General features: G+C 29.6%; 11 protein-coding genes and 1 pseudogene across 23 annotated transcripts; 5 read left to right on the top strand and 7 right to left on the bottom strand.

Moving 5' to 3' along the window:
* Positions 1–21,556: 21,556 nt before the first annotated feature.
* Positions 21,557–28,408, top strand: LOC113852488 (protein DOWNY MILDEW RESISTANCE 6). 2 transcript variants are annotated; one of them, XM_027482778.1, is made up of 5 exons: positions 21,557–21,856; positions 22,045–22,292; positions 26,805–27,129; positions 27,827–28,127; positions 28,269–28,408. In XM_027482778.1, exons 1-4 carry the CDS (start codon positions 21,659–21,661, stop codon positions 28,070–28,072), a joined length of 1,017 nt encoding a protein of 338 aa, XP_027338579.1. In that variant the 5' UTR covers positions 21,557–21,658; the 3' UTR covers positions 28,073–28,127; positions 28,269–28,408. The 2 variants fall into 2 exon arrangements, with proteins under 2 accessions (XP_027338579.1, XP_027338580.1); XM_027482779.1 differs by lacking the exons at positions 27,827–28,127; positions 28,269–28,408 and adding an exon at positions 27,400–27,636.
* A 540-nt stretch (positions 28,409–28,948) lies between these two features.
* On the bottom strand, positions 28,949–32,309 carry LOC113865423 (caffeic acid 3-O-methyltransferase). Its single transcript, XM_027499953.1, has 4 exons — positions 31,824–32,309; positions 29,954–30,264; positions 29,740–29,804; positions 28,949–29,526 (listed from the first exon to the last, which is right to left on the bottom strand). The coding sequence occupies exons 1-4, from the start codon at positions 32,240–32,242 to the stop codon at positions 29,224–29,226; spliced, it is 1,098 nt and encodes a 365-aa protein (XP_027355754.1). The 5' UTR covers positions 32,243–32,309; the 3' UTR covers positions 28,949–29,223.
* A 2,997-nt stretch (positions 32,310–35,306) lies between these two features.
* LOC113850714 lies at positions 35,307–40,504 on the top strand (annotated as a pseudogene).
* A 2,077-nt stretch (positions 40,505–42,581) lies between these two features.
* LOC113850705 lies at positions 42,582–43,614 on the top strand. The gene is made up of 3 exons (XM_027481267.1): positions 42,582–42,842; positions 43,325–43,411; positions 43,528–43,614. The coding sequence occupies exons 1-3, from the start codon at positions 42,582–42,584 to the stop codon at positions 43,612–43,614; spliced, it is 435 nt and encodes a 144-aa protein (XP_027337068.1).
* A 1,186-nt stretch (positions 43,615–44,800) lies between these two features.
* On the top strand, positions 44,801–47,417 carry LOC113869524 (nascent polypeptide-associated complex subunit alpha-like protein 2). Of its 2 annotated transcripts, none has more exons than XM_027505894.1 (4): positions 44,801–44,989; positions 45,120–45,231; positions 46,746–46,864; positions 46,951–47,417. In XM_027505894.1, the coding sequence occupies exons 1-4, from the start codon at positions 44,888–44,890 to the stop codon at positions 47,296–47,298; spliced, it is 681 nt and encodes a 226-aa protein (XP_027361695.1). In that variant the 5' UTR covers positions 44,801–44,887; the 3' UTR covers positions 47,299–47,417. The 2 variants fall into 2 exon arrangements, with proteins under 2 accessions (XP_027361695.1, XP_027361688.1); XM_027505887.1 differs by having other exon boundaries at positions 44,820–44,989; positions 46,740–46,864.
* Positions 47,418–49,686: 2,269 nt separating this feature from the next.
* Positions 49,687–51,602, top strand: LOC113847117 (nascent polypeptide-associated complex subunit alpha-like protein 2). 2 transcript variants are annotated; one of them, XM_027476002.1, is made up of 4 exons: positions 49,687–49,900; positions 49,975–50,077; positions 50,554–50,672; positions 50,761–51,602. In XM_027476002.1, the coding sequence occupies exons 1-4, from the start codon at positions 49,811–49,813 to the stop codon at positions 51,103–51,105; spliced, it is 657 nt and encodes a 218-aa protein (XP_027331803.1). In that variant the 5' UTR covers positions 49,687–49,810; the 3' UTR covers positions 51,106–51,602. The 2 variants fall into 2 exon arrangements, with proteins under 2 accessions (XP_027331803.1, XP_027331811.1); XM_027476010.1 differs by having other exon boundaries at positions 49,728–49,900; positions 50,548–50,672; positions 50,761–51,113.
* A 340-nt stretch (positions 51,603–51,942) lies between these two features.
* LOC113853018 (peroxidase 5-like) lies at positions 51,943–53,285 on the bottom strand. Its single transcript, XM_027483445.1, has 4 exons — positions 53,073–53,285; positions 52,686–52,877; positions 52,434–52,599; positions 51,943–52,355 (listed from the first exon to the last, which is right to left on the bottom strand). Exons 1-4 carry the CDS (start codon positions 53,283–53,285, stop codon positions 51,943–51,945), a joined length of 984 nt encoding a protein of 327 aa, XP_027339246.1.
* A 2,218-nt stretch (positions 53,286–55,503) lies between these two features.
* LOC113873417 lies at positions 55,504–60,968 on the bottom strand. Of its 3 annotated transcripts, XM_027511539.1 has the most exons (6): positions 60,486–60,869; positions 60,022–60,338; positions 57,841–59,366; positions 57,113–57,268; positions 56,817–56,991; positions 55,516–56,686 (listed from the first exon to the last, which is right to left on the bottom strand). In XM_027511539.1, exons 1-6 carry the CDS (start codon positions 60,662–60,664, stop codon positions 55,869–55,871), a joined length of 3,171 nt encoding a protein of 1,056 aa, XP_027367340.1. In that variant the 5' UTR covers positions 60,665–60,869; the 3' UTR covers positions 55,516–55,868. The 3 variants fall into 3 exon arrangements, with proteins under 3 accessions (XP_027367327.1, XP_027367340.1, XP_027367333.1); XM_027511526.1 differs by having other exon boundaries at positions 55,504–56,686; positions 60,022–60,968; XM_027511532.1 differs by having other exon boundaries at positions 57,841–59,357; positions 60,022–60,968.
* A 13,589-nt stretch (positions 60,969–74,557) lies between these two features.
* Positions 74,558–76,825, bottom strand: LOC113853095 (heavy metal-associated isoprenylated plant protein 9-like). Of its 2 annotated transcripts, none has more exons than XM_027483546.1 (5): positions 76,805–76,825; positions 76,521–76,698; positions 76,253–76,425; positions 76,063–76,153; positions 74,558–75,057 (listed from the first exon to the last, which is right to left on the bottom strand). In XM_027483546.1, exons 1-5 carry the CDS (start codon positions 76,823–76,825, stop codon positions 74,558–74,560), a joined length of 963 nt encoding a protein of 320 aa, XP_027339347.1. The 2 variants fall into 2 exon arrangements, with proteins under 2 accessions (XP_027339347.1, XP_027339348.1); XM_027483547.1 differs by having other exon boundaries at positions 76,521–76,686.
* Positions 76,826–83,347: 6,522 nt separating this feature from the next.
* Positions 83,348–88,588, bottom strand: LOC113870995 (IAA-amino acid hydrolase ILR1-like 5). Its single transcript, XM_027507637.1, is given in 6 exon segments — positions 83,348–83,827; positions 84,492–84,620; positions 84,987–85,301; positions 87,461–87,563; positions 87,565–87,584; positions 88,190–88,588. Coding segments are annotated over 6 exon segments (1,287 nt in total). The 5' UTR covers positions 88,535–88,588; the 3' UTR covers positions 83,348–83,452.
* A 3,083-nt stretch (positions 88,589–91,671) lies between these two features.
* On the bottom strand, positions 91,672–95,211 carry LOC113871925 (NAC domain-containing protein 91-like). 2 transcript variants are annotated; one of them, XM_027509020.1, is made up of 6 exons: positions 94,749–95,211; positions 94,278–94,555; positions 93,566–93,871; positions 92,952–93,263; positions 92,369–92,791; positions 91,672–92,291 (listed from the first exon to the last, which is right to left on the bottom strand). In XM_027509020.1, the coding sequence occupies exons 1-6, from the start codon at positions 94,951–94,953 to the stop codon at positions 92,001–92,003; spliced, it is 1,815 nt and encodes a 604-aa protein (XP_027364821.1). In that variant the 5' UTR covers positions 94,954–95,211; the 3' UTR covers positions 91,672–92,000. The 2 variants fall into 2 exon arrangements, with proteins under 2 accessions (XP_027364821.1, XP_027364827.1); XM_027509026.1 differs by lacking the exon at positions 91,672–92,291 and having other exon boundaries at positions 92,374–92,531; positions 92,624–92,791; positions 94,749–95,167.
* An 8,997-nt stretch (positions 95,212–104,208) lies between these two features.
* On the bottom strand, positions 104,209–108,585 carry LOC113849638 (uncharacterized calcium-binding protein At1g02270-like). Of its 6 annotated transcripts, none has more exons than XM_027479683.1 (10): positions 108,196–108,585; positions 107,995–108,102; positions 107,815–107,920; positions 106,783–107,003; positions 106,602–106,678; positions 106,418–106,526; positions 106,198–106,323; positions 105,636–105,743; positions 105,424–105,531; positions 104,209–104,873 (listed from the first exon to the last, which is right to left on the bottom strand). In XM_027479683.1, exons 1-10 carry the CDS (start codon positions 108,349–108,351, stop codon positions 104,634–104,636), a joined length of 1,359 nt encoding a protein of 452 aa, XP_027335484.1. In that variant the 5' UTR covers positions 108,352–108,585; the 3' UTR covers positions 104,209–104,633. The 6 variants fall into 6 exon arrangements, with proteins under 6 accessions (XP_027335484.1, XP_027335498.1, XP_027335492.1 ...); XM_027479697.1 differs by having other exon boundaries at positions 104,209–104,870; XM_027479691.1 differs by having other exon boundaries at positions 107,995–108,099.
* Positions 108,586–108,861: the final 276 nt, after the last annotated feature.

Genomic DNA, 108,861 nt, shown 5'->3' with positions numbered 1-108,861 from the left:
TCTAGAGCTTATGTTAATATTCTTATAATTAATTTATTAAAATTAATAAAAAATAACCAAGTGTCGCAAATTCATAGTATATTTTTAAAAAAATAAATAGCCAATTTATTGACTTATATATATTAAACAAAATAATATATTTTTATATAAAATATTGCTTATATGTATTGTTAACACAAATGTTATAATATACAAGAGTATGCAAAAAATTATTAATTAAATTTATTAAAAATAAAATTTTATTTTTTATAATTTAAAAAAATAGTGATTACTTTTTTATAAAATTGAAGGAAATATTTGGTTAAAATATAAAAGAGAAGGAAGAAAATTTTATATCTTTTCATATGATTCAAATATTTAAAAGATAATAGAGGGACTAAGATATATGTTAACTCAATTTTTATCTTTTTAAAATTTTAAAAAGTATACTTGATATATTTATATTAAATAATTAAAATATCTCAACATAAAATTAAATTTCTAAAATTATTCTGTATATTATTTGTTCGACAAATCATGTTATATGAGTACAACTTATCTAATAATATTAGTAACTTTTTTTTCTTCAGATCTTAATATTTTCGAAATATAAATTAATCTGCATTGACAAAACAAGTGACACTTAATAAGTGGGGTGCAAAATATGTAGGAGAAGAAGAAAGAGGGGGAAAGAAGAAGAAATTTTAAAAAAATGCATAGACTATTGTGATAAATAAAAAAAATAAAAAAACAATAATAATGAACTAATATATGATAAAAGTGAATGAAAAGGTAATGAGAGAATTTGTAATTTTTTATTTCAAAAGAAAAGTGATTGAACTGAGTAATTAATTTACGCTGTTTGAATTTAAACGAAAGTTGACCAAAATAAATTAAAGAAAATGTTACATTTACGGAACGTAATTAAAAATGTATTTTTAATAAATTTAAGTACAAAGTTTACATTAAAAGGTAGATTACAATAATCCAATAAACGAACAAACTAACACTCATCTCCATATAAAGTGATCCTCGAGCTCCAACCCTACAGCTAGAAGCACGCTTTACACATCTATTAATAAATTAATATATAATTCAGATTTGTACCGTGACTCTTAGTTATAACTCAAACTAATTCGGCTCGCAAATTAATTGAATTACATACATATAAATAACTTAATTTATCGACATAATGGGTTGAATCGAATTGGACTATTATTTTAATCAAATTATTAAATCACATAGTAATTTCAATAAAATAAATATATTTCCAATAAAATAAATATTCTTTTTATAAACGCTTTCTAAATTTCTTGATTTCTTTATTAAAATAGAACATTGTCCCTTCTTAAAAAAAAAAAAAACAAGTTTATTTATTATAAAAATAAAATCTCAATTAACAACATATGTGCTTATGCGTGAAATGAATGTTAAAACAACACTAAGCTAAAGTAATTAATATTAATATCTTACCCATACACAATAATTAATAATAAGGTGATGATTTTACATTAAATATTATTATAAATTTTTATTAAATCAGTCAATTATTAATGGATATAAAATATTATTATAAATTTTTTTCTTAATAATAAATAATAATAAGTTTAGAAGAATATCTTAATAGAGAGAAAGAAAGCAAAAAAATGTGTATGATGTGTATTTTATTTAGTAAAATAAAAGCTGAATTATTTTTTATTAAAACAAAAATATCTCATTTTAAAATTAAATTGACACTTAATAGTCGTGCATGTATTTTCTGACGATAAGTGTTGAAGGACCTACCATAGAAATGTTTTGACAAAGTTGAGAAGATAATGCAAACAATTTTGAATAATGTATTTTAAGTCCACACACATGCCACCACAACCTTGCCTGTAGTGGGGAGTTGCAAATTGCAATTCAACAGGAAAATGCGTGTTTTTAACATAAACGTTGTCAATCTAAAGGTCACACTATGCTTCCCTGAGATAGATGCTCTAAATTGTCACTAAAATATTTATTTATTAATGATAAAAATACATATTACACCTTATGATAACTACGAATTCCCCCTGTCAACTCAAAGTAAGTATTTAAGGGGTTTTTATTTTTTAAAATACTTTATTTTTAATTATAAAACTACAATTTGTATTCTATTTTTTAATTTTAAAAATGTGTATAACAAAAAATAATTTTTTTATTTTTTTAAAAATACTAAAAATAAAATCAAGTAACATTTTTATAATTAAAAAATAAACAAAAATAAAACATTACCTACCAAACTCGATGGTAGAAGCTGCAACTTTCATTTAAAAGAATGTATTGTGGAGTGGATAATTATTTTCAAGGAACATTTATTATAATAATTTTTATAATTTAGAAAACAAATAGGAAGAAAAAAGTAAGAGGAAAAGAAAATTTTATATATATATATATAACACATGTTCTACAAATTTTCAGTTATTTTTTATAAGATATTTTATAATTTTTAATAAATATTTATTATTTTATATTTGTTTTTAATAAATGAAGATAGTAAATATCATATTAAAATCAATAAAGATAAATGTTGATAAAAGGGTTAAGTTTAATAATATTATATTTGAGGGTTAAATTGTATGTTGTAATATTTAAGAAAAAACTATTTAATTACTTTTATCAATTTGTGTATTTTAGTTGAAGGAGACTTAAAAAAAGAAGTTAAAATAATATTATACATATATATATATATATATATATATTATCCTATTTATCTATTCAGAAAAAAAGATTTTATTCAAGCCAGTAAATTTACATATTTTATTGAAAATAATCTTTAGTTTATCCTTTATTAGTATATTCCTTTTAACTATTAGACCACTAGATATTAGAAATACTTTATGTGAATAAAATAGTATTAGTGAAAAAAGAATAATTGTTATTATTATTATGAACAAATAAAAAAAGTATTTTGTTCTCGAAATATATATATATATATAGATATATATATATATATATATATACATGATTATTTTAAATATATATTAACAAATATGTATATTATGTATTTAAAATTATTATGTAAAACTTTGGACCAATAAACTTAACCAATACAATTAAAAAATAAAAGATAAAAATTAAAAATAGATGAAAATATAGAAATTAAAAGTATAATTAAACTTATTGTCAAGTAAGAACTATATAAAAATAATATTGCTTTTACAAAAAAATAAAATGAAGAACGATATATAATTTCAAAATTAAAAAACGGATTTTTGTTAACTTTTTTCTTTTCCTTTGCACAATGTGCAGTTTTTAACTCGTGAATTTTGATATTTTGATCCACTGCATTATTGAATGTGATAATTAGGGTTGGCATAAATAGTAATGTAAAACAAATAATCTAATTTTAAAATTGAACTCTTTCTTCCACTTTTTGTTTGAGTTTAACTTACTGTGAACTTAACTATGAATTATTGAATTAATGAGCTATGTTCAGTGTTTCTGGTAGTTTGGCGTTGGCGGTGCTTTTCTGCCGACCTTCAACTGTGACTGTGCGTTTAGGTGAACAGATTATCGATGGAAGATAATAAAAGTACAAAGCCGACACCATAACACGAAATATGGATAGAATACCAAATCATACCCACAACTTTGGATGATGGAAGAACCCAAAATTTTCAATTTGGATTTTTTTATCCTACAAACCATGTGGATATCCATTCAATCGTTAGATTTTTATTTTATTTTTCTCATAAAATTATAAATAAAAAAACAAAATTTTCAGACATTGCATTAATTACTTGTTTATTCCGATGAATAAAGTGATAAGAGTGGAAATCAAGTGATAAGAGTGAAATAAAAGTTAGACTTGTGGACTAAAATTTTGAAAAAGAAAAGAAATGAAGATGGTTACTGGATGAATGTTGGGCGCTTGAGACACACGTCATGTCCAAATCTCCTGAATGATAGGTTCGTGGAGACAAAGTCTTCTGGGGTAGAACAAGAAGACCAAGAAGAAATCAAACTCAGAAGAAGGACCCGCAAATTGGAATTGGAATTGGATTCATAATTACTCAAATTCAGTGTACCTTACTCCTTGCCCTTGCCGACCAATAAATGAGAGCCAACCATTCACAAACATAAAAAAAAAATCACACTTGCAGTGCCCCTATTCTCCTCATTATTACACTCCATTGACTCTACTGCCCAACTCCTACGCCATGCTGTGCAGGCCACACTCTCTTGTAGTATTGATTTAATAAGTTTATATTTTGTTAACTCGCTTACAAAGTTTTTTTAAATCGTGGTTAAAAATATTATGTCAATTGTACACTATTTTTATAAGTTTTAAAAACAAAACTATAGAGCCCTTTTTAATGTTTCTTAAATTATAATGTCGGAGATTTTGGGATAACATGTAGAAAATCGAAAATTGAATAGGGAGCAAAATTATCTCGTGACAGGGAATAAAGACGAGGACGGAGAAAATGAGAAAGCGAAGACAAAAAACAGCAAGGCGCCTTTTGTCCCCACTTTTATGTGAGTGCCATCCTTACTACCCCACTATCTGATGTTAAAATTTGATCAAAACAAATATTTGAAATACTTTCATCGTTAATATCAAGAAAATTTGATCATTTGTATTAGTAATTGTTTAATTTTATCAATAACAAACTAATGAAACTTGAGAAATGGTTTCATCAATAACAAAAATAATATTTAAATAATTTTTATAATTTTTTTGTTAAAAGAATAATTTGTTTGATTATTATTTATAACTTTTTTATTTACATCATTATAGTAGTAACCCTGGTTACAGATGACATTTAGATGTTAATTGAATAGTACTCATATATAAGTTTTTCCCAAAAAGATTTTTGCGTGTCAAGTGAGTTTTGATATAGGTATGAGAAATTATTTATGAAATTTTGTTGATATGGATATTATTATGCTCAATACTACTGTATTTATTTTATAATTAAAAATTAGAATATTTAAATAACTTTTTAATCAAGTTATATAATTTTGTTTATAATATTTATAATTAATAACTGAATTAATATTTTGTTTAATAAATGAGGCTAAAAGCCTAAAAAACAAAAATATTTAATACATATTGGGAAAGTTATCCCATAAGCATCCTCACAAGGAATGAGGATAATCTTAGGAGGAGGGAAAAAAATATCTATAACTATCATCTTCCGAGTATGCTAAATTAGTAAGGAAATCAGCAAAGAAATTAGAATGGATAGCCAACTTAGAATCTATTTCTATTAAAACATTGGTGAAGTACAAATCTACTCCTATTCGAAGCCTAATTAAAAGATCCCAAAATTCAGCTTGGATGAATGAGTAGTGACTAAGCTGATGTGAGAAGTCCATAATAAAATAACCCTTGAGAGCATTTGATAATGCCACCATAAGCAGCTATTTTGATTTTTGGAGCTTAAACAAATCGAGTCATCTATATTGAACTTGACATAATTAATTGGAGGAGGGGACTAATAAAAGTTTCTTGTATAGGGTTTCTTGTTTAGGAATCTGGTGAATAATAAAATTCTCAACATCTATAATAGGCAATATATATTTAGTAAAACTTTAAATATGAGAGAATATCATAGAATCTGGTACAACTTTATTGTTAAAACTATATATCTTTTTATAATTTCATAACATTCAAGAAATAGTATCTAACAAAACATGACAATCATTTATCTCATTAAATTTCTGATTTCCAAGATTAAAATTTAACTAAGAACTCAACCCTTAAGCTAAAGAAAGAGTTCCAATTAACATTATTAACAACTAAATTCCTGCAAATAAAAGCAGACAAGCAATCTCTTAAAATGTGCATAATAGATTCATTAGAAGAATTACAAATAGGACATCAACTAGAATTAAAAAGATTTCTCTTCTTTCTTTCATCATTAGTCATTAATCTGCCATTTGTTATTTTTCATAATAAGGTTTTTATTTTTTTAAGGAGTGGATTAGGACCATTTTTTTTATGAATGATATTTTTAGCAATAATATCTCCCTTGTTTTTTGCGAAAATGCCATAAGTAGATTTAAAGAAAAATTAACCGTTAGATGTATGGACCCAGTTAATCGAATCCTCACCAACAATAATGTTAGGAGGGCTAATGTTAGCAATAATAACACATATATATGCCAAGGAACATACATAATTATCATCTCCCGATTCTAATGGTTTTTAGAAATAAAAAGAAAAAGAAAAAAGCAACAAGTAAATTAATTATATCTTTGAAATACTTTTGATACTATGTTATTTAAGGTTAGGAAAACTAATAATTCAATAATCTTTCCAAGATCTAGTGCTAATACCATCTCTTAAAAGCCATAAAACTCCTTTACTTAAGTCAGTCCAGAAGTTGAATATGTCCTTCCAAGTTACATAACAAGATTTAGTTTTGTTTAAATCTTTGTGAAAGCTATTAGTGAATAGTGAAATATTTATATTTGGCCTTTAGAATTTGTACCTACAGTAAATTAGGAGAGTTCAGAAATCTCTAACCTATTGTAATCATACAAGCTCTATTAACCGAATAATGTCCCTAAAGTCTAACTTTTTTTTAATTTTAGGTGTGCAAATTTTATCTAAGCCATTAAATGACATTTCTTTTTACTAGTCGCTGCCTCCAAATAAAATATCTACATAATCTATTTATTTTCTCACAAGTACTTATAAGAATCAAGTAGGTTTACATAATGTAGTTAGGAATGCTTATAATACAAGGTTAAGCAATATCTATTCTACTAGTAAAAGAGAGGAAGTTTATTTTCAAAGTGAACAATATTTTCTTAATCTTGTCCAAAAGACTAAAATAAGAATTTTTCTTCTTATTATTAAAAAAGATAAGAACTCCTAAGTATATGTCCAATTTGTTAGTGCATGTAATACAAATTGTCTTTCATAGAAAAATTCTATCAAAATGTTTGTTATTATTTGAAAAATAAACTGTAGACTTGGATTTATTTAGTTTTGCCAAATGTTTGGTAAAAAAATCTAAGACTAATTGAATGACATGAATTTGTGAGAGAGGCTTCAACTATAAGAATTAGATCATCAGCATAAATTTAGCGAAAGATTTTAAGACCAATTTTACCAAAATAAAAAGATTTTCAATCCTTGTTATTTACTCTTTCTTTTTTAATTTAGTGAGTGAGGTTATTTATACAGAGAACAAACAACAAATAGAAAGAAAATGGATCTCCTGTATAATATAGATAAAGGAGTTGTTAGAAAAAAAAAATTTCTCCACTCATTATTACCTACTATTCTATCTACCATTTCTTTTAAGAAAGCTCTTTGCCAAGGGTAGGGACAACTTTAAAGGCTAAATCTAAGAGTCTGCAATCCTAAAGACATTTGAGGATAAGAAATGATCAAATGGTCTAAACATAGGTTTCTATCATTGAACTAATAGATAATGGTTTAAAACTAGCCATAGTCCCTCAAATAAAGCAAGACGATAATCGTCCGTATGAGAAAAATAAATAAGGAAAAAATTGTTTAAATCTTACACTTTAACTAGTTTATTCATTTCCCATAAACTATTTACTTTTTGCTTTATGTACTTGAGACCTACTGTTTTTTCTAGAAGCTTAACAATTAAAGTAGATTTTAAGGGAAAATACCAAGTTTCATAATCCTCTAAACTCATTTTTAAATTAAAATTAAGGTTGACTTTGTTTTCTAATTCTTAGCTATTTTCCTCTTAGTCAAAAGAGATATTAAAATCCTCCATTACATAATTTATTATTTCATCATTTTAAAATGTAAAATGCATGTCTTTAGATGTCTTATAAGAAATATGCTTAATATTAGAATAGAACGAGTTCACCTAATTGGAAGTTATTTCCTTTGACAAATCTATCTCCATCTATTTGATATACAAATTCTCTAACATAAAATCATTAATCTTTGACTTTTTGCTTTTTCTTTACTATAAATGAGTGATGATTAACACTTTTATAGGAATTTCCATGAAAACCTTGGTTATTCTTTGAAGGAATGACTTCCATTGTTGTCTCTTACTTCAAACAGTTGTTTGTTATATGTTTATCCCTCTCATACATCTTGACCAATCTGAAATTTTTTTCCTTAACATCTTCTTCCATTGAAATCTCTAATGACCATGGATATATCCCACACAAGAATCAAAGAATGACATTTATTTCTAACAACGAAACATAAAAAGAAAAGTTTTAATGGTTGATTAAACGGTAAAAAATATCTCAATATATATACTTACGACATCACTAGTAGCGCATCCCTTGTCAAACTCTAACAAAGCTAGATTTTCACTCTCGAAAGTCACAATATTTCTTAAAGTCCCTTTATCACAATCCATTTCAATATATATTTTATAATATTTTTAATCAATGTTTAGTTTTTTTAATTGATTTTTCATTAATAATGTTAGTATTATAATAACATCCATTTTTTACTAGTTGGAAAACTAAATTAAGTAAAATCATATCCAAGTTAACTAAAACATAGGTAATTGATACTAGTAAAAGTAATTATATACTTAACACATATAAGATAAAATAAAAAAATATTATTATTATTTTAATAAGAATGTTAGTAACATATTCTTCCTAACACATTTTTTATTATTAATTAAAAATTATTAAAAATTAAAAAAACCTGAAAAAACATTAATTTAAGAGTAAAAATAAAATAAAATTCACATAATTTTTATAACTTTTAATAAAGTTTAGCCAATAATAAAAAATATATTACAAAGAATATATTAAAAATATATATTATTAATATTATTTTTTTAAACGCAAATATTAGATACTGTATTTAAAATGCATTTTATAGTGAACTAAAGAATCATTGGACCACCAATGCACTATTAGTTATCTATCGAATATATAATATTTAACAAAATTTTAATGTATTATTAATATGGCTTTTTTACACAAATAAAATAAAAAAAATTATTATTCCCTAAATATCCTAAAAAGAAAAAAATTACATAAATATCCTAAAAGTACATATAACAAAAGTCGATTTAAATCGACTTTCATTTTAAAAATTTTTGTACATAAGTCAATTTAAATCGACTTCTATTATACGTATAATTTTTTTTACATAGAAGTCAATTTAAATCGACTTTCATTTTACTTTTAAAATTTTTTACTCAGAAGTCCATTTAAATCGACTTTCATTTTTGTTTTAAAATTTTTTACACAAAAGTTGATTTAAATCGACTTCTATTATAGGTTTAATTATTTTTATATAGAAGTCGATTTAAATCGACTTTCATTCTGCTTGTAAATTTTTTTTACACAAAAGTTGATTTAAATTGACTTCTATTTTATTTTTAAATTTTTTATATAAAAATTAATTTAATTCAACTTTCATTCTGGTTTCAAATTTTATTTACACATGATTCAATTTAAATTAACTTTCACTCACACATGAATATGTTTTAAAAAGGAGTCAATTATAATTAACTTTGTAATGCATAATTAAAGTTGATTAGAAAGAAGTTTATTATAAATAAATATAAATTTGTCATTTAATGATAAGAAAATTTTGAAATTAAGTGTAAAAATTAGAATGAAATGATAACGTTCATTAGCAATTGCTTTGCACCTTTGTTCTTAAACCTTACAACAAAGTTTGGTACAATGACATAATGTGTTGTACACAATATGCATGATATGTTGAAAGGATGTTACTCATTCCTTGTAACTTTTAGAGCTAATTTGATTGCATGATAGGGATTAGGCTGGAGCTCGACAAGAGCAAGACAGGAAACCATACAGTCGACGGCTAACAAGAATAAGGAAAAAAAATAGTAAAAGCTCAAGGGATTCATAGTGAAGGCAAGTACTCCAGCGAAAGCTATCAATTAAAAAGAAGACCAGGTGGTGGAGTTAACCGGGGGAGGGAGCACCTCATTCATCAGAATTAGCTCTAAAAGTTATCATGCATATAATTATCATGTAGTCAAATTAGCTCGAGAAGTTACAAGGAATGAGTGACATCCCTTCAGCATATCATGTATATTGTGTGGAGCACATTGTCATTGTATTAAAATTAGTTATAAAGTTTAAGAACAAAGGTGCAAAGCGGTTACTAATGAGTGACATCCCTTCAACATATCATGCATATTTGTGTGCAGCACATTGTGCCATTGTATTAAAATTTGTTGTAAAGTTTAAGAACAAAGGTACAAAGCAATTGCTAATGAATGTTATCATCTCACTCTAATTTACACACTTAATTTTAAAATTTTCTCATCTTTAAATGATAATTTTTTATTTATTTATAATATTTCTTTTTAATCAACTTTAATTATGTATTACAAAGTTAATTACAATCGACTTCTTTTTAAAACATATTCACGTGTGAGTGACAGTTAATTTAAATTGACTCGTGTGTAAACAAAATTTGAAACCAAAATGAAAGTTGAATTCAATTAATTTTTATATAAAAATTTAAAAATAAAATAGAAATCAATTTAAATCGACTTATGTATAAAAAAATTTCAAAAACAAAATAGAAGTCGATTTATACCTATAATAGAAGTCGATTTAAATCAACTTCTGTTGTATGTAATTCTAGGACATATACGTTTTTTTTTTTTCAGGATATTTAGGGAATAATAATTTTTTTATTTTATTTATGTAAAAAAGCCTATTAATATAATTTTAAAACTAATTCTATAAAAGTTGATAATATTATTGATATAAAAATTTATAATTACATAACAGTCTTATTTTTTTTATATTATCAACATATTATAATTAAGGTTAAACAATGTCATTTTCCCTCACTCGTTGTCATTTGTTACGTCTCTTCTTCCACCACCCAAATCGATGGGCTATTGTCAACAGAATAGGGGTTAACCTCTTCGTAATAATCTCAATCCCAGGCATCTCCTTCCGTAAGAACCGCCCGCACTCACACCGAAGTCACACCTTCGATGTTACGATAGGTGTCTTCATTCTTTAGCTAAAAGTTCAATGGAAATTATTAATTTATAGAAAAAATTCATATAAAAAATAAAATAAAATTCTTGCGAGTTAGAAATATATATATTTTTTTAATTTTTTATAAGCTTATTTATTTATTTTTATATTAATTTTTTCTTCTGTAAATTTTTTTTAAAAGTTTATCTAGACATAAATCTTTTATAAAATAACAAATATGATCTAAATTTAAAAAACTTTAACCTCAATCTTTAAAGTTGAGTTTACAAAAAATAAATAATAATAAATTTTTATTTTTTAAATATTTGATATGATTTTATAATTTAATATAATAATTATATTATTTTTTAATAAAATTTTATCATTTCTAAATTTTTGAATTCAATTATAAAAATTAAGGTTAAACAATTTTTTTAAAAGAAAAATACATATATTTAATGTCTCATTATGGATCAAATAATTGCTCGTAGAAACCTCAAAATTGATAGAAAGCCGTGTTTGAATATATTATAGTAAAACATCAAATTGTCTACGTTAGGAATTACAATTTGTTATGAAATTAAAGTAGTTAAATCTATTTTTAAGCTCTATCAATAGATATAAATTACATTTACTTTGTCTGATAGTTAATACAATTTTATTTAATATTTTTTAATATTATTTGAATTTTTATTAAGTTTAATTTAAGAATTCTGACGGTATAAATATACTTTATATTATCATAACAGCAGTATATAAGAATTATTAATTTATATAATAATTAATATAAAAATTATATCAATAATAATTTTTAAATTATTTGATAGCGTAAAAAATTTCACATTAACAATATATAAAAATAAAATCCTTTTATCTGTATAATTACATAAAAATAAGATTAATATGTGTATATAACATTATCTTGTTATATATTGAATTAAAAGTATAACAACTATTAAATATAATTTTATTAAACTTTAAAAGTACGGGTATGATTTAAATATATAATTAAGGAATAAAAGGTTGAAACTCTTGTTTTCTTTTATCTAATTTTAAAGAATTTTATTAATATCAGTTTTTAAGACTGACTTTAAGTATTCATAATTAATATATGTATTTATTAAAATATAATAAATATTATTTTGATAAATTTTTACTAGCAGAATTGCTTACTAGCACAGGTCACTTTCATGTTTTGCTGCTCACACTCAAGGAATGTCTTGCCCATGTTTGGGTATTATGGGTCACACATTGATGATGATAAGCATGTGCATGTGCATGCTCTGCACAAGATGCCTTAGTAGGTTTTTCATGCCTTGTATTGTTGTAATCGTGCCATAGTCATATATAAAGATTCTCATCCACATCGTTTTTGTTCATTCTTTTGTTCTACCTCTTCTCATACAAGTTTCATTATTTAAACATACAAATTTCATTTTATTATTGCTTAAGGCTGATTAAGGGTGCTAAAACGGAATTAGTCCCAAATTATATTTTGTAAACAATATTTTAAGGAATTTAAATAAAAGAAACTAAGTTCAAATTATATTTCATTTAATATATCTAAATATAAAATTTATCACATATATTTCTAACATCGATGGGAAAACTATGTGAACAAAAGAAAGAAAATTCTACAAAACAGGGTAGTGATCAGAAACAAAAATAATGTTTTAAACGTATACACCATATAACAAGTTTATAATTCTGTGAACATTTAAAAATTATCATTTGAAGCCATCATAGGCATTATAAACGCAAACAAAAATAAAAACGTGATGCTTAATACAAAGATAAACTTAAATAAATAAAGACGTGGTGCTCGCTTTAATTAAAGTAATGTTTCTTTTTTATTTAAAAATTATTTTTTCATGTTCATATCCGTCACATTGTTTTAGTTACTTGATTCGGTTCCCAATAAAACTTTATTATTTTAAGAATAAATAATTTTTTAGTGCGTATACTTTTAATTTTTTACTTTACTTTTTATAAAAAAAAATTTATATATAATCTCTATATAAAATTTTATCTTCAATTAATTCTTTGTTAAAATATTATATTATAACAACGTTAATTCTTTTTTTATTATATATAACAAATAACTGTCCAACATAAATTATCTTTTAGTTTTTATACAATATTATTTTTATAATTTAATCATTACTGATAAAAATATTTATGTATTATCTTTATATAAAAATTTATTTTTAATTTTATCTTTACTATTACAATGATATTTTTATATTGTATTAAATGACATTTTTCATATTTTTATAGGAGTATTCTAAATATTTTTTAAAAAATTATCATATTTTATTTCGTACATTTTCAATTCATAATGTTATTATATAACTTAATACCTACCTATGTAAGAAATATATTGAAAAAAGTATATTTCTTGATTAATTTTTAAGATATCAAGCTTCATTTTACTCTAAGACATGAAGTTAGACGTAAAATATTATAAAGCAGAATATAATACTTATTTAAAATATTTAAAATATTTTTCAAAGATGATAAAAAAATATCACTTAATAATGATATAAAATTATTATTATAATAAGAGAGACAAAATTAAAAATACATTTTCGTATAAAATTTAATAATTTTACCTATAGAATTTAAATTACAAAAAAAATTGTATAAAAAATAATTTAAATATATTATCTAAGAGATAGAACTAACATCATTACAATGTACTGTAACAATAAAGATAAAGTTAAAAATAAATTTTTATATAAAAATTGATATATAATTTTTTTATTTATAAAAACTAAAAATAATTAAAAAAAATCTTATATAGAGACAAGAAAATCATTTATCTATTTATTTTAAAGAAGTATAAGTGTAATGTTTTTTAAATATGGTCATGCACGTTTAATTAATATATTTTTTAAGAAAGGTAAATATGATTAGTTTATTTTATAATAGAAAAAATACGTTATTTGTTTAGAGCATGATATCCTATATTTGTGGGATTTGAAATATCCGCGGAAAGCAAAATAAGAAGGCTAACAAAATTTACAGTCAATTAATTTATTTGTTTATTTTACAACATGATAAATCTCATAAATAAATCAAAGGATCTTAAAATCTTTTTGTTGAACTGTGAAAATTTGTATTATATTAATGTACGATGGTGAACAGTATGGAATCTTTCTGCTTGTACGGATATTTCAAAGGAAAACTCGTGTCCTCTGACATGTTTTAGGAAAAAAAAAATGGAGCATAGACACTATTATACCAATATATAAGTTACAGATATAAAAAATATGTGATTATGATTCATTGCGTACACAACTTGATTTTTAGAAAAAACAATTATTTTTTAAAATTAACCTCAATCACATGCTATGGACAGTATGGATCATCGGTAGATGGAAAGAGAAAAAATAAATAAATATCCACCGTTTTATTTTTTAATTTAAAAATAAAAAATTATGAATACTGAATGATGAATATAGAAATTTTGAATGCAGAGGACAGTGAGACCCCTAATAAAATCAAACGTTTGTTGAGAAATGAACTGGGAATAGAAGTGAGAGAAAATTTATAGCTCATTGTTCTGTTCTTAAACTATTGTTGTCCTCTAAACATTGTATATACAACAAAACTTTCAGAGTAAATATTTACTTTAGTTATTCAACAAGTACAGTGATTTTAAATTTAAAATTTTAAATATTAATTTATAAAATTAAGAACTGTCAATCAATTTATCATATTAAATAACATGTCAATCTCTACCATAAACAAAAATCATAAAAGGAAAGTTATTTTGTATTCAACGTAAATATCAACATGCTGTTTGTAACAAATCATTGTTATATCACGAAATTCAAACATTTTATAAAGATAAAACTAACATCCAAAATTTTAATTTTAGGGACTAATTATATTATACATATGAAAGACTAAAACGATAGTTTAATCAAGAACCTCTCAACACTGAAACAAACACGTGTTGGAATACTGTTCTTTCTCTCTGAATCGTAGACTGTCGGCGTCAACATTGTTGTCATTAGCTGGGCCAACTTTCTGTGCGGCATGACCTATTCGTTTCATGGCCTTGCCTGTGATGTCGTTGAGGAAGAAGAAAGGAGTTGGTCGGTGGAGTTCGTGGAAGCTATTATGACCCAAAGGGTGTCTAAATCAGTGCCTAAAACAGGGACTTGTGTTTTCCTGCATTGATGGGTAAAACAGGATAGTGTTGTTTCTGTTGTGTTGCGAAGATAGAGCTTGTGGTGTGGGTTTGTTCCCGGACATTCAGCCATAAGAGTATTGCTATTAACGTTAATAATGTTTCCCACAATATTTATTATTGATTTTAAAATTTGTTGGAAATTACAAATTATGAAGTAGGCTCGTTATATTAAAATTAAAAGTTTATAAACTTTAATAAATAATAAAAACATATAAAATATCTGCAAAAGAAAGTAGGTCACCTGCTCTCATGATCATAGAGCAAATAAACAGAGAAATTGGAAGCAAGAAGCATGAACTATGTCACCTGCAATGTGTTTGATGAAGTGCCTAGGTGAAGAAAACGATGAAAGTGATAATTAGCGAGTGAAGGGGGTTCAACTCACTGATTCGAAAACAAATGTACTCACGAAGCATATACGAAACAATTAACAGTGCAAAAGTTAGGAAAACAAACGGATGGTATGTATAAATATCTAAATCCTGTTTCACACGACTTGTATTTTCAGGGGCTAGTCCTTGATTGACCATTTATCAACTTACGCTTGTTAAACACCATCATTATTTAATTATTTAATAAATATTAAAATTAAAAATATTGAATTTAGTATAATTATGAAACAAAGTCTAAGATTAAAATAAAAAATGCAAATGTAATAGTATTTAAATATTATGTGCTAACTTGTGGTACATGATAATGACAAGTTTAAATTCTCTTGTTAACTCAACAACTAACATAAATTAACGATAGATATTAACTTTTTATTTTATTAATTCATTAGAAACTAAATTCTAATAATTTTAAATATAATTAAGTTTTATAAGACTAAAAATAAAGATTTATATAATCTGAAACTTTTGCCTATTCGGTGAATAGTCCCTTGTAAACAATCTTCGTTGCAATTATTTTTTTAAAAGAAAATAGTTTTTCAAAAAAGACATTAATTAATCGGGTCCCTTTTAATTATGTATTGCGCCCACTTTTAATAATTTTTAACACATTATTTATTATTAATTATAATTAATTAAAATTTAAAAAATATTAAAATATTAATTTACGAGTAAAAAAATAATAATTTATATTATGTAATTTCTGTAATTTTTAATAAATTTTAATCAATAATAAATAATATATTTTAAAAATAACACTAAGCTTACTCAATGTTAGTTGTTAATTTATTCTTATTAAAAATATCAAAGAGTGTGTAGGATGGATTCACCAGGTGGGTCAAAAATTTTTAAAAATAATAATCAAAATTATTTTTCTATATTTCATTTTTTATATATTTAAATTTAATAAACATTAGAAATCACATTTTAATGTGAATATAAATAATCATTTAATTGAATTTAAACTTAACTATATGTATATAATTTGTTATATTTTTAAACTTTTTAAATAAGACAATTTCGTCGATTCACCTCAAAAATTAAACATTATTTTTTATTTGAAAAACTGGAATAGGTTGAACTCAACTCTTTTTTTAACGAGTTGAGGATAAACCCATTTGTCATTTTTTGAAGAATTAATGATATTTTTTAATTATATTTTAATGTTAAATAATATTTATTAAATTAAATTCATTATATATATAATTATTTATTCATTTAATTTACTTATATTTTTTTAGTTTATCTGAATAGGTATGGAATTTTTTTTATTTACTGAAATAATATATTTTTATTCTATTTTTCATATCTTTATTTTTATATTTCCTCGTCAAGATCGTGCAAAGATAGAGAAAGGGCTTTGAGATCGAGATGATGCTGTCGAGTAATCAATATATATTACAAAATTATCATTTTTTTTTATTTTATTTTTATTTAAAAATATTTATACAAGAAATACTAAAGAAACCTGTTTTCTTGTTTTTATTGGTTAATCTCCATCAATAAAATGATAGCTTTGTAATTATAAGTGAACAAAATTCTACTACTAAACAACCTCTTAATGATCTCTTTATTAACAAATTCGGATACATTTACATATAATTACATGTACAATAATTAAGAGATCATTTTATTGAGAAATTAACTTGGTTTAGAAATTAATTTTTGTTTTTAATTTTATTTTAATTATAAAATTATAAGTTTGTACATTTATTTTTTAAATACATGTACAATCAATAGTAAACGCAAATACATTTTTTCACTCTTTTATATAAATTTATAAAAAAAAAAAGCAAAATAAAAAAAGTAATATTTTTTTCAATTTAAACTAAAAATAAAAATATTCTAAATTCAAACAACTTTTTGAAGTTTTTTTTCTTTTTGTATAAATTATAAATATCATTCACTCAAAAGATTATTATCAACTCAAAACTCCTCTTTTAAGTTTTTTTATTAAAGTTTTATTTTCATCAATTCTTATTATATTCATGTTTAATGCATTGAGTTAAGATATTATTTTAATACGTTAAATTGTGTAAATAATCTATTATATGTTTGATTAATTACTGCGATAATAATCGTATGAAATAAAATATGTGTTAGGATAAGTTAGATAAAAATCAATTTTAAAATAATTTACTGTGTCTAAATTATGCAAAATAAATATTTTAAAGATAAATTTCAAAAAAATTAACTTATGTGTAATTATTAATTTTGTATTTAAAATAATTAATTATAAAATAAAAATAAGAAAAAAGTTACCTTAAAAAATAAGTTGATAACTTGTAATTGTAATTTTTTTCAAAATTTATCAAACAAAATTGAACAACATTTTTTGTGAATTTTTGTTTTCACATAATCTACAAGAATAATCTCTTTTTGTTTTCAGCAAAAACTTGGTTCATAATATATGATATTTTTTCAAAGTATGAGTATTATTGTAAATGGTTGTAAAATTGGTTCTAAAATATATAATAGGGATTTTTTTAAAATCATTTATAAGTTCCTTGCAACCATTGAAATGTATTAGGAAAATTGTCGAGAATGGCTTCTGCTTAATCATTGGTTGTTTTGAGTTAACTTTGGTATAATTAGTTTCTGAAAATAATAATCGCGAGTACAATGATTAAAAATAAAAAATTATTAAAAACAGCTAATACACGTTTTTCGTATTTTTAATGGGTTTTAATATTAGTTTTTAGTTTTCATTCAAAATCTCTAAAATACTAGATAATAAGATGCTTAGTTTTAAATTTATAATATTTTTTATTGTTGTTTCATTTTTAACTATAGAAAATTTTATTTATTTATATTTTACACATCTTTTTATTTTAGAAGATTTTAATTTAATAAAGTGCATATTCCAGCAAATATTATGCACTTCATGGAGGCAGAAGCTTGCATTAACAGTACACGGATTCGGATTATCCGCACTCTTGAGACGAACATCGACACTATGAGCACATTGAACCATCCAGGAAATGCAATTATCAGGGGCACTTTATAATTTATGAAATAAATTTGTATAAAAAATTAATATTTTATTTTATTTTTATTTAAATTACGATTTTTTTATCATACTAAAGTGTAATTTATGAATGCTACGTTCAGTTTACTACTCATAGTTTTATTTTAAATTTTTTTAATTTAAATTTTAAATATTCCAATGCAATTTAAAAACTCATATATTCATTCATGATACTAAAATTTAACCTTTGAAACAAAATCATTAGATTTTTAAGATTAGAATTAATAAAAAATAAAAAATAAAAATTCAAAATATTATTTTTGAAGTGTAAAAATATATGGTGGATTTAAATAAATAAACGCATTGTTCAGAACAATGCGTTTATGTTTTGATTGTATAAAAGTTATTAAATAGTAGAAATAACAAATTTCGCATCTGCTGTGAAGTAAACTTCGACCCCATTTATATATGGGCACGGACATGTAAACGTGGACAATAAATTACGATAAACCGGAGGACCTGAAGTCTTTAAATATTTTGCTTATGAGTTTATTTATTGAAATTGAAGAATTTCTTCCCTGCAGTAACATTTATTTAAAAAGAATACATTTTGTAACTGTTCATTGAATCATATTTTTTTAATCCGATAAACCTATCTGGTCACATAAATTAAAATAGTTTGAAATTTTAATTTATTTTATGTCAAACTTTGACTAAACTAGTATTTTAGCTCTTGAGAGAGTTTGAGTTTAATATTTTAGTCTATGAAACATTTAAAATATCATGTTAGTTCGCAATTTCTTTTTTCGATCATGCATTTTAGTCTTGACGTTAGACCCGATAAGAAACCGTTACAGAAGACTGAGCTGTCACGTTAAGTGCTACGTCAAAATCTTAATTGGCAGCAACAATGTTGTTTTGGAAGCTGGTGTGACACAAATAATTGCGAAACAGTGTTGTTGTCATTGAAACCCTTTTAACCTATGTTTGAGTATGTGGAGAAGTGGCTAAGGAGCGAAAGGAAATATTGTGGCACTCGTGAACTTGAGCCATGGTTACTTCGTTATCAGATTTTATCAGGAGGAAGATATGAGGGATGAAGGCCTGGATCAGAGTACCATGGAAAATAAACAACCTCAATATCTAGTTCTTATCTTAAAAGGTGGACATTGTCGGTCGGAAAGAGTAGTTAGGGATACTCTTGAATGTACTATACAGTAGGTTCTCAGTGCCCTAAGATCCTAATCCCAGATCGAGTTCTAATCGCAGAATTATTCTCAAGCGAATGGCTTTTATGTACTCAACCTTAATTCATTTAGTTACAATCTTGTAAGTTGGCTTATCTTAGGCAACCGACTGAGACGATGGCTTGAAACTTGGGTAGAAATAAGACCAAGTCTTGGAAGCAACAAATCGCGAGGCGTAAGCTGTGAGTCTTGAGGCAAATGTGGCATCTTTTGAACCACCGTAGTTAGGAAAAAAAGTTCATCTTTTTTCAATGCAACTAGAAGGCTCTTAGTACGCTAACGTTACTACCTACCTAGAGGATGTTTTTTGGTTTATGTTGGCCAAAGAAAGGGCTTCCCTATCAACACAAAGAAGAAATTCAATAAGAGAAGATTGGATTTCATCAAGAAAAGACAAAAACCGTATTGAGTGGGGTCTGCCCTAAAATGGGCCCTTACAAAGCTTCTCTATCAAGAGCTGCTAGTTGGTGGTTGAGGAGTAATAAATTCCGCATAAGCTACATTTCGTGGGGGAGGCACTTATCCAGTACTTCTAAACTCGTCTTTCATCTACAGACATTGGGTCGCTAGAGCCAATAGTTCAGTGTCCGGGCAATAGCCACTCATCTTTGGTTGTAGCTTCGGCACGAATAAAATACTACTTAGTCAAGTAGAAGGGCCAACCTGAGAGAGTGAAACTTACGATTCTAAGACCAAGTCAGAGACGCGTCTTGCAGAGCGACTCTCAACGAGAACATTGAGAATTTAAAAACAAAAGATTTTTTTTGTGCCACGCCAATCTTCTAAAATGACGTTGTTGCTGCTAAATAAGATTCTGAAGTAGCACTTAACGTGACAGCTTAACCTTCTTTGACGGTTTTTTAACGAAGTCTAATGTTAGGAATTAAAATGTATGACGGAGAAAGAAGTTGTGGACTATTGTGATATTTTAAATGTCTCAAGGACTAATATGCTAAACTCAAAATCTCTAAGGAACTAAAATGCTAGTTTAGTCGCCAAATTTTTATCTAAATAGTCACCATTAATTCTCAAAATTGCATGCTTTAATTGAAAATTCAATCACTACTTTTTTTTTAAGTTTTAAAAATTAAAAAGAATTGTTTATTTATTTCAAAATTCAATCAAAAAGTTACAATAAGTAAATGTATATTTTCTTGAAATAAACTACACCAAATTTACACTTAATTTTTTGAGGATTAAATTTGTCCTATTTTATTTTGATACCCCAGTATTTTCTAAACCAACTAGAGTAATCACTTTCTGAACTGTATTATTTTTCTAAACACTGATTGAACTGAATTGATTATTTAAAAAAATTTAACTAAATTAATTCTTTTCTTTTTCTTTTTCAACTATAACTTATGTCATAAATATATTATTTTTATACTATAGTTTTACAATATTATCTTTTATCATTTTTTATTTTGTTACTTAAGTCATTATATATTTTTTATTTCTTCATATTTGTCTTTCCTTTTACACATTGTAAAGAAACGAATCAAGAGCTACATTTTCTTCCCCGGTTATATTAAATGTTAAATCAAGTCAACATATATAATTCATAAATTTCAGGCAAATGCAAGTAAATTTTTCAAGACAAGAATAAAAAATATTAAAAATTTACTATAATTTTTAACAGACCTGAATTATGGTTTTAATAAGAAATTCTATTCAGTGATTAATAAATTAATATTTCCATAACACTGATTAGTGAATTCTAAATCCAAAGTACTAAAAGACCAATAAGATTAGGACAACTTAACCGACCCCTTTTTATATATATATAAGCACATCCAATGTCTCTCTTCAGATCACCTTCCCTGAAGCTCCTCGCTCCTCGCTCCTCGCTCCTCACTCCTCGCTTCCCTACTTCCAAAGTATTGTATTTTCACCCATTTTTTTCTATTTTCTCTTTTCTATTTTCACCCCTTAGCTTTAAGGACTTGATACACTAATGGACACAAAGGTTCTCTCTTCCGGAACCCAGTACTCAAATTTGCCAGAGAGTTATATCCGACCCGAATCCGAACGACCTCGTCTTTCTGAAGTGTTGGAGTGTGTAGATGTTCCTATCATCGATTTGGGTTCTCAAAACAGAACCCAGATTGTACACCAAATCGGTGAAGCCTGTAGGCTCTATGGCTTTTTCCAGGTTCTGCCCCTATCATTTTCTCAGTTTTCAATTACTATCTGAATCTATAGACATATAAAACAACTTTGACATATAAATATCCGAAGAATATCAACATTCGTTTGATGTTTTTTTTATTTTTAATATTGTTATATATATATAGTAGCGTTAACTTTGGGAAATGATATGATTTATAATAAATTAAACAGGTGATTAATCACGGGGTGTCACTAGAAGCAGTGAAGGAAATGGCAGAGGTGGCATATGAGTTCTTCAGGTTGCCGGTGGAGGAGAAGTTGAAGTTGTACTCAGAAGACCCGTCAAAGACAATGAGACTATCAACTAGTTTTAATGTGAACAAAGAAACGGTGCATAACTGGAGAGATTATCTTAGGCTTCATTGCTATCCTTTGGAGAAGTATGTGTCTGAATGGCCATGTAATCCACCATCCTTCAAGTAAGTCTTCGTTCTCTCTCTCCATTTCTCTCGAGTCTCGACCATCCATCAGTCAGTGGACAATTGCCAGCCGCTGACTTGGTCTTACAATGTGTCATGTTTTATCCTCATGTGACACTTTTGTTTTTATTCATCTAATATATATAATATATCATCATGCAGTATACATCATGCCTCTCTTTATTTAATCATTTCTTTTTATAATTCTTGTTTCTATGAAAACACAAACCTGATTTTTTTTTATTAGGATTCAAATTGTTTTTCATTTATACTTTTAATTATTAAATTATTATTTTACTTCCTATTTCCAACAGTTTATATGAAAAGCGGTAACAAATAATTTTACTGTTTCTCATTTAAATATTTAAAAATAAATTAAGTAATGTTTTATAAATAAAATGAAAAAAATAAACCAAATGATTCCCTGTTTTCTCCGTTAAATTCCTTTTTGTTTTTCATAAGCTAGTTAAAAATATAAAAGTAGTATTGTTGCAAAGAAAATTACCTAGAAAATAATGACAAACATAAACTTTTTAGTTATGCACGTGTATATTTTGTCTTTCACATTATTTATCATATTTTCTTTTGAGAAATTAATTGGCACCACTTTCTTAATAGGGTAATGTGGTCCTGTCAGAGATCATATGCGTATAATAAATAAATAAAAAGACTCCATTGACTGTTTTTTACTTTTTTATTGTTTTGTCTAACACTGTAACACATTCTAGCCCTTTTTAATTTAATCATAAAAACACTAACACGTGAAAGACTTTTTGACGCGTGAGTTAGAGTAATGAATCCTGATAATTTAATTTAATTATAAATAATTTAAAGTAATTATATAATTTTTAAACAAATTTTAATTTTAACTACAAATTATGTATGATTATATGATTAAGATTTATTTCTCTCAATTTTTAGAGGTGTTTGGGGGTATGATATTTTTAGTTTTTAAAAATTATATCTTCTGAGCATTTTAAAAATACGTGTCACGTCTTCAACATTGTTAAGGATGATATACAATGATTCTTTGAAATGTTTTAACAATTTATCATTTTTTATTATTTTTACAAAGATAATAACATATCAAAATAAACAAAATTTTAAAACTCGTCATTGCACATCGTCGGATTTTTTAGTTAATTATTGTTTTTCATTTTATATTTAATACTTAATCATTTTTAATGTAAATTTAATTATTATATATAATTTCATATCTCTTTTAAAATTTTAACCTAAAAAAATTATTTTATACAATTTTAAATAATAGGTTTTTTTAAAGTTATTATTCATCTAACAGATTCAAACATAAAATGTGAGCCCGCGATAAATTTTTCTTTCCAAACAAAGAAATTTAGAGAAAAATCGACACTGTATTTCTCAACTCGTCCTCGTGAGAGAATATAATATTTAGTTTTAATTACACATTATTTTTATTTTAATTAGTCACTTTTAATTTTCTAATTTTTTAAATATTTAAATTAATCTTTTCACTCTAAAATTTTATCTAATAATTAATAAAAATATCATAAAAATTTAACGTTTATTGATTTTTACAAATGAATAAAAAATACAAAATATTTAAATAAAAATACAAAATTAAAATATATAGAATATAATAAAAAAATTAATTTTAAATAAAAACTTGATTTAAATATTTTAAGAATTAAATATAAATAATTAAAATTAAAAAGTCAAATAAAATTAAAATTTAATTAAATTACTATTTAATATCATCGATGAATATTGTAACTTTTTAAAATTAGCTACACGATGAGCCGATACAGGCACACTGCGACATCAATGTTAAGAATATATTGGACCTGCGGCTGATGTGTAATAATTTCTTAAACGATTTTTTGACGTGTGTCGTTGCATATACAAAATAATAATAAAATGATTTTTTTATTGAAAGGTATAATAATATCATCAATGCAATAAATTTTATAATATTATGTATTTTTTCATAAAAATTTATAATACATATTTTGTTTTATTTTAATCGAACCAAATTAAACAACATACTATTTTTATATTTAATTCAAATGATTTGTTTAAACACAAATTTCATCACGAGAAGTTATGATCCGGTTAAGGATGATCATGTCGATAATTTGTATCAATTATCATATAATAAGTGCTCAAAATATAAAATTTATGAAAAATATTTAAGAAGTAATTTAGTGTTCGTTGATGATTGGTGAAGAAAAATAAAAGAAATACAAAAATTGTATATAGAAAGTTATACGACAAGAGAAAAGAGAAAAAAAAAACAGATAATAATTAATTGATAACAAATTTAATATTATAGAAGTTGTTGAATAAATTTATAAAAAAAATATTAACCTCAGTTTTTAGGATTAATTTTAAAAAATTCAAAATAATAAATTTTATAAAAAAATTCATTATTAAAAATATAACATTATAATAAATATTACATGTTCAGTAAAATTTTATTATTATATGCATAAAATAAGTTATAAAACAAAATTGAACAAAATTATAAATTCATTATACATATAAAAAATTATTTGACTAAAGCATAACTAAATGATATTATATATGTGTGTGTGTGTGTGTGTGTGAGAGAGAGAGAGAGAGAGAGAGAGAGATAAGCATGACTAAATGATATTATAATTTAAATTTCATAAAGTAATATTTTTATTAATAATAAGATAATATATTAAAATTGAAATATGATATTAAATAGACTTATATGTACATAGATCACAGGTGGGGGTTGATAATATGGTTGGGCATTGGTTTGGCGGTGACGTCAGTTGAAATTTGCGTGTTGACGTAACCTTAATTGATTGATCTTCCCACCTTTGAAATATTCTCATAAAACGCGCTCGTGTTCTACTAAATAATTATAAACAGAACCAAAACTTAACTCTTCAAACAAACACTAGATCTCTACCATGCCACGATGTTCCATTATTTAACTCACAAGTTCATATCAATACTGTCTTACTCGCACCTCCTACATATTTCAATCCTATTTTTACTTCAAAAATCTAAACAAAATATGTTATTTTGTAAACTATGAAAAAGTTATCGAAATAAATTTAAAAGTTCGTGATACTCCTAAATTATTTTTATAATTTTTTAAAAATTATTCTAGAGACATTTTATAGTTTTCCATTGCAATATTATTTTAAATAATTTACTTGGTTTTATTCAATAGTCAAATATCTGCTATGCATTTGAAAGTTACAATTTTAATCAGTTTGCTTACACTTTTTTTTTTTATAAGTCAGCATTTGATGCAATTGAAAATAAGTGGTTATTCCATATTATCCTATTAATTTAGAGGAAATATCTATTTTACTAACTTTTAAACTAACATGTTTTTATTTATAAAATCTTATAATATTTTTTTAAAAAATACTAAAAAATAAAGTATTGATTGCGTCTCTAGATTATTTATTAGTATTTGATATTAATAAATTCGTTTACTGTATATTAATTTAAATTAAATTTAAATCAGAACTAGAAATTAGAGCATCTTCAAGTTTTTAACTTGTTTTCTGGAACAAAACTACATTTAGTACATAGAATAGAAGTTCGTAGAAAGGTTACTAAGTAGTGCATATTTAGTTTAATTTTTTAAAAAATTAATTACTTATCTTTAATAATTTTTTGAGAATTTTATTTTTAAAAATTTCACGATTATTTTCTTGAAAAAAAAAAAAGCTAATCCACACATGCACCGTGAAGGATGAACTCTACAGATGACTTAGAATAAAAAGTTAATTTAACTAAAATTCCAACTCATCATTTTCGTGTTATTGAGTAAAGAGTTTTTTTTTTTCTTCTAAAGTTTGTTAGCTGGGATGGCCCAAATTAATGATCACTGGACTCTATTGTTTTCTTACTTTTCTTTCTTTTTGTTTCTTATGTGTCGAAGAGTTTGGGAATATTAATTTAAATATAAGATATAAAAATGTCATATATTAAAATATGTAATTTTAATGAGAATAATAAAAATATGAGACTTAAAAATAGTTATTCATGATTTTTAAATAACATAAATTGGTTTAAAAGATTGTGTATTTTTTAATTACATACATATATATATATATATATATATATATATATATATATATTGCTAATGATTAATTTTAAATTTTTGATATATATTATTTTTAAATATCAGAAGGACCTAAAATGAAACCAGAATGAATAACGAACTTCATTTTTCAAGTGAGAAAGAGAAGTATCAGCATCATTCCAATTATAGAAAAACACATATAATGAGTGCTCTCTACTCTTTTGGTCTTATAATTGCTCTACCATCACATCAATTTGTACAACGATACGATGCCATTTTACGTTTTTCACAAGTCTACTTTATTAAACCTTAGTTTTGTTTAGGAATGGGCTTCCCATAATGCAGGAGACTCTTCTATTAAACAAGTTTGTACTATCAATGTTTTCGGTTGTTTGAGAGATGATTCATTGGCAAACAAGCTAGCTTCCCACATAATTAACAACTTTGAGCATTGGCAGGGAAACTGTGACACAATACTGCAAAGAAGTTCGGGAATTGGGATTGAGAATACAAGAATATATATCAGAGAGTTTGGGTCTAGAAAAAGATTACATAAAGGATGTTTTGGGGGAACAAGGGCAGCACATGGCAGTGAACTATTATCCACCATGCCCAGAACCAGAACTTACCTATGGATTGCCAGGGCACACAGACCCAAATGCACTTACAATTTTGCTCCAAGATTTGCATGTTTCTGGCCTTCAAGTTCTCAAAGATGGCAAATGGCTTGCCGTTCGTCCACAACCTGATGCCTTTGTTATTAACATAGGCGATCAAGTGCAGGTAACTAACTCCCCCATTTATGATTGTCATGCCTAATTTGGTAACAAAATTTGGGTTTATTGAGCTCATTTCCAAAGGTCCCAATTCATTTCTCCTTTGAAGCAATCAAGTGTTAGCAAAAATTTCAAACATTGATCTTTTTAACATTGTACTTTTAATGGAATATAAAGGAGTGTAAGACATAAATAATGTCACCTAAACATTAGTTAAAAGTTTATTTTGCTTTAGATTTAGCTTTTCATTGCATGTGTTCTTTACTTCTTATTTTAGCTGTTCATGAGCGGAGCTTAGTTCACACTGCTTATGCTCATGTGGGTTTTTGTTGTTAGGCTGTAGGCCCAAACTTAAATTGTAGCTAAGGTCCATTTTTATAGTTAAGATTGGATAAAAGCATAAGGCAAAACCTAGAATATGATAAAACTTGAGCACTGATGCTATTGGTATAAATTTTTACTAATAAGAGCATTAGTATTTGCAAAGGGAGGATAACATTAATATATATTTAGGACAAATCTTGCTTCGTTTTTATAAAAAATGGAAAGGGAAATTTAGGGCACAAAATGAAAAATGTTAGAATGCTCCTTAGAGTTGGGTTTCTTTTGTGGGCTATTTTGTCTTCAGAATTCAGCCAACGCTAAACTACCCATAATTGCAACAACACTTTTTGATAATTGATATAACCCTTGAGTGTTTGCAGGCTTTGAGTAATGGCCTTTATAGAAGTGTCTGGCACCGGGCTGTTGTAAATGCTGAGAAGCCCAGACTTTCTGTGGCTTCATTTCTTTGCCCAAATGATGAGGCATTGATAAGCCCTGCGAAACCACTCACAGAAGATGAATCTGGAGCCATTTATCGAGGATTTACATATGCAGAATACTACAAGAAGTTCTGGAGTAGGAACCTAGACCAAGAACACTGTTTGGAACTTTTCAAGAACAAGTAGCCTTTAAGTTGTGATTGGCAAGAACCAAAATAATGGTAATAATTAAAGAAGGGAGGTATTAGACAAAAAGAATGTCTTATCAATACATGAGGTATTAGTGCAACAAGAAAATGCACTAATAAAACAGAAAAAGAAAAAGAGAATTAACAACAACACTGAGCTTCAAGGAGTGAGGATATAGGATACAGGAAGGGAGGGATTAGACAATAAGAATGTCTTATATATTGTCTTTAATCCCTCCCTTCCTGTATCCTATATACTCACTCCTTGAAGCTCAGTGTTGTTGTCAATTCTCTTTTTCTTTTTCTGTTTTATTGTTAGTGCATTTTCTTGTTTGCAAATTGGAGTTGGTTACGCAACTTTATGTGTCTAATCCCTCCCTTCTTGTATCCTATATCCTCACTCCTAGAAGCTCAGTGTTGTCAATTCTCTTTTTCTTTTTCTGTTTTATTGTTAGTGCATTTTCTTGTTTGCAAATTGTAGTTGGTTACGTAACTTTATGTCAGACCCTCATCAATTTCTCATGTATTGATCTAGCTCAAGACTGAAATGCTTATTAATTCTTTTGCTTCTTGTGGAGCAATCAACCTTTAGTAGCTTTATGGTAGGAAGAGAAAAACTGTCATGTAATATTTGTATGTTGAACCTTCAAAATTTCCTAGTGCTGCTCAAGCATTCTTGGTCTTAGAGAAGCACTAAGGAAAAGTGTCTTTTAAGTTTAGAACTCTATTGTAACAATTCTGAGAATGATTTTCCTCAACTTTGTTTTAAGGGTTGCTTGCTATCTTTTTATACACTGAAGAACCATTGCTCATGGTGCCCTCATTCAAAAAGATGATCATGGATTTGCTTTCAAAGAAAATTATAACCATGTTCAGTGGAATCTTATTACTATATAAGTTTGTATTGATAATAACCTGTTGATTAACAGAAAAAGCGATGGCATTAAAAAGAAAGCACAAAACTATAATCGACAGTATGAAACTTGTCATTATTTTATATATAGGAGTATACAATGAGCTTTGTTTATTATTCTTTTCCTACAGTATTTAAGAGAAAATTACACTTTTCCGGGAAAGCTTTCGTAGGTAGCACCACAACCACAATCTCAAAAATCAAATGCAACTGACATGAATCCACGCCAAAAGTACTTAAGCCTTCTTAAGAAATTCCATGACGTAGGTATTGAAAGCACAACAAAGGACTCGGAAACCTTTGAATCCAGCCCCTTTGGCCAGAGCCTCAAACTCTTTCTCCGTTCTCTCTTTCCCACCTGGATTGTGAGCCAACATGATCACATCAATGTGAACCACACCCTTTGTGGCCAAGCTTGAGTCTGGAGCCACAGGAAGAATGCATTCTGCCACAATCACTTTCCCATTATCTGGAAGTGCCTCGTAGCAGTTCTTCAAAAACTTCAAGCAGTGCTCATCACTCCAGTCATGACAAATCCACTGAATTTATCAATGATATTAATGTCATTAGCATGAATAAGTGGAGCATTATTTGAGGTATCAAAAGTTTTGGACTAAGCTTGATTCTGACAAAAGAAAACCTTGAAAGGGAATTTCATGTTAAACATTACTAGACTTTTTAATCAAATTGCCTTCAACGGGTGAGCAAAAAGAAAACAAAGGCAATGAAGGGGTTCAGATTATAAAATTCACCTTCATAAAAATAGCATCAGCTTTTGGAACACTGACAAACATGTCTCCACCCACATGCTCCACACCTACACGAAACACTAATGTCAATTATAGTGCTAGGTTACCTTTGACCGACCAATATTATTCAAATATATAATGTCTAACACTAACAGCACATGACAGTGCTAGGTTAACTATAAGCAGAACATCTAAACATGAATTCAACTTAAAATACCTGGATATGATGGAGCATCTTCAATGACATGTGGCAAATCAAAATTAATGCCCTTAATAGTGGGATACTTTGAGACAATCATGTTCACTACTGCTCCAGTCCCACCACCGACATCAACAAGAGATTTAAGACCCTCAAAGCCCGGGTAGGTCTCCAGAATTTTCTTCATTGTGATGGTAGAGTGATCAGACATACCCTTGTTGAAAACCTTGTTAAACCTTGGATCTGTTCCATGGTATTCAAAGGCTGTCATTCCATACGCCTTGTTAAATGGAATCCCCCCTTCAAGCACTGCATCTTTCAAGTAGTACCTTCATCAACAGAGTCATGTCAATCACTGATTAACTGTTTACCAAATGATTCAATTCAATTATTTAAACATAAACGTGTCGGTGTTGCAAATTTACATAATATCCATACAAATACAGCTAATATCACTCGTTAGTCATATATAATTTTTTATTTCTATATAATTTAATGTTTAAAAACATCAATTCAATTCAAATTCTATTCTTAACTAGTTTGAAATAATTTTAATCATAAAATATTAAACATTCATAATAAATATTTCTTCCCAATTTTAAATATAATCTTTATTAAAAAAAACCTTGCATATACAAAACCTTTTAAATCATCATTTAATTATTTATATTTTTAATTCACATTCTACATGATTACGTAGATCTTACTATATTAATTCACTTCACTTTAGAGGGAAAGTAATTTTAACAAAATGATACATGTTACTTCCAATAAAAAATAATTTTAATATCTTCAAACTAATCGCTTCCTTTTCATGGGTGAATATTTTTAAATATTTAAGAAAGATTTTCAAAAATTTCATTCAGTTAATTGTATAATTGATAAGATAAAAGTATATGATTACGGCACATGGCTTGCTTTAAAAATAAATTAACAAAGTTCTCGTACTTAAAGTATTTAAGTTAGTTCAACCCCTCTCAACATCATACAGACAAGTACAGAAAACACAATTGAAACTTGACACGCAAGTTGGAGCATTATGTTATTTTCCCACCGTTCATATTAGAGGCTTACAAGAAGATTGGTTCACACAATATTGGGGTAGGTGAAATGGTGACCTCTCGTAGTGGGTCCCGTTGCCATTTTATAATTTGAGGCTTTGACTATAAGCAGAATGTTTGTGGACAATATTCTTCGATATTCATCAAAGTTGTTTTAACCTACTCCCAGTCCATTTCTTCAATTTTTACATCAAGTCTTACGCTACCTTATCAATAGTAAGTTATTAATAATCAACACATGTTTAAGGATTATAATATACATTAATTTAATTATTAAATGATAAAGACTGTTCATCACTAACTAATTTATTAATAACTAACTGCTGACCAGGTGTTAAATTTCATGTTTAAAAGAAACATTTTCCTTCAAGCATTCTTTTTCTAGATGGTAATCATCGATAGGGTATTCATGGGCATATAAACAAATGTTTCTGTGATTGGCACTCTTCCTTCGAGAAATTTTTCTTGTCATATATGATCATATCTATATGACTTTCACATTTCTGATTCGTCTCTATCTTCAACAAATCACTAACTCATTTCATTTCAGTTTTCGATTTATTCTTACATTTAGTTATTTATTGATACAGACAGAGAACTTGCAACTCTCAATAAACAGAGTACTCTCCTCTTTCATTTTTCTTCCCTTCTATTTTTTCCAAATAAAAAACTTGCTAAAACACCATGCCCAATATGAATTAATAACATAGAATAACACAAAAGCATAGAATATGATAAATGGCAAGACTATAGTTTATAAGGTTAAAGCAAATATTATAAATTGGAGTTGTTAGACAAGTAAAGCAGAGAGGGAAAGGTGAAAATACCAGCTTTCCATGAGGACTTTGTCTTGGTTCATGAGGTTAAGAGCAGAAAGAGAAACACCATCTTCATTTTTGACCAAGTACTTAGCAACAGGGGCGAGACCATAGAGCCTCTCAACCTTTCCATCAGGGAGAGTGCGAAGAGAGTGAGTGAGGATATTGTAGCAAGCCAAGAGGCGTAATATGCGATCCAACATGATGGGTGCATCAGGGTTGGTGGTTGGTAGCTGAGAAGCAATGTGAGTGGGTGAAAGGTAAACGCCAGGGCCAGCTTTGGCAATGATTTCTAAGAGATCAAGCTCAATGGCTGATTTCAGAACTATTGGAAGTACTGAGGCACTGGCTAGTTGCATGGCAAATAGGTTTGCCTCTTCATCGGAAATGTGGGTTGGAGTTATCTGGGTCTCTCCTGTTGAACCCATCTTTCAGGATTTGGTTCAGATTGTGGGGCAAAATTAGATTACAAGCGTTTTGCTGTGAGTTGTGGTGACTTCATGGGTGCTGAGTGAAGTGCCTATATATGCATAGAAATGTTCAGAAGTGATGTTTATGGCCCACCCACCTGCTTGTGCCCCACCCCAACAACCACACCAAGGCCCCACTGAGAGCATGCGTGTGTATGCTAAATTGCTAATATCTTCATATAACATACTGCCACTGAATATTCAATTAAGAGGAGAGGACAGATAAAAATAAAATAAAATGCTTTCACAGAGAAATTGACAATTTTTAGCCAAGTGATTTTTGTTTTATTTTCATTAGGTTTTACATTTTGGGGAGATTCTGCCCTGTTCAACAGTGATTTGGACAAGATCATGAAACTATTTGTTTTTGTTGAATAGAAATGAGAAATAATGATCTTTGATAATTTTGTCACTGTATAATTACTTTTAAATAGGACCATTGATAAAAAAAAAAAAATGTTACAATGAAATAAAAGATGGAATTACTAAAATTCAATTAAGAATATGTCAGGTCATTTAGGAATAACCTTATCAAGTTTCAAATTATCATTCATTAACATTGATAATTAGTTACTAAACAGTAAATGCCAAAATGAAAAATACTTTTTTACCACGAGATGAACGTCACCTTAAGAAATACCATATGTATACAAGTCTTGTGTATATAAATTAAGTGTGATAGAACATTATATAATATATTCAAAAGAGTGATTCGAACAATAAAACTCTTGGACGGGTTGCATAGAGCCAAACCATAGTGATTCTTTTTTATTTTGAAGTGACAGTTGGTGAAATTTCAAAAAATGTGGCTGTGTGCTTGGAAGTGTTAGAAACCTCTGACCCAAAAAAAATAAAAAATAAAAAACTCTCACAGCTTTTTAAATATATTATATAATGACATGCAAATAAAATTCCAATGAGGAGGATTTTCCTTCTGTGTCCTCGTTGAAAACGGGGCATCTACGTTTTGCTTAATACGATAGTATGTCAAGTACATTATTTAAGAGTCAGCATTTGTACATCTCTCAAGTCTAAAGTTTTTTGAGTACGTAGACAATTGCTATTCAAATTCAAATATTCATAAAAAGTATTTATATTTTATTAATGAGTGGGACTACATGGTTTGAGATCACGGAATACACTTTAATTAAATATATATTTCATATTTTATAAATTTGACGATAAGATCTTTCTGAATAAAATAAAAGAGCTTAATATTTTTGTTTAAATATTGTTATTAATTTAATTATTTAATAAAAATATTTTGCATAAAAATTCATTTATAAAAGAGCGATAATAAAATTTTTTGAAGTACTCATGGTTTGATTTGTTAAATATATAAAATATTACGACGAGCCTCGATGTTTGCACGCGTTACTTTAATCTTAAACATGAACTATGGTTGTGATTTATTTACTGATTTCTTGTGATTCACTTAACTTACCTAATATGGTGAGCAAATTGATTGCTGCAAGTTGGGGCCACGCAATGGTTTCATAAAGACATGCATATGATTGCCAAAAAGGTTTTATTTGCTATACTTCAATTTCAAAATTCACAAATGAATCACAATTTTGTGGAAGAACGATATGTGAGTAAGTTGACACATTAGAAATATTAAAATTATATATATATCATTTGCAAGGATCAAATTGTATATTTATTTTTAAATGTTTAACATATTTTTTTATTTCAAGAAAACATCATTGATTTTTAAATTACCATATTCAAAATATATCTATAAATAATATTGTTAGTTTATTATTAGTAGTATGACAAAAAAAAATATTTTTTATTGAGAAAACTTCAGGTGATGTTTGGTTTATTTTATGTTTTTATTCTCTCATTTCTTTCATTAAACTTGTAAACAAACGAAGCAATGTAATAATTTTGTAATTTTAATAGGAGAATCACTATCTTAAAATAAGAACTATGGTTAAATGATTAAATTCCCAGCATTAAATGAAATCCAAAATTCTAAGAATAAAAACTATTCAATTATCATAAATGAAACGTGAATTAAGTAAGATAACAAAATTCATTGTAGTTATTCTACCCCAGTTTATTGAGAAAGATGACATCCTACTGGGTTATGGTAGCATTTTCACGTCAGGGCAGTTAACATCTTACCTACCTTTAATAAGCTAACATTTAATTTGGTTCGTCAACTTCTTTGAAAAATAAATGATTATATTATATGGTGAGGTCATTATGAGATTTCCTATAAATAATTATCGTATGAATTTTAAGAAAATGAAAAATTTCCCCTCCTTAATGACCGTGTTTCAGAGTGAACAGCAAGGGGAGTTGCTTTACTGTGTTACAATTCTATTTTATAATTCTAGTGTTTTATACTTTTTATTTATCAAAATAGTATGAATCTCTTTTTTTTGGATCTATAAAACAATGCGAATCATATAAATACCTAATGTATCTATCTACCTCACCTAACTAGATTCACTCATGGCCCAATTTTATTATTGATACAGTCCTGGGCCCAAGAAACCACATTCTAGATGCAATTTCCGCAAATGCAAAATTCAAAAAATGTAAAATTTTGAACATGTAAAAGAAAACTTTCGAATAATAGAGTATGAAAGTTACTGTTTTGAAGTTTTGGAGATTAGTTTTTGAAATCTTTTTATTACATACATACCATAATCAAAATTCTAAATTATGCTAGTTGTATTCTTAGTTTAAATTATATTTCATTTTTGATATTTAGTTTTCATAAATTTAGTCTAAGTGGAGGAATATTTTTAAAACATAAATTTACAAAAAAATATATAAGTAGTGCAATTAATAATAATAATAATAATAGGTGCATAAACTAATGTAACCTTGAAAGCCTTAGCTTCAGGTGAACTTGAAAAACACAAGCGAAACTACATTTGCAACGACGTCGTATTTGTGAGGGAGCGCGAAACTCATAAGATTTGGAATATAGTATTTAGATATTGTTTGAGCTTTGAATTTTGTAGAGTCCAATTTGGGAAGGGAAGGAAGAAAAAGAAGAAAAAAAATGAAAGAAGAAGACGAAGATGAGAAAAGTCCAGCCCTTTCATCCCCAAAAGAGGAGACTCCAATTAGAGGCATAGTTTGTTTGAAAATAAAAGAAGACATTATAAACATTTTGAGGAAATCGAGGAGTGCTTCATCATAGAGTTCGATCCATCTCACTCACTTCACCTATCCAAGCTTTCGTTGGACCACCAAAATGAACATCGCGATGATGTCTCCATTGTTGCTGAAAAGGGTCTGGTAAACATACTATATGATTTTACAGAAGAAGCAGGATTTGAAAGTGAGAATACAAAGGAATGAAACTGAATGATTTCATTATTATCATCTTATTTACAATTGTTGAGATACATCAATATATAGATGCAAACATTTCAAACTTGAGTTAATCAAAGACTAACAAACTCACTAACCGCACATCTAACAGACTCATTGACTCTTATCTCTAACACCCCCTCTCAAACTTATGGTATCTAAATTTGTAACCATAAGTTTGTTTCTGAAGTCATGAAACTTGATTGCTGAGATGGGTTGAGTGAGGATATCAACAACTTGAAATTCTGCTGGAAGATGAACAACAATTATTTCACCATTTCGAACCTTATCTCGAACAAAGTATAAATGCAACTCAAAATGTTTGGTCCTGCTATGCATTACTGGATTAGCTGTTAACTGTACAGCACCTAAGTTATCACAATAAATCAATGGAGTAGGAACTTTAATGCGAAGCTCTTTAAGAAGAGACTGTATCTAAATCAATTCAGTTGTTGTAGTTGTTATGCTTTTATATTCACCTTTTGTGCTGCTTCTGGAAACTGCATGTTGTTTGCGAGAAGACCAAGATCAAGTTCTGTCCAAGATAAACACAAAACCCTGTGGTAGATTTTCTGTCATCAAGGTCTAAGCCCCAATCAGAGTCACAAAAGGCCATTAGCTTTAAATCTTTAACACACTGCAAATGCAATCCATGATGAATAGTTCCAATAATGTATCTCAATACGTTTGACAGCTTGCCAATGATGTTCTTGTGGAGAATGCATGAACTAACAAACTTTATTTACAACAAATGATATTTTAGGTCTTGTTATGGTAAGGTACTCACAATGGACCTATAAAAGGAAGGATCTGTAACAGCTGTGGTGGAATTAACTTGAAGTTTTAGATTAGCAACCATAGGAGTGGGTTGAGGATTTAATTCACTCATTTTTGCTTTGTGAAGAAGCTCTCTAGCACATTTGGTTTGAGACAAAAACATACTGCCATCTTTATTATGAACTAATTCAACTCCTAGAAAGTAATTCAACAAGCCAAGATCTTTTAAGGAAAATTGGCTGTTTAGTTTAGATATTATTGAGGTAATTTCACTAGTATCAGAACCAGTGATAATAATATCATCAACATATATGAGAATGAATAAAGCAGAAGTAGGAGTAAATCTTATGAACAGAGAAGTATCACTTCTAACTTGATGAAAACCCATATAAGTTAAAGCAAGACATAGTTTATGAAACCAGGACCTTGGAGCTTGTTTCAAGCCATAAAGTGCTTTATTTAATTTGTACACTTTGTCCTTCTTCTGAGTATTGAAACCTAGAGGTTGAGACATATAAACAGTTTCACGAAGATCTCCATGCAAGAAGGCATTGTTGATGTCTGCTTGATGAATTGACCACTGTTTGGAGAGAGCTAGAGTAAGAATAACTCTAATTGTGGTTGGTTTTATTACTGGACTGAAGGTCTCATTAAAATCAAACCCTACTTTCTGATGAAAACCTTTGACAACTAATCTTGCCTTGTGTCTCTGAAATGTACCATCAGCATTATATTTTGATTTGAAAATTCACTTGCAACCTATAGGTTTGCATCCTGATGGAGGATCAACCAGAGTCCATGTATTGTTCCTCAAAATTGCATCATACTCCTGTTGCATAGCTTGTAACCATTCAGGTTTTGACAAGGCTTCTCTAACTGTATGTGGTTCAATGGTAGGATCATAAGTGCTCGGAGTTGTAGCTACATAAGTCTTGGGTTTAAAAACTCCAGCTCTAGCTCTTGTAATCATTGAGTGAGTGAGTGTTTGAGCACTGATGTGTCTGCTGCACTAGCTTCACCTGCACTAGATATAGAAGGAGGAACAGACAAAACTGGACTATGCAAGGTAACATTAGAGTTAGAGTTAGTATTAATACAGAGATTCTGATTAGCATGTTGTAGATTTTGAGATGAAGGTTTTAGAATTGTTATTGACGAGTGACTAGGACATGGAGGTGAAACAGTGGATGAATTAGAAAGAAAATGATTATTAGGAAGTTTATAAGGAAAAATGGACTCATAGAAGTTTACATTTCTGGATATAAAACACTTACCAGAGGGAGAGAGACACTTGTAGCCTTTATGTTGACTATTGTACCCTAAGAAAAGACACATATGAGATTTAAAATCAAACTTGTGTTTGTTATAAGGTCTCATCAAAGGATAACATGCACATCCAAATATTCTTAGGGATTGATAGTCTGGTGGCTTGTGAAATAAGGTTTCATAAGGACTATGATCATGTAAAACTGGTGTAGGCATATAGTTAATGAGAGTGGTGGCAGTAATGAATGCTTCACCCCAAAATTTTAAGGGTAAGGAGGCTTCAGCTAAGAGTGTAAGACCTGTTTCAGTAATATGCTTGTGTTTTCTTTTAGGACTTCCATTCTGCTGATGTGTGTGAGGGCATGTCAACCTATGTTGAATGTCATGTTCAATAAGATAAGGAATGAATTTTAAGTATTCCTTTGCATTATCAGTTTGAATGGCTTTAAGTTTAGTGCCAAGTTGAGTTTCAGCAAGAGATTTAAACTGAAGAAAAGTTGTAAAAGCTTGAGATTTATATTGCAACAAGTATATGCATGAATACTTTGAGAAAGCATCAAGGAATACAATGTAGTATTTTGCACCATTAGTAGAAGGGATAGGGGCAGGTCCCCATATATCAGAAAAAACTAACTCAAGAGGACGAGAATATATTGTTTTAGACCTAATGAAAGGAAGCCGATGTGCTTTTCCCATACAACAAGACTGACAACTCAGAGAAATAGGAAACTGACTAGTTGACATATTACAAGATTGAAAAACAGATTTAACAACTTTGACAGAAGGATGGCCAAGTCTTGTATGCCATAGCTCAAGATTGCTTTTTAAAGAATCTGTAACAGTTGAATATGCAGAATAGGAACTAGCATGTTTGAATGGTGAAAAAATATAGAGTCCATCTTTAGTTGCTTTGCCTTGGAGGATGTCCTGAGTTTTATTGCATACATTAGGATGAAACTCAAAGAAAACATGATTATCTTTGGCAAACTTGTTAACACTAAGCAGATTCTTAGTAATGGTAGGAACATGAAGTAATTGATTCAAAATTAGTAGATGATTAGACAAAGATCTATAAAATTTATAGTATCCAACATGTTTAATGTTTAAGCCTGTACCATTACCTATCCTTACTCTTTCAGTACCTTGATATTCTGATTTGGTGGTCAAATTGAAATCATCATGAGTGATGTGGTGAGATGCTCCACTATCCGGATACCAAAGAGGATCAACAAGAGTGGAAGGTGTCGCAATGTAACCTTGATCACCAAGTTGAGGACCTTGTTGGGAGAATTGAGTGTTGTGAGCTTGTGGAGGACCTTGATACTCCTGATTGAATCTATGCCAACACTCAACAGCTAAGTGGCCAATTTTTCCACAAATCTGACATTGTGATTTTTGTTGTCCCTATGGATTTACATTGTTTTGACTCCAATTCTGTCTTCCATAGCCTCTGCCACCATAAGATCTACCACCTCGATGGTAACTTCTACTACTTCTATTATTGTAACCACCTCTTTGATGTTGATCTTTACTGCGATTGAATCCGGAATTATAAAATTGTGGTCCAGAAGCAGCATTCGCATGAACTAGGGTAGTTTCTGTTTTCTTATGCTTTTCAAACCGTTCTTCTTGAGCCATCAAAAGAGCTTCAATATCATCAACAGTGTAAGGATCCAATCATGATGTGATAGAGGTAACAAACGAATCAAATTCTTCATGTAACCCATCAAGTATAGCTTCAATATGATCTTCTTCAGAAATTGTAGAACCTATTGCTGCTAAAGAATCTACAATTTTCTTTATTTCAAGAAGATATTCAACAATCGATTTTTGTTTCTCGATCATACTAAGTTGTAATTTTAGTTTCTTGACTTTAGCACATGTTTGTGATGCAAAATAGCTTTCTAGCCTTTTCCAGATTTCAAAGGAGTGATCCAAACCCACCATCTTTGTGAGGACCGGAGTTGTCATCGATGCCAAAAGCCATGCTACCAGCAATTGATCCTGTTGATTGTAGTTCAGAAAGTCTTCATTGATTGATCCACTGATTCTTTTGATTTAAACTTTGCAAGAATGTCATCTCCCTGTGTATACTTATTGAGTTTTAGCCCCTTAATCGTCGCAAGAACCTGTTGCTTCTAGATCAAGTAATTTTCGTCATCCAATTTTATTGAAATTGGAGTTGTAAAGGTTTGAGGATTTAATTGTGAAGTCGTGGAAGCCATGGCTATTCAACAAAAGCTGCTGATACCATATATAGTTTTACAGAAGAAGCATGATTTGAAAGTGAGAATGCAAAAGAATGAAATTGAATGATTTCATTATTATCATCTTATTTACAATTGTTGAGATACATCAATATATAGATGCAAACATTTCAAACTTGAGTTAACCAAAGACTAACAAACTCACTAATCACACATCTAACAGACTCATTGACTCTTATCTCTAACACATACTATTCCTACAACTTTGTTCTAACTTGTAACGGTGAATATAGTTTTCAAAAATTTATTTAAAGGTAGCTTGCAGAGATTATCCACATTCAAGATATCGCTGTCTTAAATTTTCGTTCACTACAACATCTCATCAAAACTACTGTGAAATGGTAATGATGGGAGGTGCTGTCTTTATTATGCCTTGCCACTTGCGAAGTTGTTTTGAAATATCTTTGGTTGGTTGCAGTGTTATTGTTATGTATGTGATTCAGCTGCCCTTTGTGAGTATTGGACCCAACCTACACTCCCTCACTATGATGCAGATAGCACTGAATACTGGAAGAAGCAGAGGAGTATGAAGAAATTACCTGCAAATAGTTTCCTTAAATTGTTGGGTTCTTGAATGTGCATGGAAGGGAATTGGAGTTATGGGACACGACAATTTGTGATTTTGTTTTTTGAGTGTAGTGTAGAATCATATATGTAAGTATGCATTTTGGAAACAGATATGTGATGTTATGAATTTTTCTTTTCTTTTTATCGGGTCACAGATGATCATTGGAAGCGCCGACTCCATTGTAGTTCATGTTATACCATTCACGGGCTCAACCCTAAATTACTTACCTTAATACACAACTTCATATATTTTTCAAAATTTATTAACAAATTTGTAAAATGAATTTAACATATAAATTATAGCTAATAATATTAAAAAAAATATGAATTTGTATTTATTTAAATAAATTAAAATTGCTAAATATATATTTAATTTGATAAAAATAATAGTTATGTTATTTAAAAATAAAATTTTTATGCAAAATATATATATATATATATATATATATTTAATTTGATAATTCGTGATGAATTTGAAATATATAATAATTTTAAAAATTTATATATAAAATGAGAAAAACACATAATTATGTTAATGTGTGAGCAAATAAAAATAAATTTGAGTTAAGTTAAATTTTGTAAAAATTAAATTTAGCTTGAGTATTAATTTAATGTGCAAATTTAACTTATGACGAAGAATAATAACAATGTATTTTTTTTAACAAGATTAAAATTTATTAAAAATTACAAAAATTATGTGTATTATATTATTTTTTCTTAATTTAATACTTTTTTATATTTTTAAAATTTTTAATAAATTTTAACTAATAATTAAAAAGATATTTAAAAAATTGTGTTTGATAGTGTGTTCTTAATATTTCTCTTTATTTATTTATTCTACTGAGTTTTTTTTAAGGTTTGTTGTTTTCTTTGAATATCTTTTTCTTTAATAATTTACTTTATACCAAAACTTTTCAAATGACTAAAAAAAAAGTTGTTCCAAATAAGGTAGTAGCCTAAACATTAGTGAAATAAAGTCTTTTTAAAAAATAAATATTTATTATATTTTTATTGTTGTTGTTATTATTATAGATAATTATAATAATTTTTTTAGACAACATGAAATTTAACCTTTTAAACTAAATAGAATTTTTAAAAAACTTTGGTCTGGCTTTATTAAGTAAGGATATTTTGGTGTTACATTTAATTCTGACGTAATTACATTTATTGTATAATAACATAAATTTTTAAAAAAGTTGATATTTAATTACCATGGTCCATGGAATATAGTTGATTTTATTTTTAACTTTGTGTATGAATTAATAATAAAATTGTAATTTTGTATTGAGTTTAAAAAATCTATTATGAGTTCTACTGAAAACTTACTTTTAAGATATTTATGAATAAAAATTATATTACTTTAAATTTACTTTTAAGTAAAATTAATTTTACAAAAATAAAGTTCATGGAAATGCAAATTTATAAATACTTATCCAATCTCATATTAAACGAGTCCAAGTTGACGTAAATCCATTGTGACACTTAGGTCTTTGACAAACGATTTCACATATTTTTTATTGAGAAAAATAGTATAAAAATTTTATTTAATTATTAATTTTACTAAAATCAATCTTTAAAATTAGTTTTAAATATTAAAAATGAAATTTTTATTGATATAAAATATATATTATACTAAAAATAGTTTATTTTAATGCAGTGTTGATATAAATATTTTGCAAATCAATTAGAATACACAAATTTTATGAAAATCAATAATTATATTGACATCACAGTTAATTAGATAATAGCATAAAAAGTTTTTACATTCTCATTGTATTTCTATTATATTCTTAAAAATATAATAAACAATTTTGAATAAAAAACTAACGGTTTTAAATGTTTGATATCAGTGTTGATAACCAAAGTTAGAACTTTCTATTTATTGTGAAAAGGTGTCTTATATATAATAAAAATAATACTGCAGTAATTATCTTAAATGGATTTGACTAGGAAACGAACAATTATCTGACAAAAAAAAACGGTCATATTGAGAAATTTGAAATTTTAATATCTAAATTCGATGTGCTATTAAATCGGGGTGTGTTGCACCGTTTTGGTTGGGTCGTCCAACAGAAGAAAGTAACATGAAAACAAACAGCAAAGTGAGGAAGACAAAGACCCTTCTAAGAACTCCCCTCTCTCTTTCTTCCCCACAACCGCAAGACGACAGCCCCATCAGGGCCATAGCTTGTCTCAATAAAATAACCGACATGAGGCGTTTCGAGGAAAATGAGGATTGCTTCATCCTAGGATTTGATCCTTCCGACCCTGTTCCCCTTTTGTCAGATGCTCCTGCTAACCTCCACGATGCCGATGATCTCTTCGTCATTGCTGAAAAGGGCCAGGTACAACCCCTTCTCACCGTTTTCGCTATTGGTTATTGTACCCACTAGCACACCAACACTTGCATTCATTTCATCAACCTTTTCTTTCAAAGGTCTTGACTTTGATAAAATCCATTTGATTTGTTGGTTATTTTGGTGTGCTGCACTCTTTACAGCGTAAGTGGGGCAAAAAAAGAAGATCCATCTCTTTACAGTTTGTTGGAATCACTTTGTTGTTCTTCTTTTTATAGTTTCATTAAAATAGTGTAATTTAGTGTCATCTTTGTTATGGAAAATGTTTGTGCAGTGTCTATACAATGGGAGAAATGAGAATAGAAGAGAGAAAAATGATAAATATGATGAATGATTTCATACAAAAAGAGATAAAGAACGTTTTATAAATTAAAGTTGATTTGTCGTTGGACAATGGCACAATCCCTTGCCATGCGTTCCAAATCCCAATATTTTGGAATTATTGTGATTAAAGATGTGGTATTATATAGGTTGCTTGCAGGGATTACCCGCACTCAAGACATCTGTGTGTCAAATTTCCATTCAAGACAACGCCTCATGAGAACTATTGTGCAAAGGTAGCGGAACTTCTTACTACCTTATATATACTATGATCAGTTTTTCGGTATTGGATTCCACCACCACCACATTACCTCGTAATTGTAACAATAATTAATCTTTTTACTATGCACAGTGCTACTGTTATGTTTGTGATTCGGCTGCCCCATGTAAGTACTGGACCATTGCCCGGCATTGCGATGCAGAGAGTGCTGGTTACTGAAGTATCAGAAGAAAATAGTCCTTAACCGTTCACGATGATTGCTACAATGCTACTGACAGTGTTAAATGGTATTTTGGACCCTACGCTTAGAATATGTGTAATATAGTAAGCCGTCAAATTCACACTTAGAATTTTGACATTTTTTGTGGGTACTATAGTATATAGATAAGTAACAAATCATGCCAAGCATTTTGTTTAGAAAGGCATGGGGCACCGGGACACAGTATCTTCTTTCTGGCTTTGGATTGGGGAATTTGAAATTTCGGGCATGAACGAACTGTGGTACTCCTGGATCTATTAGGGTATATTATTTCAGATTCTTCAAGTTACTTGCTTTTACTCACAAGTAAACTTCAATTCATTAAACATAGGCACCCCCAAGATGGATGCTGATGTTTAGTGCCGTTACTAACTATGCTGTGTCATACATCACCTGCCAAAGTCTTTATATGATTTAACTCCGAAGTGGATATGATGAATCGTTCTTTGCAGGAGCCAGCAGCAGGGGGGTATTGAATAGGAAAGAAGAGGAAAGATTAATATATGCTTTTTTATAATTGATTTATAAAGTTAAAAATAATTTTAAAAATTAATTAATTTATAAATTAAGTGTTACATTTCTCTAAAATACAAATGAGGTTTAACTCCGAGGATGAAGCAAATATTAAGCTTTCTCTAAAACAATCATGGGGAAAAAAGCTAAAACAAAATAGGTACGATAATGATGAAGTAAAATTTGGGTGATATAAAAAACGGAATACATACTTGTTTGTGCCAATGCAAGTCAGGTACTAAGAATGCCATATTTCCGTGTACAATTGAATCAAAATATAACGGAAGGAAACGACTCCTCTAATCATTCCATAAGGGATAATTGATGAAAACCGAAACAAAATATAATTAAATATTAGATATAAAATTACAAATGTTCCATAACTGTAAGATATAATTTTAAATTTAACTGAAATTTTTAAAAAAGAAATATTTGAAATTATAAGATTTTATTTTTTAAGGTTTCACTGAACAAAGCTAAAATAGATTTTATTGTCAATTTTTTGCCGAGTGCAGACCCACCCATTCATCTCTGCAAACCTTAATGAATACTTCCACGTAGTTACGAAAAAGAAATTAAATGGGCCCAAAGGTGAGATGGCCCAATAAATGATGAAAACCCTTGAGGCAGAATAAGTAGGGAAAGAGTGTTATCCTTATTATCTAAACTGAGTGAGCGAGGGAGTGAGTGAAGAAGCCCCAATTCCAATCCTCACAAGCCATGTCTCCAGGTCCCGTTGTTGATGCTTCCCCTGAGGTCGATGCCGAGCAACAAGTTCCCTCTGTTGATGACACTACCCACAAGAAGAAATCTCAACCCCAGGTTCTTTCCTCTTATTGCTACTATTAGTATTGAAACACTAGATTCTGTTTTCTCTATCAATTGCTTTGATTCATTTCTATTTTCGGTTTTGTTTCTCATTTGCGTGCATGATGCTGCCTGCTTTTTTCAGGAAGACGATGCTCCCGTTGTTGAGGACGTCAAGGATGATGACAAGGACGAAGCGGATGAGGATGACGACGACGACGACGACGATGAAGATGACAAGGATGATGGCGCTCAAGGTTCCATTTATTCACTTTATCCTTTGTTTATTTTTAACCTAATAAAATCCCTATTTCATATTTATTTATTATCAACCTTGATTACTCCATTTCCATTTGCTAGTGCTTTTTTCTAGGGTTTGCCTAGAGTTCTGTATGTACCCATGAGATCTAACTCATGTTAGATGAATTATGATGCCTCCTAATTTTAAACGAACGGGCATGTAGCTTTGCTTAATATTATAATATTGGAGCGGCCTTAATAAGACATAGTAGTTGTTGACTGACAGTTAATTTTCAAGGTCAATGTCTGATTCATCTTTTGGCTATTGTTTCTAGATCATTTTTCTAACCTGTTTAACATGGCACATGATAAGAAATTATATATAGGAAGTTTTTATTGAAAATTGTAACATAGTATTAATGCTTTGAATCGTATTGAATTCTACAATTTTCATACTATATCAATCTTATCATGTGAAATATGTAGAGGTTAGAAAAATTGTTTCTTTATATTTATCTGTGGATTGGCTGTTAGTCTTTGATGATTGTTTTTTGTTGTCTAGTAAAAGCATTGTTTTATGCTTTAATTAACAATGGCTGTCTCATACATTTATTGTCTGCGCATTGCATAGCAGGAAACAAAAGGAATTAAAAGGAGACTAGGAAAAATTCCGAGCTTGATTGATTGGCATTTTATGTGCTTAGACTTGAAATATGAGCTAGATTCAATTGTTGCTAATGTCCAAATTACAGAATGTGTATGATTGGCAACATAATCATTTAATGTATTTCACAGAATTTTAACAATAATGACTTAAGCAAAATGTGCTCTGATTTATGCTTTTGAATTTAATTCTCTGATATGACAAAATAACATTAATATTAAAAAGAAATCATTAACATATTTGACTATCTTGCATTAATTTTCCCCATAAATTAATTACTCAAGCATAACTTTCATGGTCAAAATAAAATAGAGGTTCAATCTACTATATCCTAAGTTGGTCACTTCCCAACGATTGATGACTATATTTTAAACATGGAGTATTTTATTAGAGATTGTGGGTCGATAGTTGGATTTAGTTTTTGTTTTTTATTTTCCTATATTCATCACAAATCAACTAGGTACTAAATGCCATGCCTAAACTGGAAACATTTACCCATTATGAGGGCCTCATTGAAGCAGCAGCACCTGAATTGGGAATAGGGATGACGCCTATTCGAGATTCAGAACAATGATTCTGATCACCGAGCTCTTTCTTCTACCACCAATATAATGTTTGGGGTTCTGTGCTTATGATTCTTATATAGTGAATTTTCTTACTTGAAAAATGGCGTACTCTATAGTAGTTGCAATATTGGCATGTAAATAACTGTCACAAAGCTCTGGAATGAAGGGCTTCACCTAGAGAAAATAACAATGTATCTGTGCACTTTGTTGCAGCAGCCATACCTATGCTGTATTACATTTGTTTAGCTTGTTATCTGTTGATCTTGTTCATAACTCTGTTTTATCGAACTTTGAGATGCAGGTGCTACTGAGGGTTCAAAGCAAAGCAGAAGTGAGAAGAAGAGTCGAAAAGCTATGTTGAAGCTGGGGCTAAAACCTGTTACTGGCGTCAGTAGGGTCACGATAAAAAGAACAAAAAATGTGAGTCATTATTTGTTGCTAATGGTTCTCTTCTGTGATCCATTTGGAAGATGAATGACTTTTAACCACCTTTTTTTATGCATTAGATTCTCTTTTTCATCTCAAAACCTGATGTCTTCAAGAGTCCAAATTCTGAGACCTATGTCATATTTGGGGAGGCAAAAATAGAGGACTTGAGCTCGCAGTTGCAGACGCAGGCTGCTCAACAGTTCAGGATGCCAGATATGGGATCTGTGATGGCAAAACAAGATCAAGATGCTGCAGCTGCAGGAGCACAGCCTGAAGAAGAGGAGGAGGTTGATGAAACTGGCGTTGAGCTCCATGACATTGATTTGGTGATGACACAGGCAGGAGTGTCAAGAAGCAAGGCCGTCAAGGCTCTCAAGACTCACAACGGGGATATTGTTGGTGCCATCATGGAGCTCACTACTTAATTATTAGGCTTTTATGTTCTATTTGTATGCTTTTTCCGGAATGATGTTAGAACTAGTGCGTCTTTAAGTAAACTGAATCAACATATCGACCGTTAAATGCTTGGGTTATCTTCTACTTCATAATTTTGTTGCTTTCTCCAATTTTTGGCCGATATTTATGGTCACTTTGTTGTTTATTTATTTATTTATTTTAAATTTAGTTTAGTACTATTGTTTAGCATGTCACTATACAAAAGATACGGTTCTCGAAGATAAATAAGTGTCTTAAGGATTTATATTTATTTTTTGGTCAAATTCATTACATTATTAATGCTTTTAATTATGGGAAGAGTTAATTTAATTAGTGTATTATTATCATTTTTTAATACATAATTTTTATTTTGATACTCTTTAGATAAAATATAATTGAAAGATCAAATTATTCTTAAAAGAGTATTTTCCAAATTAAGATAAAAAGATTAATATAAAGTAATTAGTTTGAGAATAATAAAACAAATTAAAAAAATTATTTGAAAATAATTTTGAAAAGTAATTCATTAAAAGGTATAAAAGAACTGAGATTTGGATAAAAGAAAAGACTTCAACCTAAAAAGAAATATGTAATCGATAATGAACAGTAATCTTTCAACAGTAAAACATCAAGTCTTGTGAAAAAAAAAATTATTGGGCAAGTTATATTGGTATTCTCCTGAATTTATGTTGAATTATGAATGATACACACCTTAATTTCAATTTTTTATATAATTTTTTTTGAATTAAAAATAAAATTATTTATTATATAGTTAGAATATGTTGGCACTATTATAAATTTAAATATTACTTAATAACTTTTTCACAGAATGAAAGATTGACTTATTTATTTATTGAACTATTTTATATTATTTTTATGATTGTAGATATCAAATTTTACATAATTTATTTGATATTTACTTATATTTTAAAATAATATTACATTATGGGTCATATTATCGATCCTCCGTTTCTAATTGTCTTCACCATTTCTGCTCACACCCATGTTTTCATTCATGTTTAGGATATCAAAATTACTAACATATGCTACCAGAAAATCAAACTAAAAAGTTTTATCCAAACTAAAAAATAATCAAACCCAAAAGCAATGAAGTAAATGATAAATATGAGAGTGATCTTTCCTTCAATCTAGAATGGTTGAGAATTTACAACCAAAGAAGTCTAATAAGACATTACATTAACCCCATTCCTTGTATTGTTTTTGTCAAACATCATATCCATAGGGCCATGCAAAATTAGAACGCCATTTGGAATCACAAACAAACTACTACTAGTGAAAGAGAAGAGGCAGGGAGCCACATGGGTGAACAAACCAAAAACAGCGAAAGAAGGATAAACAAAAGAGGCCTAGAAACCCACAATAAGCAACAAGGCTTCAAGATGACAATCCTCCCCACAAACTATACTCACCACGGAAGAGAAACACAAGTAACTTAGGAAACTGGCTATAGAGGAGAATGAAGAGATTCATTTTCTAATGAAACGTGACATCCCATTTGTGATGTCAACTCAAATATTAATCATTTTGTATCATTTCATGTTTTAGTTTGTACAGACCAACATTTCTTCTATTTATTTTAAGCGTTAAATTCAACATTGAGTAATTTCTAATTGATATAAGGAATGTGTATGGTTTTTTTTAAAAAAAAGAGAGAAATCAACAAAGTTAGGCATCATTATTAAATAATTAATCCATTAAACATGTTGAATTTGGTGACTATTGAAAGAAGTAAAACCTGATTAGTGAGCTCTACACTTCCAAGGGAATGAAAATTTTACATTGATTATGGGATATTCTTTCTTAGGATATATTTGAGAGTTGAAATTTTTAAAAAATAAAGAGAATGACAAATATATTTTTTTTAAAAATTATATAATATTAAAATTAGAAATAAAATTAAACTTGTTAAGTCTGTTAGATTAAATTATATTTTCAGGAAAGCCAACTAATATACGGATAAGTTTGTTAAATGTGGCCTGAATTCTTATAATCCTTTAGTTAGTTTGAACCAGGTCCTTTACAACTTACTTCCCTCTTTGGTTTTGGACCAATGTGATTCCTGAACTCATAGGCTCTCCTTAGAAATAAAATAAAATAAAATAAAATAATATTTATCAAAATAAAAATTCACATTAAATTTATTATTATTATTTTTTAAAAGTTATAAATTTATAAAAAAATATTAAAATAAATATTGAATATAATATCCCATTTTCGAGTGAAAATACTTGATACAAAACATTTTTATCTTTCAAGGATAAATATTTTGCTTTAGAAGGAGTTTTTGGCAAATAATAGTTTTATAAAAAGTAGAATGGAGAGGAGATGACATAAAAGGCCCAAGGAAGTGATGGGCCAGGGAATATCTTAACATGGGAGAGAGGAGATTGAATGAATGAATAGCAAAATAGTGTGATTCTCGTATTCCCCTCTGTATCTTCTATCTACGTATCAACCTCCAGTGGTGAGTGAACAAAAGCCATGTCTCCAGGTCCCGTTGTTGACGCCGCCGCCGACCAACAGGCTCCCGCCGCCGACGACTCAACCCTCAAGAAGAAACCTCACTCGCAGGTTCTCCCTTTTCCGTTTCTACTTTCTACTCTTTTCTCTCTCATTCGCTTCCGTCATCGATTTTTCTTTTTCAGGAAGACGACGCTCCTGTTGTTGAGGACGTTAACGATGACGACAAAGATGAAGCCGATGACGATGAAGACAACGACGACGACGAAGAAGAAGACGGCGCTCAAGGTCCTCCTCCTATCGTTAATTTCAGTTTCACAACGTTTTGTTTTGTTTTTTTTTTATTGCTCCACTATTAACATTTATTAATGGATTTATTTTCTGTCACATGCGCTTTTTTCTTCCTAGGTGTATGAGCTGAAGAGCCTTTCGATTACATTTTGCTAGATTTTTAGACCACCATTGTAGTAATAGGGATTATTTTTATTGGCAATGAACGTGATGTGTTAACCCCATTTGCCTAATATTTCCGTGCACTTGATTATATTGGCGAATAAATAACTGTGTTACAGATTTTAGGACTGGAGGAGTGTTAGGAACGCACTCTGAAAACACATTTTTTTATTATACTCTCTTTATAGCTATAGGGCTTAATCTGAGGGAAAAAAATGAAAAATACAATGTAAATTTTTTATTAGGTGTCTTCAATTGCATCATCATAACTGTTGATTTTTTTTACTTAATCAATGGATTTTAAGATGCAGGTGCTACCGAGGGTTCAAAGCAGAGCAGAAGTGAGAAGAAGAGTCGAAAAGCTATGTTGAAGCTGGGGCTAAAACCTGTTACTGGCGTCAGTAGGGTCACGATCAAGAGAACAAAAAATGTGAGTCATTATTTGTTGCTAATGGTTCTCTTCTGTGATCCATTTGGAAGATGAATGGCTTTTAACCAAGTTGTTTTTTATGCATTAGATTCTCTTTTTCATCTCAAAACCTGATGTCTTCAAGAGTCCAAATTCTGAGACCTATGTCATATTTGGGGAGGCAAAAATAGAGGACTTGAGCTCGCAGTTGCAGACGCAGGCTGCTCAACAGTTCAGGATGCCAGATATGGGATCTGTGATGGCAAAACAAGATCAAGATGCTGCAGCTGCAGGAGCACAGCCTGAGGAAGAAGAGGTTGATGAAACTGGTGTTGAACCTCATGACATTGATTTGGTGATGACACAGGCAGGAGTGTCAAGAAGCAAGGCCGTCAAGGCTCTCAAGACTCACAACGGGGACATCGTTGCTGCTATCATGGAGCTCACTACTTAATCACGGTTTATGTTTTATTTGTAGTTGTTTTTTTGGGGGATGATTTTGGAACTAGAGCCATCCTTATAATTTTGTGGTAGTCAAACCATATCTATGGTCCATGTGGTAGTGTTTACTTTATAAATTTTGTTGCTGTCAGAAATTTGTGTTACGATTTGATGATCAATGATCATATTATTTTGTTATTTTTAATCACAATAGAGCTATATATCTTTGTGACATTAAGGTTTAGTTCCTGGGAGTCATTTGTTTAGTCTTTAGGTATGTTTAGTTAATTTGTTGTTTTCGTAACTGCAACGTTAATGACTCGTGTCCCTGAACCCTTGCAAATGGTAGGCCATCGAGCTAGGAATTTTTGTAGTCTTTGGTGAGATTGATGGATTAAATTGTATTAGTTTTAAAAAGACAAGACAATCCTTGTTGCATTTACAAGTTCAAAACGAGAAAAAGGCATTCAAATATTTTGAAATGTATAGGTGAACGTAACGTGTAGTTTGCTAAAAGCATCAGTCTTCAATGTCTGGTTTGGAAAAAAGTTTGTTGGTTGTTGATAGCGGTTCATTGTGATTGGATGATCCTTGCAATTATAACAAAGGAAATTGATTCGGATAACGTGAGTAAATTCTTGTTACATGTGACAAGCTATATATTTCAAGGTAAACAAAAGGACTAAAACTCACCGACACATGAATGCCGTTTATGCCAACCAAAATAGAAAGAAAAAAAAAAAGGCAAAGTAGCTTGCTTTTTAATCAAGCAGGAAAACCCAGATGGAACATGGCCACAGAAATTGTACATCTTTATTGTTGCAGGTACTTGAATCCTTGACCATTACTGCTAGCTATTGACCACCCTACAATTTGTTCTAATCTCTCCTACGTTACCTGTTAATACACTGATTTGACCCATCTTTATCATAGCATCAGCGAAGTTGCTTGCCCATTGATAAGTATTCCTGGCATTTTGATTCACTAGGCTGGCTGTTACAGTATTCGTTAAGAGAGTCTGGTCAGATGTAAATAGGCCCCGGTTCGCCAATATATCAATATAATATCCAACATCTGCGGTTCCAGGACTGGAAGGGTCCATTGGAACAACCAAGTTTTGGTTTGTGCTTCCTTGTGGGCATTGCCTTTTCAACAGTGCTGCGTATGAGGGATCTAAACTTGGATCCTGGCTTGAAGTGCTACTGAAATTGTATAATCTGCTGGTGAAAGCGGAGCAATGAGAGCGGCCAATGGTGTGTGCTCCTGCATACACAAAGTACATGCCATGCACAAATTTAAGCTATAAGCAAACCATAAAAAGAATTATCTTGAAGCTTTTACCTGAGAGGGTGACCATTTCTTCTTGTGTTAACCCTTTCTTTGCAAATAGTTGAGTGAGTTGGTTGACATCGAAAGTTGGAGGAGGTAGCTCTGTTCTTGTATCTGAAGCTAGTGATATTCTGCCATCTCTTCTTCCTGCAGGAACATCATAACCAAGCCCTCTAGCCTGCATGAAGCAAGGAATGATATAGGGTGACCATTTTCTTGAAATCAACATATTTTCAAATGTTCTAGAACAAAGTAGAGACTTACTAACTCCACACTATCCCTTGCTGCAAATGCAACTATGTCAGCACATGAAACAATCCCTTCGCACATTGCTTCAAGTCTAGCCTTTGCATTATCAATGACTTCATACCCTCGGAGACTTGGTTTATTTGCTGGAGAGTCTTTCTCTGCTGTGTTTGTGGGAGTAGAATCAAGAAGCACAGATGCATCACACCCCTGAAATTAACAATGCGGTTAAGGTTAATGATCTCTATTTAAGTAGTCGTAGCAAAAATAAACTACCAGCTTGCATTGTGTGTAACATGAAGTGGTTCGTAACTTTGATCCAGTTGGGTGGACTAGCAAGGAAAGAGAACCAAAATTTTACTATTAACTAACTGTAATGGATGGATAATTCATATAATGACATACTCTAATAAAACAATCATGAAAATGCATTCTCAGAAGCCCAGCAACAATTCCAGGATCCTTAGTAAAAGCTCTTCCGACTTCATCTTTTACAATGAACTCAGCCATGCTACATGAATAGCTGTAAAACCCAACCTGCAGCTGAGAATGAACATTTTGATTCAACAAATATATGACAAAAACTATAAATATATAATTAAGTGTCTGAACATTCATTTTTTCTGAAAGATTGTCTCGCTTCTAAGTAAGCTTATGACATAATCATAGCCTATTTATACATGAAATGCAATGATTGAGAGGATTATTCTGCCCTTAGTGGCAGGTGATCAGGCAATAAGCTGGAATATAATAATTATTTGGTGGTCAAGAACGAAAGTGAGTGAGGAGCTATAAGAAAGAGCAAGTAGAATAAGTTAGATCACTCTATTATTGTAGTGCTTTGATTATGCCACTTCTTAAGATTTCGCCGTGTGATAGGATGAAAAATACGTGCGTAAATCGATTCTAGTTGACTTGAGTGCACGAAAATCCAAATTAGTAGTTAAAGTTGAATAATAGGGAATATAATAAACCAAACAAATTGTGTTAGATAATGTACATGCTGGGTCTACATGTTAGTTGTTACAGCAACTTCGTTAGATTCCTGAAAAGCGTGCATGCATTAGGAAAAAATGAGTTTAAGATTGATTAAGGATTTAATATCTCAGACAAATTGATAGTCACATTTTAAGACTAGTTTTATGTTCAAATCCATGATTTCTCGTGAATTAGTTTGTCCTAATTGGATTAGGTGTGGTCTTGATCGTGACTGAATGGTGATCTAATTGGAAACCTAAACCTTGAAGGTCTGTCGTTTGGAATGGCAAGTCCTCTACTCGAGTCGGCTCATTGGACCATAGGGGATAACTCTATGTACTCAATATGTTTTCTGAGATGGCTAGTCTCTATTTTCATTTTCGGAATACAATGGTGTCAATAAAATAAAAGGAAATCATGTTTCACAAAATTTAACCAATATATATATGAATAATGATATTCACATATCTTTTTGTTTTTGAATCTCAACTGCCCACAAGGTTTTCTCTTACCTGTTTTCCCTCAGTAGATAGCTTAGTGGTAAAGTTAGAGGGACATGGAATGTAAGGAGAAGTTTAAACCTGTCACATGCAAAAATCACAACCCTCTCCCCTTACTCCAGACAAAAAAACGCCTGCTTAAAAACTTTTTCCATTTTATTCATAGAGCTATGTTCAATTAATTTACAGTTGTGATAATAGTTTTGTAATTTAGATTCATTTATATTAAGAATGACTACCAGCAGTTTAGTTAGAAGTATTCAATTTGCCACCAATATTTAAGATGTTTGCTAAATTCTTCTAAATAATTCATTGATGATTCCGTTTTGATAATTTAACAGCAGTACTTTTTTTTTTCAACTCACTCTTGTTCAATTGTAAGACCAAAAGGAAAAAAAATTCTACGTGTTGATGAAGACAATAGGGGTGAAGCAGTAGAACAATGATGATGGTAACAGACAAAATAGTAAAATGAAAAGGATTTTATTGATACTCATAAAAGTGTCTACACTTTGAGAAAAAAAAAAGAATAAAAGAAAATGCTTAATTAAGACTCATAGAAGTGTCTAAACTTAGGCATAGATCCTTTGCAATGGCATTTTCACTACAGAGCATTCTATCTCTTAAACTTTTATTAATATAATATTAAATTTTATTAAATAATATATTTTAATATATTTGAAAGGTTAGATTAAAAACTACACCCGCATTTAATTTAGAATTGAGAGGATTTAGATTTGCCCACACCTATAGACAGAGAAAGAAAGAAAAGAGAGAGGAATGATAAATGTGTTAGGTGGTATGCTATGATAAAAAGATAAATAAATAAAAGTTGAAAGAGATGTTAAAAAGAGTGTTAACACTATTTGAGTGTTTATGAATTCATAATTATAATAAAAGAATTAAAATAATAAGCAAAATCTACATGAGCGGCGAAGAATTAAAATAACACTATTTGAATGTTAATACCATTCTTTTTGTTAAATTAGTTATAATTGTTATGATACCGTAAAAGCCCAATGCATATAATTTGGGTCAAACTATGGACTAACCAATTGTTTAAGCAACCAATTATATCCATAGAGAAATATTTTAATCATTTTTATGGAAACTTAGGTTATTAAAATGCCTTCGAATAGCTAAACCATTCCAAATGTTGCAACTGAAACACATTACCTAAAACACACACATTTGTTGCACCGAAAACTCATCACCTAATGCACAAACATGAAGCTCGCGACAAACGCCAATAAAGGAGTACTTGAAAGTAGAAAGTACTTCAACTTTATAAATTCATGCAAAGGTAAGCAAAATTCAATGGTGGGTTGTGATTAGCCATGCATGCTGTTTACGAAGGAACGAGTGAATGGAAAATCAACTTAGCCAATTGCACAGTGAACAATGTCAATATATTCTTTGAAAAAGAAAAAACAATTGCATCTTGACCGGAATACTTGAAACGATTTGGTCTTGACAATTTGACAACTTAAACCTTACTCTCACCTGCACTTATTTATCAACAAATGCAAATGAGCAAGCACACAAGATAGATATAAAAGACAAATCCTGATATTATTTATATACAGACACGGTAAAGACTTAACAAGACCAAATTCTGCTGCAATAAGCATATCTGATGATGATAAATAGGAAGGTCTAATGATATAACCCATGAACATTTATTGTCACATCATCAAACTCTTTTAAGGTTTCAAAATCGGGCCTACAAGCTTTTCTTCTCCACATGTTCCCAATCCGATGCCAAGCCATCAGAGTAATAATAAGTAGGAAGCTGAAACTCATAGGTTCCACGAGGCTGAATTTCTTGATTGTCCTCCAAATCCAGATGAAACTCCTTTGGGATTGACATGTCCACTGCAGTGTAGGAATTGAGATGCACTCCAGGATTTACATGGATGTCCAAACTTTTACCCTCAGTAGCATTTTTTGCAATTGTTGTGTCATTTGTTCCTTTGCCAACAGATCCAACTTCATTTAACAGTTTCCCATCTGAAGAAATTGAACCTGAATCGTCAACACGGGATTTAAGAATATGAAATCTAGCCACAACAGATGCCTCGGAATCAGCCTTGTTTTTCTCCGGAATAGGAGAGTCTTTGCAGAAATCGACTAGGTTTTGATTATCTCTCCCTCCAGGTGCTGATTTGTCTGCTATGTCTGATGGTTCCTCCAGATTGCAAGTATCAATGTGTGTCTTGTCAACCCTGGCTTTCAGAACATGGTATCTGGCCATAACAGAAGCCTCATCATTTCTTCTAGCCTCCTTGTCTGTGCTGGAAACAGTATAATTCTGGATGATGCCATCCAGGTTTTGACTACCTTTGCCTCCAGGTGTCAAACCATTAGGCTTGTTAATATCAGCAGAAAATTTCAAATCAGCTGGTTCCTTTGGATTGGTGGTAGCTTCCAAGACAGGGAAATCCTGGCCAGAAGGATCAGGGTTTGGATAATTGTGCACTTTAGTCGCAGAACTCTGAATTTGACGTAAAGTTGGAACAACTTCAGATTTTGATTCCTCCTCTGTGTATGCAACATTATATAAGATACAATAACAGAACATTAGCTTAAACAAAAATTACAAACCAAAAATTCCAGGTTATTTATCTAGGATATTTATAATGTCATATTGAGATAAAGAAAAAATGTCAACCTATCTCCTTGTGAGAGTATTTATCCATTTCAAGCTTCATTTGATTATAGCGAGCCCTGTAATAGACAGAACACAGTGCAGCTTCAGCCTCAAGCCATAGGTTCTTATATAATACAGTCTGAGGCTCTACTTCTTCATCATCATGGAAATTCTCACTAAGAATCTGCTTTAGAGCCTATAAATCAAAAGTAATCCAACACATTAATTAAATATTTCCCTTCCATTGTAATTTACCCCCTTTTTAATTGAAAACCTGTATTAGTAAATCGAGAGAAATGACACAGCATGAGATATACCTTAGTCATGTTATCGGCCTTTGTCATTTCTGCATCATCCTTTGGTTTCCCAGACCTGAAATGCAGGTTGGCATCTGCAACAAGTGTTTTCTCAAACTCAACCTTAGATCTCTCTGGTCCTGTCTTGGTTAATTGAGGTCTGTTGAAACTTGCACTCTGATAATACATTACGAGAATTTAAAATATTAATGCAAGGCTAATAATTTAACCAGCATATAAAATATGCAATACCACCTTCAATATCATGGAACCAAAAATACTAATAAGCCTATTTTTCTTCTAAAAATAATGGGTAAATAATGTGATCTAAACATACTAAGAATTAGAAATTTAGAAGACCTGTTATATGCAGCATATATAGCAATGCATATCTTTTTCTGTCATTACATTTTATGCAATATAAATGTCTATTCTTTGTTAAGTTGTACAGAATAATAGCTCAAGGAAAATTAATTTTTACTGACTTAATTTTAATTTACATTTACAATGAGGTGGGTTCTTGACAAATTGGTTCTAAGTAAGATCCACGAAACAAATAAAAATAAATTTGAAAATTAAACTGAACTATATGCCCACAAAATTGACTCAGAATCTGTCTTCAGAGGACAGCGTCTTTGACACAGTGAAACCAATTCTATTCTCTTCCCAAAATTGTATCCAGATTCCAGATTATAGAAATTTTCAGTAACTTAGGCCATTGTTATTGAGTAGAAGAAATAATCACATACCTGTTGAAGTGCACATGATTCTTCAGCACACCTAGAAGTTTCTGGCTGATCAAAAAGACTTTCCTGTGCAGTGACAATTTGTTCAGCATTCTTTAAAGCACATTTGTTAAGATTAGTGATGACATTTTTAAGGACATTGCAGTCTCGCTCTTTCAATTCACAGCCACCATTTAAACAATGACAGAGAAGCAATTCTGACAAATTTTGCATTGTATCAACCAACATTTGGACATTTAAATTTTGAGTTGATACTTTCCCAGTTGATTTTTCAGGTGCAGTAGTTGTATCTATTACTGAAGAAGACAAGGCATGATTTGCAGTGTGCAATGTACTAGATTCATAGCTCTTATTCACATTGCATCCAGCATCTGCATCACCTATGCATGAAGCATCTTGTTTTTGAGACATCAATTCATTTTCATCTACAACTTGATGCTCTGTGTGAGAAGATTCAGATTCACAATCAGCTGGCTTGGCTGGTGGCACACTATTTTCCTTCATTTCAGTAATATCATCCAGATATTGAAGGCCATAATAAGAGAGTGGCTCAGTTTGAAAAGGTCCAACATTCACAGAACCATCTGACTTGCAATCTTGAGATGCAAACTTCGATACTGAAAATTTCCTGGGAGAACCTGCAGAACCGTTTTCCTGACAGACAAGTTCAGAATGCATTTGATATCTGTTTGAATTTTCATATGATTTCTTTGCATTATTTTCTGTATCAAGCAGACAATTCTGGGGCTCCTGAATAACAGAACCAAAGCAATGTTTATTTTTGTGCACATGCTCTGGAGTCAGAGCCTCATAAGATTCATAATGAGAAAAGTGAGCAGCAGAAGCTCCCTTCCAGCAAGGTGAATCTACAGCAGGATTGCATCGATCACCACCCTCAAAAGATTTCTCAACAGAATTAACATCTTCAATAGCACTAAGTCTCAAGCTTAAATTATCCATGTTTGCACGAGAATTTTGAAATCCATGTATTCCTTTAAACATATAATCGACAACATCCCTTGAAACATTCTTGTCAGAAATCATTGCATTGTTTGATGAGGAAGGCTCATTTCTCTCTAGATGCATGCGGAGATTACCTAAATCGAAGCAACCACCAGTTCCAGGACTAGGCATGTGATAAGCCTCCTTTGAATTATAGAAATTATTGTGCCCAATGTCTCCATCTACAATAATATTGCCAACATTCAAATCTGTAGTTAACCCTGTTTTAGGTATTGAAGGAACTGTTGATGGTTTATCACCTTGCCTTGAGTGTTTATCATATGAACCAGTGTATGACAAGGGATTATAACCTGAATCTACAACTGTTTTCAAAGGGGCCTCTTGATGAGTTTCTATAGACATTGAAGGGGACTGCATCACAGACCTACCTAAAAATTCAACTGGCACGGTTTTGGAAGTTCCCCACAAGCAAGATTTATCATCCAACTGATTTGCAATTGCAGACACACTGTGTTTTTCCCAATCAATATTATTGGAGTCCTTCACATCTTGATATCCTGCATTTACTAAAAAAAACATACACTTATTTTTTACTTAAAAGATGAAAAAGTTAATATCCTACTTAGCAACATCCAACTACTATATTTTTTTTTTCTTATTTTACTTTAGTGTTCTCTTAATAGTTTTGAAACTTATTTTGATCTTCTGTAGATCTTCAGTCTCAACAGCCTAGATTGTCTAGACTTCCTTACATTATTTAGGATGACATTTGGATACACATCTTATTTAAGCTTCTATTCAGTAAGCTTATTTTAAAACAATAACTTATGTCATAAATTTAATAATGAAACATATTAGGATAAGCAGAAAACAACTTATTTTAATAAGCTATACCAAGAAGCTTATTGAAACAAGCCGAAAACAACTTATGAGTCATAAGCTGTTTCCCATAAGTTAACATGTTATTTCAAACAGGCCCCTAGAATTATAAAATTAATCTGATTCAATATATAATGCATTCCACTAAGATTGCTCAAAAGTTTCTCAATGGGCTGTTCAAATATTCAAAAACTCTTTTGCTTTTGATTAACTATTATTTTTTCAATAACAGAACATAAGATAGTTTCGATAATTAACTATCAAAATCCACTTACAAACACACCCACAATGAATACAATTAATTGAAAAGCACCAAAACAAGACAAGGGAAAAAAATCACACCTTGGTTCACACTTTCTTCAACAACCGAACCAGTAACATCCGTTTGCTTTGAGGAGAAACTACTCCCAACTCCCACATGTTTACCTTTACCATGGCTGTTGAACTCTGGAAACTGGTTCCACAAGAGAGAACTTTGAGTAGCAAACCTTAACTCAGGTGGCTTGTTAACATAATCCCCAAGAGAGGTCCCATCCAAGGAGGGAAACCCAGAAGAGGAAGACCAATGATTAGGTGCCACTGAAGAAGAAGGATCATGAATTGCAGAAGAAACATAGGAAGGGTAGTAAGGTTGGGCTTCAACAAGACTTGATTTTGTGCTATGATCATAAGAGAAGGCATCCTTAGAAGGCAAACCAAGATGAGGGAACTGTGCACTGGAAGAGTCTAAACCACTTTGCAACCCTGAATACCCATATGACTTTGAAGAATCTAATTCTCTAACGGGTTTTGAAAAGAAATCGTACCCGTAAGATCGAAAGTGAATTGGGGGCACAGCATCAACGGAATCAGCTGATTCCATGAACGGAGCCGAAACTTCACTTGAAGTGGAACGATTCACGCTAAACGGCGCCGCAAAAGCTGATAAATTTGAAGGGGGTGAAGAGTAATATGGCCAATCGTTATACGACCCAACACTCTTCATGGCTTATAGATTAAGCTGTTATAGACGATCGGTCAACCGATCAATTCCACGAAAATTAACGGCAACCGGGTATGGAAAACCAGAGTAGATTCGAAATTTAGAGTGAGGAAATGGAAATGGAGGAATTATAGCAGAAATTATATAATAAGAAGGATGCGAATTTGAGATGGTAACAAAAGGGAGAGAGCGTCCGAGAAAAGGGGTTGCAACTGCAACGCAAGTGCCGAAGACTCTTATCAAATCTTAACTTTCGGGTTTTCCGTCCAAACACTATCATTCAGAATTTTTGGTTTAACAATAATATGACTCGTTTCGTTATTTTTATTCTATATATGTATACACATAACAGAAGTCATTCTTAGAAATTATATTTTAAATTTTTAAATTTTATTTTAAATATTTTCTCTAAAAAATTTAAAATTATATTATATTTAGTTTTTGATTTTTCATAATCTTAAACAAATAGTATAAAAATCTAAAAAGTAATTATTTAAAAAAATTATTTCATGAAAATAATCTTAAAGAAATGGATTTTTAGTGCATATTTTAGTTTAATTTATTTTAAAAAATATTATTTTTAATAATGTAACGAATTTTATTTTATAAAATATGTGAATATTTTATTTAAAAAATCAGCCAAATATTGTTTAATACTAGTTGTTTTAGAAGACATAGATAGTTTGTTTCATTTAATTATAATTTTTTTTGAATTTTTAAAAGTCTTGACTTTCATACTATATCTCATTCTATAGAATTAAAAAAAGAAAAAAGGATGGCTCACAAACAAAAAGGTAAAGTTTCATGACCTTTTTTGAGATGTATCTACGTATAGACATTGATCAAAAACTTTTTATTTTGCAATATTTGTCACTGTCGAGAAATTTTCTAGAAACAACTCTAATCATTTCTCTTCATTTAGATTAAGTGCTTAGATTGATAAAAAGGTTTTTTTCCTGCACGTGGAAGTTCAAAGATGTGGTAGATGTACTTCAAATTTTATATTTTGAGCTTGAAAACTACGAATAACTAATTTTACTGACTTCACTCTGAAATAATAAAATAAAAAATTGAAAATAATGATATTCTGTAAAAGATTAAGATAATAAATAAAAATTAATTTAGAAAAATTCAAATTTTAAAATTTAAAAATAGAAATGAGTAGATTTTTTGAAATTTTAGATTCGTAGTTAATAGATAAAAATTGGTTTGAAAAATTTTAAAAAAATCAATGATATTGAGCAGATTTTTTTTGTAAGAGTAGATAAGATAATAAAAAAAATGATTAATAATTATAAAAATAAAAACTGAAGAGATGAAGCATTTTTTAAAAATAATAAAAATGACACAGGGTTATAAATAGTAGAAAAATGTGAGAGAGAAAAAAAAAAAGAGAGGAGAAAGTCATGGAAAAAAAATACATCATAAGACTTTCTTTATTCTTTTTTAACATACATCCTAAGAGACTTTTGGTTGTATCATTTGTATTGATGTTTATTTTATTTTGCATTTTCACTCTTGTTTGATTTTTTTTTAATGTAATAATAAACCCTAACAAAAAAACACATTAAATAATAGTCTTTTTATCTCCTTATTCTTTTGTTTGTATATTTTTTCCTGTGTTTTAATATGTTTTTCACACTTTTGTTTTTATTCATTATTTGATCTTTTCCTCAACACAATACAATACAAAATGAGTTTTCTTAATAAATTTAAAATGAGAAAGTAAAGCTTTAAAAAAGATAATACCCATTTCTCATTATACTTAAACTAAAAATCTAATTTTGTGTAAAGCAAAAAATAAAATCTAATCTAATCTTGTGTTAAATTTTTAAAAATTCAAAATAATTATTTTCCAAGCATAAAGGAAATAATAAAAATTGTAATAGTCATAATATATTTTTATAGTTAAACTTAACTAAAATGTCTAAACTAATCTATATTTTTTTTTTATCTTAATTAAGTTAATTATATTCATATTTACATTTAATTTATATTCATATAGTTTTCATACTTTTTCAAGAAAAATATTATCTTTATATATAAATTAATGAACTTTTTTTAATTATTTGAACTGTACAATAGATAATTAAAAAATAAAAGTGTGAAATCATGATTGTAGGATATCTATATATATAAGAATTACTAATTGATAAAAAATATTAATCTTTATATTTTTTAATTAAATTTTTATTGTTTTAATATATTCTAATTATACGGTCTTTTATATGTTATATACTAGTTAAGTTATAATTTTTTTTAAAAAAATTTTAGTTTATTTATTTTTTTAAAAAAACCTTTATTTTTATTGTCTGATATTTGTAGGTTGATATATAAGAAAATTTAGATAATATAAATATTAAATAAAAAATAATAAAATTTCAACTTCAAGTGAATATCTAATTATAAGAACACTAACTTTATCAAAATAAAAAAAAAGTAATATATAAATTATAAATTTATAATATATTATAAAAAAATTTAGATCAAATAATAATTTATACCTTATATTTTTTTTAGGTTACAACTTTACAAAGAAAAAATATTTTTAAAAATTGAATAATTTTTATTACAATAATCTATGTTTAATAGAAGGTAATATATTGAAAGACTTAGAAAATTTTCCAATTATAAAAGCAAAAAATAGTACTTTTTAATGAAAAAATTAAGTATTTTATAAATTTAAAATTCATTCTCAAGATATAAATCAAGATACATGTAATTATACATAAAAAACAAAATAAATTAAGATAAATGTATTTTTATTAATATTTTTATTTATAATATTATATTCTAAAAATTAATACTTATCTATAAGTTAAGAAGTTTATTTTAAATCAGAATGATTAATTATGTATATTTTTATTTTTTATATTAATTCTCAAGATATAAATTAAAATTTATTATATAGAAAATATATTTAAAAGATAAAACTTCTTATCATGTATTTTTAAGAATAAATAATTAAAACAAAAATAATCTTCAATAAAAATATATTATACAATAACAAAAAATAAAAGTTAATAATAATCGTTGAATTATATTTGTCATAATCTTTATTTAGTGACTCAGTTGTATATTGCATTATTTACAATAACGTCAATAAATAAAATAAAATTTTTTATAATTAAAGACACTAAAAAATATCTAAAATATACAAAATAATATTGTATACAATAAAATATTTCATAATTTTATTTTATGAAATTATATTTGATATTATTTAATATTATTATATAATTTTTATATTTAAATTATAATTATTTATTTATTTTTTAAAAAGTAGCTTAATAAAAATATAAATAAACTCATGTAATGGATGAGTATATTTATTAGTATTCTACTGTATTTTTAAATACATCGCTCCCCAAAAAATAAGATTCCAAACAATGAAGGAACATAATTACATTAAAAGAATTATTTACTAATAATTTAATACTAAATTAATCTATTAGCTAGTATAAATATTTTTAAACAAAAATTAATGTTAGTATAAATGTTATGAATTTTTATACTAATAAATAAAAAAATTACCAGATATTAAAATAATTTTGTTAATATAATCTTTGTCATACAAATTAAATTATTAATAATAATTTTATCATCTATATTAATAAATAATGAAATATATTAATATTTGTGTATCGAAAATAAACATATTTTGTACTAACGAAATTATTGTTTTTGGCTGAACATCATGAGTCATACATATTCAAGCTTGGCATGGGCTTTCCAAGTTTTGAATCTTTAATTTTTGGGCCCATCGAAAGGCCTCAGTGTGTATAATGATCAAGTGATAATTTGTTTTATCATTAAATTAACCGAAAATGAAAGTTGAAAGATAAACTATATGATCGACAAGGAGATAATAAACCTGCCATTAGATTTATTAAGCCACCGATGATAATAATGGAGATCCTTCCCCTGCCAATTACTGTGGTGCATGGAGCCAAGAAGTACGAAATTTTTATCAAATTGATCCCCAGATCATATGATAAAGAAACAGTGAAGCACAGATGAAAGTCCTCGGCAAATTTTTTATGAACTCTTGACTTGCAAAGTCAAACACACTATCAAGGTGTTGAGGTTTTTAAGTACTAGTATGAACTCCTTGAGGTGTTTTTTTCCCCTCAAATATAAAATCCAGGATATATATAGTTAACTAAGAAATGGTGCTCGATTCCCTTGCTATTGGGTCCTTATCACTTTCTCTGACAATACTAATGTCTATAAATAATAACTTTTCGTAGAAAACTCTCGACATATCTCTTGTAGCCTCTTAAAATTTTTTCTCATAAAATTATAATATAAGCTCTATGTTTGTAACTGATATTATATCTATATTACAGTCAACAAAAGGTATTGTATCTGTATACAAGGGGAATTTGCAATAAATATGATGTGGTAGAAATAGAAAATATGTTTGTTTTTGGAACCTAAAAACGCAATGATATGTTTGAGAATTCACCACCCGAGCTTTCATAACAAGGATTTTGAGTGCTTTTTGTTAGGAACAGAATACCAATATAATAACATACAACTAAAATAAAGATGAGAAAAATAAGAGCTAAAAAAGAGATAATAAAGACAATATATAATTATCACAGAAGAAAAATTACACTACCCCTCTCTATCTATTAAAATTCACTCCTCAAAATAAGAAACTATTACTACTAAATACAAGAACTTAGTGTAGTACAAGAGTGAGAGGGAGAAAAGATTTGGGATATATGAATTGGTGGACCCCTAGCCTTTTATAGACAAAGAAGGGGTCCTACCTTTGAAGTTCCCACCGATGTGGAACTTCTCACGTAACAATTCTCTCACTTAATGATTATGATTAAGTTAATCATATTTTCACACATTCCTAATACATTACAATTATATGTTGTTTATGTTTCTAATAGGCCATATAAAGATCGACACCATGTAAACTTATCAATATTGACTGACTTTGTCATTATGTCTGCTATGTTGTCTTTGGTATGAATCTTTTGCATATCCACTCTACCTTCCTCTACTACTTCATGAACAAAATGATATTGTATGCCTATGTGCTTTGTTCTGGAATGAAAAGACAGATTCTTTGCAATATGCAAAGCATATTGACTGTCACAATACACAGTAGTAGTCTGCTGTTTGTGCTCAAGTTCCTCCAATAGCCTTTGAATCCAGATTGCTTCCTTGCATGCCTCAGTAGCTGCCATGTATTCAGCTTCTGTAGTAGACAAAGCCACAACAGTCTGCAACTTAGATAACCAACTTACTGCCCCTCCAGCAAGTGTAAATACATAACCAGTAGTAGATTTTCTTTTATTCAGATCTCCTGCAAAATCTGAATCAACATAGCCTTTCACAATAAATTCTGATCCTTCAAAACATAATGCAACATTAGAGGTTCTTTTTATGTATCTAAAGATCCTCTTTGCAATATTCCAATGCTCTCTACCAGGATCTGCCATAAACCTACTGACTACTCCCACTGCTTGTGCAATGTCTGGTCTAGTACAAATCATGACATACATAAGGCTTCCCACTGTTGATACATACAACACTCGAGATATTTTCATCCTCTCTGCTTCATTACTAGGCTTCATACTTGAGGATAATTTGCAATTAACAAGAAGTGGGGTATAAATTGACTTATAATCTTGCATGTTGAAGCGCCGCAAGACTCTCAGTAAATAATTCTTTTAAGAAAGTCAAATCTTCCTATCTTTTCTGTCTCGGTGAATTTACATCCCTAAGATCTTGTTTGCTGATCCTAAATCCTTCATATCAAACTCCCTAGCCAATTGTGTCTTTAATTCTTGGATCTAATCTTTATTGGGGCCTATCATCAACATGTTATCCAAGTAAAACAACAAAATGATGAAATCATTTTCATCAAACCTATTGTAGTATGTACAATGGTCTGACTTTAGTCTGTTGTAACAAAGACTAATAATGAAGAAATCAAATCTCTTGTACCAACATCTCGGCGCCTGTTTTAGACTGTACAGAGGTTTGATCAACCTGCAAACTAAGTTTTCTTTTCCTTGTTCTTTAAAACCTTCTGGTTGGAGTATATATATTTCCTCTTCAAGTTCTCCATGTAGAAAAACAATCTTTACATCAAGTTACTCAAGATGTAAATCAAATGCAGCACACATTGCCAAAACAATTCTGATTGTGGTTAATCGGACTACTAGAGAGAATATCTCATTGAAATCAATTCCTTCTTTCTGAGCATATCCTTTAACCACTAATCTTGCACGATACTGCTCCACTTGATCATTACCATCTCGTTTGATTTTGTAGACCCATTTACAACCAATGGCTTTTCGATCTTTTGGAAACTCAACAAGTTTCCATGTCTTATTTTTATATAAGGCCTCAATTTCTTCCTGCATTGCTGCCATCCATAAAGAAGCATCTGAACTCATCAAAGCCTCATGAAAGGTTGACGGTTCACCCTCTTCATTTAGAAGACAATATGCATCATGGCTTGCCATAACATAGTTTGAGTGTCAAGATGGTCTCCTTATCTCACGTCTTGTTTGTTGAGCTTCTCCATCCTTGGTATCATTTGGTTCTTGTTCTCCATGCTCTTGTTCTACTTCAGAGGTGTCGTCTTCTTTAGACTTCCTTTCTATCACTATTGAAGTAGTGTCTTTGGTAGTGCTGTCATTTTTCTGCTCCTTTTGCAGTTCATTTTCGGTAAAGATTACATCTCTGCTAACAACAACCTTGCGGGCAGTGAGATCCCACAAGCGATACCTATTAATATTGTCAGCATAACCTAAGAATATACATTTCCTGAATTTTAGATCCAGTTTTGTTCTTTTTTAAGAATTGTACATCACGAACACAAGACATCCAAACACATGTAATGAAGAATAATTAGGTGGCTTTCCATTCCATACCTCCATTGGTATCTTTAAGCCAATTGTTGTTGATGGTGATCGATTTATCACATAACAGGCAGTTTTAACTGCTTCTGCCCAGAAAGATTTGGCCACTCCTGCTGTTCTTAGCATAGCCCTTATTCTTTTTAGAAGAGTTCTGTTTATCCGCTCTACTACACTATTCTGCTGAGGTGTATAAGGCATTGTGAATTGCCTTGAAATACCCTCTTGCTTGCAGAATGCCAAAAAATACCATCTATATATTCTCCTCCATTGTCTGTCCTTAAGGACTTAATTCTTTTTATAGTTTCAAGTTCTACTAGTGCTTTGAATTCCTTGAACACTGGAAACACATCTGACTTCTTCTTGGTTGGGTACACCCACAATCTCCTTGAGTGATCATCAATGAATGATACAAAATATTTTGCTCCTCCAATAGATACTTTCGGTGATTCCCATACATCAGAATGAATCAAGTCCAGTATGTGTCTACTTCTTGTAGTCACTTTGCCAAACTTCAATCTAAGCTGCTTACTTGTCACACAGTGCTCACAAAATGGTAAGGTTACCATTTTGAGCCCTAGCAAGAGATTACGTTCTGCTAGAATTTTCAAGATTTGTTCTAACATATGACCAAGTCTACGGTGTCACATCATTGTTTCTTCTTCTTGACTAATTGTAACTGATGCATCTGCTTCTTGCAACGTATCTCCCAAAAGCATATGTAAATTGGTTGTGATCTTTTTTACTTTCATCACCACCAAGTTGCCTTTAATTACCTTCAAGATTCCACCTTCAATGTGGATCTTACAATTTAGGTCATCCAATTGCCTAACGGACAATAGATTCTTTTTCAAGCCCTTCACATGTCATACTCTTTGAATTGTACGAATAGTACCAACATGCATTTTCAATTTGACAATACCAATTCTAGCAATTTCTAAGGCATGATCATTTCTCATGAACACGGATCCTCCCAAGATAGGTTCATAATTGTAAAACCAGTCTCGACATGGAGTTATGTGCCAGGTTGCACCTAAATCCAATATCCAACATTCATAGAGTTGTCTTCCACCTTTAGAATTTATTACTGCTTCACTATATAAGATTTCACCTTCATCTGAGGTACTTGCAACACAACCTTGAGAGGTTGATGCTTCAATATTCTTCCCTCCTCCACTCTTCTTGTTCCAACAATCTTTCTTCACGTGTCCTCTCTTGCCACAATTATAGCATTTGAGGTTCTTCCTTCTCTGAAATTTTGATCTACCATGATTCTGACTCCCACTGGAACTACGTTCCATTGATCTTCCTCTTATCATTATCAATGCTTCTGCTTGTTTAGAATTTTCCAGTCTATCTTCCTTATTCTTTCGCCTGGATTCTTCTTCAAGAACTGCTCCAACAACATCATTAAAGGATAGACTACCGATAATGTTGTTGTTTGTTATATTGATGATGAGTTGATCATATAATCTGGTAGACTCTGGAGTAGAAGCTCCGCACATTTATTTTCTACTATGTTGAAATCTGCGGCTGTAAGTTAAGCAAACAACGTATTCAGATTGTTGATGTGGTTCATTACTGATGTGAACTCACTCATTCAAAGAGTGTAAAGTTTCATCTTCAAGAATATTCTGGTGTGAAGTGACTTGACCTCGTACAACTTGATCAGTGTGTCCCAAATCTCCTTTGCAGTCTTCTTCTCTGCAACACTGGATAACACTGAATCTGTCAATGCCAAGTGCAAATTGGCAACAACATTGTTATCCATTTTTCTTCTACCTTCAATTGCATCAAGACAATTGTCTTTCCTAAAAATTGCTCTTATTTTCAATTTCCACAAGGAAAAATTACTTCTATGAAATTTCTCTATCTCATATTTTGCTGCCATAATTTCTTTTTTAATTATACCGACGATTTATGTAACTTTCACTGTGAATACCTACTAGAACAATAATAATGGTAGATCAGACAATACTGCAATCACAGAGCATACTAAGAATTTTCTCTGACACTATATTAATATACACTATAACAGAATAATATAAACAACCTAAAAACTCTGATACCACTGTTAGGACCAAAGTACCAATATAATAACACAACTAAAATAAAGATAAAAAAAATAAGAGCTAAAAAAGAAATAATAAAGACAATATATAATTATTAGAAGAAAAATTACACTTCCCCTTTCTATTTATTAAAACTCACTCCTCACAATAAAAAACCACCCCTACTAAATACAACTACTAAATACAAGAACTTTATATAGTACAAGAGTGAGAGGAAAAGAAGATTTGAGATATATGAATTAGTGGACCCCTAGCCCTTATATAGACAAAGAAAGGGTCCTACCTTTGAAGTTCCCACCTATGTGGGACTTCTCACGTAACACTTTTTAGCTTTAACTAAGATTCGGTGTCTAAGTTTGACAGCATGGAAAAAGGTTTTCACTCAATCATATTATTTTATAGACATATAAAGCAACCAGTGAAAGGGAAGAGAATAATGCGTGCCTTGTGAAAATGTGATTTGGATACGTTCCTTACTTCACTTGTTTATACTTGGGCTTCTTTATCCTTGCATTATTCCCTTTTTGTATTGCAATTTTGGTGGTTTCTTCATTGAATCTAATCTCACAATTATGATCATCATGATCACACACACACTCCTCGTCACTAGCTAGCTAGTGATGACCCATTGAGATTCAAGCATTTCTAACTCAATAATATACTCAATTATCACATATTTGAAGCTCGCAATTCAGTTCGGCCAAACCTTCCATGTGTTGGCAAACATTAGTTAGACAGATCACATGGCAGGCATATTTCCGAACCAGTTAGACAAAATAAGCCCCGCCTAATATAGTCAACGCATACATCTACGAAACTTCATCTTCAAAACATCCAAACCCATGTTCTCCAACATTTCTTTCAATAATATCCTCAAAAACTTAAAATGTTAAGTGAGTAAATACAAGAATAATTTAACATGTTTCTCATGTAAAGACTTTAAGCGTGGACAAAACTGCATGCGTACATTTGCTAAAAGAATGGAAGCAATTATTTGAAGTTCATATCGATACTTTAATAATAAACTATTTCAAAAAGAATTTTACAATTTGAATATCAAATTCTAAATATTATTTTTGATGTGTGTTAGTTATTTTTTTCCTTGTACAAATTAAATATGTTACTATTCAAAAGCTTGAACTATTTGATAAAGACATGTAAATATTGGTTTATCAAATACCACTCAAAGTCAGACATGATTAAAATAAATGCATTATCACCATGATGATGACTACCATTTTCACGTAATTGAGTCCAGCCAAATAAACAGTAGTTGATGAATCCATTTATTTTGATATAATATAATAATACCGTATATATTATATCATCATTGTTGTAATCATTACATAAAATCAGTTAATTATGAATGTGCCTAATCCCTGTACATTTCACAGAAAGTGCCAGAATCGAATCCTTTTGGCCTAACCGCTTGTGCTTTATACATTTTCATATCAGTTTCTCACCCCTCAGTTCAAAACTCCCTTGACACAAGTCCATTAGTAATAACTATATTAAACCCATGTATATATAAAAAGAGAAAGAAGCTGGCTTAATTTCTTGGACCCTGAAGAAGAGTGAAGATTCCTCTCTGTAAAGTTCTTTTCTTCCAAGAAATATGATAATGGTAGTGAGCATGGCGGGGATATTGGGAGAATACACGGCGGTGCTGACAAGGGTGACGGAGCACCTCCTTCCACGGCATAGCATACGATTTGGTGGTCTCCGGAACCTTCTTTTTGCTTCCACAACCTCGTATTCAGATTCAGCTTCTTTTTTGGTTTACTTTTGATAATTGTATATAGATGTATTAATAATATATATATATATATATATATATATATATATATATAATTGGAATGAGTTTTTTTTATGTTTGAGTATATATTTACAAAATTTGATTCTGAGAGTAGAAGTGAGGAATATTATGTAGCAGATGTTTTCTTGAGGGGTAGATCATGTTAGACTCTCTCCTGCACTTGATATGTTACAATGAGACATGTTTTAGCCCTTTGAAGTTTTGGTTATGTTCAGTTCCATTTAATTATCTCTTACGTTAAGGCAGTTTTTGACTGTGTACGTAGTAGTCGAAGTATATATGCCAGTAAAAAAGTACAAAACATAAATAAACAAAAAATTAGTTAAAGTAGTAAAAATAGCATTAACAAAATAAATATATTTAGAAGGAGAACACATAACATAGCAATTGTTAGAGGAACTTTCATATTTTCTACACCCATTTTCTCTTATATTTCTTTTTTAATTACCTTAATTTCCTTGCTTTCAACTTTGCTTTTTCTTTGTTATTATATCACTTATTGCATGATTTATGTTTCTCTTCCTTCTTCCTTTCCCATTTCTCTTTCATTCAATGGGATATATACACTCTAAATAGGGTAAAAAAAAAAATCTTTTTCATTGCTGCAAAAGTGTATTTTTATTCAGCATATTATAAAACTAGGTAGGTCATCTATATTTTTATGGAAAACTGTACAACTAGTTAATACGTGAATTTTTACCAGGTTCATTTAATTCCAGTACATAATGATTGCATTTCTGTTATTTTACTGTAAAGTATGGAGAATCATTTGAATTGCTTTTTCGTCTTCTTAACTAGTTCTAGTTTGATTAAGGATGAACCCGGGGGTTAGAGGAACTTACCCTGAACCTGGCTATCCAATGTAGTCGAATTTTTATTAGCCAATAATATGGTTGCATATCATAAAAATAATCTCATAAATAATGATGAAGAATGAGGATATATATGTAAGGCATGGAGATATTTCTTGGTCATTGTATTGCTGTCAATAACTGAAGATGACAATATTCCGGGGCATTAATAATCCAGGGAGTGCCCTCTACAATAATAGCAATTATTTCCCCTTTTACGGTTCATATTTCTTTTCAAAATCATTATCCTTTCACAGTTCATTAGCGTGGAGATCAGAGTAAGTCAAGGACATTGTGGACACAAGAAAAATAAGAGCCGCACAAAAACTGAGTATTAACTATTGTCTACAACTTTTAATTGTCACAGGGGAAAGCGAAAATCCTCATCAGAAACAGTACATTCCGGGTCATGTTACTGTTATTAGTTATCCCGTTCTTTCATGTGAAGGTCCACAACTCAGACATTAAATGGTGTTTTGCTTTAAATTTTGGTAAAATAATTGCTAAAAATAATTAGGATATGCATTTAAATTAATTTTAACGATAAAGTTTACGTTAAAATCTGAATTACGGTGTGAAGTAATAATTACTGATGTCAACTAAATTAACGAGTTATAAGCATATTGTTAAAAGCTTACTTTGCATTTTAGTAACATTTTATTTCCTTCATCCGTTATTTATTTATTACATCACAAACAAATTAAATAAAGGGCCCAATATTTAATACCTTTCCTCTCTCCCTTGACAAAAGAGAAAAAAACGAGAGAGAGAGAGAGAGGAATTTTCTTCGATCATTTAGCTAATATTTTCCCCTATACTTTTAATAAATAATAAAATAAATTTGAGATATATTAATTGTTAAATTTTTAATATAATTTTTTATTATTAAATATATGTTTACCTAACAATGACTACATTAACTATATTATTCAATAATATAAATATTTTTAAAATAAAATTTACATTTATAAAAAATATAATTAATTTAATTACTTTTCTCAATTTTAATAATTAAATCTTTTATAAAATAGATAGAGTAATATTGCAATCTCATCCTTTTCCTACTCTACGTTAATATATTTTTTTCTTTCTTTCTTTTGCCCATTAACATGACCAAAACATAAATGTGATCACGGCGGCACATTAAGTTATAACCTTTTATACATCTTTAAAAATTTGAAAATGTTAATTTTATTATTAATGCTCAAACTAAATTTTAGGAGTTAAAATTAATAAAACTGTAACAAAATAATTTAAATTAATTTCAAAATAATACTTTTAAAATTTGCCAAAATTTAAGAAAACATTTGGATAATCTTGAAAACTAACGCCGACAACTTTAATTTTATTTTTACCTTTTAGACTGGATAAGGTTTTCTTTTCTTTTTTCCTTCTGGCATACATAAGAATACAAAGATATCATCATCTCAACATAACGTGCCTCCACAATACTTTGCAGGCAGGGACAATTTGCATTTCCCATTCTAACTTAAACCTTTGCTTACCGCATCATTCAATGCTTTTAACTGGACCTTGTGGATGTGTTTTAAAGATTTATGAATACTTTTGATGCATATTGAGAGACATAACTACTTTCCCTTTGATTTGGTATTTGTTGATTGATAACACAAGTAATTTCCAAAATGGGAGGGCGCCAAGGAGACTGAGCTAAGTATATACGATTGGCGTGTTGGTTTTCCACAATCACAGGTTTTCTTGGCGTCGAGATTAGCTGAATCCATAGGTATTTTTGGCTTTCGTATGGTGGTGTGCAATATGGTTGTTATTCTTGGTTTATTGAGTAATATTTAGTGTATTTTTTAAGTCATTTTTACAAGCATGTTTAATTGAATACATGTATTTAATAAATGAGTTTATTAACTTCAATTTTTATATAAAAGAAAAAATGATGTGATAAAAACATTAGAAAAATAAATATAAAGACTCTTTTTCCTTTATTTATGTTATCATTTCGTCTACATTATCATCGTCAACTTAATTAGTCAAGCTAAAATAAGTCACGATACACGTTTCACAGGAATACGTAGTTGGAGAATATTTAAATATGATTGTATAATAACATATCGTACATGCGTAGAAAGACGGAGCAATATATAATTAATTAACTCATGATGATACATGTATTTGATTTCATTTGACACCTTTCAGTCAACCAACACAGTAATTTGTTCGTACTTACAGTAGTTTGAACCCTTTCTCTTTTTCTATCTATTTCATGTATGGATTTATGATCACATAGGATGAATTCATGAAATGCAACATGCATTGGGATTTTCCTCACTAAATAGCTGAGGGGGTGGGATTCGTTCAATGACATAGAGTGGCTGGTAATAATACATCACCCTCTTCGTGTCTTCCTCATCAACGTTAAACACTACTTCATTCTCATCACCACCCACTTCTTTCTTGGCTTCTTCTTCGCCACCCTTTTCTTCTTTATTCTCATTCATATCCTTGCCACCTTCTCCACCCTCTTCTTCTTTCTTGGGTTCCTCTGCTGGTTTCTCCTCTTCTTTACTCTCTGTCTCTTCTTCTTTCTTTCCTTCAGGTTTAGCCGCTTCTGTTGTTGTAGGTTTCTCAGCTTCTTTATATTCTTTTTCTTTTTCTGGCTCAGGTTCGGGTTGGGGAACTATTTTGGCTCGCTTTTTGGTCCGTCTATAGACATAGTCCACTAGCTTGTTTGCATCCATGGTCCCTGTCACAATAACCTTCCCTGTGCTAAATTCTGCCACTGCTGTTTGAACTCCTACATTAACCAACACATATTTTCATATTATCGTATAGTCAAATAATAATAATAATTTATTATTAAATACTGAAATGTTACCTTGTTCCATACGTATGGGTCAAGCTAAAGGGATGCTTTGGATTTTTTTTACGCAAGACATATATATACATGACTATCATTCATGTATAAAGCATGACTAGCTTGTTCATGAAAAAAAGTGATAAAAGAAAAAATTGATAGGGGAATGTCTTTGTATTTTTAATCAAATGGTATTGTTTTTATTTTGTTGTGTTGACAAAAATTGGCCTTCATATTACGGTCAATATTTTAAATCTAACATTCTTTCAATTATTTTACAAAAATTTAAAATATACCAAACATTATTAATAATAACAAATTTCTTAATAATTTAATTTTTTAAATTACCCTTAAAATTATTAACATTAATTATTTTACTCTTATTTATTTAATTAATTACTTTGTATCCATTAAAGATATTTTTATAAAATATAATACAAATAGTATGAACTCCTTGATCATAATAACATATTTGTGGAAAACAACCCCATTTCTTTCTCTTTTGAGGTGCAATCTGATGCAGGACATGGACATTGAGTCCCAATTAAATCACATCATTGCCAACCAATTTGAAGAAAAGCATGCCATGTCATGGGTTCCCCATCAAAGCGATGACTTGGTAATCTGGGAGTGTACAATGCATTAAAGGATGGACACACACAAATCCACGAATGACTATTCACCCTTTATGTGTCCACATTCTAGTTTATTTATTTTTTGTTAGATGACTCTTGTTGTTTGGTTAGTCACAATCACCAACTACATTGGAACCACTAAATTTTATCATTAACAAAGCACTTGTCAACTTCTTTTCCATTTTTAGTGTGTTTGGTTGAAATTAATTCTTCAAAGTGATATTTCAGAAAATAAAATTAATCCAAATAAGTCATTTTCAATTATAACGAGCATCGTTTCGAACACTTTAATTAAAATGAAAAGTGGTACCTCTCATTTTGAGTATCTTTCCCTTGAGCTGCTCAGCACAGGCCTCACAATGCATGTTTACATTAAGTTCCACAGTAACCGGTCCACTAACCTAGAACAACAATCAATTACCAATTATTGATTAAACTATGTAGATATATTTTAGCTTTACTTTTCTTTGGCATGCCAAAAGAAAAGGTTCTCATGATACCTGAGAAGTAACAACTTCTGGTATAGGTTCTCCTTCTGCTACTGGCAATGGAGATAAAACTTGGCCTATTCTCTTTGTTTTCTTTGTAATCATGTTACAGATTGCTTGAGGCTCCACTATTCCTTTTATGGTTACTTCATTTTTAGCCATATCAAACACCACTCTCTCAACTCCTGTTAGAAGATAAATACAAATAAAATTGAGTGGACATGCATGCATGACATGTGGAATAATCAAAAGCAAAGATCAATAGATGGCAGAGTAGAACCTCTCATTTTCATAATATATTTCTGAATTTTCTTGGCGCATCCCACACAATGCAAGTCTACAAACAACACACATGGAGATTGTGGTTTAGGCTCTTTCTTCTCCTCTACTACTGGTTTCTCTTCTTTCTTCTCTTCTGCTGGCTTTTCCTCTGGCTTAGACTCAACCTTAGTTGGTTCCTAACCAATAAGTACGAGAAAATATAGGAAGTATACTAGCCCATAAATCTGTAAGAGCTAGAAAAAATACATCACTATGAAAGTAGGAACAAAATTGAAGGCTCACCTGTTTAGCTTCCTCACCCATTTGCTTTATGAATTGAGATAAGAAATCAAATTAGTAAAAGGGGTCAAAAAAATGCAAGAGATTAAGAGGGTAAACAAGTATAGACAAGACAGTTATGTCATAAAGAAAGAGTAGGAGTATCACACTCTGAGCATGATAGGTGACCGGTGGGTGATTAGCAAATGATGCTTAACTAAGTTATTATATAGAGAGAGCACATGCAGTGTCACTAACTGCACAAAGAAACTCTTGGTTTAATATTTCCTTTGGAATTGTTTTCAATCTTCAAGGTTGATGGTAGAAAGGAGGGAAACCATTGGAGCGTGGTTATCATATTTATAGACATGAAGAAGCCAAATAGTGGTAAGGCCAAGAGAGGAAAAGGTGGCTTTGAAAATGATAATACTACCATTACCCACCGACTATAGATGTGTGGAACTTTGAGATGGGTACTTGATACCTCCAGCACTCCATAACTCAACCAATTTATTGTTAGGCCCCATCCCCTTTTTTTAACATTTTAAAATTATATAATAATTCTAAAGACTAATTTCATAAAATTAATGAATTAAAATTTATTTATTTTCTATGTTTTGAAAGCTTAATTTTATTAAAAATTAAAATAACAATAGTTGATGGTGTCTTATTCTTAAATGAATTAAAGCAGTAAATTTTGAAAACTCTTACTGATAAAATAGTTATCATCAATGCAAGGTGAGTTAAAAGAAAAACTCTTGATTTTTTTTATCATATATAAAGCAAAGTAACTTAACATACGTATATACAACACAACAGGAAATTTTGACGAGATTCAAAATTATTGAATGTGATTATCTTAAGATATAATTTTTTAGTGGATAAGTGAAATATTTAGTTGGTATAAGAGAAAACCCATATAGGATATATGTGTTTAAAAATTTAACGATGGGAAAGATAATTTTTTTGTGAATTTTTCTCAAATCATTGACAATGGTGATACTTCCAACAAAAAATAAATTGATTTACAAGTTTTCTTATAAGATACTCAAATAAATAAAGGATTAATTTTCATTCAAAAATTTCAATTACAAATTTGAAAGTCACGTTATTAATTTCGGCAACACAGCAAAAATTTTTATGGAGTTCAACATCTCTGACAACTTTTTATCTTTTTTGACAAAATAAAGTCTTGAGAAGATAAAAAAACGAAATGAAAAAAAGTAAATGTACAATTATCAAATCAACTTTAAATGTTAAAAATAATCAAATTAATTTTCATGAGATTATTTTCCTCATTACAAGAATAAAAAAATTATTATTTCAATAATTCTTTAAAAGCATATAAGTAAGGATGTGAAAAAAATACTCATGTTTAATTTCTATTAAGTCACATAATAAATGTATTTAATTCTTTCAAATTTTGTAATCATACTAACAATCATATTTTTTTCTCTGCCTTTACAAAATTATCACAACTAACACAAGTTAAGAAAATAAAAAGAAAATCTATTTATAAAATTTATTTATTATTTATTACATTAAAATATAAAAATTGTTTAACATTTATTATTTAAATAGCATTTATATATTTCAAGAATTGATACATTACAAGACACGGGTAAGATGCATGTATAGTGGGGGGGAAGTAAAAAAGAGATGGAAAAAAAATAATAGGTAGAAAACTAGTATAATAATATCTATATTTTGTTATCATCTTTAGACATTTTTGTTTGCCTTGTGCATCAGTGGACGAAAGAAAAGTTGAAGATCAAATAAGGCAGATGTCAGAAATGTGATCACAGATATATTGTGATTTCTTAAAATGAGTTTTAACCAATTAAGCAATAAGCCAATAAGCATGCTCTTCTGCATTAGTGCTTAAGCAACGTATTTCTGATTTTCATGACATATAATTGGGATGAACGAAACGTGGGGATACGAGAAATCGCTTACATCTTGCGTGTGTAAATTAATACAAGAAACTTAGTCCCACATGGCCTGTTTGTAACCTTTCTATTTTCAATGATAAAACATAATCCTTCTATGTATCTTCATTTCCTATTGCACATTGGGATGTAAAAGCCCTCTTTTTGGTTTTATAATCGATCAATTCCCTCTTCCACTGTTGGATATATTGACAAAATCCAGCATACCAAAACGTGATGGGGTAAGGTCTCCATATAACATTACCTTGCCAAACTATGCTAACCAGTGGGGTGTGTATTGGTCTAGTAAAATTCTTCTTCAATCAGATCAAAACCAAACAACACCCTTTCGAAGGGAAAACCTGAATTTAATCCTCCCTAAACTGGGTTGTTTTCAACAGCTTATTTTAAGAAAAAAAAAATTCATTTGATTACTTCAATTTTTTGGAACAATGCTAAAAGAAGAGTCCCAATTTAGTAGGTATATGTAGTAACACTAGGATATGACACATCATGACACACTGAAATATCGATGGTTGCTCTTAATCCACCGATGTGGTAAATTTGGCGCGACTCTTCCTATTGAATGCCAAACAATAAAAAATGAGTTACAAATGAGTACTTCATTAAGTTTATGCTATTTTTTACCCCTTTTTTTTTTGTATCTTTATTATGAAGTGTTGCCTTGTTTTTATATTTATGTATTAAGACTAGTTAACGAGTTTTTTTAAGAATATTAACAAAAATTTTTATTAATAAATTATTTTTTAATCTTAAGTTTTAAAATTGAGTTTAAACATATAAAAATAATAATTTTTTAATATAAAGATATAATATTTATTATAAATTTATATTCTTGAGGTGATAAATACGTTTTTTAAAATAATTTTTTTTTTTTACTTTAATTGTTTATCTTTATCAATTCTGATCTTCTCTTGCTGTAACAAAAAATGAATTGTTTAATTTGTTTTTGTAAATTTGTAAACAGTAAATTTAAGTAAAATTTTATAAATTTATTTAAGTGAATCTTCAATTTTTTTATGGTTCATTAGAGTTGTAGAGTGTTGAGATGCAGTCCCTGTTTAATTTTGCATTTGCTTTTGTTTGCATCTCAACACAAAAGAGTTCTTACCTCTGATGAGATAAAATTGCTTATAATGCAACTAAACTTGGTCCACGGCATGAGCCTACTTGTTTTAATATGAATGAAATGGTGCTTCACAAAGAAAGACATTCGCAAGCGAATTTACATTCATATCTCAATAAGTAGACTATTCTTAAATTAAATAATAAGTATAGATGAATTCTGATATTAAAAATGATCATCCTCATGAAGTTAAGAACCTGTTGTTAAAGATCCTTCAATTTCTTTATTTTGATAGATTGTTGTTTATTGCTTAGAGTGTCAAGTGTGAGATTAGATAAAATAAAAATAGTGTATGAAAGGATTTTGGTAAAAAGCTCATATAAGTACAAAGAGTGGGACAACTTGAAGAAGGTGAGGTAGCGGACCAAGTTTAGTTGCATTATAAGCAATTTTATCCCATCAGAAAAAGTAAGAACTCTTTTGTGCTGAAGATATGAACATTGTATAACTTTAATGAACCTTAAAAAATTTAAGATTTGCTTAAGTAATTTTACAGAATTTTACTTAAATTTGTTATGTAGTTTCATTTTTGTTAAAGTGAATCTCAATTTGTTTGAGTAAAAATGAATTGGAGTTCAATTTCCACTACAATGGAAGAGAATAAGCATCCCTATCTTTATTTCTAAGATGTAAAGTTAATATTTTTTTTATAAATAACTTTTATTCAAAGTTACAATAAAAATATATTAATAATACTTTTCATAAAAACTTTTCACTTATAATTCTATAATTAATATCTTAAGAGAATCTGTTAATCATTTTAATGTAATTTACCATAAAAAAAATATAACTAACACTATATAATATTATATATCATTACTTTCATATCTCATTTACCTTTTTAATACATACGCGAAAATTATATTTCAAAATAAAAAAAATAACCATCCATTATCATTATTGACATAATATTTTTTTCTTGTTCAATTACTTGTAGATATAAGCAGTCTTTTCTGTCTTTCAACTCATCATATTGATATTACTTTAACTACCAAATTTAGTGTGTTTTGGGATCAAATTATTATTTTTAATTATGTAAAATAATATTTAAAATAAATAAAATTTTAGAATTTATAATTGAAGTTAACTTTTTTTTTAATTCTATATTCCCATTTTATATTTAATAATTAATTTTTTAAATACAAAACTAACTATTAGACATAAATGTATATATCTTTTTTGTAATTTTACCTTTAGAAAAGTAATTATCATGTATAATTTATTTATATAAATTATTTTGAAATTACTTTTCACCTAGTATATTCAAACAAAATTTATTTATTATAATATTTTATTATTGAAAAAAATATTTTTTTATTGAATTAAACTAAAAAAATCGTACATTTAAAAAATTTAAAGAGACTAAATGTCAACATTTAAAACTATGAAAACTAAAATCTCACCTACATTAAAGTATAGATACTGTTAAAATAAATTTATAAAAGTTATAAGTTATTTCTATAAGTTATTCATAAATTTTTTATACAAGTATTAATTTATTTTTATTAAATATTTGACTATATTAATTATTTTTATTTATTGTTATCCTCATTATTTTTTTCTTTCTCTTTGTATTTGGTTGATGTAGTTAAACATAATTAACAAAATTTATTTGATTATTATTTAAAAATAAGAGAACTAATAGGAAATAAAAAAACAAAACTGAAATGAAAGATAAAATTAGAGCCCTAAAACATAAATGATTAAATCAAAATAACAAGACTAATCTTACTTAAAATTAATTTAGACACACATTTTAATCATCGAAAAAAATTCAAAATGAAATTATCAAATTTTAAACCAAACAAGTAACTGTGCTTCTGAATCCAAAGAACCAACTACTAAATATAATAACATGGGTAAAATGTAATTGTCTAAGAGATCGTAATCTCTGTGTAGTCCCTTCTTTTGAGGAATCTTGATTCTTGATGGTTGCTTCGATTAGCAATGCCGTCATACTCCATCAAATTATCTCTTCTCTTGGTACTAAATATAATGTCTGTTCACAATTACAATTTGCTTGTGAAACAGCCATCCAATAGGAAATCTCCACGTGTCCACTCTTTTAGTTAAAAATGTAAGCAAAATTATTAATAAAGATTAAAAGAAATTACAATGTGTATCATGGAAATGTAGCCATCAGTTTTTGTTCAGCAACCAATTCTTCAATATTCAATTTCCCTTTTGTTGATTAGAATTCAAACTACTCTGACATAGTAAGTATGCTACCTCTCCCATTCGTAAATTTTATTCTGCTGACTAACAATGGAATTGAATTTGATATTTCAATTCGAACTACTTTTTGGTATTTACCACTAATGAACGTTCAGGTGTCTCTGTCAAAACTTCAAATGTTGTTGTTTTATGTATCTCAAAGCAAGAAAGATTGACTTGCTTGTCATTAATGCCCAATAATTGTTGGTTCTGCTATGCATCTATAGTCTGGTTGTCAACTTAAGCTAAGTATTTTAGTGTGTGTTTAAGCTAAGCATCTCATTGTGTTTTTTATTTTATTTAATGTGATTCATAAATCTCACATTAATGCACGATCTAGTCAAAGATAATTGAGACAAGTTTTAAAAATCAGTTGATTCTAACTGGAAATTTCCAAATTTTGACTTTTCGAAGAAAAGAAGAGGAATCATCAAATTAGATTAGTGATCTACGATAACGGTTTATGTGAAAAGGGAAACCAAGAGATGATAAGAAGCGTGGATTTTAGATTCAGCAATGGAATTTAAATTATTTAATGACCAAATTATATGTGCTGAAGATTCGGTTATGTGAATATGTTATAGAACAAAATTCCTCATCCCTTAAAATTTGTACAAGGCACAGTGATGACACATCGTTTGCAAAATCACTTTTCTATGGATGTGACACTGTTGCCTAACAGATATAATCTAAAGCTATCAGTTCATCTTTTAGTTATTTTTTATTTTCTTATTTTATCTTTAATAATTAATTGTTTTAAATCAAAAAATTACTATTATACATTACTTCATATTCTTTTTTATAATAATGTCAACTTAAAAATAACTATTTTATATAATCTAAATATAATAAATTGCTTTAAAATTACTTTTCGTTTAACATATCTAAAAACAAAACTTATTTTATATAATTAACTGTTACAATAATAAATTATAGATATAATGTATTTGGATAACCCAAAAACTTAATTATTTCAATAATTAATTACATGTATAATCAATTATTGTGATAATTGATTGTATAAAATAAGTTTTATCTTTAGATATATTAGATAAGAAGTGATTTTAAAATAATATATTATGCCTGAATTTTATAAGATGATTATTTTTTTCTACGGTAAAATTATAAAAAGAAAAAAGATATAAAATAATGTGCAATTGTTACCTTAGTATGTTTTTAGTTTAAATTGTAGTTATTTTTAATAGTACTTTTTAAAACTCTTTTCACATAATCTATACAAAAACAATCTAATCCAAATACACTCATATTCGAGTATTGAAATAATTTTTATTTTTTTTAGCTAATCCGAACACACACTTAAGGAAATATGTGCATGTTCCTTAAATATAGAAACTTTCATCAGAAATAATCAAATGAATTTCACTAAACAGTATGCTTATGCTCATTTAAATATAACTCAGCAACAGCAGTGTGAAGAGCTGCCCCTAATGGAAGAACTTCCTCATCAAGAAAGAAAAAAGGGGAGTGTGGGGAGTGAATTGCTCCCACTTTTTCATTTCTGATTCCAATGGAATACATTATTCCGGGAATCACTTCTTGATAAAACGCAAAGTCTTCACCTGGCATCACCCTTTTGCCTGCATGGACATTTTCTGGACCAAGCAAAAGTTGACCAACTCTTTCCACATGCAGATGCAAATTTTTGTCATTAACTACAGCTGGATATGGGGTGAAGTCCTCTTCTTTGAAATCAACATAAGAATTACATCTGTGCACAACTGCCTGTGCTTCAATAACCTGCATGCATTCCCTAACAACATAAGCTATACAAAATTTATAGAAAATAACCTGTTTGTTATTTATCTTTCTATTACCACAGATAGAGAAGTATTAAAATCTATTCAGTAAAACAAGTCCAATGGAGCAAAATAAGCAAAGAAAGATAAAGGAGCTATGTACTGTGTGAAACATAATTCAAGGACAGTTTGACATGCAATCTACTTAATTGAATCTTCAAAGGTGAAAAAATAGCTGCAGAAAATATTGGAAATGTGATTACCAAGTACAAATGTTAATGGTTTCACCTTAGTGCTGAATTAAGGATGGAGAAGAAAATGTTTTATTGAGAAAGTAAAACTAAATGGACTGCCATAAATGAGCATTGCGACAAGCAGCAAGTCAGAATAATCAGCACCACTCTGGTGAGTTTTGACTATTTCTCAGGTTTCTTTGTGTATTTTCTCTTTACAACAAAGAAATACATGCTTGCTATGCATACATGGAAAAAGGAGTAACTTCGTAAGGATCACAAGGGAAACTGATTTGATGATCAAACCAAAATTTAATTTTACTGAATGATAGAGATTATGCAAAGCAAACCACAGATGAACCAGAACTTCCCAAAAGGTTGCTTAAGTTTCTGATTAAAATTAATGATGTCTATATTGGTCATCATGCATACCTCCTTTAATCGCTGCCTTAAATGATACATGCCTTCAGTTGTCTGGCTCCTCAGAGTGCCTCCAAATTTTACATAGGACGGGATCACGTTTAATGCAGTTCCACCTTTGACATATGTAACTGATACCACCTGTGGCCAATATATGATGGTTAGGTGACATGACTTGACAATGGAAGTTTCAATAGCTTTTTTCTGACATAGCTAAACAGAATAGTGGAAAGCTTTTAGAAATGAAATAGCATAAACCAAGACCTGATAGAGTAAACTGTTTTTTTTTTTTTATTTGAAGAGAAAGAAAAAAATTCAGTGGTGACTTCTAGCTATATCAAACAACCAGGTGCCAATGAAAAAGGTCAGGGAAGAAAAGAGGATGCATGAAGATGAATCCACAACAATTGGCTTAAACAGAGTTTTGGAAAGTCTCATTTAAATTTGCGGCAATTAAATGCTATGGATAATCTACTTGTGAAAGTCAAGATTGAGAGTAGCACACACTTGACTGTGAAGAGGATCACTTTCCCTTGAGACAAGCAGTTGTAGTGCCAATATTGCAAATGATGTAGCCACAATTGGATCTATATTCTCGTGCGGTGTTGCAGCATGACCATCTACTCCTACAATTTTTGCCTCAAACATGCATCCAGCAGCTGTAAAAGGCCCCGCACTGGATGCAATGACTCCAGTAGGTGTCATAGTACTAATATGAACAGAAAAAATTGCTTCTGCATCTTGAAGAACTCCTTCTTTTATCATTTGAGCCGCACCTCTAGCTCCCTCCTCAGCGGGTTGAAAAAGAATTCTCACAGTTCCCTTCAATACCAAAGAAAAGGAGGACATTTCAAATAAAAACTTTGGGTTTTTAGTATTTATGCATGCGTCAGAACCTCAAACACAAACATAATAAAACATGTATTTACATTGTTCTGACCCGTGTTTCAACATTCAATACCAGGCAAAAGGTAATTCAATAGCTAATATATAGATTATTAATTTCCTTAGTTCATCTGAAAGCAACAAAAAGCAAAACATTTAGCAAGCCGGGTCTAGCTGGAGTTCTGTTAGTGAATACATTTTGAACATCATGCAATTCTACTTTATCTACAATTTTTAATATAAATGCAGTTCCAATATCACACGTTTTCAATGAATTGATGATATGAAGGATGTCATCTGATCCAGCGATTGGTGGTACTAAAGGCCGAACAGACATATGCTTAAGAGGTACAGCTATAACTTCAGAACCAGATGAGACTTAAGAGTCACAAGTGTCACAAGTATCACCTGCACAAAGAGAAGTACCAATGTTGAGCAACTTTTTAACTTTCGATTGGCATGCTCCTTCAAAGTTCTGAAGTAGGGAATTCAATGCCAGAGAATCTATAAATTTCTAACAGCTTTGGTGTGATCTATAACAGCTTCTGGAAGATTAGGTAGCAGCTATCTGATGGAGCCATGATAACTCAATATCTAGGGAAGTATCTATGGGCACTCCTATATATCTGTTACACTCCCCAAAGATTTTTTATTTAAATATTCTTATTATTAATTTAATTAACTAAAAAAGTATTTTAAATAAAAAATATTAAATAAGAGTGGTAATAGACATTTTGGAGTAGCAATAGACTCGCCCAATATCTAGATCACACATTTTGCCTGTAGTTGGCCCTGAAGCTCGAAGTCCAGTACATTATACATATATCTAATAGAAGGATTATACAGGAAAAGAAGGGATTCTATGAGGAATAAGAGGAACAGTTGTTTTCTGGATGTGAAACACCTAAAAATGTGACAACAAGAAAAAAAAATCATGTAGAAAATCCAACAAACATTTGAGCTACAGTAGGAAGAAGTCTAGAAAGAGAAATCCTCCTAAGAACACCATTGCTTTTTTGCATCCCTTTGTCACCATGCTTTGGACAAGTGATTGGTTGGAAGATAGTGGTTGGTCCAGTAGGAATGAAAACCGTGTTGGCCAATTAATGTTTGACAATCAAGGTATAAAGGGGAAGTCTAATAAAACTTATTTACAAGAATGCAGTAATTGACCTAATAGTTTGAAAATATAAAGATAAGAGGTGAGAAGACAACGCCTATAACCAATTACCCATGATGTATTTAAACGTTAAAGTGATGAGAAGAAGCAAAAGAGGAAAAAGAAAAGATGTAGAATGCACTGAAAAGACGTTGCAGCAGTTGGCATTTGATAGAACATAATTAATTACTTGGCACTCAAAATGAACCTAATAATTAGATAAATTTGGATATGCCAAAGGAGGAAAGGGTTCAATATTGGTTATATCATAATCATCCTACACAAACAAGCCAGACATTCTCAGCCATGCCTGAACCTCAAAGCTCAATAGAAGCGCATATTGTTTTTATGGTTTCATAGAATTCTTATCACTACAGTATTTTCTCCAGAAATGATGGAAAATTTTAAAATAACAAAAAATTCTCAGCATCATGAATAATATTATTAAACACATCACTTTCGGGATTATAAGCAAGACATTTATATATAAAAACTGTTAACTTGTAACTCCCGTTTTTATATAATTAAAAGCTCAAGCAACAAATAGCTATAATATATCCCTGTTTAATAGAAGAAATTGGCACAATAATTTATTTGAATCTACAAATAACTCCATCATGGTAAACTTTTATTTAACGCCATCCCCATGTTTATCAACATGAACAAAATAGAGTTTACTTTTAGATTCTTGCAACCAATGGACCTTCATATTGAAACCAGCAGCTACCTAAGAGTGCTAAATGGAGCCAAATTTTGGTTTTTCAGATCATTAATGGACAACATTTCAAAATTAGAAGATTTGTCAGTTGTAAAATCAGTTTAAGACTTGAGTTCTGACTCTTGAATGATTAAATTTTATGGAAGGTTGTTAAGAATCACCTTAAAGAGACAAACACCAAAAACTAAAAAGATTCACCTAAATTAGCAAACTGAGAACCTGAAGCTTATTTTGCCGCTGATTCAGCAACTTTGCAGCCCCAAGTAGCATTGTGGTGTGAGCATCGTGTCCACATGCATGCATTCTGCCGTCGATTTTGCTCGTGTTCCCACTCAACAAGCTCCTAATCACCACAAACATCAAATAAAAAATATATACACAAATACATAGTCATCAAAAACAATACTTTCCTAAAGGAGCACATCAAAATGGCTCAATTGCATTTTCAGTTTCTCTAATTCGAACGTATGATTTTAGTCTCGAGTTTGTTAAGTTCCAATTTAGACTATTTAAAATCTCTTTGGCATAGACCATTGAATTTATTCTACTCAAAACCCTCAATTTGTCATTTTCTACTAAAACATTTTACAAACTAAATTATCTTTTACTCAAAACTCATCAATCAAAACATCAAATCTCACAATTTTTGAAAAAATAATAAATTTTTTTCTCATCAAACTTTAATCTCACATCCTAAAAAGTCCTCAAAATTTTATTATGTTTACACTCAATTTCTTACATCTAAACTTTTAAAATTATTTTATACTTCAATTCCTAAATACGTGTATAAAAAATTAAAAAAATTGATAATTCAAAAAAAAAATCACTAGAAACTAAATTTAAATAATTTTAAAGATAAAATATTTAATTAATTCGAAAGAAAAAACTTCTAAAGGGCAAAATGGTTCTCACCAAAAACACAATTAGAAAATTCTGAAGAGGGGTTACCTGCATGGGGAGTGCATCCATGTCAGCCCGAATAGCAATGATGGGGCGAGAACCAGAGCCAACTTGGGCAACAATGCCGGTTTTGGCAACTGGGTATGTGTAAGATATGCCAAGTTTGTCAAGTTCGGAGCATATAAGAGTACTAGTGTTGTGTTCTTGAAAAGCCAGTTCTGGGTGTTCATGGACCTTCCTTCTCACTGAAACCAACCAATCCTTTTCCTTCTGGGCTGCCCCAAGAATCTCTTTCGCATGCACTTTATCATTCTCACAGCTAAACACAGCTAAAAGGGAAGTGCATGACAGAAACACAAGTAGATGAATGGCTGGGATCAAATATGCACTCATCTCTCAACACTCTCTCACTGTGCTTCCAAGCCTCTAGTTGACCCACCAAGACCGATCATGGATTCTTATCCGGCAATATAATTTATTAAACTAGTAACGTGAGGTTCAATCTATGGACTTTATTTTATAGTAATTTTTATTTAAATAATTTAATAACTACTTTTTAAGTATTATCACGCTTATTTTTCTTTTTTCTTATATTTTTTTTTTAGTATCTTGTTAAGCAGTATCGTACGATTTTTAATTAAAAAATAAAAATATTTTTTATTAAAAATTATAATAAAGTAAAATGACTTATTATAATAAGTTTAAATATTTAAAATTTAATTATTAATAAATATTGTAAATAGAAAATCTTAATCTCTTAAATATTTAAAATAATTTTTTTAACATAATTAAAATAGTTAAGAGAAATTGATAATTAAATGATAACTTCTTGACTAAATATTAATAAAAATAAATTTATAAAGACTTATAATAACACATGTTATAAAGACTAAATACATAATTAAGTTTCTTATCCCCATTTCATGTTATATGTAAAATTTGGGACAACATTAAACATGTTAAGTCTATTAGGTTGGGACACGTTTTTAGAAAAGTTAACTATTATGTTGACAAGTTCATTAGTATTGGCCTTCAATTCCTTTCTCCTGTAACTAGTTTTGTTGAAATTCCTTATAATTTGCTCTCTTTCTTTTGCTTATATTGGTGTGGGATTTGGACCCCTAAGTCCACTCTTAAGTTTATTTTGTTGTTTGGACTTCTAGTCCCCATGATTAGCAAAAAATAATAATAATAATTAAGTATAAAATATTTAAAATTTTAAATGATGCGATAATGACATAAGAGTGTTTCAAAATGTATTATATTTATATAAACTAATTACATATTTAAGTTTGTGGCAATAATTAACCTATTGTTTGTCCTTCTAAAGATAAACCTAATTTAATTTTGTTTTCCAAGCTACTTAAGAGAATTGAATGAAACAATCAATTTTATTAATACATCTATTCAATTATCAAATCAAAATATAATATAACTTAACACAGTGAAAATTGAAAAATATATTTTATATTTAATGCACTCCGTGCTATTTCGCTTAAGTTGTAGTAATTTGACTTAAGTTATATTAGTTATAATGTAAGGTTTTCCTAACTTTTTTATTTGTTTACGCTAATATTTATCCTTTAAATTATTATTGTACTATATTTTACGGTTTAAATAGTTTATGTATTGCTTAAGCGAGTTAATTCTAATGAGTTATTTTTTTCTATAATTTTTGCTTAAGCTAGTGTAGTGAAATTTGTGCGATGCAAAAGTAACTATTGTGTCGGAAGGACATGAAAAATATTTTAAAGGATATTAAATAATATATCAATATAAAATCTCATTTTTATGATAAATTGAGACAATGAGAATATATATGAAAGTTTTAATTCTAAAAATTATTAACTTCATAATAGAGTTTGTAGAAGATTCTAAAGATATAAAATAACATTCAATATTCTATTGATTCAAAAGTTATTTTTTTATCATGTATTCAAACTATATTTAAATGCTTACCTTCTTAAAATAAAGTTGGAAGATCCAAAGTACACAAAGGTGTAGAAGGAAAAAGAAAACAAAAGTTTTAAAACTAAAAGACAATAAGTTTTGAAGGTTCAAAGACAAATTTTATAAATTTTTATGAAGAATTAAATAATAAATATATATATATATATATATATAAAAACTTATGTTATTAAGTTACAAGTAAAAGAACTATTTATAAATTTTAAAATATATTTAATAGTTTAAAAATAGTCACTTATTCATGAATCTCTTATTTTACTAATTTATATTAGCCTTCTCCAATAAAGTGTATTAATAATATTTTTAATAAAATTTTTATTTATATATTTTTTAATTTGAGCACAACCTAGATTAACTTACTAAAAAAAGAAAAAGTATATTTATATCATAGCTTACCACACCATGGACTAGCCCATACACCCACTCTAGACTACACTATTACTTACGATTCTATAAATCTTTAGTAATTTCTTATGTTTGTTGATTATATATCACAAGTAGAGATATTTATAACTTGTCATGTCTCACTAATTTATCTTGAATAAAAATTAATTGATACTCAAAGTTTAGAATTTAATATAATATATTTTACAAATAAATTTGGATTATAATTTGAGATCATTCTAACCTAACACAATGTATAATATTCTTTAAAATTTATTTTTTTTACAATTATATAATAATAATAACAATAAGATTTTTAATTTAATATATAATATTTTATGTACCAATTTATACTTATTTTAGTATCATTTGATTTAAAATAATATTATAAACTATATCTTAATTTTAATTTTATATTTTTTACCTTTATAATTTAATTATATATAATATTAATATTTATACATTTTATCAACAAGTTGAATTAATTTAAGGTTTGTTTGACAAAATTAGAAAATAAATTAGTTGAAAGATAATAAAAAATTGAATTGATTGAATTGAAAGTATTTAGTAAAATTAATTATTGAACTAAACTGATAAATCTAAATAACAAATAAAAGTATCATAAACAAACAGTAAAATTAAAGTATCGTCACTAAATAGACCAAAAATTTTAATAAAAGTAATTATATATTTTTAAAATTTTATATTTTAATATATTTAAAATTATTTATTATCTTTGAAATAGGATGATAAGTTTTTAATTTAACTATAATTTATAAATATTCTATTATAAAAAATAAAATTTAATGACATGGTTAAATCACTCTCAAGAAATTAATAAATTATTTTTTTAAAATTAACAAATTTTACATTTATTTATTTTTAAAATTACTTTTAGCTAGTAGTTAAAAATAAAAAACGCAAGCATGAATAGCTTTAAAAAATTGTTAACAACTACCTATTTTAGCTACTTTACTAAAAAATGTTGTTTTTATTAAACAAGTTTTAACTAATAAAATAAATCATCCATGAGCTAAAATACTTTACCAAACACACTCTTAATCTCATTTTATTTATTATCGACATTATTATATTGGATTGAAATATAAATAAATGGTTATATCTAATTTAAAGATCAAGTGAAGTCTAAGATAAGCTCGTTCTAATCCATCTTATAACAGAAAGAAAATGTAGAGTATAAAACTAATTTAAAAATTAGCAGTGTCAACATAAAAGCAGCATGTTAAAAAGTACGCATGGTCCATCCCATTTATTGAGTTTAAGGCTTTCCTGAAGCTAAAAAAGATTGAAGAAACTGTATATCTAATGTACAGCAACATAGTCTACAGAGACGAGCAACCAGGTGAGCATACATATAATACACCGGCTACATATGCACATACGTACATATATATCAAGTTATCAACAAATCTAAGTAAACCCTACAAGCCTCCCTCCACTGGCCCAAAAAAGAAATGGAGGCAAATTTAAGGAATGATTTAGCAGTTCAACATTTAATATATCCCCACATGTCAGTAAAGACCACTAAGAAGACCATTACAAAAGCACAAACTACAAAAACAGAAGACCACATGCTGTGATTGGAGGAAGCCTTTGAAATGTAAGGCACCCTTCTGAGCAATAAAAGGTCTTCTAGCCCCAAGTTAGAGCATACTTTTGTAACTTGTCTTGAAATCTTTCTATTGCCAATTGATTCAAATGTGTTCTTCAGTTCATTCACATCATTAGTAAGAGCAGCACTTTCATCAGAAGCATGACTTTCTGCAGCTTTCTCCTCCTACAATAGAGTAAAAAATTTCATTTCCAATGCAAAGACAGTCTCCCAGACACAAGCTATATAAACAAACTTCTTACCACTGCAATAGTTGGTGTTGAATTAAGTTCTTCTTGTGCACAACTCTTATTCCTCACCATCCTATTTGAGTCTTGCATATCCTTTAACAAACGAATTCTCCTTTGTGCAGTACCTTGGACTGTGTTTGTGCCTAGCAGTTCATTTCGTCCCTGTCGACTCCTCCTTATGATTCCACTATTCCCACTAGCAACTGTATTATAGTTTCTTGGTTGCTCATAATCATCGACTACATTGTATACTTGGGCCATACTAACATCAGATGGAAAAACCATCTGAGAATTGTTTAGAAATAACCCAACACTGCTCTTCTGCTCATCACCACTATGTTCAGTGGTGATGCCAGTGTTGCTGCAAAATTCTGCTGTTGTCACCAAAGGAATCCTTCTGTCAATTGCCTCCTCAGGATACACAGCTTGCATACACTGCAGCATACAGTAAGACAACATTATAACGGAGACACAAGAAAACGATATTAGATTGTTAGAGCTGACAGCAGGAGTTGGGAAACTACAACATTTTACTATTGAGGCACAAGCTACCTAGAATGACCAAAAGATAAATAGCGTTAGAGCTGTTACTCACTGTCATATTGGCAAGTTCAGCATCTAAGTCACTGCCTAATATATTGTCCTTAACATTGAACAAGGGGTAGTTCTGCTGTTGACAACCGGGTTCCTCAAAGGGGAGTTGATCCCAGTTAACAACTGAATTCAAAAATTCTGAAATATTTGTCTCATTTGTACCATATTGAAGCCCACATCGACCTTCTGATTCGTTGTTCGCTTGATAATGAATTTCTGGTGGAATATGCACAAGTACAGGGGAGAATAATTTGTCATCCAATAGCTGGTTGTTTGGGTCATAATATATGTCAAAGTTCAATGGCTGAACATCCTGTAGGAAGCATTAATATAGGTACTAAGTCAATATTTCCAATGTATGTAAAATCAAATCAGGGTGAATGAAAACAATGAAAGAAACAAATTCATTAATCTATACATAACTAAAATTGATTTGAGTTCAATAAATGCTAATCCCCCCATTTCTTTTTGGCAAATAGAGATTAAATTCACTCTTACTAGTAAAGATTGAAGTCATTTTTAATGATCCTACAAACAGCCTAAATTCTCCATCATGATTTTGAGATATGGGATGTTTTGTCCTTGGAGAACTATGTCCAAATAGAGTTGACTAACCTCTGCAACTGGTCCTACAATTTGATTTTTTCTATCATAAGCATCATATCCGTCACTTTGGCAATCAACCGGGGTTATGATGTTGGATATTGCTTCCTCAGAGTTTGCGGGGATAATTGCCAGAGGCTTATCATATTCTGTAACCTGTGACGGGGATACTGCAACAAGAGCCACATCAGATTGTATTTCTTCTGGAGAGTAATTGGCAGCCATAGGAGTTGAATCAGTCTGCTCCACTTCATCGCAGTTTGAAATCTCAAGGCTCTCATCTTGTTTCTTAAATAAGCGACAAAGGACATATGCATTCTGGTAAAAAATAAAAAGCAAATAAATCAAATCAAATCAAAAGTTATCATCACTTCATATAATTCCTTATCTAGTTGTAAATTGATTCAAACTCAGCAAACCAGAACGTCAAATAAACATAAGACCTTAGGTGTATCAATTATAAAACCAAGAATTTTCAACTTGAGCAAGTTATAAAAGCAGGGATAGAGCAACTGTTAAGCCAAAAATGAATAAAAAACAAAAAAAAAAAAACAAAACCAAAATGCAATCAAGCAGCCATTTGAGTCAGTTTAAGGCAAAAGTAGCTGTAAACTGACCATTTTATGAACCAAATAAGAAGAAGAATAAGCTTGAATCATCAAATAGAAAAAAGAAAAAACATAATAATAAATAGAAGCAGTAAAAAGCAGAGAAGAGAGTGAACCTGTCCAGGGTTGGTACCATCAAGCTCCTTCAAGGTGGGACGATACTCGTGCATAACCCAATTGGTTCTCTTCCCTCGGGGTGCACGACCAGTATAAAAGACCAAAGTCTTCTTCATTCCAATCAAGCTAGACCCAGATTTTATCTTACGATCCTTCCCCGTTGCCTTCCAATACCCATGATTCGTTGCTCGGTTCAATCGATGCCCATTTGGATACTTTTTGTCCTGTGGACAGAAGAAAAACCACTCTGGATCCTTGTTCCGTACCACCGACAAATCTACAACACAAACCCAACATCCAAAATTAAAAAGAAAATCGAATAATTACCAAAACGAAATAGCATACCCACTGCTAACTAATTCTTACAGTGCAGTATAATACACGCATATAAAACTCAGAATTTTTCAACTTTACCAAATCAACAAGAGATTATTTCTGATAGCAAAAAGTTGAAGAGATAAAAAAATTACCAGGCATATCCCATGGTTCCCATTTGCAGACATCAATTTCTCGGATAACCCAAACCTCGTCACCATTACCGTTGATCTTCTGTCGCAGGTAGTAATCGATGAGTTCCTCGTCCGTTGGTCGGAATCGGAACCCCAAAGGCAGTGAATTCAGAGACACCACCGCCATCTCATCCTCACGCGCCCGATAACACTCAACCGAACCCATGTCCGATCAACCAAGATCAAAATAAAAAAAAATAAAAAAGGAGAAGCTTTGAAAGGACCCTTAATCAATTAAATAGGAAAAAGAAAACCGAAGCAGAAATTGAGAATCAAGGGAATAATTCAGAGAATTTGAGGGGGTGATGGCCCATAGCTTTTTCTCGCTTTTTTTTTAATGAGGAACACGAGCAAGCACGCATGAAGAGAGAGAGTTTCACTGACAGTGTAGTGACTCTTCTTTCTTTGCCCGCAATTTTTTATGGATTGAAACCGCGTTTAAATTCCTCGTATATACCGCGTAAGATGTTTTACCCTCGCATTTTCGTGAAACTACGATGATGCCACAGTGTCTACTTATTCGTGCAACGCGTTGGAGGGTTGAGCCAGAAAACGAAGGTGAGGGGTAAAATGAGAATGAGACTTTTTGGATGTTTTATCGGAAGCATTGTATAAGGGGGTAAAAAGGACATGTTGTCAAGCAAATGAATTTATGACACGTGGCATCAAACATGCAGCATGGAGCCCCTATTTTACGTGGTGAGTAAGAAAACGAGACTCAGCAAATATAATAACTAAAAATAAAATAGTATAAAAAGGTCCAAACTAGTGGATATTTTAATTAATTTTTTAAAACAACTACTTATATTTCTTATTTTTTGCTTAAAGTAATTATAAACAAACACTTCTTTTATAATTTCTAAAGTATTAAATACTTTTTATTTTCTACTTAACTTTAATTAAAATATTAATATAATACAAGCCGTGCAATATATGTTAAACTCTCAATTTTCTTAAAACGATGCGATGTTAAAATTAATACTAATATTTTCTAATTAAGTAATGTAACTTAATCTTAAAGTTATAAATAATTTAGAAAACACTGTATTTACGGCTATTTAATTGTAATTCGTGCAGACACCGTGGATACTCTACTAGTTAAAAATTAAAAGGAACAAAGATAATTTCCCTCTCGTCTCTACAAATTGCCATGTCATCATTTTTTTGGGCTGAGACTCTTCTCGGTTCTTCCGATATTTTTCAATCCACATTATGGAATATCCTATTATTATTATTTTTTGTTATATATCCTTCTATTATTTTTGTTGTTATGTTTATTGCATCAAATATTAAAATTTGGGAACTTTATTTTCAGTTTTAGAGATATTTTTATTTTACAAATTTATTCATTAAGGGATGGCATATAGAGGAAAAGGTATTTGGTATGAATATTAATATGATAAAAAAATTAGACATAGTTATTTATATATTATTATATTATCTTTTAAATTTAAATATAATTTTAGTCTCTCAAAATATATTATACTTTTATTTTAGTTTAATAAAGCTATTCTTTATTGTAGACTTTATAGTTTCAAAATTTATGGATTTTCGTGCCTACACCGTATAATTTAACAATTAAGGATTAAACTTAAAAAATTAATAATTAAACCAGAAGTTTTTTACTGTGACTAGAATAACATCATTGATATTTTCATGAACTGATAATTTATTATTTAACCTAATAAATGTACAAAAAATTTAGTCGTTCAATATCATTCGGGAACGCAGTAGCAATTTTCATTTCTTTAGAACTAATTCACATTTTTTTACGTTAGTTATTGTCCACTAGTCAGTATTAATTAATAACGACTAAACACCAAATACTAAAACTAAACTAATTTTCAAATTATAAAAAATAATAATTGAAACATAAATATTCCAAAAAAGAAGAAAAGAAATAACAGACACCAAACTATTGGTAGTTATCATAGTGTCTTCTTCTTTCGTTTGCTATTATAGTGTCTTCTTCTTAACAACAAAGGAGGAGGGACTAAAATTACTAAAGAAAATTTTTAATACATTTTTTAACACATTCTTTATTATTAAATAAAGTTTTTTAAAAACTATAAAAATTACGTTAATCTTATTTCTTTTTATTTTTAGATTGATATTTCTCTTTCATATTCTTATATTTTTTAATAAATTTTAATTGATAATAAAAAATGTATTAAAGATGATGTATTAAAAAGTGTGTTGTTAGTATTGTAAATAATTTAAAATAAGTAAATATTAAAATACAAATTAAGAATATATTTGATAAAAAAATTCTTTCTACAATAAAAAATTTAATTCAATTGATAAAAATAATTTTAATATTATTTATAAATATATGTATATTTGGTATTGATTGGTGAAATTTAAATAATTAATTAAAAATAAAAAATATATTTATTTCATATACATATATATAGAATGAATTGAAGAGACATAATTATATAAGAAGAAAATTGCATATGAAATTTATTCATTATCAAGATAAGAACCCAAATTGAAAATATGAATATAAAGAAAGATTATGCAATAATTGGTGAGAGAAGTTGTCTATGTTTGGGGCCAGAAATTGTTACAAATTCAAGCAGTGATGAATATGAATTCCTAGCACGACTCCGAACTTTGATTTCTTAGACTTACCATATTTTATCCCATCATGTGAAGTGGAATGTATTCTCATTTCTTTTATATTATGCTACTTTTGATGCTCATCTCTGTGTACTTAACGGGAATGGATTCCAAATAAATTTCTTATTCATGAATTGACACATGAAATGAAATTTGATTTAAGGTAGCATTCGTTGACCTTCGCATGATTCCTTTCAATGCGAAATGGAATCAAATGATGAATGTATTCATTCAACAAAATCATCACATGTTCAAATACACATGCAAATTGACCTTCAAGATGGGTCTTCTTCAAACTCTACAAAGGTAGGAAGCTAATGAAGTACTTTCTCATTGTTTAATAACATGCCTTTCTACAAACTCAATTAAGCATATTCTCTAAATTTACAAAAATTGCAAACTCCTTCAATTCAATGGATTGATAGTGATTAAAATGATAAATAAGACAATTATTTAAAGACATCTTAGTTTATATAAAAGTGGAAATTTTTGGTTGAAAAAAATAGTACCCAAAAAATTATCAAAGATTGTTAAGTTATTCCATCTTGCAACATCCCCAAATTGTTGGCAATTTTTTGAATTTTTTATAAAATGTTTTTCCTTTTTTGTCTTTAAGATTTAATTTTGATAGATAAGTTGTAAAGGATGATTGGGTTATGAGATTGTAAGGACGTAAACAAGAATTTATTGAAAAATTTATTGAAATATATTGTATTTTGATCAGTTATGGAAGAAGAAAATGAACAATAATTTTTTAATAAAGTTAATATTTTTTATATAAAAAGAATTTATTTAAAATATTTTTTTAAGTTAAAGAATCGAAATGAAAAAAAAAGTTACAGGATTAAACTAAATCAAAACTAAGAATTAAGGGAACAATCTATTAATTTAGGCAAAAATATATTACTAATATTCTTTGTAAATCCGATAGTTTTCTCACATCTATCGCACAAAAGACATAATGCATCTTGTATTAGAATTTTTGTTATTATTTGTCAATATATAAAATGTCACAAGCAACCTTCCATATGAAAAGGTTAAAGCGCATTAAAGACTATTCGAATTATATGTGATCTTTTTGCTGAACATAACATACCCCTTTCTACAAATTGAAGTTAATATGCCTCCTTTGATAACAAATAACATAAAAAAACATGCATTTCTTATTTTCATGAATAAGATAAAGAAATATCTCTTTCGAGACTTGCTAAAATATAGATTTGGATAAAATTCCTTAAACTTAGGTTTCAAAATATTTTTAAATTCAATACAAATCGTTTTAATCAAAGAGAAAACTTGAAAAATCAAATCAAACAAAATGGACAAAGAAGACAAAATAATATTACAAATCTAAATAAAACTAATTAAAATCGAATTAAATTATCAAAATAAAGTATAAAATGTATATAATTTTTCATCACATGCACCATGTCCCTGTTAGAGCCTATAGGAGAGTTTGACCCTAAGGAGAAGCCAAATAGATGAACGAGTGACAACTCAAACAATAAATATCAAAATTGACCATTTCTAGAAGCAAATAAACTAGTACGTGAACTGGAACAAATTAATTTTCTTAAACACGAAGCCAATTTTAAGCATTATTGGTAATGTTATTTTTCACTCTATCTTCATTTTTTCCCGTGCCTTGTCTCTTAAGAATTACTTATAGTTGGTTGAATTGTTCAATTCAAATGGCTTTATACCAATAATCCTCCAACTACGGTAGAAGCTATATGTGTGTGTATTATGCAATTTAAGAAACTCTCCTTTTTAATGGTGCAACTCTAAACTACTCAATACATCTTTATATCTCACATGAATAGTTATTTTTATTTCAAAAAATTATTAACTTGTTTCTTTTTTAATTTTAAACAACATAAATATAGAATTAAAAGTATATAATATATTAAATTATAAAAATATTTAAACTAATTTTTTTTAAATTAAAACAATAAAAACATCAAACATTTTTTTGGGTCATTAAAACAAAATGGTGGTATGTTGTAACATTAAGCCCAACAAATCTCACATGTTGAGAAACCGTGCAAGAGTTGAAATAAAAAAGTCTTCACTACCTTTTTCTTCCAAACTGTACACTACGGCCTAATTTCATTTGATTTGCATTTGATGCTTAATAATAAATTTGTATTTATGCCCTTTTTTATAATTCATATATTTATGTTTGATCTTTATTTTATTTAAATTTTATACTAATTTATATGTTAATTGTATAGTTTAGTATGAAGAGATCATAAATGAATTTTGAGTGCGTTTTAGGTCCAAATTAATAGAAGATCAAAGTTTTGCAACAATAAGCATGCTTAGACCCTTTCAACAAACACAGTCATACTTAAGACCTTGCACATTTGTGCTCATCTATGGGAAGCTCAATTATGAAGAGCTTTTAAGGTTTTCAAATCCTATAAAAGAAAGACTTCAGATATTCTGTTTAATACCATTTTACATATTTTGTTTTGCTCTTTGATATACCTCTCATCTTATCTCTCTTGCACGGAGTCTTTGGCATACTCTTGGCGAGACTTGGAGCTTTAAGCAACTATACTTGAAGATCGAAAAACTCATCTCATTCTAGTTTGCTTTTCTTTGTGGCTTTGTTTATGATTGTTCTAGTTTTTTCCTTTAGCATGAGTAATTAAATTCATAGTCAGGACTATGAGAACTATTGTTCATGAATTTATAGGATTTTGAAATTTGAATCTATATTTGGTTTCTATTCGTGATTAGCTTTTATCCCATTGTGCATAATTACAATCCTAATTAATTATTTCGTTAAGAGACCGTACCTCGATTAGTTAATAGATCTATAGGATAAAACAACACAAAGGATTAAGTGGATCAAATCAATCTTTCTTTTCTAATCGTTATTAAATTAACAAGTTCATAAGTGCTTTAAACTTTCTTGAATTAATATCTTGTATGACCATTAGAGATGTTAGTTTAGATAAAAGAATATTAATATTATATAACCATTGGATATTAATAGTAATTGCATGAATACTTGATAATTGCAAGAAAATTGAATTTAGAGTTAAAACAGAAAAATAACATAAATGATTGAATGAGAAAAACTCATATACTCTCAGTTCTTCTCTGTAAGTTCAACCAAGACGTGTATTGTATTCTGAGTTTATAATTGATTTTATAATTAAATTTTTATTTTTAATTCATCTCATATCCTTTAAGCTTAAACGATTAAATTAAAAAAAATTAACAATTAAAAAATAATCCTTGTGAAACAGTATTTTGAAAACTTAATTTAAGAATTCTTTATTACTTCTCGATGGGTACCTTTTATACTGAACACTTAACTTTTATGTATTTTTTTATTTTATAACAATAATCCTGTTATTTATTTATTTATTATTTTTCTGCACTCTACACCTAAATTTTTTTAATAATTATATGTTGATACCCACATTTTGGGCGTAGAGTGAGTCAAAAGAAAGATTGGAAAAAAAAAAGAGAAAAAAAAAGTAAGAGATGTCAATATTAATTCTGAATTTTACCCAAAAAAGAAATACAATTTCTGAATTCATAACACATTATATGCTACAATAATCCTGAGCTTGACAGCATCTTCCTTCACGTGCCAAAAAGGCAAAGACAAGATAGAAAAAAAGAAAAGAAAAGAAAAGTAGGAAACATATTTATTGTAAAAAAGGTAAATTAAAGCTAAAGGTATACCACTCCACTGCACTAAATTATTGACATCTTGTTTAATGGTGGAGAAACCAAATCCAACCTAAGTATATAACTACAAATTACTAAAAAAAATTATATCGCTCTAGAGCTAAGCTACAACTTCACCTTTGCCATCAGCAGCTTCATTCCCAATTCTTTTCTCGACAACTAAAGCTCAAATTAGTGTTATTATTTACATAAGAAGTAATAAGGTTAATTGCAAGTTTAACTGACCAGAACTGAATCTGACTTTTGGACATACACACACATAACTCAAATTAACACTCTAATTAATCCAACAATTTACCAGCAAAATTTCTGTTCTACAGCTATTGCTGATTGTTAGCTCCTTTGGCAAAAGGATTTTCTTTTGATAGACTATGTAGAAATAACTGTTGGATCGAGGTTAACTAGCCATGTTGTATGTGTATAGAACAAGCTTAAAAATTTATAAAATTGAAAAGTTGTAGTTTTTCCTTAACAGAAATTTCGTACAACTTTAAGAGAAGGAATTTGAGTTTTGGACGTATTAACCATCGCCAATTTGAGACTTTCACATTATCTTTGGAAATACGTTGCCCACTCTCAACTTGTAAAAGAGAGGTGTTTGCTCTTACTTTTACTTTATATGGGTTAACAAGTCACATTTGAAGTTGTGCAAATGCCAAACTTTACGCAATTTGTCCTATACGGCTGCCACTTAATGCTATTTGATTTACATGAAAAATTCCAATTTGATATTGACTATCTGTGTGAGATCAATAAGGAAAAAAATGCATGTGTCAAAAGTGAATTGAAATAAAACCTGAATTCAATCCTTTTTGTTTGTTGCACCCCATATTAATCGCCTAAAAGTATAAATTTTGGGCTTTATTTGTTTTTGATGGAAACGTATGTCAGATCACATGCAGTAAGAAATACTGTGTATACAAGTGCATCTGAAAGTCTTATTTTCCAGTTTGCATTCACAGAAGTGTGAACCACACATGCAGTGTAGCCTACAGTGAACTAGGCAAGATAGTAACCCTGCGATGCAATCCCACTACAAAGCCTTTTGGATTTCTTTTGTATATAAGTGTTTATAAATTATTCTTTAAAAGTATCAGGAAATAACAAATTAACAACTCGGTGTGGAGTGTAGGATTGCCCCTCCAAGCACTGGAAAAAAAAAGGAAAAAAATTAATGCTTTTGTAAGGATTGCCTCAAATATTTAAGTTCAAAGTACTTTTTAAATCCTTTGCAAATTCCTAGGAAAAGGGGTGGGAAGAAAGAAATCTTGATCTTACATTTAAAAGGGTTAGGAGAACCTAACTTTAATAAAGGTAGCTAAAGCATGGAGAGTGGATTGACACAAGGCTCAAGCTTGATATCACAAATTTGCGGCTGAAAGCCAGTCATATTTTTTGACCGCTTTTGCTTGCTAAGGGATACAGATACTGCCCAACACATTCAATACGTATTTAGAATGCTGGATTTTCGATATACAAGCTTCCAACTTTACATTGTCCAACATCAAAATATTCGCTACTTAATTACCTGCAATAGATTGCGATATACACGTAAAAAATCTCGAAAAATTCCTACCATTTAACGTGCTCCCATCATTCTTTACAGAAAAAACATAAAAAGTGTTTCTTTTTACATCAATTGATCTTTGGGTATGGTTTTTGTCCATGACCAAAATTTGTTATCAACATGTAAATCAGTAACAGGGAAAGGCTACAATACTCAATTAAGGACTGCATGACACTTACCAACTCTTAATTAAATTAAGCATACTCCCACAAAATATTTTATTTTTAATAACAGAAAAACTATTTTTAAAATAAAAATCAAACACATAAGTATAAATCGTATTACCTAATTCTTCATTGTCTTTTCAACCACCAAAATGTTGCAAATAAAAAAGGAAATTAATTATTGGAAAATAGATTTAAATCTTATCGTGTTAAATTTTGACGTATTTATTATATTATTAGAAATACATTAAAATAATTATATTAGTATTCAAATAGGTTCTCAATTAATTGTGTGCACCATGCACACATGTTTGTGTTTTCATTGTCTTTTGTCTGGTAAATTAATAACTAACATGCCATTTGTCCATCTTAAATTGTTTAGGGTTAGTTATTTTGTTAGCCAGAAAAGTTAAGAATGTGTTTGTTTTAAGTTGTAAAATTATTCTCGGAAATATGAATTCGGAAATGAAGTATTCTCGCCTTTGTTATAAGTTTTAAATCTTTTTTAAGGCATATTTAATTTTCAAGAATGAGTCACCTTACTATTTTAATTGAGTTTTATTCATATGCTGAGGGGGTGGAAATATTACATTCTCACGAGAATATTATGTTATAATATACCTTAATTTGTAACTTCCATTCTCACTTTTATTTTTTCTTTCATGATTTGAATTTTGAAAAAAATTTAAAAGATATTTAAATTTAGCCAAACATGTTTCTTAATTTACCCAAAAATAACATTCTTAGTAGTAGTTTTTCAAGGAGAAGTTATTTCTAAAAATGTAAATATGTTACCTTAAAATAAATACTTCTTAACGGTTTGATTCTAGAAGTTAGTATTCCCCAAGAAAATGAAAGTGTTTGGAATAACTGATCCTAACTCCTAATGTTATTGTTAAATGACAATCCACTGTAGAGCGTAACAGATTAATATCTGTGGTTTTGCTACGCGAAGAACATAAAAACATCCTTCATGATATGGGCCATGTTTTTTGGGTTTTGGGGCGCATAGTCTATAGATGTTCTTGCCCCACCCCCACAAGAACACCGCGGGTATTAAGAGATGACACGGCAGGTGTTTCTGTCACCTGTTAACTCACCACCAAAAAGGAGTAACTTCCTTCTTAAATTAAATTTGTTCGTTAATTTATCGTTTCTTAACTTTTCATTTCCAATATTAATTCATGGTCTAGTAACTTCAATAAACACAGTTTGTCGAAAAAAATTATAGTTTAAAATATGTTACAAGAGTTTGCAATATACATATGTTACAAGAGAAACTAGTTTATAGAACTTTGTACAATTTGAATTTGTCACAACTATATCAAAAGTAATATGTTACAAGTTACAATGTGTCTGAACTCCCTCTATTTCAAGAAAGCTCTACCTAGAGGTGCATCTTACCAAAGCTACAAAAAAAGGTTTGATGCCTAAGAGCTATACAACAACTATACAGATAGTTCTTCTTTTTGCTTCCGTTTGTCGAATCTTTCACCAGAGAAGAATAAATGGGAAAACAAGCTGGGTGACGAGTGTTGCTTACTGCAGATGTCATCAGCAATGCCAGGGATACTAGAGCACTTGTGCTCTCTGTCAAAGTGTGAAATCACTTCTGGCGAATGATAGTGCAGTAATCACAACACAGGGCTGTTTAAAATCTCCCCAGAAAAGAACTCTTGTATCTTTCCTTACTCGTTCCACTGCTTCACCCGTTCCTTACTGTGACATATATGTACAAAAGTCTTAATTCTAAAACCTAAGCTGTAGCAGCCAAAAGCATTGTTAGCAAATCAACTGGGAGCATGGCATTCTTATTGGTGAGAAAACTACAGTGAGACGAGCATGATCAGAAAGGGAGTAATCTTCAGGCCATCTACCTTTCTCGACCTCTGGAGGGAACAGAACTGCATTTTTTACACTAAAACCAATTGTTTGCTCCAGTGCATCCTTTGAACCGTCTTCCAGTTCTCCATTCTTGTTGTCATCTATCTGATCTGGACTTGTTGAATTCCAGATATGCTGCTGCATCCACATAATATGAAGACCATGCCAACAAACAAGAAAGCACTGGAAAGATTAAATGGAATTTCATTGCCTACTCTGCTAACAACAATAACAAGCAAGCCTTATCTTACTGTCACTTATATGTATCAAATAAGCATTGCTAAATACAAACAATAAAAAGGGATTTTCAAGCCATTCTATGATGCAGAAAGATTTTACTTCACTAAATGATATTTTTTTTATAATGTCTGTACAGGTTAAGTTGTTCTTGTTGGAGCATCCCCTCCGGATCAAAAGACAAATGCTAGCAATAGCTACCATGGATTAAACATGACAGAACTTCTTGGTTGTCATGTTTATGTCTGATGACATGAAAACAAAAATGCGGATTGACATTGCTGCATCACTCATCAGTGCATTACTATATGCCTTACGTAGAAAAGCATTTTCATCTCACAACCTCTAGTCATTTGCTGCCAATGTACAATATTTACTGAATAAATTCAAGACTTTGGAGTCTTTTTGTTTAATATTTATGGTAATAGCTAATTAATGTCAAAGACTTTACCAGAAATTCTTTATAATCAAGAACACCGTTTCCATCTACATCTGCTTGGGGCCACAAGTCCTTTATCTCTTCCTCAGTCAACCCATAGCAATGACCAGTTAAATTGAGCTGCACAGAATGATAAAAACCCCTATAAGCACCAGGATTTCTCAGACAATCACATGCATTAACTGAACTTTTATGTTCATCCTACAGTTAATACTGCACCATACCTGCCTAAGTGCTTCACAGAAACCAGAGTAGGTAATACAATCTTCATTGTCGGCCTTTAGAAAGGCGAATGCATCACTCTCATTCAGTGAAGCTCTCCGCAATAGGTACTAAAAATGGAGAAACTTACTGTCAATATCATTTCAGTTCAACAAAATATAAATAAAAAAGGAATAGTTTTGACTTGATAATTACATCTTTTCTACCCTCATAAATAATGGTTGGTTAAAAACTCCATATAGATAAATTACAGTGAAATGGAGGCATGAAGAAGCATTACACCAACAGTATGTCTGTACCTGACACAGTCTTGTCTTTTAACAATTTATCTAATACACCAATCGGGTGTATTAATTTTTAGGAGAAAGACAACCATAATATCAAGATACTTGTCCAGCATTGGAAGTTTTACCTTATCCGATTCTACTTTCGCTAAAAGGAAAATAATGTTAAACCTATAGGAAACACTTGTGGTCTAATGATATATATGTTCAAATTCCTTGCAAAGATGGTAAAATTATCACACTTAATAACTAAGTTTAGGTCCTAATGCTTTATGATTACCTTGAACATTCCAAACACTGCTTCACTCCAACTTGCTTTTAGTAGTTTTCGATATTTGTCAGGATTTAGTAGCCAAATAAAATCAACAGCACAGATATTTCCCCGATGATTGCGGTGGCTAACCCACTGCATTGACACAATGTTAATAAATGTGAGTGAGGGCATATTGTCCAGCAGAAAAATAAAAAGAAAAATTGTACGGCAATGCTAAATATATGACCTTGTCAGCATCTGCATCAGTGTAATGATGTGCAGTATCATAAGATGATACAAAGCCCTGAGACCTCAGGAACTTGTAGACATGTCCCCGTTTGCTTCCATTCCAGTCACTGATGAATAAAAAGTTATAAATAAAAACCGATTCAAGTATTTTAAATAAGAGAAGTACATGGTTTGCAGTTTACCCGCATAGCATGATTGGCATTGACTTGAGTTGGAAATCGTTCTGATATGATTCTACGTATTGAAGTATCTTGTAGACCTGCACAGAAAAGAAAATTTCAAGGTAGGTCAATCTAAGTGAGACACCAAGCTTTATAATTGGTATGTGCTTAAATTGGAGACCACGTTTAAATTCTTAGGTACCTGCTGCAGTCGTACAAGGGATAGAGTTGAATCGTGAGGAAATAACAGATGAGTGTTCACAATTAGAATTTCCTGCCTAACATTACTGTTTCGCCACTGTGAAAACGGAGAAGCTAGTTCAACATGTAACAACTGAGCTACACGATCCCCGCAGTCATTGAAGTGCAATTCCTTATAATTAAGAATATTGAAGTATTCCTTTTGAACTGCTATCAGAAGACCTGCAGACCCAAGAGTTTATATGAGAATTGGTATTTTGCACTTTGTGCCTAAATTTTCAAAAGGCAATTCTGGAACAAAACTAAGTACTAGGAAGATAACAAACATTATAAGACCCCAATCACAATTTAATTGACTGAAAGCCTCATTCGCAATAAAATTAAAAACAGAACATATTTTTCCTGAATAAAATAATTTTAAATGTCTGTACCCATCCATCATGCGCGGTATTCCTGTTTTCCAATTTCAATAATTTTGTTCATCAGACCCCAAATGGGAACGGATTCTCTCGGTTGAATTTTCACGTGGTAACAAAAATTTCCTCTCTCTCTCTCTCTCAACATAACAACATACACATTGAAGGGATAGAGTCTTGTAAAAATTTACGGATATTAATGAAGAGAAAGATATACACGAAATTTTAAAGTATATAACTATAACGTGATAGGAATCTACCAATATAATCTGAGAAATACGGATCTACCAATATAATCTGACAAATACGTGTGTCTTAAGGGCAATAATTTAAAATTTTAAAAATAATTTTTTATTAAAAATATAATAAATATACCTTCACCATAATTTCCAATGCAATCAATCACAATTTCCAATTAAAAAATTTACTTTCAAATTCTTTGACTAATGTCCTAACGGCGGCGCTGTTTAAAGAGTGATATAATATTTGTGGAAAAGAGGGAACTACCCGCTTGTATTATATAATTGGTATTTATTTGCAATAATGAAAAAGATGAAATTCTGAGAAAAGAAATAATGGAAAAAAGGTGTTATGGAATTGAGGGAGAATGTGCATACCGTCTCCACGGTTGTTGGTCCTTCCAAGCTTGAAACTGACATAACCAGCGTCGCCAAGTCTATTCTCATACAAATTAACAAGCTCTTCGTTCCCAACCCAAAACTCCTGCAAAAACCCATTATATTATAGAATCTCACATCACACGTCACTCCAAACAATTTCAGCACACAATCACAAACCTGGAGACAAATAATGGAAGACCTCTCATTCAACAACCAATCCAATATTCTGTGATTCCTGGCCAACCAATACGTTCTATAATCGCTCTCGCGACAACTCGGGTCCTGCTTTCATTCATAAAACCCAAATAAAATAAAATAAAATAAAATAATATAGAGGAATTTAGAATATTAAGAAAATTAAAAAATAATAATAATAACCTCATGGTTGATGCGCTTGTATATGGGAGCGAGAATGTTAAAAGTGGTGCAGGTAATACAAGGTTGTTGTTGGTTTTCCTTAATGGATGAAGCAATTGCAAAACTCCCAATCCTTGAAATCCTTCCCATACTCTTAGCCCACCTATCCGTTCTCATTCTACGTCCAAACCCAGCCCTCCAATGCCAATGCCAATGCCAATGCCAATGCAATGCTACCCCCTCTTCTATCTAATCTATACAATACAATGATTATGATTTGAAAAGAAAAGAGGGTGAGGGGTCAATTTCAGAATGAAATTTGTTTGAATGCCCCCACGGCGATTGAAAATTGAAAGCAAATAACGACACGCACCCGATAATAGCAAATTTTGGGATTTCACGCCCGTCGTTTCCTTTTTTCTCTTATAAATAGCTTCCACTCTCTTCTCTTCCCACCGCACTTAACTGCCCAACGTCAACATAGCACACATTTATCATGCCATTCAAACTCCCTTTCCCATTTTACCATCCTCTCCTTCCTTCCCATCCAATTCTTTTCGTTTTCTTACCCTCTTAAAACCATATCACATTTTTCTTAATTTCTCTGTATTTCCTCTTATTTTAGTATTACTAAACGTTAAATTGTGAATTTAAATATGACTCTATTCTTTGTGAATTTAAAGCATT

The sequence above is a fragment of the Abrus precatorius genome, unplaced genomic scaffold (genome assembly GCF_003935025.1).
Source record: "Abrus precatorius isolate BTA unplaced genomic scaffold, Abrus_2018 Scaffold10, whole genome shotgun sequence".
NCBI classification, from domain to species: domain Eukaryota; kingdom Viridiplantae; phylum Streptophyta; class Magnoliopsida; order Fabales; family Fabaceae; genus Abrus; species Abrus precatorius.
This window is presented reverse-complemented; position numbering and strand designations above follow the sequence as displayed.

What these genes read in the sequence shown, in the direction of transcription:
- LOC113847117 (XM_027476010.1), top strand. Translation starts at nt 49,811, where the DNA reads ATGTCTCCAGGTCCCGTTGTTGACGCCGCCGCCGACCAACAGGCTCCC. An exon ending in AGAAGAAACCTCACTCGCAG is followed by an intron (nt 49,901 to 49,974) that starts GTTCTCCCTTTT and finishes TTTCTTTTTCAG; the next exon opens with GAAGACGACGCTCCTGTTGT. An exon ending in CGATCAAGAGAACAAAAAAT is followed by an intron (nt 50,673 to 50,760) that starts GTGAGTCATTAT and finishes TTTATGCATTAG; the next exon opens with ATTCTCTTTTTCATCTCAAA.
- LOC113853095 (XM_027483546.1), bottom strand. Translation starts at nt 76,825, where the DNA reads ATGGGTGAGGAAGCTAAACAG. An exon ending in ATATATTATGAAAATGAGAG is followed by an intron (nt 76,426 to 76,520) that starts GTTCTACTCTGC and finishes ATCTTCTAACAG; the next exon opens with GAGTTGAGAGAGTGGTGTTT. An exon ending in CAGAAGTTGTTACTTCTCAG is followed by an intron (nt 76,154 to 76,252) that starts GTATCATGAGAA and finishes TTGTTGTTCTAG; the next exon opens with GTTAGTGGACCGGTTACTGT.
- LOC113873417 (XM_027511526.1), bottom strand. Translation starts at nt 60,664, where the DNA reads ATGAAGAGTGTTGGGTCGTATAACGATTGGCCATATTACTCTTCACCC. An exon ending in TGAAGAAAGTGTGAACCAAG is followed by an intron (nt 59,367 to 60,021) that starts GTGTGATTTTTT and finishes TGTTTTTTTTAG; the next exon opens with TAAATGCAGGATATCAAGAT. An exon ending in AATCATGTGCACTTCAACAG is followed by an intron (nt 57,269 to 57,840) that starts GTATGTGATTAT and finishes ATGTATTATCAG; the next exon opens with AGTGCAAGTTTCAACAGACC.
- LOC113869524 (XM_027505887.1), top strand. Translation starts at nt 44,888, where the DNA reads ATGTCTCCAGGTCCCGTTGTTGATGCTTCCCCTGAGGTCGATGCCGAG. An exon ending in AGAAGAAATCTCAACCCCAG is followed by an intron (nt 44,990 to 45,119) that starts GTTCTTTCCTCT and finishes TGCTTTTTTCAG; the next exon opens with GAAGACGATGCTCCCGTTGT. An exon ending in CGATAAAAAGAACAAAAAAT is followed by an intron (nt 46,865 to 46,950) that starts GTGAGTCATTAT and finishes TTTATGCATTAG; the next exon opens with ATTCTCTTTTTCATCTCAAA.
- LOC113853018 (XM_027483445.1), bottom strand. Translation starts at nt 53,285, where the DNA reads ATGAATGTTCAGACACTTAATTATATATTTATAGTTTTTGTCATATAT. An exon ending in CAAGGGATAGTGTGGAGTTA is followed by an intron (nt 52,600 to 52,685) that starts GTAAGTCTCTAC and finishes TGCTTCATGCAG; the next exon opens with GCTAGAGGGCTTGGTTATGA. An exon ending in AGAAATGGTCACCCTCTCAG is followed by an intron (nt 52,356 to 52,433) that starts GTAAAAGCTTCA and finishes TTGTGTATGCAG; the next exon opens with GAGCACACACCATTGGCCGC.
- LOC113865423 (XM_027499953.1), bottom strand. Translation starts at nt 32,242, where the DNA reads ATGGGTTCAACAGGAGAGACCCAGATAACTCCAACCCACATTTCCGAT. An exon ending in AGATGCTCCATCATATCCAG is followed by an intron (nt 29,805 to 29,953) that starts GTATTTTAAGTT and finishes TGTTTCGTGTAG; the next exon opens with GTGTGGAGCATGTGGGTGGA. An exon ending in CTGATGCTATTTTTATGAAG is followed by an intron (nt 29,527 to 29,739) that starts GTGAATTTTATA and finishes TGATAAATTCAG; the next exon opens with TGGATTTGTCATGACTGGAG.
- LOC113850705 (XM_027481267.1), top strand. Translation starts at nt 42,582, where the DNA reads ATGAAAACAAACAGCAAAGTGAGGAAGACAAAGACCCTTCTAAGAACT. An exon ending in TCATTGCTGAAAAGGGCCAG is followed by an intron (nt 42,843 to 43,324) that starts GTACAACCCCTT and finishes GGTATTATATAG; the next exon opens with GTTGCTTGCAGGGATTACCC. An exon ending in ATGAGAACTATTGTGCAAAG is followed by an intron (nt 43,412 to 43,527) that starts GTAGCGGAACTT and finishes TACTATGCACAG; the next exon opens with TGCTACTGTTATGTTTGTGA.
- LOC113852488 (XM_027482778.1), top strand. Translation starts at nt 21,659, where the DNA reads ATGGACACAAAGGTTCTCTCTTCCGGAACCCAGTACTCAAATTTGCCA. An exon ending in TGTAATCCACCATCCTTCAA is followed by an intron (nt 22,293 to 26,804) that starts GTAAGTCTTCGT and finishes GAGCATTGGCAG; the next exon opens with GGAAACTGTGACACAATACT. An exon ending in ACATAGGCGATCAAGTGCAG is followed by an intron (nt 27,130 to 27,826) that starts GTAACTAACTCC and finishes GAGTGTTTGCAG; the next exon opens with GCTTTGAGTAATGGCCTTTA.
- LOC113871925 (XM_027509020.1), bottom strand. Translation starts at nt 94,953, where the DNA reads ATGGGTTCGGTTGAGTGTTATCGGGCGCGTGAGGATGAGATGGCGGTG. An exon ending in ATGGTACCAACCCTGGACAG is followed by an intron (nt 93,872 to 94,277) that starts GTTCACTCTCTT and finishes ATTTTTTACCAG; the next exon opens with AATGCATATGTCCTTTGTCG. An exon ending in TTGTAGGACCAGTTGCAGAG is followed by an intron (nt 93,264 to 93,565) that starts GTTAGTCAACTC and finishes TGCTTCCTACAG; the next exon opens with GATGTTCAGCCATTGAACTT.
- LOC113849638 (XM_027479683.1), bottom strand. Translation starts at nt 108,351, where the DNA reads ATGAGAACGGATAGGTGGGCTAAGAGTATGGGAAGGATTTCAAGGATT. An exon ending in CCCTTGTACGACTGCAGCAG is followed by an intron (nt 106,679 to 106,782) that starts GTACCTAAGAAT and finishes TTTTCTGTGCAG; the next exon opens with GTCTACAAGATACTTCAATA. An exon ending in TTGATTATAAAGAATTTCTG is followed by an intron (nt 104,874 to 105,423) that starts GTAAAGTCTTTG and finishes ATGTGGATGCAG; the next exon opens with CAGCATATCTGGAATTCAAC.